Genomic DNA, 118,524 nt, shown 5'->3' with positions numbered 1-118,524 from the left:
ATGATAAAACTATGGGAATCTACCCAACACTTGCAGATCTGGCAAGAAACACCGGGGGCTACGCCAGGCTGAACTCCTTATTGGAGATCCTTGCCCTAGACTCGGGAGAAGACTTCATCTCATGACCAGGATTCAACTTCGAACAGTGGTAGGGCTGCCTACTGGTCACTATCACGCAATGAGACATCTACACCTACTGGAAGTTGCAGACTCGGGCAAGTGTAGATGGTGCGAAATGGGAGAAGAAACAAATACGCATATAATATGCGAGCACCCCCGAAATCATGAGGACTCGATAAAGAGGCACTTGGGATCACCTTTTATGGAGCCAAGGGAGGTAAGAGAACTTCCCGTTGGGGACCTCTTGGAATTTACTGAGGACATGGGCGATCAATCATGTTGGCGCAATGGCACCTTCGTATAAGTGCACTGGAAGACACTTCTTCTTCAATTTATCAGTCAATCATGGGTCATACAGTTGTAACTGAGACAATCTTTGTAGGCAAGTGAACGGGAAGTAAGGCAAGGGAAGCTCTATTTTTAGTTAAATAAGGGAGGTTATCAGAAATGTGAACGAGACGATACTCATAAATAACGAAAGGAAAAAAGTAGTATTTTGTGGTGTGGAGGGGAGGGAGCTGTGTAAAACTTTCTCGGGTCATTACCAGCCACGACTATTCAATCTGCTGATGTATGTATTTGGTGTCCATTATTTTCATTGCTCCGTAACATGGTACTTAAGTGGAAATTCTTGGCCTCCATCGCGATGCATCGGTTGGTCCGTATACTCGTACTCACTTTAACGAAGACTAGAAGTCTACCGTTCAATCGTTACCCATCAGTGTCAGTGTTGTGTTAATATTTTGTCACACTGTTTAGTCCATCAGTGCATAATGTGGTTGTCGTGCGTTCAGTACAAGAATGATTAATTTTGATCCTAGTCTTCTTTAGTGTTGGTACTATCGTTTGCAAAAGTATGTAGACACCCTGGAGTCCCACCTAACTGATGGGGCCGTGTCGGTGAAAACTAGTGAGGTTGGCACACAAAGCGACTTGCATCCCTCACTCGTATGCCGACCAAGAGCCGACGAGGATGGAGGCGGACGCGACCTAGCTACCGAAGCTGGAGTCAAACTGCAGGAGCATAAGTCCGATTGGAAATAAGATTAGCGGATGGACTGAACTGAGGTAACTCACTTCCACGCTCACCTTATGCCGTGGGAGTGTTTTCTTTCGGGCTCCGTGGCGAGGTTTTTCCTATATTTAGATTCATATTTGGTCTCAACGTTTACCTTTCACCAAAACGTGGTTCCGTGGCCGAGTAGGTCTGTACTGTGGCTTTTGGGAGTCGCTCGCCGTCAAGGCAACTTTGTGTTCTCGCTTACTGGGAGTACTACATACTGGTGTGCGATTTTACTTGTACGCCAAGAGAGTTTTCTTTCAATAGTGAATTAACAATTGTCTTAGTGATCGGCGACAACAACTGCCTGATCAACTATGCCTGGCGGGGACGCCATGGCATCAACGACTTCAGACGACGACGACACGCTCTCTGCAGAGAACGTGTATTCCGACGATGACATCGAATCGTTTACTGCTGCCAACGGCAACGGTGCCTCTTCCTGCGACGCAGCCATCCATGTTCCGGCATCGGTAAGTCACAGTGTGGCTTCCCCGCCCACTATCCCTGATGTACAAATCCCAAATAGAAAATTAATTACTATATCGGTGCCAGAAAAAGTTACATATGATCCACGTTTTCGCAAACTAGCTGGCCTTCCGCCAATTTCTGCCGCTGTGGCAGCTGCTGTAGATTTTGAAGTGACTCAACGACCCTTTTCTTCGAAACGTAACCTCGCATTTGAATCCGACTCTGTTGATGCTCGTGATGATGAATATCGACCTCCTTCGAGATCTTCTAAAAGGAAATGCCTTAGAAAATCACCTACATTGTCAGATTATGCTCCAGTTCCGATATCCAATCAGTTTGCTGCACTTTCGGATAGCCATGATGATCCCTCTGCCGATCCGCCGCCAGTGCCATCTACATCGTCAAACTCGAATCAAAATTTACGTAATCAGCCATCAGCGCCACCTCTACAGCAATCTCGAAATCAGCCTAGATCATCTATTCCACCGATATTCCTGAAGGATCCATCTAACTAGTCTATTAAATTTAGAGCAATTAAATCCTCTTGTGAATTTCCGCCAGTATGTCACTCGACTGGCGCGAATATTAAATGCCAACCGACTACAATCTCAGATTTTCGCTCGCTGGTCCGTCTTTTTTCTGAAAAGAAATGGGAATACTTTACATATCAACTTCCTGAAGATAAGAAGACCTATTTACTTCTTCGCGGACTTCTCACGGATACAACTGTGGAGGAAATCAAATCATCTCTAGCTGAAAGGAATCTTTTCCCAGAAGATGTTGTGCATCTGCGTACTACTCGACCAACCCGCCGCGAACAGGAGCGCTGCGACAGAATTCTTGCTGATGATCCCGCAGTCGTTCTTCCAACGCTACCCACCTTCCAATGCTCCCGCTTTTCCAAATAAAAATCTCTTCGCAAGCTGACCGTCCTAGATACGAAGCCGTCACCAATCTTTGTGATCTTGGTGTAACCTTTGAGTCTTTCAAACCTTCCCCCGGACCACTGCAGTGTAAGAACTGTCAGCGCTTTGGACACACGCAGAAATCATGCGGTATGTCGCCTAGATGCGTCCGCTGTGGCGATCTCCATTCTCATACTGAATGCACTGTCATCAAACCGGCCCCGGCTACTTGTGCAAATTGTAAACAAAATCACCCTGATAACTATCGGCAATGTCCTGCATATGTCACTTACTCAGACCATCTGCAAGCTTCTCGCCGTGCAGCCTCCACTCCTGCTCCGCTCATTCAGTCAAGCAGCGCTTTCCCCTCTCTTCCGGTTCCTACTCTCCCTCCTCCTGCTACCCAAACTCAACCCGCTCATCTACATGAAACCATTAATTCCTTATCTACCCCATCTGTGAAAAGCAAAATTTTCTCCTGGCTTTCCCAACTTATTAAAAAACTTATTGCCCCCTCTGATAAACCTAAAACCGATATTTTACTAGAAAAATTATCCTAGGTGCTCTCTTGCTATTCAGCGATGGATAATTCAAGGAAAGCCAATCAGCTGAGAATCCTTCAATGGAATATTAATGGAATCTCTACCAAAATAGAAGAGTTATTGCAGTTAATGCAAGAAAATCTAATTGATTTGGCTCTCATTCAGGAAACTCATCTCACGTCCGGAAAAAACATTTTCATTCCTGGCTTTCGGCAATTTCGTAAAGATCGCTAAGGAAAATCTGGTGGGGGCGTACTAGTCCGGGTAAAAACTTCCCTTCAATCAACTCAACTGCAGTCTCCTGATGTTAAATCGCTTGAAGCCATTGGGGCCAGCATTTCTACCGAAATAGGCAAAATCAACACCTGGTCGATTTATCACCCGCCGAAAAAACTAGAAATGGATGATCTTCGAGCAATCAACATGCTGCTTGCCGAACGTGCTTTCCTTGGCGGTGACTTTAATGCAAAGCACACCGAATGGGGAGCTTCCACATCAAATGCCACTGGTAGAAAACTCCTATTCATCGCAAAGGAACGGTCTGCTGCCATTCTCTCGCCTGCAAATTTCACCCACTACGACTATCATGGATGCGACGATGTTTTGGACATTGCACTTGCTTCAAAGCTCCCCCAAATCAACCAACCTTGCAGTATTGATTCTTCAGCCTCTGACCACCTCCCAATCCTTTTTACCCTCAATTGTTCTCCGACTTCCCGCATTCCCACTCCCAAAACAGCCATCAACTTTTAAAAAATTTCTCGACTTATCAGGGACAATCTGCACAGCCTTCAAGAACTTCCGCTTACTTCCCGCTCTGATGCCGAGGCCTGCATTAACAAGCTCACCGATACCATCCGCACCTGTACTGAAAATGCCAAATTCATCATTCCATCGGAGAAATCCAACGATGCTTTACCATTGGAAATTCTCCAGATTATGCGAGAAAGAAACAACGCTCGCAAAGCTTGGCAAACACAAAGGACGAGAGAAAGCCATGAAAAATTTAAAGCGCTCAGGAACAGAGTCAACTTTCTACTCCGTACGCACCGCCAGACTTTATGGGACAAGAAGATTGCTTCTCTCACCACTTCAGACAATTCAACATGGAAAATGGCCCGGGCACTCAAGAATCCGCGTCGTGCTACTCCCCCGCTCCCCCGCGATGACTACACTGCTTCCTTGGGATGACGCAAAAGCTTCACTCTTCCAGTCAATTCTGGAAAATTAAATGAAACAAACCAATTTATTTCCACCAGATCCTCACACAAATTGTGGTTCGCTCACCCACTGAAAGGAAAGCGTTGGCGCTTTTAATCACGCTATTTTCCACATGTTTTGTGGCCAAGAACAAGAAGTTTTAAAAAAATATGACTATGGATCAAATTACAATTATTTTTTTACTCTAGGGTCATCAAATTGATTTCAAATACGAGTGCATATTACTATTTTGTGAGAATTTAAATTACTGTGGAATGTAGGAATTACACTCAACTTATATTTGACAGTAACTAGCCGAAAAGACACGAAGATGCAACTACTCTCACACCCTCCCCGATTATTTCGTCTCCCTGAATGAATCGATTTAGATATGTGTTAAAGTAGATAAAGTCATCATGTTAATAAATTTAGTCGCTCAAGAAAAATTCAGCACGATATTTTTCTTCAGTCATCTGCATAGCTTATGTTGATTTTCAGGATGTCTCTCTTAAAAGGTAAAAAAAATTTGACTTCGGATTTGAACCCTCTCAGAACTTAACCAAAATTACCGCGCAAAGACCTACTCGGCCACGGAGCGACGTAATAGAAAGAGATAAACGATGAGTCCAAATATGAATCTAAAGAAAGCCATAAATCACGGAGCCCGAAAGACATCACTCAGACGGCCCAACGTGAGTGTGGACTTGAGTTAACTCAGTGCATTCCATCCGCTAATCTTGATTCTGATTGGGCTTATGTTTCTGCAGTTTGACTCCAGCTTCGGTGGCTAGGTCGCGTCCACCTCCGTCCTCGTCGGCTCTTGGTGGCATACAAGTGAGGGATGCAGGTCGCTTTATGTGATAACCTCACAAGTTTTCACCGACCCGGCCCCATCAGTTAAGTGGGACTCCAGGGTGTCTACATACTTTTGAAAACGATAGTGCATTGTGTGCTTTCCCCAGTGATCATTATCATCGCGTGATCATCCCCTTGTATGCGTGCTGTCGCCCCTATGTTTGACTTGTGAAGTGCTAAAAAGAGGGTGTAAATAAGTGTGATAGAGTTGTGAGTGTTCTTTTGTCTGTGAAAGTGGGTGAAGTGTCCAAGACAAGGAGGTTGGTCTGACCGTTGGGTGATTATGCCACTTCGCCTAGCCAGGAGACGCCCATTTTAAAGGTAAGATTCTATTTTTTGTCATGCCATTGGGGTAAGTTTGATTGATTAAGTTTAATTAATAAGTGGAGCAGAGTTGATTAATTCAGATTGGATGTGCTTAGAACGTGCATAGAGCGTGCAGAGGTCGTTCCTAGCTGCACTAACTTTGAACAGGTGCATGGGGAACATTCTAAGCATATTCACTAAACTAAGTTAGGGTAATACGACAAAGATGGTTGATTTAGTATGTACATTATTTCACTGATGTCCGCGGGTTGTACGATCGGTGATGTCGGTGAAGTGCAAAGAACTCCTCACAATTCACGTGAGGTTCGAAGATTATTTCATATTCTCCTCCCAAACGCCTACTACTGAGAGAGCGATGAATATTAATGCCTTTATTACTTATTTCATATCAACGGTACAAAGAAATAGTGTTCGATTATTTACCCATTGATATATTGCATATGGAAAACGTTAACTACGCAGGCAAAGAATGCCTTGACATTTTGCTTGTTTCTGTGTATAAGTCATGAGGAATCAATGATAAGTGAAAATTTAAATTTTCTCACGTAGAGGAGAAGATGAAAAATATTGATCTTACGCCACAACTTCTCCAAGGAAGGAGTCGCTCGCAAGAGTGTAAACAACAGCGAATCACTTTATACCAATGCGCGAGGTCAAAGAGTAGCCGAGAAAGAGAGCTACTTTAGGCAAGTGTTCTTGACGTCATCAACTCATCTGCGAAAGGGTTGAAGGTGTCGGTTTTTTGTCACTAATAGCTCGAGATTTCGGATTCGGATCGAGATAAGGAAAAATAAGTCTTCATTTTTCGAGGTCAATTCAAGTCAAAGTATTTTTTTCGAACTCTATCGCCACCAGCAACAAAATGTAATTGGTGAAGGATTAATATGTTGCAAGTAGCCGATGCTGATTTAACTACATAGGCAAAGATTAAGCTAACAGCATGCTATTTTTATTGATTACTTATGACCGTCGACTTGGACGTGTGTACCGGGGTTCGACCTCATTAACGGCAGGCTGCTACTAGATTGGACGGTCAATTAGGTTAGGTTATCATCTTTCGATTTTGAAGGGCTAATTTACCTTCAATGCACAGTGGGCTGGTATAAAAAAAGCTGGAAAAAACTGAAAAATGCTCTTTTTTTAGTACCTACTGCAAAGTTGGAACTTTGAACAGTTCTTTTCCATACATCAGTGCATGTTTTGACGCAAATCGTTTTGCATACGTTGATGACCATATCAACCTGTTTAATGGTAACAGAAATAGTTGATTCTATTGAATTACTAGGGAAGATGTGCCATAACTTTTAGCATGCTGAATTTCGAAAAACATCGATACGGGCAATTTTTGCGAAATTTGTTCAACTTTGAGGCCATTTTCTTTTTACTTCCACAATCAAAAAAAGGATATTCGTGGTTTTATCCAGCTTTTCTCGATATCAGCCCGCTGTATGACGCGACGGACCGTTGAGTTTTAACTTGGTACATGGTTGGAAGTTGCATCTCCTCTTACTCTTCCTCTAGGACTTCCAAATTACTCGCATTCCTCACTACCATATAGAAGCATGATATAAGATCGTAAGCTTTCCCGGCGATTGTCCACGGAATATCTCAACTGGTGGACAATCACTTCAATAAAGCAGCATGCTCCAAACAGGGTTAAAATCGCCAAATCGTTATCATTCCCATCATCGTGGCTAAATTACCCAAAGCTGAGCCAGTAATGATTGAATCATAACTCGTAGTTCCTGATACTGCCAGTTTACATTAGCTGGCACTGCCGCGCCTAGGAAAATAAGTTTACCAATTAATGGCGAATCGATCAGATATTCTCTAAATAAATCATTGATTAGAGTCCAGCTAGTGCTCATTATTCTGTAATGGATAAGAATGAATTGTTCGACGTTATGTATTCGTATGTTCAACATAATCGTGTAGGTCCATGTGTCTGAGATTTTACGAGATAAATGAGACAAATTGAATGTGATTATGAAAGTGATTCCTTTGACTATTGATGCAGTGTCATGGGTGAGGAAACCATCGCTTTTCTAATTGCGATATTACTTAATGGGCTTCAAAAGCTTGCAAACACGTGCTAGGAAGGTATTACTTACGTTGAGTGGTAATATTTTCCGGTCTTGATCCCAAAATAACGAGAGCCTAAGTCCATTAATCGAAGTAGTGAAGAAAGTGCTAACGTTTTGTAGTGATTGTGCGGACGATGATTGGTGTCCTCTTTCGAGGTATTTTAGTCCGATGATCCAATACAAATAGACGTTAAAATGAATGATGAAGTGAAAATTTTCTTTCAGTTTAGTCTTTGGCAATGTTTTATGACTTAACTTTTCTTTATCGCGATGTGCAACGTAGGGATTTCTTTACTTATAAGGACTTTTTAAACATATCCTGAGCTAATTAAATTTACGTTGGTAGTACATTAGTTCAATGCAAGTCATTTCAGAGTTATTCATCGTTCCTAAAATTCCTCCCTTTTAGTGTTTGATGCATGCGTTTACTTCATAGTGCTACCGAGCTAAGGGGACTGGCTTTCAAGTTTACAGGTGTTAATTGATCATCGTCAATGCTAAAAATAAATTTCAAATGTATTAAAAGGTCTAATTTTACAGTTGATTGCTGTAATGTGGTAAAATGTGTGAATCAATACCGTTGCTTACAATTCTGAAATAAGCTGGTACGAAGGTTGCGAATACCATAGTACCTTGTGGATGAAATATCCTTTCACACGGTACAATGAGAGAATATAACGTAAGGGGTTTTCTGTGTTGTAATTTCCCCTGGGAACGTACTATATTTAATAAAATATATCTATAATAATAACTTTACATGTCACCTCTCACTTGTTTACAGTCGAAATGCCACACTGGGGGCACCACTGAGTTGCCATGGTGACTCAGGCTGGTTGATCCCTCGGGCGGTACGAGTGCAATGTAAACTAGGAATAAGTCATCCTTTTGATCACTTACTTTGAGCATTTGTCCGTTGCATCTTGCAGGTAGGGACTCGCCCACCGGTGGACTGAGGTCGTCGCCAGGTGACGACATGAGAGATGCAGCCGCAGCAAAGGTAGGGAGACGACGAACCCATCGGCGTCAACCACGAAGGCATTTCATTGTAAACTTTCCGCACTTTATATGGGCTTTTCCGCCAAAAAAATCGGAATTTCTCCTTTGTCTCCATCTGATTGGAGGCAACTCAAACTCAATTCTTGCTTTTTTCTGAATTGCGCGAAAATTCCACGGAGAAAAAAATCATTCGCCTTGACCGAGATTCGAACCTGGATCCTCTGTTTTCCAGTAGAGTGCTTTAGTTAGTTAAGCCACCGTGGCGTCATCCCTTCGGTGGACATTTAGCAGTCCACGCCATCTTGTCCGATATAGTGCACACATTTCAACGGAGGGGAATGACGTCTCGGAAGCTTAACTACGAGGGGCTTACGAAAATGTAGATATCCAAAGCTTAGACGTCACAGCAAGCAAAACCTAGTCACCCTGTCGAGTTTATTGGTTCTTCCCTCTTGCCGTCGCATAAACAGTTTCGCATTAGTAAGATAATTAACGGCGCGACGGCTGGAACCATCCTAATGTGAATGAGGCATAAGCGAATTTCGGAGGGGTTTTCAGAACAAAAGACGCGGCATGTTGACAAAAGGCGTTCGATTGCACCGCGACAAGGCGTGATTCACTCAAGGGACAAGGATATTGCCCACAAAACAACGTCCTCATCGAGCAATTTGGATGGCAAGTGATTGATCACCCACCTTGCAGTCTAGATATATGCAGATTGATGAACACCTTGCAGTCCCTGTGAATATCATCTCTTTCCGGCTCTAAAAAAAAGATTTAGGAAGACGAAAATTCGCGAACGACGACGTTCAGGAAGCGGTTCTAACCTTCTTACGGGACGCTGGTTCGAGGAGGGAGTGCAGAAGTTCGTCACACGAATGCGGAAAATCTTCGAGTGCAAGGACGACTGCATTGAAAAAAAGGTGAATGTTCAAGATTTCCTACCATGTGATTTGCATTGGAAAAAATACTAGCAATTACAAAAAAAATCGGAGACCTTACTTTTCATATAGCCTTCGTAACTAAAGCACGCTGCTGAAAATGAGGGGATCCAGTTTTGAATCTCGGTCATGGCTAATGATTTTTTCTCTGTGGAATTTTCTCACCATTTGTGCATTGCGGATGACTCCGTATAAGTTATCATCGTGGCTAGTAACGGTATACTTAAAATGTTTTCTGAAGTTTCACCGTGGTTGACCCGTTGGTTTATCTGGTAAAGCGCCCTTATTTTTTTTCAGGAGCGCTGTATATATGCTTGACTCGTGAGCGCGCTTGCGTTCGTGAAGCGCGATTAGGTGGTAGAGCCGATCAAAGGGTCATGGCTGGGCAACGCGGAACTTATGTCCGCCGTGGCCAGCTCACCCCACGACTCAAGTTATTAACTGATTATGTATATTGTGCAAGCTATTTTCTCCACAGAAGCACTAATGGAAAAACGTCACGGACGAATTGTCCGAGATCATTGAGAGCCGCGATAAAAGATCCAATCCCGCAAAACTTAACATAGATCTTAACAATTGCTACTCGTAAACAGAGCTAAAAAAATGTGTATTTTGAGGGTTAGTTTTGGCTGTGTATTAATTAACGGCCACCAAATGTGAGCTGAAAGCAATTTCAGTTCATTTCCATATGGCGTCAGTTATACGTATCTGTTTATCCTGTTATGACGAGCCAATCGAACCAGAAACAAGTGCCTGTTTTCGACCGTGTTGTCAGGTGACACAATCAAATAAACGTTCATAAGATGTTGTATACTACCTGTTAAATTGCCATTTTAAATGATTAAACATTTCAACGTAAAGTACCTCTAATCGTCGATATTAAGAAGCGTTGTTGTTAGGGTGTGGGGTTGGTGTGGAGGCTAGAGTGTTGGCTTCACACCCCGCGGGCCCGGGTTCAGATCCCAGCAGTGGCTGAGAATTTTCAACGGTCCTTTTGATCCTTGCTTGCGTGTTGCGTGAAGGAAACTTCAAGTGCAGCAGTCCGTCCGTCGGATGGGACGTTAAGCCTAATTCCGACGCCAGGTTTCTCTCCACCCTTCCTTCCCTACCCTTCCTACATGGCGCAAGCTACAGAAGCAATTGGTTTCGTCTTCCAAATGTCATATCACACCTATGAAATGATGAATTTATTAGTATTTAAGATCTGCTACTGAAGCAATGCTCTTTCTGCTGCATGTCTTATGTCAAAAACAGGCCATTTTGTTAGCTTCAAGAACATTGATTGATTCAGCTAAATACTGAATTTTATGGCACAATTGATTTTCCGGAACGAATGACATGGTTAATAAATGTGCGTAGGTACTTAAATGATTGTTGTACCTTTAATGACGCGACGTCTACTGAAGGTCAGTTTACTACTGAAAGTGTGATTATGCCAATATGCATATGGAGTAGACTCATGACCCTAGTCGATCTTACCACATGATAAGTACGGATATATTCAGTGGTGATTGCACCTCCTCCAACCCCTTTAAACCCTAGTGCGAAAAATCCACAGAGGAAAAATCATTTGCCTTTTTAAATATTGAAAAAATCATCATTAATTTTATATACAATACAAGTTTTTATCCTACAAACTAAAGAAGCAGTTGAAGATACTAAAAATCCGATTTAAGCTCCTTATCTCAGCAGTGGTATTATCAGTGGGCAGTAATGCGTACCAACAAAGCGTCGCGGAAAGGAGTTAACCGCCACCCCAAAACAATAATAATAATAATAATTTTATTTGTCCAAAAGATCATATATTACAGTGAGCCACAGAATATAGATATAGGACACGTCATGGAAGTTAAGTGAATCATAAAAATGTAACATACTGAACAGTAGATGTAACACTAAACAATTGAACACAATATATCAATAAGTGACATTCACATACATTTATACATATTTTTAGGGATCAATATAGAACTCTTGGATGCTGTAGTAAGATTTGTTTACAAAATATCTTTTTAGCTCAGCTTTAAATCTGTTCATTGAGGAGATGCTCCTAAGTTTGGGGGGGGAGTGAATTATATATTTTTGAGCCTATAGCTATGGGGCTTGTGTAGGAAAGTTTTCGTCTGTGGAGGGTTATGTGGATGGATGTATGTGATCTAGTTTGGTGATTATGTATATCCTGATTTAGCTTTAGTCTATGAAGGTTGAGTTTAACTAGTACACATACTTTAAATATATAGAGACAAGGAAGCGTGAGAATTCCCAGCTTAACAAACAGTGGTCTACATGATTCTCTTCTAGGTATACCCAAAATGGTTCTGAGTGCCCTCTTCTGCAGGAGAAACGTTTTGTTTAGGAGAGTAATTGTTGACCCCCAGAATTCAATGGCATAATTAACTATACTTAAGAAGTTACAGTGATACAGGGTCATTAGTCCTTTATGAGATAGTGAGTTGGTAAGTAATCTCAGACTATATAGGACTGTAGATAATTTTGTACAAAGTTCATTGACATATATAGACCAAGAACCAGAGTTTTCAATTATTAGACCTAGGAATTTTGTGCTAGTAGTAGGATAGAGTTGGGAATTGTTTAACATCAACTGATTAAAAGAAGCATCATTATTGAATAGCAAGAGTTGAGTTTTTGAGGTATTCAAATTTAGTTTGTTTGCGGCACTCCATGTCCACACTGAGTTCAATACCTCCTGACATTGGCAATGTAGATCAGTCATATTACTCGCTGATATGAGGAAGTTTGCATCATCTGCATAGATGATGGGTCTAATGTTGCTGTTTTCATGTATAAATGAAGGTAGGTCATTGATATATATGAGAAACAAAAGGGGGCCAAGAACACTGCCTTGAGGTACACCTACGTTTATCACCTTAGGGTTGGATTTTCCCACTGAGTCGTGTAATACTAGTTCAACTAGCTGAGTTCTGTTTCTCAAGTATGAATCTAACCATGCCAATGCATTACCTCTCACTCCATAGTTACAACATTTTTTTAAGAGGGTTTGATGGTCAACCATATCAAATGCCCTAGAGAAGTCTATGAAGAGAGCAGAAACTTTGTCTCCATTATCAAATGACTCTGAGATGAAAGTCCAGGCATCCAGAAGAGTATTGCCTGTCGACCTACCTTTGCGAAAACCCCACTGAGAGTCAGAGAGAATTGCATTCTTTTCTAAAAAAGAGATCAACCGGTTATAAAAAATACGCTCAAATACTTTTGATAGCTGAGGCAATAGAGAGATAGATCGGTAGTTGCCTACATCATTTTTGTCACCCTTGTTTTTATACACGGGTACTATTCGGCTAGGCTTCAGATGGTCTGGGAAGATACCAGTGGACATCGAGGTGTTAATTAAGTGAGTTAAAGGTTTAACCAATAAGTGTTTGCATTCAGCAAGTATTCTGCCAGGAATCCCATCAATACCTGGAGTTGAGGATTTAGATAAGGTACCTAAACACGATAGGACTTCCTTTTCTTCACAGGGGTGAAGGTAGAGGGATGATATTATGGAAGCGTTCTTTACAGTGGAATTAGTGCTCTGATCTTAATGTTCTAATGATCTAATGATCTTAATCTGACTCAATGTTAGCTCTTTTCATAGTTTGCAGATCACCGTAGCTCTTTTTCTTTAATTAGACTCGTTGTTGCCTAATAATGGCCATAAAACTTATATAGTTACACAATTATTTGGACAAGTACTGGTTGAACAATACGCATTGACTTGATAAAACATTTTCATGCCTTTGCATAATCATTTACTCAGACATGATAGCCTATTAGACTGAGAGAATTGTTTGCAAAATGCTACGTTATCCGTCTCAAGAAGAGAGCAGAAAATGGCATTTAACGTCTAAATAAATACTTAGGATAAAAAACGCCGTTGGAGCAACGAAGAAAATGTTGAGATTGTGATGATCTTCGGATTCTCTTAAATACTCACCATTGTATTCGTGAATCAGTTTACAACCTTAATCATATGGCTATGACATCTGCGGAGAGAAAAAATCCTTTTCTGAACAATACGATGTCAAAAATGAGGATGTCACTTTTTCACCTTGTTTTGCCTAATTGGCATTTGGCAGTAGTCCGCTGCATATGTCAGTAAACTTGTCGATGTTTGGTAGCTTTCAATATTGGCCAGTAGTGAAATAAATGTTCTAAACAGTGTTTTTCTTGTACATTTACTACAAATTGTCCTGTTTTTTTACGATCAAATGGATACATGGTGTGACTAATGGGGATGTTCTGAGAAAAGTAGGGGAAAAGAGAAGTCTTGTAAAAATCTTGGGTTGAAGGCGAGAGGATTCGCCATTGGTTGCTGATAATTAATGGTGGGTCCTTTTGCTCTCAAACGCCACCAAATACGGCAGTTGGCAGCAAATTCTGCAGGAGCAGATTTGACAAATGTGCTGCGATTCCATCCCTTATTACAAGAGGTAATTTCATAAAAATGATAGATAAATACGGAAAAGATGTGCGCGAGTGTTGCATATCAAGGAATAAAGGACTTATCCTGCCATAGATAGTTATGAGCCATTATACAGGCTGTTATAAATTTACAATGTGCATGGACTTGAAACGAGAAGGAATGACATTGTTTTAATGTGTCAGAAAGATTTGTGAATATATGGTTAACGATTCGCTAATGATTTAAATGAGTGACTTTTATGTGTCTAAAGTGTGCCGCAGGAAAAAAGAGTGTTTTTGAGGAAAAAATGAAACACGAAATACGGCGAAAACTCTCCTATCAACAGGATGTGCAATAAATACAATATATGATCTATGAATTTGAACGAATTTGGTCCTAGGTCAGAAAACATAACGTTTAAGATGACATGTTGAGAATGAAGGTACTTGGTGAATTCTTCACTACTGATATGTGATGTTGTCCGGTCATTGTCAGGCACTTCTCTCCTACGTATTCTCTTCCTCATTTGTCAGCCTCCATTGCTCCGCTATGTAGAAGAACTACCACCGCATCAGATTTTTTTGCCATCTGCTTATTTACACTGTTTCACAACTCTCCTATTATATACCTCTTACGAATGCCTCATTTGATGACGATTTTTTTCTTCCACATAATTGTCACGTTCTTGAAGCATTTTCCTTAATCGCTATCACTATCTGGCACGCGTCAGGTCACACCATGGACACAGAGCGAGCCATTGGGATCCAAGGCAAGGAAGAAATAACACTTGAACTCATGAGGAAAACACGAAGGACAGCTGCGTGATTAGTCAAAAACTTCTGCGAGCAAACACAGATTGCGTTTCATAGCTTTTATAAGGGGGGTGGGGGCGGTTAGGGACTCGAAGGCTATGTGGTGGGCTTAGATTAATTGAGCTATTAAGAATAGATACTATTCCGTGAAACAAGAAGTACTTCATCTTATAAACTCATTCCATATCTAAGCATGGATGGGGTTCAGGGGGGCGGGGGAGCCTGCCCCCCAAACTTGGCTGGTAATTTGTCCGAAAAAAGTGCTAAAAACCTGCTCATTGAAGTGTAATTAAAACTAAACCCTCAAATTTTTAATTGAAATTTAGTCTTAGATAGTATTTAAAATGCTGTTTTGAGGAAACAAGTTGAACTAATTTTCCTGGACTCCCCTGATTCACTAGGGGTATTCCGTAGCCAAAAACCCCCGGCAGGATTGTTGACCCTCCGCCAACATAAAACTCAAAACTGCGTTTATATTTCTCAGCCAGACAGAAGCGATAAATTAAGATTGATTATTTTCCGAACGGATAGGTATAGGGATTGGACTTTCCCCCTAACGATGAAAGGTTTAAATAATTGCTAGCTGGGTCTCGGTTCGCGCATGCTTTCTCTCTTTTTTCCTTCTCGTTTTCTTTGTAAACGGCTGGTGCCCATAATCCCTGCCCCACGCCTATTTACACGGCTTCTGGGATAGTGTAATGTGTTGGTGACTCGCAGGAATGTCATTACTTCTAATTTATCATCTAATATATATAAAATTCTCGTGTCACAGTTTTCTGTATACAAACTCCTCCGAAAAGGCTGGACTAATTCCTATGAAATTTTGTGTCTATCTTGAATAGGTCTGAGAATAGGATGTGAACTATTTTGTATAATTCCGCAGGGCCCATGAGGCCTTGAATTGAGTCCTGAATCCTTTCCATAAGAAATAAATGTAAATTTCGTTATTAATGCCCGCAGGCTTTTATTATTTTCCGTATTTAAATTAGTGATAATGGTAAGGTTTAGTAGGTATCAGACCTACTGAAGGTGTGCCAATTGAATTTAAACGGATTCGTTTTCCAATTAGATTGGCATTCGCAATTACAGTCAATAAGTCTCAAGGCCAAATGATGTCTGTTTGCGGCTTAGATTTGGGCACACCGTGTTTTTCACACGGAAAATTATGCGTAGCATACTCTCGCCCGGGTAAACCATCCGGTTAGTTTGTGTTGGCTAAAGATGGACTAACAATTTTTTGAGACATACGCCATTGGAAAGAAAAAGAAATGTACATTCTTATTCTTGTATTCGAATTTCGTTTTCCACGTGATTTACGGTGAAATTTGAAAAAAAAATACTTAAAAATGCTGAAATTTTAGCGTTTTTGGCTTACTGTCCCTTTGACGACCGTCAATATTGTTTATTATTTTAAGTGTTGTATGTGTATATTCGTAATTTGAACCCACCATAACTGTGCAATGATGCGCCATTAATCATTAAGAAATTGATGAAAAGCGTTGCTGTAGGTACACGTTTTGAATGGAAGTTCTAAGGAGAACATGTATTACTTCCACGAATCCCTATTTATTCCGACAGAATTCAATCGGGTTCATTTTCCAATTATATTGGCATTCGGCTTAACAGTAAATAAGTCTCAAGACCATACGATGTCTTTTTGAGGCTTAGATTTGGGTACACCGTGTTTTCCAAACGGGCAATTATACGTGGCATACTCTCGCGTTGGGTAAACCATCCAGTTTGTATGTGCTGGCCTAAGATAGGCTCAGTAAAAATATCGTGCACCTCATTGCACTAAGAGACTGATAATTTTTATTTTTTAATTGCCAAAATTTGTTATAAAGGGATCTAATTTGAAATTTATTAAGATAATAAAAGTGCAATGCAATTAAAAATTAATGCTTGGTGTTTGTTATTTTTACAGGTCGTTATCGTTCACAGCGTTCCATTCCTCTTTGAGTCACATTCTTACACACTTACAACAAGTCAGTTTTTTTATTTAATTACCAAAATATTCACTATAAATAATTTATGTGGCAAAACAATGTTTTCCGGGTCAGCTAGAAATTCTATTCGAGGGGTGACACAAAAATAACCGGACGGATATCGCTGCGCGCGTCGCTTTTATATTTCGAGCTTTTCCCTCTAGATGGGTGTTATTTCATCATTTCTGAGTAAGTGTGCAAACCGGCGTGGATATAGACGGTTGCAGCGAGCCCCTGCGACAGTTTACATTCGAAGAGTTTTTTTTTACCTCTTCGTTTTTTGAAATGGCTGATATTCGAGAACATCGTGTAGCGTTGAAATTTTGCTTTCTAATCGGTAAAATCGAGTCGGATGCGGTTATTATGTTGTCTACAGCTCATAAAGAACACGCTTAGAAAATAACTCGAGTGCACGAGTGGTGTTTGCAATTCAACCGTGGTGACATGTCGATCGAAGATATTCAACGCCCGGACCGGCCTTCCATGTCCTGAACTGATCAAAATGTGGATAAAAAACTCTTACCTTTGCGTATGAGAATTGGAGGCGTAATATGGACGGACTTGCTGAACAATCTGGTCATTTGTGGAGCTCATTACAGCGAATTTTAGCCGAAGATTGAGACGAATCGCGGCGAAATTCATCCCCCGCTTGTTGCATCATGATCAAAAGCAGCGGCACGTGTTGCTGAATGCCGCGACTTTAGTTTTTGGTAAAAATTGCATGATACTGCTTCCTCACCCACCCTACTCACCAGATCTCGCACCTTTTGAGTTCGTTTTGTTCAGCTGGATGAAAATGCTGGAGGAAGGGAAATGTTTTGGTCAAATTACGGAAGTGAAAATAAAACCGAGGGACTTCAAGGCATCGGAAACGACGGCACCAAGGGTGTTTCGCGAGGTGGAAAAAAAAGTTTAAATCCATTTATCATAGTAAATGGACAGTACTTCGAAAGTGACAAACGTTTTTAAGACAAAAAATTAAGTTTTGAATATTTAAAAAAATGTTTTTAAAAAAAGAATCCTGTTATTTTTGGGTCCCCGTCGTATAAATTGCACTCAATTGTTTTTTACTTTACAGAAATTTTGTTTTACTTCAGAGAGAAGGTTGTACTTAGGAGAGATTAAACTTTAGTTTTGACTTATTTGAAGTTGCACGTGAGATCCGTCGACATTTTTACGCGATGAAATCATTTTGGCTGAAGTATCTCTGGAAGAGGAGCGAAAAAGCCATCGTAGAGGTATTCGCCTTTGAATCTAAGGTCCTTGAAAGAGAACAAAGTTTGTGTCTTCAAGATACCGACTTAAAGTCATGAAACGTTGTTTACTGCGATATTTTTATGGGAGAGCGTAGATTCTCCACCTGTCTCCCATTAAAAGCATCACCGACGAAATGAGACCTGAAATCGGGAAACATTGAGCGGTCCGAGCCTAATGTCGACCTAAGGAGAAGAAATTGTTTCCTACTTGGTTCGAAAATATTTCAAGCTATTCCCAAAGTATTTCTGGACAATATTTTTGGAAAAAAATCCTTTATCCAATTAATATTCAGCTATTGTTCTATGTGATGCCAAATCAATGGCTCACATTAAATTGGTGCACGTGGTTATTGTGACATTCTTCCCTCTAACTCTGCTTTTAGCATCCGCTCCCCGTATTTCCACGTGCTGTTCATACACCTCATCTACTTCTTCCTCCCCATAAGTGTTGGCAGTCATGTAGACTTGAATCACCACAAGGTTGGTGGGGCGCGCTTCGATTTCCACCACCAGAATTCTATTACTTCCCTGATCTATGCCTATCACTCTCTTACCAATCCTCCTATTAAATGTTAAATCTACTCCTCTTTGGCTTTCCTCCCCACCACTACATATAACCCTGGCCCAATCGATGCAGTAATCCTCAATATCCTTCCAACTCACTTCGCATAATCCTAAGATATTGTGGCATTTTTTAGTGTCCCCCCCCCCCCCAAAAATTTCTGGTACCCCCCCCCCAGAAATTCCTCGAACTTCCTCGAACTTCCTCCGAACTTATCCGCAGAACTTCTCCCGCCAAGAACTTTTCGCGCTAAGGTTTTTTCGCGCAAAGGATTTTTTGCGCAAAGGGGCCCTGTAGCAAAGTGCCCTGTCTCGCAAAATCCTGTCTCTGAAAAATCCTGTCTCTGAAAACCCTGCCTCTGGAAACTCAGCCTCTGGAAACAGCCTCTGAAACAGCCTCTGAAACAGCCTCCGAAACAGCCTCCGAACCAGCCTACCTGCAATGCAAGACTTATATAGGACTACTGCGGAGAAATACTTCTCCTTGGCAAGCAAGGGGAAATCGGTGCTAAGGCCTTAGTATTGCACTTGGAGTGAGAAGTTTTACCATTGTCCTATCACAAACTCTCTCTCCCTCCAACACCTCACCCCAGTATCTCCTTCCCCTCCATGTGTTCCAATGAACGATTCCTCTGATGTCTCAACCCAGAAGTTGAGGGGAAAATTCTGGGTGCTGGCTGTTGTCTCAAAACCAGGGAATGGTGTTTTGTGGAGCGGCCGTTTCTGCAGGGGCAGTGACGCATCAGTGGGCGGTTGTTGAATTCGCCTGGCTACCCCTCCACTCCCTGGAAGAAGCCCTCCCCTCAAATGCTGTCTCGCCTTGCATAGGCAAGCTCTCTTCTGCTCGTGGTCTGCTCGGAGTCACATGTCTCGTGAGGCATGGCAAATTTTGTGAAATATTCTGCTGGTATTTTAGCTGGTAATGTTTCCTCTGGGATCATGAATTACTATCATTGTTTTCTGTAATACTTCTGATTTTTGAATACTCTACTTTGAATAGATATCGTACGGTAATAACCCGTAAATTATTTTTGGCTACCTTTTTCTTGTGAGCTGTTTTTCTTGTTTGTGGAGTCTTTCCCTGATTCCAGCATGGGACCGACGGTTGGAGTATTTCCCTTGTCTGGACTTACGTGAAAAATCAACCAGATTTTACGACGTAACGTTACAATATCTATCCTCCCTTTATCCATTTCCCTCTTGATATTTTCTAACTTCCCCGCCATCAGCATTGTCCTCACATTCCACGTCCCTACATTTATTACTGCCTTCTTCTACTTCATCTTCTTGGTCTTCTTTTCTTATTTCTTGGAATGTGCTGCTGATGATAAGTCTTTACAAAGGTTTTGCATGATGGCGAAATGGAATTTTTAATGGCTACTGAAAAATACAATGAACATTTTTATATAATAGCTAATCTCAAAATCTGAAATTTATCAACCACCCGGATTTATCGTTCTTCGTTGTCATTGTCATCCGGATCTCAAAGCTAAAATTTTCGTCAGGGATTTAACGTACATGTACATTAATAACCTTGCGATCTCTGACTATATAAATTAAAGCATGATATTAAATGCCTTTGGTGATTAAAGCGCAAGTTTCGTGATGTGCGGCTGCGATCACCCGGCCCTTGGGTTGTCTTGGGACAAAGTGTTGGCAAACTTAAGTAAAACCTACACAATAAATTATACGCATTGTAAAATAGATTACTCAGAAATGTTTAAAATTTTAAGCGGGAAGTATGTTGTTATCATTTTTCCAAACCAGATAACGCTATCATCTTTTATGATAATTGAAATATTACATACATTTCGGCCATTATTGTAAAGTTGAACGTCCTCAAAAGCATTCACCTCTGAAAAAGCATAAGCGAAATTAGTAATATTAATACTTCCGCTGATTACTTTTACTAATAGAGTGATTGATGACACAACCTCACTGGCCATGAATAATCTGAGGTTTTCCGGTGAATGAATTCTTTCCGAGTTTCCAACCGGGTTAGTGTCTGATTGTTGTATGGCGACGTTTCGTTGGGAGACTTTCCCGACATCTTCAGGGTTGGCGATGCCCATGTCAGTAGTGTGCGAGTACATACACAGTGGAGGCACTGGCCGGGCGAACTGTTGGCAGCGCGCGACTTCAGCGCTTGGCGAATGTGCGCCTGAACTAATGCTATGGTGTACTGCGTAAAGTGCGTCCGGGAAGGTTGGAGGTCGAAGAGCAGGTGGGAGAAGTTAATGTAAAAAAATATATATATATATATATTATGTATTGAAATAATGTAAAGAGATTATGAATTGTACCAATGTATATGTATGTTCGTTTTGGGACTTCAATCCACTTTACTTTCATTATTTAATTAATCATTAAACTTTGTTTCTTTTGTTCTTCGGTATCGTCTCGCGTGTCCCAAAAGGGAGGAGCATTGAGGCCAGATAGCCACGTACGTTACGTGTGTGATGTGTGTTAATGTGTTTTCTTTGTTTTCTTTTATGTGTTTGTGGAGCATGAATGTTGAGAGGAGAGGGAGATGAATTGGAAGTTTACAGGCATGCCGCAGGACTGCAGCGAAGAGATTGGTCCTCTCTGAGGGCAGTCTTGAAGAAGATCGCCACTTTACTTCCGCGGCTGACCACGGCGGAGTAACTTGGTCGACGGGCGGCCAGCGGTCCAACTGCGATGCCAGTTTAAAGACCCGCGCGTATGGAGAAGAGCGCGCGCGGGCCGAACAGACAACAAATTGTGTCGTCTGCTACGCGGTGTTGGGAAAAACGGCAACACTGTGGGTGCTAGGTAGTCAGCGTGGCGAAGGAGATCGCTCTCTCGGTCTGCAACCTTCCCGCTGGACGCACCTAACTTGAACTCTCCTGACTTGAAATAATTCTCAGTGATGAAGCATGGACTTCGGAGTATGTGGGTTGTATGATTGTGTGTGTGTTAGCGTAAGGTATGTGGCTGTTGGTTTCATTTTGGTTTAAGGGGAAAGATCAATTTATTGTTGTAATTTTGGGGGAACCCATATTTGGGACTATTCAGTGGACATTTGTCTCCAATTTATTTATTCATGTGTGTGAGGTTCGTCGAGTGCAGGGGTAATTGTGATGTCAGTGGATTGGAGTCGTTAGTGTGGATCAGGGAAAATCTTATTTTGTTTAATGGAACTGTCATTTTGTAGAAAACTCAAAAGGTGCAATTGTTAAATAAATGCCCAAGTTGTGGTACGATTTGTTTTATAGAAGTGATTCTCTTTTCTTTTGGTTTATTGATCCCTTGCGTGAGGTGTCCCGGACGAATCCTCATGGTTCTTTTAGTTTTAATTAAATGATTTCTCCACTGTTAGCTAGTCGCGAGCAAATTTATGTAACGCGGTACTACCCTCGTCTTTTGGGTTCTGAGATTTAGCATAGGTAGTTGTAAGAGGGTTACATTATGGCGTTACAATGGTTTCGTATGATAGTTTTGATTAATAAAAGTTATCGCGTAAAAAATTATTACATAACTCGTATAATGTCACTCAGTTGGTATCTTTAATAATAAATAGGAAATATGAAGTATGTGTGCTTCCTCTGTCTCACTCGTTGACCAATCATAGATTTTTTTGCAATCGGCCAATGAAATTTCGTCTCCTCATTTCGAAAGTTTTGATCGTTATGGAAACATCTACTAACTGTGGACCGGTTAGATTTTGTTATCTCGCGATGTACGTTTTTAGGCGTTGTTTGTATATAGTTTTTGATTCTTTTTTAGTTTAATTCTCTCTACATCAAGTTTTTTACCCTGCGTATAGTGTGTGAAGTGGTTGACAACGTTATATTTTCGAAAAAGTGATCATCTAAAGTAGTCACGTATATTCAGCTCATTAATGCTTGTATGGTGATCTTGAATTTGCTTACGAATTTATGTATTTCAACAATCAATAATGTCATATTCAGTGCAGTGAAGTGGCCACTGGTAAAAGAATTTTCTTTGTGGTGTTCCTATCCCGTAATTTGTGATGACACTGAGGAATTATAGTTCGCTGTGTGTGTGGGTGGGAGGACTTATGCGTACACAAGTGAGGCACGGAGAGATGCTAGCCAGGCTTTCGCCATCCTGTGTTTAGTGTTTATTTATTTACTGATTCAAATCATTGTACTTGGCCGCTGATTGAATTTTTTCTGTTAATTTTCATAAAATGAATGAGCATTTGCTTTGCACATTTGGTGATTTTAATTTAATGATATCCCGCATAGTATCCCTACGGCATGCAACACGCAAAGCAGGAATAAAAGGGGAATGGGGACTGGAGGGGAGGATAAACGGTAGGGGAGGGTGCTAGTTTACGGCAAACTTCCGCCATATAGCTGCAGTCGCCCGAGCGTCGTCCGCTACGCTATCTACACTTTTTAACATTGAATGTTATATCTATATACATACATCCTCCTCCTTCGCCTAGGTGATCTCTTATTGGTTCTTTTTGCTGTTGGCTTTCCCTCCTTTTTTATGGTTGGGTTCCAAGGTCCACCTGGATAGAGTCCTTGGTCTCTATCCTTGTCACTAGGATTACCTAAGTCGGATCTTTTGTGCTCCTCTGGTTATTCTGTCTCAATAATCTCTGGTCCAACTCGGAGTACCGATATCAGCCCTGAAGATGTTGGGAAAGTCTCCCAGAGAAGCGACATGCAGACTGTAACCCGGTTGGAAGCCCGAGAAGAATTCATTCGACTCACTGGCATTGTTGGTATACGCACCGGCAGTTTTTGAGGTCGTATAAATGTATGTTACCGGACGTAGGACACCATCTTTTATTTTTCCAATCTGGAATTAATACTTTACCTCCTTCGGTATCGACCCTTCCTTGTTATTCCCATGAGAACAAATGGCGAGTAATGCCTAGCTTATCACCTCCGTAGATGGAAAGAGCACTAGAGAAACAAAATTCACTAACTCTTGGTTAACTATGTGGTATTCCATTATTTCCTGGATATAGACAGTTACTTATACCACTTATTTTATAAGAGCGCGACCCGGGTTTCAATGAGTAATCATCATCTTCAGGCCTGATGATGATGATTACTCATTGAAACCCGGGTCGCGCTCTTATAAAATAAGTGGTATAAGTAACTGTCTATATCCAGGAAACACTAGAGAAACGTTAATTTGCTCTGTAAAATATACATTGGAATCTTTGCTTGCGTATTTTTATGGAATATTTCTATGTTTTTGCTGAAATATACACAATAAAGACATCACGCTAATGCTATGTAGCCCTAGTTGGCTTTTTTTAATAAGTGGAAAGTAATACTTGTCTTTTTATAAACTTGAATGCAGTCATTGTTATTTTATTAAGTACCAATCGCGATTTAAAATTGGCAAATGAAAGTGAAGTTACTTTTAATATTTTCAAGTACTAAAAAAAGTAGCTCAAAATGGATTGTTGGGACTCCAAGGTGCATATTTGTAAGGGGCGGTACAAATGAGTAATTTTTAAGGCTTGTTACATTACGAACGAATGTGTTCTTTTATACTTTAAAATCTTAAAATGAAAGGTTTACCACTCAATATTAATTACATATGAGAATTGATATTCATTGATTATTTCAGTTGAAACATTTTAAATTAGTTTTCTTGCTAATGATGTATTTATTATTTTTGTAAACTTGATAGTATGTACTATTATTTTTTGTTTTGTTTACCCCCGCAGCGACTGAAATGCAGCGTGTTAGGCGTAAATAACAACGCAACAACAGAATACGCGGTAGAGTACAAAGATTCATCTACTTTACATAAATTTTGGCCTTTATGGTAAGGTTGAACGTCCTCAAAATCATTCAGCCCTGAAGAGGCATAAGCTAAACTCCTTTTTTTTTTTTGACCCTTCGCTTAAAGACCCCGTCAAGGTTATAGATGAGGTTTCAGCAACCTTGATCGCAGAGAATGAATTCCTGGAATTATTTCATCTAGCCAGGAAAATATTCCGGTGTGATATCATTTGATGCCGCACCCAAGTCTGCTATCAGAAAACAAGTAAGCGTGTCTAATGATGTTTGCCCTTGGCCACTTGTTGACGTTTTTCAGATTCTTAAATTTTTCCTAGCACAATCACCGCGACCCACTGTTGCCAACTTTATGTTACTGACCCAGGTATGTTTTTTATTTTCTCGTATCTATTTATTTTCTTGTATTTCCCTGGTTCTATTTGAAATCACTGATAGCATGGGCAGAATTAGTGAATGCAGTCGCCTGGTGAAACCGAGTCTTCAGAAAGCTTTAACCCTTTATAACCCAATGTTGCTTCTAAGCAACATCAAAAATGTTTTCAGCTCTACTTAGAAGATATCTAAACTAAATATTATTTTGTAGTGTAAATTTTAATGACGAAATATTTAGCTGCCACGATAATTATCATTTAGTGTAAAATTTTCAAGTTTTCGAAATGAAAAATCTTATAATCTTAATAATGGTATCGAATCTGAGTAATTATTATTTTAGATAACAATGCGATTGAATAAATCAATGGTAACTAATGCAGTTTTTCGAAGTCAAATTCAAACAATATTTTAGCTTCTTAAAAGTTATAGAGCAACGAAATAGTGGGGAAAGTATAAATATACTCGTGGTTAACAACATGATAATTATTTGCTTACGTAGGAAGACCGAAATTTCGTTCCAGAAATATAAAAGGTGGGATTCAATTTATTGGGATGGAGAGATATAAACGTCTCCTAGTTTTTATAAAGCAAATTTTTTTCAGTGTCGCGTAATTATTTTAAATAAAGAAATTAGGGGATGAGAAACCAATGTGTGTAATATTGTCATTGTATTGAGAACAAATGATTGAGCGTTAAAGTAGTTTGGTGTTATTGGGGAAAGGTTCTGATGAAAAACTATGTCACTTGATGTCAGCACAGAACAGAGACTCACTCGTATCCACTAAGATTTTGTATATTCCACCTATCAATTTATTGGTTCTCTCATTTTCTGACAGAAGTGTCGTATAACGGCTGTCGTTTTCGTTACTTTTCTGCCAGAATAACTTATGATTGGCTTGGCCGTTGTCGTTCATTGAAATTAATTTCCTTCAGTCCCACTAGGCGTACGATTCCTTCTTTTTTTAAATCTTCTTCGGCAACGCGCTGCTTATCTGGACTGCAACTGCTTGCATTTGTATTTGCATTTAATCCCAGAGTTTTGTATGCCATAGAAATGCGCTGATTGACTTGCTAGTCACATGTTTATTAACTATCTTAGGATTATATACAAAATGTAGCATTAAATAATAATCCTGTACTCACATTGCGTCGGTTTCTGCGAATTTGCGAAGATATTGTTATATTATTAATATTATTGTTACCTCAATCTCAAATCACACTATTTAGCCATTAGTTTGACTCAAAAGTTTCGATTTTTTTCATGTCGATCACTTGCTCGGGATGTACCAACTCCACACATTTTTAACTCGAAACTACGAAAAAAATGTTTATAAACCCGTGGAATCCATAACTAGGCCAAGGAAATGTGGCACAAGTAAGCAAAAATGTTAGAAATAAAATCTAAGCGAAACTGCGAAATTTTTGCACGGGATACCTATTGTTGATCTATTTCTGTAGGAGGAGCGAGGCAAGGCTTCGCATGTTGTAGCCCCCGTCGCCTTAGTGATGGTATTGGGATTCTTTTATCCCAAACCCTACCCTTTCCCTGGAGGCGTCCTTGGGCTCACATCGTGGAGGCGCTACCTTTCATTCCCTCCACACACCTTCATATTTGATTTCATACTCGGAAGCTAGAAATTCCCAAACTAGGAGAGTAATTGCATTAATGTACATTACGCCCCAAGTCGAGTGGAAGTTGGCGAGTTCAGGGGGCGCTTTTTTCAGGTCTCTCTCCATTCATCAGGTTGTACGTGAAGATAGATTATCTTAAATATTTTGTATAAAAATATTATGTTTTATGTACAAGGTGATTTTTGGTATAGTAAACATTTATCCTTTCACAAATTTCTCTTTTCTTCCCATATTTCGTCAATATTTTTCTTCATACTTCTTCTGGAAAAATGGCGTCAAGTGGCACTTTTCTCGTTATGGCGTTGACTATCTTCCTTATGGCTTTAGCCAGAGCATCGGCTATCGGGGGTCCGAACTCCTTTTGTATCTCTCTCCAGTTTTCGTTCAGGAAATAGTTCATCTGGTTGCCTACAAAGGAAAAAGAAAAGGAATGATTTAAGAAGTATGCCATTATTTAATTTTGATGGTTTGTCCATGGAATTTTATTTGTGTGGCAGTCTCATCGGATTCACAAAAGATTTTATTCGGTGCAGTTTAAATTCTTTTATTGTTTGAGAAGGGGAGTAAATGTTGCCTAAATCTTTTTAACCTCTTAATAGTCTTTCGCTTTTAATATAATTCTGGGAATATTTTTAAATCTGTGCAAAGCTGTTTTATTCATTTATTAGTTTTATTTTTTTATTTCGTGCTTTTTGATTTCCCTACTTTAGAAAGTCATTACTTGACCCGAATCCCATTTTATCGCCAAGAAAGACGTAAACACTTTACAAAATATTCTATAGGTCAGGAAACATGATGCTTTTGCATGTAAGAGTTAATGTATGTAATAATGAGCATGTGAGGGCCTTGTATTTACGCGTGAATAAACGTGAAAATGTACCGTGTAACCAACCAACTTGTGCGAACCCTCGAACAGCAAAATAGAACCTGTTCTAATTTGGTTCATGCATTCATACAAGTTCCGTTGCTTTTCACCAAAATCGTTCATGTATTCACTCATGAACTCGTATATGTCATTGTAACGTGCAACCAGGCCTTATGAAGCAGTCTGGAAATTTGTAAGTGCACCCTATAAAAGTCGTGGTAATTTCAGTTTGATATTGGAGTGGCTAGACTGCTTACGAATCACTGATGAAGTGATTAGTCCGAAGAATATCCGATTGAAATCGTTCAGGGGACCGTTCAGTCTTACCCAGGAGTTTGTTTCCGTTGAAGAGGTTCGATAGGGTTGTGTACATTCGGCTGCTTTTGAAGTCGATGTGGCTGGTCGTGGGCACGAGGTACTCCTTGCCGTCTTCCCTCCGCTCCAAATCGCACTCGAAACTATACACGTAGTCCACGTCGGCTGCGAACGAAGAAACGAAAATATTTTGTACTTCCAGAATAATGTATCTCGGTTTTCATCATAACATATTCTGGTTCCCGCTGCCGCTGAGTGAGGTGACCTTGGGACGAGGACACAGAGGTGCGCCGCTAGGCGTAGGATGCTGATGCAGGCTGCTAGCAGGTAGCAGAGTACCCTGCTAGCAGGTAGCGCTTAAATTAATTATGGATTTTTAATACCTTATCAAACGAAGGAAACTTTCCGAACTTAGGCAGTTTTAATAGGTGATTATTAAGAGATGTTTCCCTGAGCTCTGTGCCTCATGCATGCATTGGTAATCTCAGAAAAATCGAATACGGTGCATTAGTCACTCAAAAATTCATTCCAATCGTTTAAAAAAAAAAAACGGAATTATTTTAAATGAATTTGTGTGTGACTATTTCTTCTGTGTCTCCGATGTAAATGTACCAGATGAAGACGGGCCATGTCGAAACCAAGGTCGTAGAGCATTAAATTTTTATGGAATTATAATGTTTTTACATTTCATTATGTTAAGCCGATTCCCATCAAGTCTCGCCGAAGAGAACGAACACTTAAATGCAGGTCTCTTTCAACAATAGTCTCTGCAGTTAACAATAATAGGTACTTATCTTACTCAATGTAATGTTGAGGTTTCCTTTTCCAACGATGGGTAGGAGCAGGATCCTTCCGTCGACTTCATAATTGGAGTTTATCTCCAGTCTTGGGGCGAACAGATTCCATCGGAAACTGGGCGGGGAAACCTTATTCCTAGGAGGGTTTAGAATAAGACCAGAAGGCATTAGTTTTCTGGCATAAAATCCCGTTGGAGTCTCAAAGTGAAGTTCTCCTTCGTGTGGTCGTGTGATCTAAAATTATAAGACTGGATAACGATATTTACACATCATTTACTGGTTAAATTTACTGGAGATGAAAATTGGTGCAAGTATTTGGAAATGTTATCTAAAAACGTATTAGAGAACAGCAATTGCAAACTCTGTTTTTTACGACTGCCGCGGTTGGGCTGCAAGAAGGAGAAACACAATACGAGCAATTGGAAAAACTTATGTCATATTTTTTGATCAATAAAGACGTTAAGTAAGAAACCTGTTGAAGAACTTATGGCTCATCAATTATGGGGAAGAAAAAAACGCGTACCATCTCATTAAATCGTTATAATGACAAAAAAATAGTGTTGTGAAGTTTTAGAGTTCTGTTATTGTTTGAAATGAATTCACAGCACAAGAGAAATATCATAATCACTCGCCAATTTCAATATGTTCCGCGCTGTATTTTTTCAATGGTAATTAGGTGATTTTGGGGCCTGAGACTCCAGTATCCCCCTTCAGTATCCCTCTTAGGCGGGGAGACTGGAATCTCATGCCTAGTTCTCCCTACTGGTAGTTTATTTCTGTTTGTTTGGACAATGTTGAATATTACTTTATCCTAGTTGAAACTAGAAAACGTAGTGGCAATTATATTAGAGCTGAAAAAAAAACCATAATATCGTCAGAAATTCGTCGCGTTTGGTCTCAATCTGTTTTCAATCTCGTGCATGTCATCCAATTGCCGAAGGAATCGAGCCATCTTCTGGCCCAGAAAGTGACTCACTAAGCATTTGTCCTCCATAAACGGAGAATTGAAGCAGGTAGGACGAAAAAGGTCAGTGGGTGAGGTGGGGTGGGGATGAACACGCTTCCATTTTTCTCGTGTAACTTGATATTTTCTTTCGACGACAATGATTTATGGCCTGCGTGATCTCGGAAACGAAATAAAAAACATCAGAGGCACGGGCTAATGGAGGGCCATGGGTTTATTCCTGAAATCTACAACGCAGTTACTTTTGACGTGGTTATTATCCTCAGGCGCTGAGATTCCACCGATGATTGGCATTTCTTTGGAAGAGTAACAAAATATGCCTTTTCCTGGGGCAGCGACCACCCTGCAATTTATCAATGCAGGGACTTGATTCAGGCTTCGCCGGGTGGAAGTCTAACATAGTATTAGTGCACTCAAATTTACTAGATACGTGATCCTTATTAGATCCATGCTAATATTCATTCCGAGATGCGTCTATTATGATTCACGATTAAAGCTAACATAGCACTGATAGATATTGCCATAGAGTAAGTGAATACTTACTCTATGATATTGCATGAAAAAATCACTGTGACACTGCGATTTCCAAAGCTACACGCAGATTTGGTTGCTAATTCCAATTCGACCAAGCCCCACCATAATTTTTGCGTTAATTTCCCAACGTTCCACGCTAGTCTTTTTTTTCTATGAACGCATCGGTACTCTATCTCGCCGTCTCTACAGTTGCTAAATATTACATATGGTCTTATGGAATACGTTAAAATTAACGATTATCGCTTCGGTGTCACGCTGCGATAAGAATTTCAATCCTAGAAACTTTAATCGGTGGATGTTATTAAGGGTACATTTCCGCATCAAATAATTTCAACATTTACGATGTTTTAGGCATCTGTATGGTAATTATTTCCCTCCAAATGATCATTTATTAGTGACACGAGAAAAAGTAGTTAGTTTATCGCAAATTCGGCTTCCAAAAGGCAAAATGTGAAGTGATGCCGCAGACAGCCAGACATTTTGGATGGCACGCGGATCGCGTACACTCGATATTAGTTGATTCCTCAAGCCCACCGGAAAACCATTAAAGTCTTTAGGTAAACCTTCAATTTAATCAAAATATTCTTGAACGTTATATTCATAATCGCTTATTTGCAAAAGAAGCTTTTATTGGTGATTTTTTTCTCCATGGTTCATCTTTAAATTCAGCATTCTGAATTTTCGCAAAATGTAAAACTTTAGGTCTCGGGCGGCAGAGGTTAACAATATCTGATTTTGAAAAAAAATGGATATGAGATCGTGGTTTAAGATGGCAACTGTTCCACACAGGGAAAAGGTGCTCCTGAAAAGAAGCAATTTTTTGGCCCACAGTGAATTAAATCGATGTCTACGGACGATTAGAATCGAATCGAGATGGGGATCGGCACAGCGCGGGATGCTCAAAGATAAAATCTCACTGAAGATAAAAATATGACTCTTATCACAAAATTATTACTAAAAGTAAGTAATCATAAAAATGTCTGTATAAATCACATTTGAAACTACTTTTTTAATAGATTTGATGTCTTTTGCCCTCATATCCCATGTCTTTCCAAATTTTCCAGAGAATTGTTCAATAGAGAGTTTTCCACAATTCTAGGAGTGAATAGTGTTACCCACATAAAGTTTGCAACCCGTCTCGATTTGAGTACTTGATATTTTTTTACCAAATTTAGAGTATTTTATGATATAATTTTGTCAAACCGTTTGCACCCAACACATATGTTACACCGTGGGGTAAAAATAACGTGAGGTTATTGGTCGATTTAGAGTTAACGGGAAAATAAACTGAACTTGGAAAGCGCACATCCGCATTCATTTATTATCGTGCGCTTTGCAACCGCGTTTTGCTTTTTATAACCGCGAATCGTGGTAGAAGACACCTCGGAATTTAAATTATGGATATGAAAAAAACGTGGATATGATTTGGAATTGATAAGTAAACTTGTGAGAAGACAGACTCAATTTCAATGCCTTTTTTGTGCGGTAGTTTTCTGTTATAGTTTTTGGGAATGATATATGCGCATAGTGTACGCTGACCCCGTACTTGTTAAGCTATTTTTCGTTAAGTTCTTAACTTTTTTCCATTTAGTCTTTTTCCGTCCAGAAAAATTTTTGCTTTTTATTGTGAAGTTATATAGGTTGTTGCTCCTATGGTTTTTAAAAAATAATCTAGTGAAATATTTTGGTGATACATAAGATGGCTATTTCTAAACGATCCTTCGCCACATGGTCTCACAGGCTGTAACGAGGTGAGAATCTAATGTCGTCCAAAATTCTACGAGTGACCCTGATAAAAAGTAATAAATCTTCGGGGCAAGCATATTTTTGGATGAAGGAAAGTTAAAATTATGCATACAATACGACTTGATTTGTTTTTTCTGTTTATTTTTATGATTCTTGCATGTAATTCACTAACAGTGGGCGTCCATTGCCAGTTTCCGTTCCGCACCCGTCTCTTTGCGTCACTGAGATTATTTCGACCGGCTTCAAAAATCCACGAATGAGCGGATTAAGTCATTACAAGCTTCAACAATATATACGTTACAATTCGATCGTAAAAAGGAGTGCGGGATTTCTTCAAGAATGGTACCGTATCCACTTCAAAATGGTAGGATGTAGCCGTGATGGTGGGGAGAAATGGGTTAACCGTCCTTCATAGGGAAGAAATTTGGGTAGGTGGGGCAGGGAGAGGAAGAGAGTAAGGTCATGGATAGGATGGAAACTCACAGGTCTTACTGGAAACTAAATAGTGCTTGTTAATGACAGAAGGCAGACAAGCTGGAGTGATTTGAATATTGTACCATTACCGGTGTAATTCTTTTTCTGAGAACCCTATCCTGAGACCATGGTTGTATTAAGCCCTGTTTACACGGTACTTAAACCCGTACGAGCTAATGTTTGTATGTATGAACGTGTGAAGGAACACGGATATGCACCGCTTAACCTCCCAACCTTTTCGAATGCATGTGCAGAAAACAGATCCTGTTCTAATTTGGTCCATGCAATTTGATATTCCGTTCTGATCCACAATAATGGATCATGCAAACAGACATTAAATCGTACGTGTTAATGTATCATGCAAACAGGTCTTTTGGGTGAATTTAATTCTGCGGTGGGAATGTAATCGAAGACTCCTAAATCTTAAATTTAAAAATGATTTTATCAAAACGCTTAAAAAATTAACGATCAATAGATTTTTCAAAGGAATACCCCCTTACATCCACTGTCCAATGGGCTTCGATTTCGACAATCCGTGTATCCTCACGTTACCGGATTGCATTGAGATTCCCAGACCACCGTTCTCCACTCTGATTTTCCTCACATATAAGGGATCCATTGGCGGAACGTTGAACTCCGGGATACCTGTGAAAAGAGGGAATATTTTCATTTTGTTTGGGAAGGAATCCTGTTATAGTTATTGACGATTTTTATCCTTGTTATTTTCCCTTGAGATTATTTACTTTTTATTTTGGAATCTGGGTAAAATAAAAAAAATATTCTGGCAACATACGTAATTGCAGATAAATATTATTAATTTTGTACGACTCGTGACTTCGTTCAGTTTAAGGCTTAAGGAAAGCGAAGGAAAAACTATTCTCTATGCATAATTGTACCGCCTTTTAAATTTCTCATTTACGTAGACTTAGTTTTCTCCTTGAGGTAGCATGTTATCAGTAAGAATCTATTTGTTGCATATATTACGCAAGAGTATTTTTACTATCATATAAATTATGAAATACTATGTGTTTAAAACTTTTATGAGGATATAGCGTAGCAGTTATGTACACTAAAATCATTTAAAACCATTTTTTGTTCTCAGGAAATTTCGATTTCTGTTCTCGGCTATAATTATGCTGTCAAATAAGCAGGTATCTTAAACCGGGACACTTTTTTCTTTTTCAACGTCATTATCGTAAGTTAAGATACGATAATGCTTTAAAATAATCATAAACCATAATGAAAAATTACAACTTAAGGAAAAGTTTATACGCTGAAAAAATTAAAGACGTAGTTGGCAAAGATTCCATGGAACTGGGGCGGAATTCTGTACACGGCTACCGACGATCGTCGCTTGCGCCGGCAGAAATGCGATTCACGGAACGCCTCTATCGACATTCGTTGGTGTAACCGACAACTTCGTGACGAAATGCTTTTGTCGTTAGGAAAGTGACAACCGCACGCGAGGCTAGGCGTCTCGAAAAAACAATTTTGAACTTTGAAAAATCTTTAATATGGAGGAAGGTACACAGAGATACTCAAAGCATTGAAAGAGGAATGTTTAACGTCACTAACATCGATATTAAAAGAAAAATTTTACATTTTAGTCAGACAAGGAAAAAATGCCGCGGGTTTCATTGTAAGGAGGGTTAGCAATATCGCCCATAGAATATCGCCAGTGCGATGAAAATATGAGCGCCTCTCTTGGAAAGTTCGGGAACTTGATAGAGCGCTAAACATAATATTTGAAAACCTGGCAAAGTTGTCCCGGTTTACTGCAAGTAAAATTAAATATCCCAATCACTCACCGTCTTTCAGCCGGCCAATCACGGGGGCTGCGTGCTCTTTAATGCATTCGTCCAAATTGGGAATCCCTTTTCTGCAGACCTGTATGTAGTCGGCTGTGAAATAAAAATTGATATGAATTAGAAAAATTAAGCGAGTAAATAAAGAACTTACAAATGCTTTCTAATTCTTTATTTATTGTTCCGTATTTGTTCGAAAAATCGTTGATTAACGAGTTATTGAAAGTATCCATCTATTATTAAAAGTATGCTATGAAGCCCACATACGACCACTCACTCACTCATACAAATTTTTTGAGGTGAACGAGACGAGATACGACAAAAGGTCTTATGACGAACCCTCTAAAATGACCTAAAACCCCAGGAAAAATTGTGAAATCACTAAATTTCCCATTATTATCTGTCTATTCATTTAAAATGGAGCATGGGGATTAATTAAAACATTGGCCACCAAAAACCAATGGAAGATCATTGGAAGAAAGATACAAACAAATAATCATAACAACGTATCTGTTTATGTAAACAGAAGAAGCAAAATTGTAAAAGAAGATGAAGGAATTAAAACGAAAACATTGGATAAGAAGATTAAACAATTAAAAAGAAAAGATGATGAAGATAAGGGAGGAAATTTACAAAGTAATTTTTGAAAAGTCACTTTCTTAATGGCTTCTTTCCATATAAACAAAAATTCGTTTACATCAAAGCGTATTCAAACGAGAGGAGAAATATAGGGTAGGAACTCACTTATCATTTTTTATTAATTACATTCTCTATATGAAATTTCAGTGGTATGAAAATCAAAAGTGTGGTAGTTAAAGGTGATTCGCGTTGTTGACTGTAGTTCCTGTCTTGTTTCCGATACACTATTGCAGTAGAAAGATTTCTAAACATACCTTCCATTGAAGATAGGTGGGTAAAAATGATTTTGTTTTTATTGTTTGTGATGGCGTAACATTTTATTTTTGTTTACGTTCTTTTTTCCGTTAATATCCTTTTTAATTTGCAATGTTATCCGTGAGCTGGTGCATCAAAGGTAATGAATAATGGAATATGGAAGATAAGTGATATTATAGGTATTCCTTATTCAATTAACTGCCTTACGAAACTCACGTAAACTTTGCTAAAATCATGGCATTTATAATGTCTTGTTAATCAAAAGTCGTCATATTCTACTCACTAGATACCTTTCTCTTGGGCTACAACCTTGTTTCGATAGAAAGGATTGCGCGTTAGGGCCACCCATGCCAGATAGGTCGAAGGGTAGGAGCCAGACGAAAGGTAGTCCACGTGATGGTATCACGTGAAAAACACTGTTGGAATAGAAGTGGGAAACCCTACCAACTATCTCTTCACTGAAAACATGGAGTTTGATAAAACTAGCCTCGGATGGAATCGCGGGACCCAGCCCTTAAGGGCGGGTGTCGTAGGTGGCAGCGAGGTCGGCAAGGTCCTCGGGGTTCTTATCATGCGAAATCCTTGCAGAGACATATCATCATCATATTATTCAGCACCAGCATCCAAGGAGGAGGATAAGAAGATCAAGAGGATGGAGAAGAAAAAGGATTCCATAAATGTAGGGACGTGGAATATGAGGACAATGATGAGGGCGGGTAAACTAGAAAATATAGAAAGAGAAATGCAGAAAGGGAGGATACATATCTTGGGTCTATCCGAAGTTAGGTGGAAGGATAGTGGGGACTATTGGAGTGACGGGTACGGTATTATATATAATGGTGGGGAGGAAAGTCAACGAGGGGTAGCTTTAGTATTAAACGGGAAGATGGGTAAGCGTATGGTAGGTATAGATCAAGTAAGCGATAGAATTCTTATGGTGGAATTTGAGGAACGACCCACCAACCTAGTGGTGGTTCAAGTTTACATGCCCACTAGCAATCATAGGGAGAAAGAAGTAGATGAGGTGTATGAAAAGCTCGAGGAAATAATTAGAGAAACTCCGGGTAAGGAAAATCTGATAGTGATGGGGGACTGGAACGCTTCAGTCGGGGAAGGGAGGGATGGAAACAAAGTAAGAGAATTTGGATTAGGCATTCAGAGCGACAGGGAAGAGGAAGCAGCAGAATTTTTCAGGAGAAACTATAAAAGTGGGTGGTGAAAAACTTGAGAAGGTTGAGCAGTTCAACTATTTAGGCAGTACGTTATAGGAAAACGGATACAGTAGTAAGGACATTAGGAAGAGAATTGCATTAGCAAAGGAGGCGTTCATGAACAGGAAGGACCTTCGCTATGTAAGAATTTAAAGAAAAGGTTAGTGAAGAGTCTGATCTGGAGTTTAGCTCTCTACGGTGCAGAAACGAGGGTGTGGCGAAGAATGGAGAAGGTGAAGTGGACGAAGAGGAAGAGGAACGACGAAGTGCTGGACATGGCGGGTTAGCAGAGGCAGCTTTAAGATGAGGTACGGAGGAGACAGAAGGAATGGATGGAGCGAGTACTCAGCGGGGAGGGGATTTTGAAAACAGGGTTGGTAGAATGTTAGGTAAACGAGGCAGAGGAAGTAAGAGAATAGGATTTTTAGATAGAATGAAATGGAGTAGGTCTAATTGTGAGTTGAAGAGGGGAGTGCATGATGCAAGGGGAGGCTCCCGCAATTCTTCTCAAACACTCCTTGGAAACCTACCTTAATCGGTAGAATACTTTAATAATAAACTCAGCAGATGATTTTATTGCGCATAGTATTGGATATTTAAGCTTATAGGTGATTTTTGTGTATCCCGTCTTATTAAAACTTTAAAGAGAGGTATTCCTGAAGTGGTATCATTCGCGATCATGATAAATAACCTTTCGATAAAATTCGTCATACCAGCCCCAATTCATGCTAAGGATTACTTTGCTTACTTTGCGCAATTGCACTAGATATTGAAATTCAGTTCCTATGTAATTCTATTGTGTGTATCATCCTCTATTAAGATTAGAGTCCGTTATTACACGTGGGGGGCCCATGTTCAAGGCCCTATGCAGAGACATTTTTTTGTCCAATTTTTTTGTATTTATTTTGAGGAAACCTACGTTGAACTTCTCATTTTATGATTTTCAATCAGAAAAATTGTTTTCTTGGTGGAAAATCTTTCATCGGCTCACGCTACATCGGGTCTGAATGCGTTTGATCTTAGTTGTTTTATCGAACTAATGGTTGCCATGTTGATAGTATTTACCGAACTACATGTATCAAACTTGTTTGGTAAAAGTAACAAAATATTCAATGCTCCATATGAATACAAATTGCGATGAATTAGATCTGAAACAGGTGTTTCTAACTATACTTTTTGCAGTGTTTACTCGCTTTAAGCCATGCTTTGTCGATTAAAATGCAGTTCATTGTATTTCGTAAAGTCGTTATGTTATGATATTAAGTATGAATCGAGTGTTACACTGGAACATGCTCTCAACGTTTTTTGTATTCGAATTGAATCATTTAGAGAGACTGTCAGACTCGTAGAAAATTATTTTATTTTTTTAGTCCCCCATAAAAAAGTTTCTCTTCTATAACAAAATAAACAATAATTTATTTCCACATTGTAGTATACGCACCATGCGCTCGTTTTAATTGAAAGTGGAAATATAGTTTATATCTAATCTATCCAACTGAAAAGTAAACGATCCTCAAGTAACAAATGGCAGACAAAAAGTATAAGACCTTCCATTGTGAACATAACAGGCCGCAGGCCTTTTCCAGGGGGCCTGGGAATGGGGGGGAGCTCCCCCCACCCCCCCCCCCCCGATGAGCAAAAGTGAGTATTTCCCACACAATCTACATCTACATAATACCCTGCGAGCCACCTCTAGGGTGTTTTGCAGGGGGTGACAAATCACAAACATGCAGCATGCAAGAGGACCGCCGCATGCACACCACACGGTCAAAGAAATATTACGCACACTAGAAAAATAAACATGCTTCTTCATTAAAAAAATGCTAACGGGTAGTAATTCCTAGAGAAAATTCATACAAGGTTAGAACTATGAAAAAACATGCAATGAGTGATCCTAGCGAGCGATGGCATTAATCCTATCAATTGGGACAACGTTGCTATCCTTAACAGTACTAGGGAAGAATGACATTTTAAATCTCTCTGTTTTGCAGTCTATTTATTTTATTTTATTATCATTATCGCGTCTACTATAGTACGATGGTAAACGAAGGATATGATTCACGTTGTCTGAGAAAATATCTTCTTCGAGTTTCCTAAGTAAGTTAAGCCTATACTTCGATCTACGCTCCTGTAAAGATTCCCTTCCTAACTTGTGTCACATACTTGAAACGCTGATCTTTTTGTCGTAACAACTCATCACAAATCTGGCCGCACTGCGCTGTACTCGATTGATTTCAGCTATTAGTCCTACCTCGTAAGGGTCCCACACGCTAGCAGCATATTCCAATTGAGGCCTCACTAGAGTCAGGAAAATCGCGTCATGGCAGTCAATATTTCGTTAGCATCTGAGCCAAGGAGGCTTTTTTACTCAGTATATTAAGTAAGTTTAACTGCGAATCAGTTTGATTTTTTAAATAATTGCATCTGCTTCTAGTAGAATTTTCAATTGCATCAATTGGTACAAATCGTGGATATCGTAGGTACTTCAGCTTGTTTTATGTTTTCACTCTTACGGTCAGTGTCCTAAATTTTCAATTGCCTTTTATCAAAATTATATTGGTTTAAATTCGACCAAAAATGTCTTTCGATTTAAAATAATTCAATCCGTAGAGATATTTGTAAAACTCCATGTGGTTTTCCTCAATTTTCAAAAATAATTTCGTGATATCTAGTAAGAATATTTATTTATTATTCTTTTTCTATTTTAACTAAAGATTATTTTTTTAAATTTCAGCATTAATTTTTCCTAAAAGTAAGAGATTCAATATTTGAGTCTTTACATGCGCGTTACAAGCTGTCCCGGTAAACCAAGTTCACCCCAACCAGCCAGCTATAAATCAATTGTTAATGTGCGCATTGGTCTATATTGTGGGTAAAGTGTTATGTTTGTGTTAACAGAAACTTAGAGTTAACAATTTGCAAATTAATCGGAAAAACAGTCTTTATGAACACAATGCGGACATTTAATATTTCACTATAATCTTTTTTCCTTTCCCATGTGATATATTTTTTATAATTTTTTCCAGTGATGTTTATTTTTTCCTTTTCTTATTGAAAGTAGCTGAAAGTGTTTTCTTGTGATGGGGCGCTTGGAATTTACTCCTTCCAAGTTATATAAATGGAAATAACCGCCATTTATGACCACCTCTGCTCACACGACTAAGCTGCTATTTCCTCTCTCTTGGAAAATGATAGGCGAATATGTTGTGGATAGAAACCTGAAACATTTCGTCATTAGCTAGCAGGGTGAAATTTAAGTTGCAAGCTACTTTTCCATACTTAAAATTACGCAAGTTCAGGTGGTCAATTGGAAATGAGAACAATTAGAAGGAAAAAAATCGCACGCCTAGCCGCAAGTTCCCGCCCTTCGCATAGCGCACGCCCTACTTTTCTCCATTAGCTCCCGGCCGTAAAACCTGCCTCTAACCGCATAGAAAATTTCTCCATTACATACGCAGCGCCTGAAATGCACGCATTCAAATCTCTGAGAAAAACGGCAGTCATATGTTTCCATGGCAGCGTAGAAGTATCCGTGGAATTTCCGGTGCCACTCGAGTAAAAAGGAAATAGTAACGATAGGAATCCCTTACAATCAACCCATCAATGCATGATTTCCGTAGGCTACCCATCTAAGCTAGGGGTCCACACTCTGAAAAATCGCATAGGCAAATACATCGCATAGGTTCAAATTGACCGATTTTTATATATTTAATGTACCAATGAGTAGTGAAGTGGGCCAAAGTATGGCCAAAGCAATTTTACGATATCGTTTAGGTTAAGGTCTTTATTCAAATATTTAAATGATGTTAATTCGAGGATTTTTTGACATTTGCATTCACATTTCTTAGTAATTGAGCTCATTATGTTATGTGGTAGCTTGATATTAATGCCTTAAGATTGATACTATCCAATTACGGTGGATAAATTTCAATGAAATCTCCGTAATTATTTTTTTTGACATTTGTATTCACATTTCTTAGTAATTGAGCTCATTATGTTATGTGATAGCTTGATATTAATGCCTTAAGATTGATGCTATCCAAGTCCGGTGGAGAAATTTCAATGAAATCTCCGTAATTATTTTATTAGCATTGGTAAATCTCAAATTCAAGTAAAGGTATCCTCTCAAACTTTCTGTCCAAGACATTTCATCAATTACTTTGGTCCACACTCTGAAAAAAGATTTAATATTTTAAAATTGTTTTTCAGTCAACATATTGTGAAATTGAATGCTGCCAAAATTAGGTGACAGAAATAACTAGAGTTTCCTACAGTTTTAAGGTTCGAAAGTATGAAAAAAGTATGGAAGAATAATGGGATGGTAAAACTTCCTTCTTGGGGTAACATTGACTCATCAGTAAAAATATCATAAACGTGAAATGGCGTGCGTGGGGCAAAGTAACCCCAGGTTGGGGCATTACTGGCACAACTTAAAAAAAAACAATCATCAAGGAATTTCTGTATCATTTATGCGTATGAAATTCATATAACACGCAGTCATAACCCCAAAAAGTAATATGCAAAATATTATGCATCGCATAGGTTCAAATTGACCGATTTTTACATATTTTATGTGCCAATAAGGAGTGAAGTGGGCCAAAGTAACCCAATTTTACGATATTTTTTAGGTTTAGGTTTTTATTCGAATATTTAAATGATATTATTGCGAGATTATTTTTGAAATTTGTATTCACATTTCTGAGTAATTTAGCTCATTATGTTATGCTGTAGCTTGATATTATTGCCTTAAGATTGATACTATCCAATTCCGGTGCAGAAATTGCAATGAAATCTCTGTAATAATTTTATTGTCATCGCTACTTCTCAAATTCCAGTAGAGGTATCCTCTCAAACTCTCTGTCCATGACATTTCTTCAAATAGGTAAAGCAGTCCGTTGCCTTTTAACTTCTAGGTTATTATGTTACAGTCCCATGGATAAGAATGGCGATTATTTTTCAACTTTGGAATGGAATTGGAATTTCAAATTTGAAATCAACTGGGGAATGGAAATGGCGTCGTGGATTGAGTGTTGACTTTCCACCCTACGGGTCTGGTTTCTATTCTTGGTAATGGTAGTTTTTTTTATTAACTTTCCGATCCTTACTCGAGTATTTGTGGAGGGCACTTCAACTACGACTACTAAAGGAAAAATCGTTTTCTATTATAGCATTTTAAATGCTAAAAATCAAGGAAATCGAGATCAAGCTTTGATCTTCGAGTTTAGATCCAAACTCGATTTTTTAACTTCGATCTTGACCATTTCGTTTGATCCTAGCAGCATCACTACCGGCCTAAGATAACGTCATTTGTCCCCTGTGAAATACTTCTCTATGAAGGCGGTGAAATTGGAAAGCAAGCTTTCGATCGTCAGGAAAGCATTTCATTGAGTGAAGCCGAATGGTTCCAAGCGGAGGTGCGAAAACTTTTACGTGCTTACGCGTTTGTAAATGTTGCTAATAATAATTCACGAATGCGTTCTAAGCAGATTTTCAGCGATGTTTTTCTGTGTCTCAAATGCATATTTTTGTGCTTTATTATGCAAAGTAAACATGTTTTTGTTCAAATTGTTTTTATTTTTAAAGACCCTTCGACTTTTTGGATTTATCGATCTTTCGGTTTAAATTTAAATTTTTGTCAAAAATTCGAGCTTTCGTTTTCGATTAAAAATCAATAAATCGAAAAATCGATTGTTTTACCGACATTTTTCCACCACTAACCACTACACCCATCGTCCGTGTCGACATCGGCCGAAATCAGTAAGTTTGTCTACAGACGATCATTGGTTTAATTAGTGGCTCATTTACATTCTAAGAATTGGTAAGTGAATATCTTAGACGTTTGAGATAAATTAAACATAGTTCAGCGACATGATGTGGCCAAAATGTTACGTAGGCATATCGTGGTCATGTAATTCCTGCCGTCTTTGCCTTGAAATCGGAGACAAGCATAAGCCTACTGAGTATCTTGTAACAAAATATTTAGTAAGTGATGATTTAGTAAGATTTAGCCCGTGATTGCATGAAAATGTCATGAGCTATCATTAAAAATGTGTCCTGGTACTGTTTAGTTAGAAAACTTAAATACTGAAGTAAAGCCAATGGTTTCATCGAGTTAATTTGTTATTCATATTATAACAATACACATGTAATGCTTGTGAAAATATTTGTTAATATTTGACGTAAGGTCAACTTCAAGGTGGGTAAAGTCAACTTCCTTAAAAGAGATGTCGTGGAGCATAGTTAATGATAATGATGAACGAAGATGTCGTCTTGTCCACAATTTATTAACCGAGGAGGTACTACAAGTGTTTCGATTGTTATACAATCATCCTCAGGTACCAAAGTAAGGCTTCACAAAAAATGGGTAAGGCGTCCTTATTTGGGTAAAATTTAATACCAAGCAGCCAAACCTCTTCCTAGATATAAGTATAGAGTTAGCTTCTATTCGACAAGAAATTTAAGAATCTTTTTCAAGAATAGCCAGGACTCCCTTGACCCTATGCGTCAATGTGGTGTGCATGAACTCAAATGTGACTCGTGTGAGGGGGTTTCTATCGGTCAAACTGCGAGGAACTTCTGTGCTCGTGTGTCTGAACAGAAAAGGTGCTTCGAGAACCATGACCAAAAGTCCTATTTTGCAAAGCACCTGATGGAAGAAAACCTTGCATCCAATTTGGACGTGAAAATCATTCGAATCCAAAAAAAGGACCAAATGTTAGATGCATCCGATCTGAGGGACATTGTGAAGAAGAAACGGAAGAAATTTGACCTACTGAACCAAAATGAGTTTATTTGTCACTCCTCTATTTTCGGCGTAGTCCCCTACTGATGTAATTCCACTTCCTTACCTTCTGCGTTGTGACGTGACGCAAGTCCGGAGTTTTTGGTTTTTTGTATGATGTAATATCTCATCTTTGTTTCTGTGCTTCCTCCTATACACCCCAGCCGGGAATCCTTAGTAAGGGATATTACCTTGAGCTAACTCCTTTTCCTTGTGATTCTATTTCCTTTCATATGATAATTCTGGGTAAAAATTGAATAGCCGAGTAAGTAACGAGGAAGTGCTAAGAAGAGTGGGAGAAAAAGGTGGTATTCTAAAAACCTTAAGCAGAAGACGGGAAACTTAGTTGGCCCCATAATGAGACATGATGGCCTGATGAAGACAATCGTTGAAGGACAGGTGGAAGGGGAGAAGGGCAAGGGACGACCCCGAATATGAGTTACATGATCACGTGTTTAGGCAGTGGAAATGATTTCATATAAAATAGCGGTCGCTCCAAATTCGCAACACGTCTCTCTGTACCTGTGCGATGTAATAAGTCTAAAAAAAAGCTGCCGTGAAAAAACTATTCTAAAGCATAAACACTTCTACAAAAGACTTGTAAATTTTGTTTCAATAATTTCAGTTTTTTATCAACCAAAAAAACTACATTTATTATCAATAGCAAATAAATGACTTATTTAACATTTTTCATTCCTTCTGTTACGGGTATTTTAATGCACATGTTTGCTCTGCTAAGGGATCTAAAAAAAATAACCTTAAATAACTTGCCTCTCTGCCTTTCAATGTCGCTGAAACATCATTTCCTAATTTTGGTCTCCAGTGTTGCGATTTGGGAAACCGGTTACCTAAATCGCTCCGTTTGCAGATGTTTGAAATTGAATTTTTATACATGTGTTCAACTTGGAATTGACTGTTCCCTAAAGTTATGAGAGAAGAAGACATCCCTCCTCATGTTAAGCAGCATTAAAAATTGTATTGCGTCACTTATTTTTGAGTTGATTTGTTTTTGTTTTTTTCCAAAATTGGTGCGATTTAGGCAACCTTCCCCTATTACGTGCTTAAAAATGCCGCTATCATCTGAATTCCTAGGAGTTATGTAAAAAATCTATTACCGTCATTTCTTTGCATCCCAAAGACGACAATTTTTTCGTAGAAAGCAATACGTGGAAAAGTCAGGAACAAAACACCGTTGATCGATGGGGCTTGGTGATTAATCTTGATCGAGTGTGATCGATCGAATTCAAGGCTTTGAACCATGGCAATTTTTGGCTATCGGCACCGATGTTTTTGTCGGCTTCACCGCGCACAAATACTTGGGTTTTGGAAAACGCCAATCAAGGGCTTACCCAGGATCAAAACTAGGGGGAAGGGTTGTTCAAGTTGCAGGTGAGATTTATGCATGGAACAGGTGAATGAAATTGACATTTAAGGAAACTACAACCGCTCCTTATTAGTTTCTAAAATTATTTGCTTGAAAAAATATTATTTCCCTTAGAGACATTTGCGATTTTTGCTTCTAGGAGGGAAGGGTAGCTTCCCCCTCCTGCCCCTCGCTGGGTACGCCCATGCATTCAATATCTATTCGTTGCAAGCGTCTACTAAGGGTTCTTGGAGTCAGGAAATTTGGGGGATTCCGGGAAAATTCAGGGGGCTAGTCAGGGAAAATAGGCCAATAGGAAAGGCCACTGAATCTCTCCCTTGGCGTCAGGAATAATTAGTCGCTGTCGGCTGGCTTGTAGTTTCTGTCTTTGTCACAGAAATATGCGCCAAATTAGCGTTTGCGAATACGTGTGAATGCAACATAAAACCATTTTAATCGATGAGTAAGGAAAACTTGGGAAATATAATATCATCAGATCAGATCAGATGACATCAGATTATTTACTCTTTATCGCCAAATATTCTTTTTGTTTTATTGCCTCTAAAAAATTATGGAAGAAAATTTTTATGTTCCGCGCTTAGCTTCGCCATGTTTCTCACAAAGAAAATTTGTCCATAGGGCTAGCTACTTCGAATGACCCGTAAGGACTACGATGAGTGCGTATTTCCCGGGACAACTTAAATCACAGGGAGATTAACGAGGCCGAGCAAGTATAGTAAAGAAGTTATCGCAAGTGGGTGTAAAGGGAAAAAGTTAGGGAGGATGAAAATTTTGGAAGAGAAGAAGAAATGGAATTTTCAAGGACTTGGGAATCTTGCAAAAGCCCTGAAAGTAATATGTGAGGAAGCAGTCTTAGTGCTACCTATTTGGAGTAGCTCTGGCGGGGAATGCCAAGGTAGTTGAATTACTTTAATTAAATGAAAAAACTTCGAGACAAAATATTTTCTTGTGTCGGTTTTGGTGCATCAAAATGTTGTATTTAAAATTTTACCCTTATTATATTACTTTTCAGCTATATACTTAATCTGCTTTTTATTCAATAGTTTAGTTGCTGCATTATCATTGATTTGAAAAATTGGCTACCTCGGAGCCGATATTTCGGCTCGTGGCACTTTTTGACTGAGAAACTAAAGCCGATATATCGGTCCGGTACACTATAGGGGCACACATTAAATACATGAGGCGTTTAGGGGGGGTTAGGGTTCAAGTCGATTATCACCCAATCTCACTTTGGGGGGAAGGGAGGTCCTGAAAAGTATCACGAAATTTATTTCTGCATGAAATAGTGTAAAATTGCGATCTTATTAATCTTAAATACTAGTCTTAATTAACATTAAATAAAAACAGTGAAACAAATTGTTTTTTTATAAAAACAAATCAATGAAGCCTAGATTAACGTATTTACACAGGAAATACTCATTTTCAACAACATCATGTTATATTAATAATAACAATAATAAATGTTCATTATCGTGGACCTTTACAGCTTTTAATGCTTTGCAAAAATAAATTTTTTTCTCGCTTTAACAATTAGAAAACTTTTTGAAATAAGTATTCATTCCGAAGAACTTCAACAGCCACATTAAATCAAACTAAAAAATAAATTGTATATTCCATATTACAATAACAACTTCCGCCCAGTATATAACTCGACGTGAGACAAGAAATAGTGTTTATCTGGAGCAGGATGGAATTTGATAAAAATGAAATGGGAATAGTTCACAAAATGCAAAATAAAAAGTGACAGAACCGTGACACATGCACTACAGGCCCATGTCTGTTTATTATTTACAGGAATTCCAGGTTTACATTTATACTGAAGGAATAAACAGATAACACATAATATTTATAGCACAGGATGAAACAAGAAATACATTTAGTATATATCCTACTCATTTACTATGCTTGGGAAGACCTTTCATTTTTCAAAAATATGTATTTGAATAATTTAACATTGGAACGAGTCGCATATTGGCATAATTATTGAGATTAGAGGCGAGGGCGTCGAGCCAAATCTCTCTATATCTCACTAAGGAGAGAGGGATCGGGTCAAATTCGTCAAAATCATCCAACGTAATTAATGGGCCTAATTTTCGGATACCTTTAGAATAAAGTTAATGGTTTAAAATACCATTGTACCAAAATATAAAAATACATGTGTAAAAAATGAAATAAATAGGGTAATGTTAGGTATTTGCAAAAACATACACAGTCGTAATAAAAGATCAGACACCGTCAATTCAACCAAAATTTACTTTTACCTAATAAATCAAAATTTATGTATAACTATGACATGTATTAGCTTAATAAAAATCAATTAAAAATACGATTCATTGGAAAAAAGGTATTTAAATTTTTTTTCGTCCCTTATTTTAAATTGATTTACAGTTAAATTCTCTATCATTTTATTTTTATTAAATAATTGTGATAACCTTCCATCGAAGATTAATACTCACGCAGCTTTAGTCCAAGGGCTGCTGATCCGAGGATTGAAAACACAATCGCCGCCGCCGTGACCAGTTCGTCCGCTCGACGACGTAATCCCATGGTGTCCGGAGATTGAAAAGGCTTTCGGGGGGTTCTTTCCTTGCCGGGGGTTCCGTGGAGAGATAGAGGTGGTGGTCGTGTGAGATTGGCGTGTGCTGCGGGGGCACTGCCGGCCAACCTACTAACCGCCATCCGTAGCCATGGACACCTTTCCCTCTTCGCAGTGACGGGGGATGGTGCAATATTCTCCCCCTGCGGTGGTGCACTCGGAGAGCCAAATGCATTGCGACAAGCGAATGAACCCAACTCGAAATGGGATACCCGACGCCGCTCTGAGGTGAGTTTTGCGATGCGAGAATAGGGTCATTACTCAAGACGACTAGTTCTCCTGCTTGGGAGGAATGATGTTATCTGCCTCTCTACACACGCAGGCGTTCATGCTATTTATTACACCGAAAAAAAACGTTCTTTCAGCCAATTGAGATAGTTGGCACCATTACCTTTCATTTCCGTTAATTTTCGGATTCTTTTAGAAACACAGTTAATGGTTTAACATGTGAATGTACCAAAACATAAAAAAATCATTTATGAAAAATTAAATAAGTCATCATGTAATAGAAAGGGATAATTTATTAAAATATTCATATTATTATTTTATCCTATTGGCTATTGATATATTACCTCGTTGAGCATTAAAACCTAAGGTTAATTTGTATAGATGAGACAAGGGCTCAACCCAGTCTAGGCCGCGGGCGTGTGAAATTTTAAGCATCGAGTTCCTTTCTTAGGGTCACCTTACACAGCCAGGATTGTGTTTTAAGGGTTTCAAAGGGTTATCTGGGGTATGTTTTCGAAGTATCTCCATTCATAGCCAAATACTCTATTCACTATCTAACACGTTCCCTTTTATAATTATGATGATACTTGTTCTTGTGCTTAACACGCATTTGTGCCATTTGCGTAATATTATGCCACGTGATATACTTCCATTTTTGCAACGGCCTTATTAATATATAAACGGGCAAATATTATCCCATCCGGCCTTTGAAAAGTGGTAGTTTTCCATTTTTATCAGAACCTCTAAATAAACAAATAAAAATCAAAAGCAATATTAGTTCCTTAAAGTGATGCCAAACACCTTTTTCCCGAATCAAAGGTTGGATGCTCAGAGATAACACAGAAGTGAAGAAAATTGCCAGCGTATAGACCTATACACCAAAGGATGAAGTTCGCCTTGAAAAATGTTTGACCTAACCGGGAGATCCGGGTTCGAATCCCAGCTTAGTCGAATATTTGTTCATGGCGTACCTCATCCTTTGGTGTATTTAACCTTGCACCCGTATGCGTGACTGAGTACAAAGTCAATTGTTCCTGCAGTGTATAGACCTATACTAGGGGAGTATAGACCTGTACTACCCTAGTATAGGTCTATAGTACTAAGATCATCACTGTGAGTGTTAAGGTGCATGAGTCCAAAAGGTTTCCTTACAAATGGAGTGGCGCCACATTCGCTCTCTCTCTCTCGATGTTAGACGTCCTCTTTGGACCAACGTTATTCCTAGGCCTCTGTCTTGCAGGTGGAACCTCGTGCCTGAATTCGAATATTATTGTCTCATGTTCATGTAGTCCAGATCCGTGACATGTTTTGAGAGAAGGATGGGAGAAATATAAAATTTCTGCAGCGTATCTTTTGTACAATATAGTCCACCACGGTTGAAAACAAATCTGTACTCTATTATTCAGTGATAATTAAACAAATACACCAGTTGCTATCATACTACTGAAACGAAGTTAATGCAAACCCGTTGCGGAATGGCCATTGTCGTCCGCTAGTAAGTTGGAGAGACCATTTTGGCGGGAAGCAATTTTTTACTTCTTCCACGAGATTCGGTTGATATATTAACAAGCTTATTATTAGCCTATCGTGTTAAATTCAGTCTCATGACTGAGTTAAATGCCTGTCGTCACAAAGAAACGTAAGAATATATTATATATGCCTTCACCTTCAGCACTGAGGATAGCGGATCAAATATTACGGCCCTCAAAATTACAGAAAAGGGGGTAATTAGGTCCTCAGAAATTCCTGAAAAGGGATTTTACATGAGTCTGTGTTAGTATTGTCGATTAGTAATTATAAATCAACTCAACAGTAGTTCCATTTGAATGATTGAATAAGGAAATCTGAGGAAATTGCGAGAGTAATCTCCAGATAAGGAGTGAAGAGTGAATACGTGAGGCTAAAATGAGTGCAGTGTCGATTGAACGTCAATTTAAACGGAATTATTATATAATTGAGTGTACTTATGCGAAGTTCTTTCTAAAGATTCCGTGATTTCTCACGATAATGTGAGGCTAGATAAATTTCTCCAGATGTTGTCCCCCCATCTGTCAGATTATCCTTCAGCAATGCTACGTTTAGTCTCCAGAGGTTTTCCCTTCCTTTCCTTCTTTGTTTTGTTGCAACCTCTTTCCCATTCTCTGACCATTTCATACCTCTCTTTTGGATGGAAATTATATAGTGAAAGTGTTTCGTCATTTCCTCTCTAGGGAAGTAATGCAGTCAAATCTTCGGTTTTGGAATGCTTGGAGGAGTATTTTTAATTAGGAATAGTTTTAAATTCGGATTTGTTGGTTTTCATTTGGTCTCCGATGTATTATTACCTGTATTAATACTGAGTATTGAATTTCAATTTTTGGAAAGTCATCGGTGTAAGTGAAAGCTATCATGAAAGAAAATTTTGATAGCATCCTTCTGACAGGTCGTACGATTATACCCCGAGATAAATAACGGCTTCACTATCTTGAACGATGTGTATTCGCTAGCATAGAGGCTAGAAAAAAACTCAATCTCCCGTTTACAAGGTTCAAGTGTTTATCGAAAAAGGTATGTCGCGGTTCGTTGATGTTACGTTCTTCTATTAAGCCATCGGAGTCGCGAGGAAGTACCTCTTATAAAACGGCCTTATATATCCAATACATTTAAATGAAAGCAAATTTCACAAATCGCTCATTTTGCTGGCTGATTCCAATAATTTCATGTGCACGGATAGCTATTCCAATGGCTGTGTGCGTTGGCATATCAGCGTTGACGGCATTTTACCACGTTTGCTCCTTTCGTAAAGATAGACATTCTCGTATCCTGGGCGTAGGGAAATGTCCCAGACGTACCCAAAGAACGTTTTTGTGGCGACAATATTTAAAGCGATTCTATTCACGTGTAAATGATGATTCTGCTTCTATCTTTTGAAAGTGCTTTTGTATTTTTAGTGTGGTGCCTTTGATTTTGTTTTGCTATATTGCCTTCATGGTTATCCATTCAGTAGGACGAGTAAAAATAATTCTTTTATATGAAAAAACAACTTTTTATTTATAGTCCGCTATAGCTAGAGTGAATAAGCGCCTTTCACAAGCTGTATTTTACTAATTTTATTTACTTTTTACTAGCTCCAGCTGGAATTTGCTACTCCTATAGGGGTCTTGCCAGTAATTATTTATTTAATATATTCGACAGTATCAAGCGCTTTTTGAAATTACTCTATCATTACATTAAACGACTTTTTGACTTTACTACGTATTTTCCTAAAAATTAATTTGCCACATGTATCACTTATATCAATGGTTATATCAGATATAACCATTTAAGAAGGCAGGAAGCAGATGGCCTCCTATGTAAGAAAAAAAGAAAGTAACGAAACGCCAAAAATGTTATGCATTGCTCAGGATATAAGGTGCTTCAGGGTAACTGGGGCATGGGTAGATTATTTTCGTATTTATGGTAATTTTAAGTTTATCAGGTTGGCACACCTACTTCTTCTTTTGATCCTTGAAAACAATGCCTTACCTAGCTATTTTGTGATTTTGGGCTGCTGTGGAATTTTAGTGTGGAGATTTTTCATAACAACGACCTGTCGTCTCTGTTATATTTTCTGGTTTTCTTTGTAATATTGTGTGCAATTCCAAACTATTAACAACTTTAGGATAAACGTGAAGGTTTATTCTGTTCACGTATATGTTGTTCTCACCCTTATACTTTCTGTTTTGTAATAGGGGTGTTCCAGTTACCCCAAAAGTTTTTAATAGCTGGAGTAATTGGTGCTTCATGGACCAAGTTACCCCAATAGTTAATATGAATGAAAATGACATTGAGATACTTATTATATAAATCAACCTAACTAATCAATTGCTTAAATATTCCTTCAACGTAACTTTTTTGCTCAGCTGTAGATAATGGCGGTAAGTACAAGGAAAACTCAGGAGGGCGCTGGACTAACCTACTCAATTGAAGGTCTTCAAATTCTTTAAATGTGGTAAAATCGGGAACAAAATTACTCGTGGGCAGCCTTGTTTTACCGCAGTCCTAGGAGTACTGTACAACGACATGTCTCTGAAACCCTGCGGAAATGACTCACATCTCAACGCCCAAGTAAGTGTGATGGAGTTTGACTTCCTATTTCTCTGCTGCTGAGGAAAAGGAATTTGTCAATGAAAAAAATGGCTTCGGACATCATTAGCAAAAAAATTGAACAAATCGCATTCACCTAATATATTGGCGAAAATCGTGGAGAAAGGAGAGGGAAAAGGGGTACAGGTCATCAACTGCTTGTAAGAGCATTTCTTTCGGTAAGGAAGTGGCTGAGTGATATTTTTAAAATTTGTGCAAAACAGATTATTGTGTTGCAGTGATTTTTAAACCTTACCTGCGAAGGAAACGAAAATAATCTTCAGTACACCCATGCCTCGTATAGCGCAAGGGATGCATTCCTTGGGATCTTTGCGCTATACGAAATGCCGTTACATTAGATCGTTTTAACAATGGGAAGATCATCGCTTCCTGTCCCTACCCACGCCTTTTCCCACAATTTAGAATTTGATGACTGCTTTCACATAGGAATACTTGCCTCTCTCCCACCCTCCGCCTCACCGCTAGATTTGAAAACTCTTGAGTAGTCTTCCATATGGCTATACCAAGCTTTCAACCCGCCTGGCCTTAACAGGGCCCACTGATCTCCATAGCCTTCTCCTCTTTCCCATCCCCCATTCCCCATCCTCTCCCTTCCCCTATCTTATCCTAATCTCCTCAGCCTTTAGGCATCCTCTGTCCTCCTCCTCAGTCTCTTCTTGCCTCCTTCCCGACGAAGACCCTAAGGGGTCGAAAATTTGAAAGAAACTAACGTGTGAGTTCTCTTTTATTTGTGTCTATGTTTTTGTGGCCTATCATGGCATTTATTTATATTCATATCACCTGTGGTGTCTTTCATAAGTAACATATATATATATAAGAAGTCAACAGATAAGAGTCACCTAGTGAAAGTATGTCACAATTAAATGCTATAGGATGCGGAGAGTAATGTTAACATGCATATTCTCTAGAAATTAGGAAAAATTACACATTTCTGTATTCCTGTTCGTATGATGCCTTTTCGATGCTGAACACATTGTAGGTATGCGTTTATCTAATTTCTCTCTTGTTTCTATTTGACGTATTCTTCTGATGCTGTTTGTAGTGGAAATGACAATATATATTTAAGTGGAACTCAAATCAATAGAATTCATAGCTTATAGCTCAAAGTTCTTGGTGGCTTTGGTGGTTAGAATAGCTAATTTGATGGCGTTAGAGAGGGGGTTTTGTGTAAAAAAAAAAGCCGTGAAGGAAAAATAATTTTCAGCCGTACCCATGTCTCGTAATACTGGCTAATCGTGCTCCCAAAGCAAAAATTCGTTTTCCCCCCGATATCTGCAACTTCCAATCGAACAATTTAAATATATTCGTGTAAAGTTTCGGAATACATCGTCGCGTCCAGCGTGAATAATGTTGTTTAAAACCTATCCTTCGCAAAGTATTCCCTAGAAATTATAATCTTCGTAGAGGTGGCTGTGCGAATATAAGTTTGTTCGATGCGTTCGGAGTCTTCGCATGTTAATTCACGGGTATCACAAGTGCCTTCCTGCTATGGAGATGGATGCACGACTTCGCGATTCAAAACATATAATTCCAATATAGAAGACCATAAAATAATTTTCCGCCATGAACGACACCCTTAGGCCCGCTTCGCATGGACGCGGACCGTCCTCGCTATGCAAGGCCCCGGTGAGAAATGAGTTATCTAATCGTCGTCGAGTCGACGTCGAAGTAGTCTTCGATATAATGTCGATGGTAACTCATCGATTGATGCCTACATGGTCCGAAAATCGACGTGTTTTCCACAGCGACGTCATCGACGTGATATCGACTACTTGCCTGCGATTTCTTACATTGCGAATTTCGGTTGTTTGTTGTGCAATAGAAAATAAGGTTTAAGAGCAATTATGGAAATAACAATCTTTTTGACTAATAATGATCATTTGCAGCCACAACGACGGATTTAAATCGAGCAGATAATGTGTAAACAAATAAAGGCTGAAATAATTAGGCGGTTTCAATTTCATATTCGCAAATTGTAATCTCAAGTCCAGCATATTTATCTTCCATTTTAGCAGACACCCCTATGAGAAAAAGGATAGATCATGTTGACATCCGTGACGCGAGTGCAAAGGTATCGAAATTAATTAGTCGTAGTTACAACGCCAAGTTGATGCATAATGTAACACATCACGCAGGAAATACTAAGAATTGTGACACAGGTACAAGGCCCGATGTATCTGAGGCAAATATGTGAGCATGGAAGTCTGCACAGCACGAAGCACCAACTACAACCGACACACGTTTCGACCAACTCTTTCTTCAACTGCCTTCAAGCTTGAACGCCACGCGCTTTCTGTCAAGTTACCGAATGAAAATGGATCAACAATTGTTCTCCGGGATTAAAGCTAATGTTAAACATTAATAAAATTGTTATTTTATTTTAGCTTTCTTATTTGTGTCAGATATGCTTTAATAGCGTCTCTCACTTATTTTTCAGACGTCAACACTACACCACTGTGCCCCCCTCCACTAATCAACACCTTTAATCAGAAATCTTATCAGAATAACACGTCGAAATATCGCCGATTGAACAAATAAAATCGATGTCGACCACATAACGATCTATAGAGGGCGAATAGACGTAGATTCGATGATCCATTTCTTACTGGGATACATGAGTGCAGACCGTCCGCACGCGAAGGAGCCATCCGCGTGGCCCCTCGGCCCCTTAGCGGATCAACCGCACGCGTATAAAGGCCACAGAGACAGGTGTGTGCTTAACTCGTGAACGCGGACGGCTGATGCGGACCTAGAGGAATTCGAGCGAGTCGGTAGAATTCGAGCGACCGCGGTGATAAGAGTCTTTTCGCAATGGATTCAGAAGTTGACGGAAGAAAGGTGGAAAAAATGCTCAACTTGTGGGATGTCTCTCACGATAAGTATAAAGATAAAGTTCTGCGACTAAAAGCGTGGGAGGAGATTACCCAAATATTCCACCCTCGCCTCCAGGATATGGATCTGAATGAAGAGAAGAAAACTGTTGAGTAGATTATGTTTTATTTTCATATTACAAGTTGGTTACAATGTTGAAGTTCCAATTTTCACACAACCCCTGACATATTTTCAATTTTTAAACCGAAGGAAAATGAAAGTCAATCATTAATCAATTTTTACGCACCTCATATGATTTCGCAGTACTCATTTCCTTATATCCCAAAAGCCGATCTGGTGAACTTTTATATTTGGCGTGATATTCTAGGTATAACGAAGATTAAAATAGTTTTTTTTATCCTTAACGACATTTGTATTCAGTATAGGCTGTTTTTCAGGCATTATCTGGTGGAACACTTACATATCAGCAAGTCAATAGTTTTTTAAAGTCACAATTTCTAAAACAAACTGTCAAAATTTCAGGCTATTTAAAAAAAAGTCCTTAAATATCACTTCACGACCGGTTTCAGTGCATTTTGTATACTACGAAGAAGACTGGATAACTTAACTGGGCACTAATGATGGTCTGGTGAAAACAATCGTAGAGGGACAGGTGGAAGGGAAGAAGGGCAAGAAGGGACGGCCGCGAATGAGTTACATAGGACAAAGGGTTTTAAAGGATGTGAAAGAGAAGAAATACGTCGCTATGAAAAGGTAAGCGGATAGGAGAGGAGAATGGAGAGCTGCGTCAAACCAATCTTAGGATTGTTGACCAATGATGATGCAAGAAAAGTTTATGTTTTAAGAAGTTCCGATGGAATCTCTTCGCGTGCCTTACGAGCATCAAGTGTGAAGTGGCTCATGAGGGAGCGTTCGAAACACCAGGGTGCGCTGGGCCGCTGTCTGTCGTCACACGCAGGCGTGGATTGAGCCTATGGCGCTTTGTTTACGTTGTCATGTCAACGCTTTGCATCGGTGACGGCTATCACTGGAGATGGCTCCTTTCACAATTCTCACTCCATAGTCTAATGCAGATGAGGCTAACTGCAGTCCCTCTTTGCGCTCATTCAAGTATGGCACATCTAGCAAGAGACAGTCATTCTATGAACGCGAGGGGAGAATGTCAAGTGCGCAATTGTCCGCAATTACCATGGATGTAAGAACATAAAGTGAACGACCACATCATTAAAGAAACTACATTTTTCTCGTTAATGAAAAGAAAACTTTGTCATTCTCTACTAATTTATTTTCAGCTACAACTTGTTTCAACGCCGCTGGTGTTGAATTTATTTTTACTTAATTCAACTCTATGCTATTTAATCATTCGACTACTGCTTACCTGCATATGTATTCATCTATTTAGAAACCTCAGCAGTAATCTGAAGATGATGTGGGTACATGTTCAATGGGAATATGAACCAGAAGAATGCAGGCAAAAATAGTAATATTAAAAATAATAATAATTTCAAACCAATCGTTGAGCCACTGAGTGCTTGACGACTTAGGTATGAATCCGTATCAATCTCGTAGGGCGTAACTTGGTGGACATCCATAATAGCACGAATACAAGGATCAAGAACTTTGCTATTTCCACATAATATTTTATTAGTACCGACCATGGTTTCGTTACAGAGTAACATTATTATTATGGTAATGTTACTCTGTAACGAAACCACGGTCGGTGCTAATAAAATATTATGTGGAAATAGCAAAGTTCTTGATCCTTGTATTCGTGCAAAAACATTGTTATCATGGGGTTTATTTCACCCAACAATTTTTTCGCCTTTCGTAAGAACAAGAGCATCAGCTATGCAAATAAATGGCACGTAGCGCGGACATTTATTTTGATAGGACATACCTCCTAATGGAATTGATATTTCGATAGAATTTTTTTAAAGCTTTACCAGAAATCTTTTCTCAACTTCTAAACTAATTGTTAAGGAAGACTAATGCATAAACAATAGAGTATATTTGAAGACTGACATAATAATTTTAGATGCTATACTGCCTTATTAGTTGTAAACGATTAAGGTGTTTCCAGATTTTCTTTTTTTTTGTTATTAAGTTGCAAAGCTTTCAGCAAGAAGATAATGCTTTGTATTGCTAAATATTTCTTGCAAATAAAATGATTCCAGTCTGTTTTAGAGTATTTTGGAAACCTGTCACAATCGTCCATGGGGTGTATTCGGTTGTGACACTTGTATTTGTTTATAATTTGCTCCCATTAACTAATCATTGTGTTCACGGATACAACTTTAATATTCAAATGTGTATTACTGTACAAATTACATTTAGAGACACTATTTTTTTGAGGTTAGTAGCCTACTTACAGAACTAAGACAGCTTAAATTATAATTGTCACAACCAAACCCAGTCTCCCCTAATCAGGGATTCGAAGATATCTGTACGCCCTGGTTAATCTTGAAATCAGTAAAGTAATCGTCCATTACGAGCTAGTAACAATTGAAACGGAAGTAACGATTCAACTTACACCGCAAAGAGCAAATTGCAAGTAAAAATTACACGTCGTAAAAAGCAATCGTTATAAGTAAAAATTACTGCAAACTTAATCGTTATAAGCAAACCAATTACTTTTTCTCCATTTCTTACCAGTACTTTTTCTCTTATTACCAAAGTATATCTTATTATCTACTTCCTCCTTTGGAATCTTATTAATACATATTAAATAAAAACAAAAATAATCAGTCCTGTAGAAATAGCTTTATTCATGAACAAGGAAAAAATATTAACACGTCGCAGAAAATAGTATTGAGTAGCACGAGTGTGTAAGGCAGTTACGGTTAGATTTCCTTTTATTTTTATTTTATTTTTTTTATTTTCAAACCACCGGATACAGCTCTCATTGGCCATTTTACACCGGGGTGTTCAACAAATCTAACAATTAAACGTTACACAAACGACCATGCCCTGGATCGGGGAAACCTACCCAGGCGGGACTCGAACCCGCGACCTCTTGTTTGGCAGGCGAGAACGTTACCCCGCCGCCACCGAGGCCGGCAACAGATGCTGCAAAATTTTGAAAAGGAGGGAAAAAAATACTAGAAGCTGCCTCAAACTTGTTCCTATTTAGTTCTCTTAATAGGAGTGAACAACAAAAGCAGACTGCTTCATAATTAAACAGTCATCTAGTAGTTATAAATATACACACCATCGCACCTAATACTTATTGGATAGGATATTAGCTCTTTTTCATGTTAAACCTTACAAATTTATTCACGTATGGTTTCCCATTCATGGAGATAAATTTGAATTACTAATGGAGGCATTTATTTTCATGAATGTTATCTCGAGCAGAGCTCTTGCAATAGTAGGTGCTGCTACGTCTGGCGGTAAAAGGGTGGTTTCCTTTTTTTTTGCCTAAATCGAAAGATTATTACTCCTGGAGTACGTATTTCTCGCTTTTAGATTTTTATATGACGATATCTATTTTTTCGCGATTAAATGAAAAGTGAAGATTTTCAAGCGTGCGAAAACGCGACGGATAAGTATGAATGCCGGGAAAAACTCCGCGTGACGTCGTTCTGCTTCCCGCTGCCGCAAGTGAGGTGACCTTGGGGCGAGGCTCTGAGCGCTGATACGACGCAGGATGCTAGCAGGTAGCGCTTAGCTTAAATAAGGATTATTAATATTATCAAACGAAGAAAACTTTCCGACCTTAGCCAGTTTTAATAGGTGATTATTAAGACATGTTTCCCTGAGCTCTGTGCCTCATGCATGCATTGGTAATCTCAGACGATGTAAAACTCCTATCCTCTCGTGTAGACACTAGGTCCCTGTGACGTCACGTGGAGAGGCATCGCATGGGCGCCAATCTGGCCTTTTTCAAATGAGGATAAAATTGACCTTGCCATTCGTCTAAACCGGTATTTCTAAAACCAAATAATTTGTATATTATGAAGACAATAACGGTGGGTAAGGAATCGCAATCAATGCCTTTCGTTTTCTTTGATTAAGGAATCTACCCTATTCATATCACTCCGAGATCAAAGTGATGATAAGCCTGTGATACTCACTGGAATATTCTATCCTTGGTTAACATTTAACGGCTAAAAACATTTTAACTGGACCAAGCGTCGATAATGTCTGAATCACGCAATCACCATTTATCTCCATCTGAGAGTTTGAGTCGCAAAATCATTAATTTGTGCATCCGTTTCAAAGATATCTCCTGCGATCGCTAGGTTAGTCGCTCAAAAAAAAACCTTTTCCGGTGAGCTAATTCAGTGATGACTGCAGCAGCTTCAGCGACAGGCAATCCCGGTGACTTTTCCATCTTTGAGAAATTTCTTATTTGAGAAGTTTCTTGACTGAGAACCTCTCATTTGAGAAATTTCTCCGCCGTGGCTTAAATCGTAGCGTGGCTCGTCAGAGATATTAGAGCGAATTTCGGCTCTCAATGTAGCCAGAGATTTAATCACTGAGGTGATCATGATGGAAATTTGACGATATAAGTGGCCATATGATTCAGCCCAAGCAGCAATCGACATCCTAGCAACATCGAGACAACAATTTTGGCGTTAGCATGTGACACCAGTGCAATGTCCATGCTAATCCAACTGACGTTGCAGGGATATCATTCAAACAACCAAAGGACCTGTCAAACAACATTGCAGGGATGCCCAACAGTGGACATAGAGGTCCATATTACAACATGTCTTAGATATCTTCACGGCATCTAATGAGTAGATAATGGGTGTATTTATTATGGTTTTGGGTAATCTCTAGACAAACAAAAAAGAAACATTTGTGCTCTTCAATTCTAAACAGAACACATGTTTACAACATGGATATGAACACATGGATACTGTTTGGAACAACAATTTTTTAATATCACGGATATCACAACTTGGATATCCATGTAACGTTATTTTTACCAGTCGTCGTGGATGTTACAAATAGTATGTCTATTTAACGTTGTCAAGATATAAATCGTGAAATAGCAACATGTTTAGGATATATCGACTTTATTTAGATAGTCGATGGATATCGTCTGCTTCTTTGGAAGAAAAACACCTCAATGCGCCATTTTCAAAGTCCCTGAAAGGCATTTGTTACATCTATGCCATAGACATGGCAAACGTAAATATGTGATTCAGGCATTATTCGCCAAAGAACAACTGCATTATGAATACTACATGAGATTCGTACCGCAAGTCAAACATTTCATTCGCTGCATTCTAATTCCATGAAGGCAGAAAGTGTTATGTGCGAGGCTGTTTTTTTTATTTTCAACCTCCGATGGGTCATGAACAGAAGACGAAGGGATTGATGAAATTATTTCACTGCTAAATATTGAGCACATTTGTGGTGTCCTTTCGACATAATCGCATCGGCGATTGAGGAATTGGACGTGCCTGTGGAGAAGCTTTACTATACCTTCTTCATGCCGCCAATGACTTCCAATGAATGTTGCCTTTGCCCTGAAGCCCATTGCCTCTTTGAAAACGCTTCCCTCCTAGCCATATCTACATTTCATCGTAAAGATGGAAGTCACATGGCACTAGGGTGGCATTGCACGGCGGGTGATCGAAAATGTCCCATTGTAATTTCTCCAGGAGCAGTTGGGCTACATCAGTGCTGAGATGACGGGCGTTGTCATGGATCAGAACTCTTCCAGAAGTCAGCGTGTCTCTTCTTTTGTTTTGAATGGGAATGGACGAAAGGTTTCACACTGTTTTTTCCTCCACCCACAGTGAATTTTTAAAAAGTTCTCTTTCGTTGGCATACTGGTTAAGACATGTCAATGCTGAAGCCATTCGTCGAGTTTTCTGGCTGTCTCTCCTCAGTGGCGGGAGAATCAATTGAGGTAGTTCAATTAATGAGATTGCTATAGTAACCTTAAACTAACAACTTACCATGAGAAATGACTTAAGCGTGTGGTGAGTAGGACTCGCAGTTTGTCACTTGTATTATGGTGTTTTTTGCTGAGCGGTCGGAGGTTGAAAATATGACAGCCCTCGCGTACGATGCGAATCACATTTCGGGGATTTATAGACAATGATACTTTCGTAGTCTTTCAGAATTCACAGACACTATAGTTAGTTCAGTGCTTCGCTTCTCTGCCGCTATTTCTATGTCCAGAAACTCTTCGCGGGAACTCTGCTCGTTAATGCTCTGATGATCACTGTCATGGCGCCAGCGATGGATTCCGCTACCTCCGGACCCCAGCTCTTCTCCACTTCTCTCCAGTTTTCGTTTAAAAATCTGTTCATTCCGTCTCCTGCAAAGTACGAGTTTTGAAACATGAATATTCGCTAATTATAAATTTTTTCCATGTAAGCCCCTTTCACTGTGACTTATTTTCAGAATATCCTGCTCCTATCCACTATTTATTTATCCTGTGCTTCTTTTCAAATGTAATGGCAGTTAATGACATATTTTTTAAGTCTTGTAATCAACGTAGAACAGTGGAATAAAAAAGTGATTATTATTTCATATCGTAAATTATTTTGTCACAGATATCGAGAATAAAGCTATCGCTACTCGTAAAAAATCAATTTATTACTTCAAATACATCATATTTCGTGAAATATGAAATATATATGCATATTATGGATGTTTTTATCGTTGTTGAACGTTAAAAATATTAATATTACCCCTGTAAATAGTGCTAAAATTATTAAACTCTGTTACAATCGTCATTGCGCGTGATTTAGCATCGGTAATTCATGACGTGCTGGACTCCTCATTTCAGCGCAAGGGGTCAATTATTTTGCATAATTTACATTTGCCTTTCCAAAGGAGAATGTAAACGTTAAATATCCTTTTTTGAGGAAGTAGAGTAACCGTGGCAGGGAAAATAATGCTTTATAGCTGTTATGCGGGGAAGAGGAAGGAAGGGAATAGGATTTACGTACAGAATGCAAGAGGGTAGACTGTATTGTGATTTGAAGATATGAGTCCAAGATGGGAATGGAGTGATTCTTAAATGCATCATGGTTATTGATTTCATTTTTTAAATTGATTTTATTAAAATTTCTGTTTTTTTCAAAATATATTAGCAATCATATTCGTTATATTCATATATCCAACGTAATGAAACTCAATGGAAACTATTGGGTAATAACTCAAAAAGCGGTCGGTTTGGTGGCATTTGAGAATATAGTTGCGTACACTGAAATTTTGGCTTGATATTTATGTCAAATTACTATTAACTAAATCATAAAATATTTTGATTGTTAAGCATAATTTTATTTCGTTTATTATTGGAAATGGTTTTAAAAATGTCATAATAGACTTACCTAGGAGCTTGTTTCCGTTGAACAGGTTTTCCATTTGAAAACTCACTTTTTTGACGCTGTAATCAACTTTGTGTGTTGTAGGGGCGTAGTATAATTCGCCGTCCGACTTCTTCACAGTATCACAGCTAAATTCATACTGTACGTCCATGCCAACTGTAAAGAAAAAAATGGATGTTAGTTTTCTGTAACTTACGAGATCGAATCACACACTTTAGCATGCATTGTGAAGATCAATTCTCTGCTTTCATTGAAATCGATTAATCAAATTTAAAAATCAGGTAGACAGCTTCAGTTTTTAAGAGGGGGCATCACTCGAGAAATGAAAAACACGAAAAAAAACTCTATCACGCAAGATTCGTTACCCGTCTTCCGGTGTAAGTCAAGTTGATCGTGTGAAAATACCGCTTTAGCATTATTTAGCTTTTACATTTAGTATTTACTGCTTAAGCTTCTTTAGAATTTAGTAGTGCTCTCTTAAGCTTTTTTGTTGCGGAGAATGCCAAATAAAATGCTTGTAAGGGTTTCGAATATTAAGTAAAAATCAAGTAATGAGTCTCTAATGCAAAAGTAAGTGAACGTATGTATGTGTGTATGTAGCTACTGTGCATAATATGTAAAGAGTAAAAAATAAATCGCAATGTGGACTTCACTAAAGTTATTGTAAAATGCATGCAAATATGGTTATTAGCTCAAGTGTAGCAGAAAATAAACATAATGATAAATCCAAATTTTCCCATGATGAAAGCATAACAAATGAAATTCACTCGGAAACTTTAAAGGTATGAGAAAGGAAGCTTTCATTATTTATGGTATGGAGTATGTGCAAAATTAGGAAATCAGCCAAAACAATTTATCACGTTAGCGTCAATTAACACTAAAAATAAAAATAACAACTTGGCAAAAATATTTCCATTCCTTCTCGTAAAAACAGTTATGTAAATACCTATACGTAAAAAATTGTATGAAAAGTCATGAAGAAAGTTAAAATACTTGGTAATAATGTATCTTACCTCTCCTCGTAAACTGATGAAGGATCTTTTAATTTCACTTTGAATATTTCTAGAAGTTTTTTTAAGGTATAAGAACAATTGAGAGAAGATATTACTGTCTTCCGCATTATGAAATGAAAGTAATAATGTAATAGATTTAAAAAAAAAAACCCACCTCCAAAGAAGTCCTTGCAGAGCAAAACCGGGTAAAATAGAAAAAACGGAGAAAAACTGGAAAAAAATTTCGGAGCTTCCCGCTTGTCAAACAGTCGAAGAGTGTTGCCTGACCCTCTCCTATATACCCTTACAGCGGTGGCTGGCGCTCAGGGCGGAATATAACACAACAGGGAATCATGACGTAGCCCTTACGTCCTCAGTCACTCGGTAGCGACTGCCATGACGCAGTCGTTACGTCATGAACACGGAACGTGTTAAAATTTGTATCTAGACTAAAAGTAATTAATATTCTGTTCGATCTTAACTTAATCGTGTGGCATTCTCTTCGCCTCGATGGAATTTCTGTTTTTTGTTGCACTACACTAGTCCCATCCGTTTTGGCTCTCTCCAGTGGGTTTCTTATATTTTCTTTTCAGGTCAGGTTTATCATGTTTATTTATAGCTTTGCAGGTGGAAAACTATTTAGGGGTAAGGGATATGGCTAGGGAAGAATGCGGATTTTGGGGTTCTGTGCTTCTTTGTTGCGTCCGTTGCGTCATTTTCGGTCCGAGAGAGTGAGTTTCTGAATGAGATTAAATTTTCTTTCAGTTCATGAAGGATCGGTGTTATACGCAAGTCCTTGAGGATGTCTTTCTTTCTGATGAACCACGGAGAAGCAGCAATCTTTCGGATGAGAACGTTCTCAGTTTTCTGTATTTTAGATTAATGAGTTTTGGAAGCCATCAGCCAGACAGGTGACGCGTAAGCAAGTAAATGTTTAAGCATCGTCTTATAGTGGATGAGTTTTACTTCGAGGGACAGCTTAGACTTATTCTGTAGCAGTGGACCTAGGGCAGCTGCTGCGGCTTTGGCCTTTGCTGTGGAGCTGGTGATGTGATGATTCAATATGAGTTTTTTTTAATGTAGGACGACTCCTAGGAACTTGGCGGTTTCTTTGCGTGTAATTTATTTACTTCCGTAGTAAATGAAATTTCCAATTCTGGCTTTTGGTCTGCGACTGAAGGTCGTGTGGATGTATTTAATGGGATTTGCGGTGAGTTTCCACGTTTCGTATGCGTCAATTTGCCGCTGGAGGAGTTCTGCAGTTGTTCTTGGATTTGAACCTCGGGCGATGAAGGCATTCACTTCGCATTCAGCGTTTAATCCAGCATTTTGGACACGAGGTATGTCTGTAAGTACTTACAAAATGTCATGTTGAAGTCACCCTTTCCGCTGATGGGTAGAATAAGAACTTTTCCGCTGGCTTCGTAGTTGCCAATCATTTCCATCACGGGAGTGTAGATATTCCAAATGAAGTTCGGGGGATCATGCTTGATCCTGGAGAAAGATTAGGAGCGGGTTGATTAGAGTGAAACGAACCCTTATCTTACCATCTCGTAATCGAACCACTGTTTTAATGTTCACTTTTAGCGATAATAACTTTGAAAGCTGCATTTCCAAAGCTGAACTTATTCATATCATTAATTATCGTGGACCTTCCTGGCCAGTGAGATATTTAACATTACAGTAAAGGAAAATTAATTAATAGTGGTTTAAAAATTAATATATTAAGGTTCAATAATGTGGTGAGTAACCGAGCTCTAAAACTGTGAATAAAATAAAACAGGAAAGAAGCAAAGAAAAAATTAATACCTATGTAAAGGCATGTACACATTTGCATCCCGAATGTGGATATCTGGGAACTTAGCTGTCCAAAATGCCCACTCATATGAAACAATTTGGAAACAATGTTATTATTTATTTAAAAAATAAGTTTAAGGTGTACAGAGAAAAGTAACGCTAGTAGAATTTATATTAAAACTATATCAAAAGTATAAAAATACATTCTTTTCCTAATCACGTTAGTAAGATATCATATCAGCATGGTTAGTTATCCAGGGAATTGCATTGAATTATTAAGAAGTAATTTGTACTTTTTGGCCCAAAAACACTCGTATGGTAAATTTCTAAAATCTGTTTGCAGTGAATTCCATATTCTGGCAGCTGTTACCATAAAGAATTTCTCGAGTTGATAAGTTCTATGTTGGGCGAATGTCAACATTGTGATTCCTAGTGGGTATCAAATGAATATTTATTTTCTGGATAAATCTCTCGAATAGATAATGTGGGTTACCAGAAGATAGTATTTTGAAATCAAGGCAATTAAGATCATACAGGTGACGTTGTTTAAATTTCAGCCAGTTTATACCTATGACCTAATAACAGTCAAGACTACTGTTTCTCATTGATTAGTAAAGGCTGGTAAATATTGACGTTCAAGGGCGCAGCCAGGAATAAAGGCTGGGGGAGGTTTAGATGCTACTAATACGTGTGTGTTTGGGGGTATGGAATACCCACCAGGATAAGCTGTAGGTGCGAGATACCCGATTTGCGGAATTTTAAGATAAATGGTTCAAAACTGTGAGTTTTACGGCTTTCTAAGGCATATTTTATTAATCATTACGCTAGTCTATTAGTAATATAAATCCAATTAAGTAAAATGAATTAAACTTAAAAATTTCTCTGAGCTCGGGGGGGGTTTCATCCCCCAAAACCTCACCCCCCCTCGCTGCGTCACTGTTGACGTTATCACAAGTGGTGGGTAACCGAGCTCTAAAATTTGAGTGCCGGTAGCTTAGCACCGCAATGCGCTGGAGCGAGGCTAGAAGGAGAGCGATTTTTGGAAAAATCGATTTTTAATCGGAATAAAAATCTGGACTTTTCAGCAAAAATCGAACTTCGAAACAAAAGATCGATTAATCGAAAAAGCGACGGTTCTTTGTTTAAATTCAGTTAGTACAAAAACATGCTTATTATTAGTAAAATCAACTGATTTGGGCGTTACTTAGTTGAAAAATGAAATGTTCGTGGTAAATCAAAACCCAGTACTGTTCCACAAACTTTTTATTATTAGCTGTCAACTAGTTTCGACGTTTATACCGTCATTATCAAGACTAACTATTATATTTATACTTTATTATATTTAGTCTTGATAATGACGTTATAGACGTCGAAACTAGTTGACAGCTAATAATAAAAAGTTTGCGGAATAGTACCTACTGGCTTTTGTTTAACCATGAATGCTTATTATTAATTTGAGAACTTGAAATACACATTTGAGTAGTAGAAAGCATTCCAAAAGATGCACTTGGAATACAGGCTTTAATATTTACAAGTAAAATTTTACTAATCCTTGCACATTAAGGTTTTGGGATCAACTGGTTTTAAGAAAGATGAATCGGTTGAGATGCTTTCTTGATGATCGATCTCGTACCTTTCCAATTCTACAGGCTTTAGAGGAAAGCATTTCATAGGGTATGGATGACGTTATTATAGGCCGGTTGTGACGCTGCTGACATCAAAAGAAATGTTCAAGATCGAGGTTGAAAAATCGAGTTTTGATCGAAACTCGAATGTCATGGCTTGACCTCGATTTCCTCGATCTTTGACTGATAATGCGCCATTTTCATCATAATCGATTTTTCCATCACTGAGTTCGGGCATTCGAAGGGTGGCCGACCTCCATTTATAACACGCTAGCAGGCCACACGGCGTTGCTCGGGAAGAACAGAATCTAGAAAAGTGGGAAACTTGGAGCTGGGAATTCATGATCACATGACAGGATTTTTAGGCAAAGCAACATGGCAGGTATGACGATAAACATACATATCGATCAGCAACTTTTCAGGAGAGCAAAGAACGATTTATTTTTTTAATTGTTTATAATTTTAATTGAAATTAAAAAAACATAAATAGCTAAAACTTAAAAAGAAGCGTACATTTGCCCACAAAGAGTTGTTTTTTGCTTGAATTTTATCGCTTATCAACAGTATTAGCAGCATTAACTCAGACTCAGGCCATATTTTGAGGTACTTTTTAGAACTTAGCCATCGATATGTAACAGCAAACAATGGAAAAAAACTCATGGGATCAGCTCTTACTCCGCTCCTCAACATTGTTCATTTAGTGTGTTTTCGTTCGTGGGCAGACCAAAAACGTAGAGTGAACGCATACCCCAGCGAAAGGTTTGCTCGAAACGGATTGATAGTTGAGTGTAGAATACTTCGAGGTATAAGTTTTCTTGGATATTACAAAATTACTTATACCATTTATTTTTTTACAGAGCGCGACCCGGGTTTAAATGAATTATCATCATCTTCAGGCGCAAATTATGATTTGTTTATCTTATTATTGTTTTAATGAAATTATTTCAAGTTTGACGGTAAATTTTACAAAGTACTGGCCTCGCTATGGGCTCACCACTTCCTCCGTTGTTGGCAGTTGTGTTTTTATTATTTGGAAGGAAAAATGCTTAGCTCAGGACACAGCCTACTAAATTCTGTGGTATACTGGTACCGGTACGTTGACGAATTATTGTGCTTTGCAATGGAACTGATCGGCAACTGGATAAGTTCTTGAGTTTTTATTAATGACATCCATCCTACAGTTTCATTTACCTGTGAAAGAGACTCCAACTATTGCTGAAATTACCTGGATCTTACAATCAAATTCGATAAATACAGGTATTCTTTCTCCATTATTCGGAAACCGTTGTTATACCGATCATGTCATCCCAGCAGGTTCAAGACACCATATAGGTACTCACACCAACTTATGGCTTTTCATTCCATGATTCATCGCGTGTTAAGAATACCACTATCAAAAGATGACTTTGAGAAAGAAGTCATCACCGTTAAACAAATTGCTTCAGTCAATGGTTATTCTCCAAATTTGATAGACAAACTGATTAAAAAAAAAAACAGAGAAGATTGGCTATCGACCAAATGTTTTCGGTGGTCGAGGATAAAAAGAAGCAGTGGTGCACAGTGACGTACCTCGATGCACTTCCTCTGTAAATGGCTCATCATTTACCCAAGAACTAATTCCGCATGGCTTTTAAACCTTATGCCTCTCTAAGGAGACTGATTGTTAAATGTAAGAATCAGATAGACCAATTGGATAGATGTGGAGAGTATACTCATTGAAATGAAGCGATTTCAATGATGTATACGAGGGACAGACAGAAAGAAGTTTTGAAATAAGGAAGAAAGAACATTTAAGTGCTTACAAGTGTAACAAAGATGAAAAAAGTAATTTTGCTAAACACTTAATATGCAACTGTCATAGGAGCGATTTTAAAATGAATATTTTAAAATTTTGCAATGACCGCCGTGAACTGGATTCTGGGGAACAGTTAGAAATTTTAAAAATTATTGAAAGTCAAGGCAGTACTCTTAAAAATGAATATCTCTACCCATACTTTCCCCCTATTCTGACGTCCGTTTTAAAATTTATCAAGTAACTAGGTAACAATAATAAGATAAGCAAATTATAATTTGCACCTGAAGACGATGATAATTCATTAAAACCTGGGTCCCGTTGGGTAAAAAAGAGGTGGAATAATAAGTAATTGTGTAATATCCAAGAAAACTTATAATGGAATACCACAAAGTTAATCATGAGTTAGTGATTTTTTTTAACTTCGAGGTAAGTTTTCACTTTGAGTGTGTAAAGTGGAGTGCCTACCCGTTATTATGTCCAACCACGGACGTTGTATTGTAGGACGTGACGAAACAAATGGTAATGATAAAACGACGCGTACGACACCACGAAGAGTAACGCTGCGAAGTTTGGGAGCGTGAGCTAAGCACTAATTTTGGTCGCTATCCGTGCAGCCGCAAGGAAACGCATAGCGAACAGACATCCTCTTTTAATTACATAGACTAGCAAGCCGCCCGGAGTTGCTCGGGAGGATAGCATCTACCCGGAGAACTGGGAAACTTTTGTTAGAACTTGGATTTCATGATCAGAGAGGATTTCAATGTTTACTCTCTGAGCGTGTTGAGTTGTGCCTACCCAGCAGGATGTCAAATGACATAAGTTGTATGAAGTGGCGGAACAAATGGCAATGAGAAAACGAGGCAAAGGACTCGTCGGAAGCAGCACTATGGGGTTTGAAGTTATTTTTATATACTGTACGTTTTGTTTTCACTTTCGGCCATTTCATTATTTATGATCGGAGCACTTCGTGTGTTATATCATTCTTCTTAGCTTTTTCAGTACTTTACAAATATGCTATTTAGATTGAGATATTATGAGAAAGTAAAAAATTTAATATAATTTTATTAGAGGTGCTAGTTGCCTTCGTCGGGGGGAGGAAAGGGACGGGCGAACGGACCCACCAGCCACCTGTGTCTGTCGGTCCCATACAGTTTTTGTGGTCTGTCCTTTCCTCCCCTCCTTTGCTCGCGGCTCAGGTACTTCGCGGGACCGTGCGCCAACTTACGCCATACACACTACAGATCAAAAACGCACCATTTTTAGACTGCAGAAACTTTGAGCCAAGCGCTCCGACTGGCCACGAGTTTACCCTGTAGCCGGATGCTCTGGACAACATATAACTTCGAAATTTTTTGCCTGCCCGAGATCGCGATGCATCCAAGGCATCCGGCAATAGCGCAAACTCGCGGCCAATCGGAGCGCTTAAAGTTTCTGTTGTTTTAAAAAATGGTGCGTTATGACCTCAACCTCATTGGTAATTTTGGTCTCCACTGGCATCAGCACTATAGGGTTGAAATTTCGTGACACGATTGTCCTCCGCCCTTTGCGACCTCGAGAGTTGATGGAGCCGCTCACCTGATGGCCGTAACTTTGGTGTTGGACAAACCGTGGAGGTTAACGTCTCTGAAAACAAGGCGAACTCCAATGTCCTTGCCCTCTACCTGGATTTCCTTCATGAAGAACGGATCCATCGGGGGAACGCCGTACGAAGGAATGCCTGCCAAAGTAATTGAGATTTATTTGTAATTTCATTTTTATTAACAAAATGAACGAGAAAGCACCAGGATAGATTCCTCGGTGAAAAAATTGGCATGCCGCCGTAGTCATTTAAAAAAACTGAGACGAAAATTCTTTTCACTGAGGAAAACACAGTCTACATCCACATAATAACCTGCGAGCCACTTCTGTGGTGTTTGACATCACAGAAGTGGCTGGTGGCTGATCACATCCTAACATGCAAGATGATTCCCGCATGCACACCACACGGTCACAAAACATTACGCATATTAACAAAATAAACGTGCATATAAACGAAAAGGCAACACGTGTTAACTGTTAGCAATTCCTATGGCAATTCCATGCCACATTAGAACAATGAAAAAGTAAAAGCATGCAATTAATAAACCCAGCCGAAGACGCCATTATTTCTATTAATCATGACGCCGTTGCTATCCTTCATAATGACTAGGTATAAGCTGAACATCAATGCAAAGGAAACCAAATTATTGCCATGCCGTTGGTAAGGAAGAGATTGTATTGACTGACTTTGAAACTAGAAACCATAAAATTGAGGAGACGAAGGAGTTGTGCTACTTGGGTAAACAAGTGACTAACGATGGACGAAGCAAGAATGAAATAGTGGTATGCAAGGAATCTTCCGTGTAAGTGAATGCAACTAGTGATCGCAAATTCAAACCAATCGCTACTTAGCACTTAATTTAAAATACTGAAAAGTGCATATTAAAATGTCAATTTTTCGTTGAAGACTGATATTTTTTGTATCACCTTGGTTACTTGTTTAGAATTGTTAAGGACCCTATAATCTCTCATGTGCTGATATCTGTGAAGAAAAATTGTGGCAACGAATAAAGAGGTATGGAATCGTTAAAATCTTAATATAGATCTTAATATAAGCTAAGATAAATGGCACTGCTTTGGTAATTAGAAACTGATAATTAATCGTTATTTCCAATAAAAGGGTAATATCATATTTCTGAATTTGCATTGAAATATTTGTTCTATAGCTAGTGTATCTATAATTGCATCTGAAATATTTCTCTTTCGTGACACAATCTATTCATGGAAATTGTTAATGTGCCATGATGATTTTTCACTATGCGTATCCATATCAGCCTATCGAAGTATAAATAAATCCTTTTAATGTAAACATAGGCCCTGTGTCGAAGAAAAGGCTTTCTAAAGGATTTTAATTTCTCCTGGTGAATTGTTTTGATGAATTCTTCTCGGGTTCTCAACCAGGTTAATTCTTTCGAATAGGTTGACGTTTCGGAAGACGACTTGCCTCCTATTTTCAAGGCGTGATACTCTATGAAAATCCAATGTCACACTGAACCGTTACGACCATTTAGCGAGCTCAACAATAAGGCTTCCAATGGCGTCCAATTGGCAGAAGGTCGTTTGAAATTCTTTACGTGTCTCCGTTATGTTTTTTGCGCAGCTGATAACAGGTCTCCATTACTGATGAGCGATATATCGATTGAATCAGGAGCAATCACTGTCGGTGATTTAATGCTCAAAATCACTGTGATTGGATCACTGGGTTTGGTGATGAAAGCACAGGCTGCTACCAAGTGATGAGCGTTGTATCGCTACCTGTGATTAAAAGGGAGAAGTAGCCGATCACTGCCGGAGACTAAATCACTGAATACTCGAAATCACTGCGAATGTGAATACGCTGAAGATGGCTTCGGGTGCTACCACTGCCACCAACTGCCCAGGGCACAATAAAGGATATGATATTCATCTTTTATGATGAAAAACTTATTCTATACGGAATATACAGCTAACGGTTTGAATCACGATGGTTTGAATATAAAAAAAAAGTTTAAAAATATGCCGTCGGGATCTTAATAATTGCCCCTTATCAATTCCTTTGCCATGTCAAATTTAATTAATTAACCTAATAATAACTCATAATCAGAACTATTCCCTCAAAAAATATTTTGGCTAATTTTAAAATTTTCAATAAGTTTATTCGTTCCTTTTGCGGAGAGGTCATTCATTGGAATTGGACAAAGTACCAGGAATAGCAGCGCCACAAATCAATGCTCACTTTTAAGAGTGATTCTTCTCGGTGTTCGCAATCACATTTGAGAATCACCGCTAATGATCAGAAGCAGTTACAGGTAACGAAGTGATTGGAAAATCACAGTTCCACTCATCAATAGTCTCCATGTATTGCTAAATGGAAGCCGGTATCCAGTGGCGCAGCTAGGAATTTCGTTCGGGGGGGCCCAAAACCAGGGGGGGGGAATTTTTGAAAAACAGAGTACTAAGTAATGGGTTTTAAACTAATTTTAACACTGTTCATAACCGAAAAAACTTCATTTGTTAAAGAAATATTTTTTAATTCATGATTTTTCAATATTTTCTTTTCTTTTATAAAGGAAAATGATTGTGTTTCTATATTTAGTTGGGGTCCGGATCCTCCCCCTTGGCCACGTCACTGCCGGTATCGCGATTGATGCTTTTTAGATTGGGGCGGATCTCGATGGCTTCCTTAGTTGTTATGCGGTCCCCGTAGCGTTCTGCGTGGCAAAAAAATTGGACTTTAATGGGGTAACGCGCTTTGGAAATGGGTGAAAAGTCATCTTCCGAAACGTCGGCCTACACGACTTAGTCAACCTGTTTGCAATCCTGAGAAGAATTCATCGAAAGGGTTGGCATTTGCGGGTTTTTGAAAAGGGGCGGGAAAACGCGATGCTTTTTCCTTGTCGATGAGCTTTCCGCCGCGATCAATCGCAATATTACCACCGTTCGTCGCCATCTGCTGCTTCTCTCCGGAACTGCTACGAAAGCTCGTTACGGCCCAGCGGTGTGACCATAGAGTTTACATTACAGTTGTAGAGTATTTATGGGTGTGACGAAATGGTTAAGGAAATATTTGTGTTTCAACGAGCATGCTTGTATTGCTGTGTTGTATTTTTTCATGCATTCATTTTTGCTTATGCGTCGCTGATACGTATTCCATTTATTTGAGGACTTTTTGGAATATATCAGTAGTTTTAAACCAAGGTGTTTGAACTTTTATTAGCTCGAAGTACAGTCACTTTCAAAAGTTTTAGGACAAAGCTTGTGGCGCCACTTCTGCTTCTCAAGAAAATTTAGTTTCCCTTACTCTATTCTTTTTCCTTGCTCACGCACTGCAAATATTTCGCTACCATGTGAAGTTATATGAACAAAGAGGGAGAAGTTTCTTGCTAAATTTATCGTTATGTTACGATCTCTGATGGATTTAATGATTAATTTCGAGTGCATACTCAGTGTCCTTGCTCCGGTTTTCACTGCTGGTCTGATATTATGTATTACAAATACCTCAACGTCAGAAGTCGTGGTGGCGTACTGGAGTTAATGCGACGTCGTCATGGTAAAGGATGTTGGATCGATTCCCCTACTCGGAATTAAGATCTCAACATTTTTTTTTCTTGGTAACTCCTTTTGTATTTAACAATGGGTTTCAAATACTTTAAATTCGCTGTAACCGTTATATACTTTTTTTTAATGGTAAATGGTAATATACAAGTTAAGAATTGGGCAAGGGTTGACGTATCATTTTTATGGATTGCTAGTACTCATTTTGAACGTTAGGGATTTGCAAAAGGGGTAACCGTAACCCGACGGTAAGGGGCGCATTCAAACCCAGCGTTGGTATTAACTTAGTGATTTTAGATTGGCGATGAAGATATAGCAGTTGATTATTGCATTAATTGGTTTAGAAAGCTGTTGATTATTATGATTCTCTGCAATGAGCACCATGCTTCATCACACGTCTCTTGAGACGGGTGATATGTGTGTCATTATATGACGTCCAACTTGACTTACACACAGCAAATAGCCTTTATAATCATCACATACTACTTCATTTGGTTTTTGCGTTGAATGTGTTTTCTAGTTTTCATTCAATGCAAGGATCCAACTAATTTGTCAGAACGGATTCTTCCAAGTTATCGGCGAGCTGATAATGGAAACCTGTTGATGTTATACCCTATTGCGAATGCACAATATAGAATTTTATCCAATGAATTAGAAGAAGGCCTAAACAGCCCTAAGAAATAAAAAATATCTTAAGAGACCTCTACCCCATCATCAGCGCAAACCAAAGTACTTCAATCAAAGTACTTCAATCTCCTCCCTTCCCGCCCTTCTATCACCTACAGAAAGGCACCCAACGTGCGCAAATATTTCGATCCACCCGCCCCTCTCTCCCCCGCACTGCCCCCCTATCTTCTTCCTCCTCAACATGCAACCGCCCAAGATGCAAGTGCTGCTTCTTGTTTCACTCCACCTCCCCACCAGTCATCAACAAATCTTCCTCTTCTCCTTTTTCCTTTAAATACTTCCTTTAATTCCATCAACCGACTATCCTACAATTTCTGCCCTGCCTGCTACATTGGAGAATGCACCACGGCAGTATCCATTCCAATGAGCAACCATCGCCTCTCCACCAAGTCCCCCCCATTCGTTGAACCAGTACTCCAACACAAAATAGTTCCTTCGAGCAGTGCTTTTCCCTTTCCTAAATCGAAATACTACCATAAAATTCACCCAGCACACCTGGGTGGAAACAGCGTTCAAACCGCCAGGGCTGAACGTCGCTCAGTAGCCACCAGCCAATCCCTCCCCATTTCCCCCTCACCTCCACCTACCCCTTCAACCTCCCCCCCCCTAAACTCCACAGAAGACATCAGCAGTCCTGTATCACTCATTGAGAATGGTGGGTTACCCTATCGAAACGTCTGAAAAACATTTTGTGAATGTCCCTTTTTCAGTGTTTCTATGTTATTTATTTATTTAATCTAAGTATATTTATATTCATAAAAAAATCGTAAATCGTGTTAGTTACACTATTTATAACTCGCGAACGGCTACATATATTTGAACGATTTTCTAGATAAATAGAATTTTTTGGATTCGTATCAACCTCGAATAGCAGAATTAACATTTAAAAATAATATCAGTTCATGGAAGAAATTAATATGGATGCTAGGGGACATTTTTAGGAGTTGTCAACACTTCAACAGCTCAAGTTCAAGTCGGTCATTCTGCTTACTAAATGATCTGTTTTGTTTTCACCCATTTAATGACTGAGCCTCATAAATTTTTGACTATAGGCAAAGGCCGTGTTCTTGTAGACGAATCGGGCGGATTTATTTCATATCCTCGGCATTTTTGCAATTTCGTTTCATCGAAAGATGAACTCCTCAACAAAGTGCTCTCGAACATGAATGATGAGCACAATAATCACAAATTTTAGAGCGAGCGAGCAATTTTGGCGGCTCAGGACGAAGATGTGGATTACTTCTTCGAAACTTCGAAATTTGCAAATAATTGGTAATCTGCATTTACTCAAATCCATTGACTGTGTTACAAAAATAGATGAAGGCACGAACTATCCATCTGCATTTTTAAACTTCTTAGATGTGACTACTGGCTTACCACTGCACAATATACAGCTGAAGGTTGACTCGGTGGTCACGAACCTTTGAAACCTAAAATATGCAATGGAACATGTTAGGTGATAAAAAACCGATAATCAATGTGATTCACGCGGTTATATTCAAAGAAAAATTCAAAGATGAGGATATTCTCATTCCAAGGATTCCCATGATCCCATCTGATATGCCCTATGAGTTCAAATAAATTCAAATTTCGGCTTCGTGTTTCATTCGCGATGATGATTAGCTAATTACTATGTCAACCGTTGAGTGTTTGTAGTCTGAATTTAGGAAATCCATCTCATGAACAATTATATGTGTCATGTTCAGTGTTGGTAAACTATCCGTTTCATTTGTTCGTACGACTAATAACAAAGCAAAAACTGTTGTATATCAGAAGGTGCTAGTGCAGAATAAACCCAAATGTGTAGTGTACACTCGGGTTCGTTTACATACGGGGCACGTTTACGGAGTTCACTTTTACCAAACCGAGTTATAAATGGCTCGCCACAATATGGACTTTATTAACTGCTTTATAAAACCACAATGTCTAAATTTTGATAAGTTAAAACGTAAAAATTAGAAAATTCACAGAAAGAAATTCTGCGTAACATGGGTCAACCCTATGTAGATAGAGAAAATGCCTTTCTGACAAGCAATTGCAATACTAATTGTTGTAGTTTTATTGAATCTTTACCTTACGGTATTATAATAAGTCAAAAATGATTCAAATCGGTTCCGCCGCTCATTATTTATAAATGCTGTAACCAAAATGTCCATTGTGAAATATGATTTTATACTTTCCCGGCGAATAATGTGGGTAAACTTTTCTCGGGATTCCCACCGGGTTAATGTTTTTATAACGGCCAACGTTTCAAGTACCGTCTCGGCACTCATCATCAGGGCTGAATGTTGATTTATTTCAAATAAATGTTCATTGATTGCTAGGCGGTGCGAAGTTCGCTGGGTGAGCTTGCATAAAAAAACAAATTAAGCCCTTTTAAATTATGAGTATCTACTGAATAATAATTATGACAGTAAATACGCTGAAACTAAAAATTTTCAAAATAAAAAATATTAGCTTCGGTGGGGATGCGAAATTAAGACTTCAGATCAGCAAACTAACGCTCTAACCACTTATCCATGCCACGAATTACTAATAAGTGGGAATGAAAGATATCCATGGTTTTAAAGTGGTAATCATGGGAACAGGACCTGAGAACCGTGAACCATGGAACAGCGAATTAAAGAAAAGCACGTGGTTCAGAAACAACTTCATCGATAACTCAGAACCAATCTTGAACTACTGAGCTATGGAAGAGCAGAGGAGCACGCGGTTGAGTCCAACCTTACGTGTACAGATAATTGGGATGGTTGAGGGCGGTAAAACAGTTGCCCAAGTAGCTGGCCAGCTCAATTTGTCCCGGAATATCGTGTATTACTGGGTACGGCGTTTTAGGGAAGACGACGAATCCCTGAAGGACGGGCGAAGAAGCGGCAGACCTCGGGCCACCAACGATTTGGAGGACTACAGGATTCGCCATTTGATTGAGGATAAACCTCTCAGTGTTGGCGGAGTAGCTGCGATTTCCAGGAAGGCGCAATTTGGTTGCAGCTACGTAACAATTAGAAGGCGGGTGATTGCGCATGGCATACAACACCACAAACCTGCCCTAAAGCCTTTCTTAACTGAGCAGCAGAAGCATTCGAGGTTGTTTTTCAGCAGAAATAATTTAGTAAACGACCAGGTTTTTTGGGACTTAACTATTTTCGCGGACGAAAAAACTTTTCGCAGCAATCAGGAAGGAAGAATAGAACTGTGGAGAGCAAGGAATACACGGTATGAAAGCATTTCTTTCATTTCTTAAATTGCTAATATTTATTTCTATTGTTTTGTCAATCCTGATGGAATTGATTAATACAACATGAACACATTACGTTCATAGATACGATCAGCGGCACATCCTTACAAGGAATAACTCAGGACGCCTCAGCAAAAGTTATTGGGGTGCAATGACGGCTGCAGGGCCTGGGCCTATAGTTTCCACGTCTCCAAGACTGAATGAAGAGGAGTACGAGGGTATCCTGACGAACCATCTTCTGCCGTATATTGAAACGGTCGTTCCGCCTGGCGAGGAAGTACTTTCGTCCAGGACAATTGCCCAATCCATAGGGCAAATATCGTTTCTAATTATTTTGAGGAGCATCCACGGATTCATGTTTTGCCATGGCCATCTAATTTCCCAGACTTGAATCCCATAGAAAACCTTTGGAGTTTAGTGGTGAGAGAATGGGACAAGGGGAATGAGCGCAATCTGGATGCGCTAGATGGTCATGTGCGCCAAATATGGCAATCGATTGGACGCCGTCCTCAGGTGTGCGAGAATTTAGTTCGTTCTATGAGCTCCAGACTGGAGGCGGTCACAGAAAATAATGGCGGTATTACTCGCTATTAATTAGATAAAACCAACGCTTACGCCTTCCGAAGAATAATTTTGCAAGCTTTGCCATTTTTGTATCATGTTTTGATTTTTTTACTTTTATTGGTCGATAAAAGATTTTACGAAAATTTACAAATATTTTTTATGCGTATGTACTGAAAAAAAACAAGGCAATCAAATTAACAATTTTAAAGTTTTCCATAAGTTTTGGGTTCGCAAGTAATTATTTTTGATTATTTATTTAATTATTATTTTCACTTTAAGTCATTTTTATTCGATCATTCGGGGAGAGATGATTGATATCCACAAATTTAACTTAACTGGGATTCATTTTATAATTTATCATGGTAATAGAATTTACTTCATTCCTTTAGTTTTCATTTTTCAATATTTAAAGGTTTATCTGTTAAACGATTCTCAGTTAAGTTAGAAAAACTTGAAATTACTTAAGAGTTCTAGTGGGTTATTGAGCTCTACTACCCTCTATCGCTATATGCCTGCTACGATAAGTGTATAGCATGAGTGGGTTATTTCACGAAGACAGATTATCGTTTTGACAGTGCATAGGTAATTCTCTCCGAGGGCTTTTTTCAAATATCTGGTGGTGGTAGACATTTTTCCGTTGAATGTCGTTCCCATCCTGTGTGGTGTGTGGGTAACACTGCAAGTACAAAATATCTGTCCGTCGCATGTGACGTTCAGACCCTTGGCGCCTTTCGTTAAGAACAAGAGAAAGCCGATTCCAGCTCTCTCTACTCCCTATTTTTTAACGTGTTCTGAACGCGCAAGTGAAGTTATTTGTCGTTCGCCTTAACACAGTACTTGAAAGAGGATTCATATGTTGGCGAATTCCTTATTTCCGCCATCTATAATAATGATATATATGCAGGGGTGCCGACTCATAAAAAAATATTGGGGAAGCCATACCTGGGGTCTTGCCAAGGGAATTTTTATAAATAGAGCGTTTAAAAGTTTAATTTTGAAGCTCTATTTCGAATCCCTAGACTGAGGTTTGTGGTGATGAACACTGTGCTTTATCACCCGTCTCAAGAGACGTGTGATGAAGCATGGTGCTCATTGCAGAGAATCATAATAATCAACAGCTTTCTAAACCAATTAATGCAATAATCAACTGCTATATCTTCATCGCCAATCTAAAATCACTAAGTTAATACCAACGCTGGGTTTGAATGCGCCCCTTACCGTCGGGTTACGGTTACCCCTTTTGCAAATCCCTAACGTTCAAAATGAGTACTAGCAATCCATAAAAATGATACGTCAACCCTTGCCCAATTCTTAACTTGTATATTACCATTTACCATTAAAAAAAAGTATATAACGGTTACAGCGAATTTAAAGTATTTGAAACCCATTGTTAAATACAAAAGGAGTTACCAAGAAAAAAAAATGTTGAGATCTTAATTCCGAGTAGGGGAATCGATCCAACATCCTTTACCATGACGACGTCGCATTAACTCCAGTACGCCACCACGACTTCTGACGTTGAGGTATTTGTAATACATAATATCAGACCAGCAGTGAAAACCGGAGCAAGGACACTGAGTATGCACTCGAAATTAATCATTAAATCCATCAGAGATCGTAACATAACGATAAATTTAGCAAGAAACTTCTCCCTCTTTGTTCATATAACTTCACATGGTAGCGAAATATTTGCAGTGCGTGAGCAAGGAAAAAGAATAGAGTAAGGGAAACTAAATTTTCTTGAGAAGCAGAAGTGGCGCCACAAGCTTTGTCCTAAAACTTTTGAAAGTGACTGTACTTCGAGCTAATAAAAGTTCAAACACCTTGGTTTAAAACTACTGATATATTCCAAAAAGTCCTCAAATAAATGGAATACGTATCAGCGACGCATAAGCAAAAATGAATGCATGAAAAAATACAACACAGCAATACAAGCATGCTCGTTGAAACACAAATATTTCCTTAACCATTTCGTCACACCCATAAATACTCTACAACTGTAATGTAAACTCTATGGTCACACCGCTGGGCCGTAACGAGCTTTCGTAGCAGTTCCGGAGAGAAGCAGCAGATGGCGACGAACGGTGGTAATATTGCGATTGATCGCGGCGGAAAGCTCATCGACAAGGAAAAAGCATCGCGTTTTCCCGCCCCTTTTCAAAAACCCGCAAATGCCAACCCTTTCGATGAATTCTTCTCAGGATTGCAAACAGGTTGACTAAGTCGTGTAGGCCGACGTTTCGGAAGATGACTTTTCACCCATTTCCAAAGCGCGTTACCCCATTAAAGTCCAATTTTTTTGCCACGCAGAACGCTACGGGGACCGCATAACAACTAAGGAAGCCATCGAGATCCGCCCCAATCTAAAAAGCATCAATCGCGATACCGGCAGTGACGTGGCCAAGGGGGAGGATCCGGACCCCAACTAAATATAGAAACACAATCATTTTCCTTTATAAAAGAAAAGAAAATATTGAAAAATCATGAATTAAAAAATATTTCTTTAACAAATGAAGTTTTTTCGGTTATGAACAGTGTTAAAATTAGTTTAAAACCCATTACTTAGTACTCTGTTTTTCAAAAATTCCCCCCCCCTGGTTTTGGGCCCCCCCGAACGAAATTCCTAGCTGCGCCACTGGATACCGGCTTCCATTTAGCAATACATGGAGACTATTGATGAGTGGAACTGTGATTTTCCAATCACTTCGTTACCTGTAACTGCTTCTGATCATTAGCGGTGTGATCATGGCATAGATTCTTCGGCTTGATTTAGTGGGGGAGGGAATATGGGAAGAGATAAGGGCAGTTTTGGGGACTTTGTGTTTAGCGATTGCTGATGGGGTAAAATCCCCATAGATATCTATCATGGGCCTATTGTTTGGATTTATAATGGTGTAACCGAAACGCTGCGCAGGAGAATTTGTTTTTTTTTAAGTTGCTGATTCATTTCCTCTAAATTTTATTTTTGAGTCGTGAGGAGAGTAGATCTGGATGATAAACAATGTTTTCGGTTGATTCCGAGCTTTAGTACTTGAGAAAAGTTTATTATCAATTTTATTGAATTAAAATTATAAGTTTTACGGTGTGGAGTTGAATCGGTTTCTTCTTATATCATGGTTCTAAGACAGCTGCGTGGATAGGTTTAACGAGTGTAAATGATTTAAGACACAAAGAGAATACGATTTAATTCGCGATTTTTTTACTTTTCGAAACTATGCTGGGATATATAGATTGAGGTGATTGGAAACCCATGCAAAAATATTGATTGAATCTGTATCTATGATTGAGGTAAACTCAAGTTGAATTGAGTTGGGTTAAGCCATACACTTATTCATTCGAACTATGGTTATGTGCAGGGGCGGTCTGGCCAGGTCGGCTGGTCGGCGATCGCCGAGGGCCCCGAGCTTAGGGGGCCCCACAGCGCTATCGTAAAGTGTATCTTTATGAAAGGTGTTTCAGAAAAGACTAAGTTTCCTAGAACCAAAGTTTTTTTTTTAACTACAAAGGTTTTAGAAGATTAAATAGAACATGATGCTTATTTGAAAGGGCTATTCGAAAAGTTCATTCAGAGATTTTAGGATTACAGTGCAATTACAGAGAACAAATTCACTAAATAATTACTAGCAAATTCACTAAACTAGTATATAGAACCATAGCACATTATCACAGTTTATAAACTGAGAAATAGTATTATTTATAACTTTTATCTTCTGTTTAAGATCCAGACTGGCGTCAAAATCCATTTCCGGGCATGCAATTTCCTAAAATTTTCCGGGGGGGGGGGGAGCCCGGGTTGAGGAGGAGGGCTCCATAGTGAGTCCCACCCGAGGGCCCTCAATCACCCCAGACCGCCCCTGAATGTGATGTAGATGGATACTAAAAATTAAGTGGACCGACCGAAAATCAAATGAAGAAATACCGAATCCAATGAAAGCGAAAAGAAGCATGACATTGACATTGGTCGCAAATGGAAGAGTCCAACTTATGGGGCGCATAATGAGGGGATCATTGACAGGGGGATCCGATTGACAACACTATAAGAGAGGGGCATGTTGCTGGAAAAAGTCGCATATGAAGACCTCGGCCCAGTTGATAGACCAAAAAATGAAGGGTGTTGAGTGCAAAAGCTACGATGAAATGAAGGCGGAGAGACGAGAAGAATGGAGAGTGCCAATCAATCTTTGGAAGGAATAGAATTGAGGATCTTATCACTTAATTGAAGTGATTAGTGCTTGCATGCTGATCGAAGGGCCTTGAGTTCAAAGCCCGGGGGAATCTTTCGGATTCACGCATGAAAAGTTTTTGAAGTGGCCGAGGGCAATGAACTGGCCTGTGATTTCTGTTGTCTGTAGCTTCTTCAAGGGTGAGGTCTACCCTCACCTTTCCAAACCAACTCTCGGGTTGAATCGCTAAATGACAAAGTGCTGCGAAAAATGTGACTTTCAAGAATGCTTTTGTTCACATTTGTTGGCTAGTCGATCGGATCCGACGCTGATGATTCAATCCGTGATCCGTTATGTTCTTATTCTGTTGTGTTCCTTGGACCGCTCAATAAGTGTTTGAACCGAACAAAAATGGTATAATGATTTAAACTTACCTAAAATTGACAAAAAATAGAGTATTTTGCGTAAATGAAGAAATATATGTTGTATAACTCAATGAAAATGAGATTCCGATTCTCGGAACGGCTAGCGTGCCCACATGAGAACTCCCCCTCAAGCAAGAACGGATCAACAGAATTTTAAAACTAAGTGTTTATCTACATCTAATTAATAACCTGCGAGCCACCTCTAGGGAGTATAGCAGGGGGTGATCAATCACTAGCATGCAGTCTTCAATAGGATTCCAACATGCACACCGCACGGTACAATAAACGTAACGCATTATACAAAATTATACTACCACATCCATTCAAAGGCAAAACTTGTCAACTACTCATTAAGGTTTTCTGCCAATTAAGCTATAAGACAAAAATCATGCTGTTAGATTATAAGTAAATTCAAAAACATGCAATAAGGTATACATAAGTTAGTAGGCATAAGTTAGTAAGGTGCAAGTTATCTAATCTATTTATGAGTTATATCGCTGCCGTTATAATCTCTTATTGATCGTAGAAAAAATGACATTCTGAATCTGTCTGTTCTACAATCTATCTATCTTATTTTATTTATATGATCTGATCTTCCGTAGTATGTTGGCGTCCGTAAGATATGGTTAACTTCGTCAGAAAAGACACTGCTTTTGAATTTATCTAAAAGGTTTAGTCTATTTTTCGATCTACGGTCCGACAGAGATTCCCATCCGAGTTTATCTAAGAGGTCAGTTACACTAACAAGACTATCGTAACGACCTTTCACATACCTGGCAGCTCTTCTTTGCACACGTTCTAACTCTGTTATTAAGCCTTTCTCATGAGGGTCCCAAACACTGGCAGCGTATTCCAAATGTGGTCTAACGAGGGAAAAGTAGCTAATTTCTCTCACTTTGTCGTCGCACTTTCCTAGTATTCTTTTAACAAAACCCATTTTACGATTAGCTTGACCGGTTATTTCTCGGATATGTTTATTCCACGATAGATCATTATTGAGTCTAACTCCTAGATATTTCACGGATCCTACAGTATCTAATTGCCCCCGAATGATATAGCTATGCTGTAGGGAGTTATTTTTTCCAGAAATTCATTACTACGCATTTTTTTTTCAAATTTAATTCGAACTGCCACGCATAGCACCACGCTTGGATAGAAGTATGGTCGTCCGTTATTTCATCCTTATCTTTACTGAAACGGATTTCCCTGTAAACTACAGCGTCGCCTGCAAATAATAATCTGAAAGCGAGGGTGAGAGGACATCGGCCAAAATAGTTTACCTGAATACTTGTGCAGTGATTAAGCAGTTATTAAGGAAAAAAAACTCCGAAAAAAACTCCGCTTTGGAAGGGTTAATGAAATACAAAGTGAAGCTACTCAATTTTGAAAAAAAACTGAGCGAGAACAGAGAGAGAGAGAGTAACACATATTTTAAAGGAATTAGGCTGGCGGGCGCTAAGGCTGGTATGCCCTGATATTAGGAGGGACTTGGAGGCTACGTGCTAAGGTAAGATTGATTCCTAAATCCGAGGAAATGATAGCACAAGCATTTTGCGAACGAATAGGTGTAGGCATGCGAAGACGCGGGACTTTGAATGAAAACCACTCCAGAAGGAGCCTAATTTTCTGGTCGCTTTTTATGGATGACCGATGTCATATAACCCTCACTACACGTCTATTGAGCTACTTGATGGGTAGTATTTTTTATAAAGATTGGTAGCTATTTTAATTGTATATTCCCTCGGCAAGAAAACTCAATCGTCGGGGAAACCATATCATTGTGGTTTGACATTTTTCATATTGTCTCGTTGAATTCGTAATCCATCTCTCGGCTTCGTATTAAAATGCCGTCTTGCGGTCAAAACTGAAGAACGCAGTATTCGAAGCGAGAGACCACAGACCGAACTGAAGAAATCATTGTCAGTAGCTGCCCTGTCCCTATCTGGGATTTTTCTTCCTCAAAGGAAAATCCTTCCGGGATGGTGGCAGAGAAATAGCTTTGCTTGGTTTCGCTAGATTGGGCCTCCTTTGCTTCCATAGCACTGGAGTGTTTTATCCCTCTTTCCCACCCTTCCATCCCTTTTCCTTTCCCTGGAGGCGCCGGCGGGCTCCGATCGCGACGGCGCACAGTGGTCGGAACGGCCGATCTGGCTGGACAAAAGTCAAATATTTGAGTTTGGATAAATAACGTGGAAATGTGCTTATTGAATAGGTAATGAGTTGTAGTTTAAGATAGTATGCTGTTTTTGCGGATTTCTTTCAAATGCAATCCACTGTAATGGCTAGAAACTTCGATTCGGGACTTGTCATGATTTTACTGTACCGGTCACTGACTTTTAGGCATCAGTATCAGTGGTTCTAAAACCATAATGATGGAATATTTTAATGAAAAGTGGAAGTAAATAGACTTATCTTTATATTGAATTCATAGTTTGGACAAAACTTATTGTTATTCTGAAGAATCAATCTGTTGAAAACAATCTGACCAAAATTGTTATAAACGTACTTTGTGTTAGAATTTAAAAAAAGCCCTGAAGGGCCCCGGTATAATTTTAACGGATAATTGTAGGCCATAGTCTTATAAAACGTGCTGAGCAAAAATTGGCTGCGCCTAGTTGCGCCTTTTAGAATTATAATGTATTTTCTACAGTGACATACGAATCTTCGAGCGGTACTTTTCAGCTTACCGCAGAGTGGCGCTAGTGAGATACACGCGAAATTGGAAAAATCATCAGTACTAAAATATTCTTGGGAACGACTTCATGTGTAATTTGTTTATCTAAACTTATTTTTATATTTACTTTATTATAAAAAATTGCATTGTGTAATAAAATTATAAATAATTGTTAATTTATTTTTGATTGATTACATTAGTTGTTTTCCTAGCTGGAATGAGGTATTGGGTGTTGTGGACACTACCCGTAACACCATAGGAAAACGGAAATAGCCAAATTGTGAGAATGGTTTGTTCTTACTAGGCGTGACTGGGAACCGTAACCTTGACACCCGTGCAACTGAAAATCCGACCTCAGTGCAATGGGGGCAGGAAAACGATCCTTCGTCTAAGTAAAGCAGGATTGACAAAGGAGAAATCAAGTATGCCAGTAAAAGATATCACAAATTCAGAAAAAATTGATCCCCTACAATATTCCAAACCTGAAATTCTACACCTTGAAAATAAGGGCAAAAGGCTAGATATTTTTACAGCAATTTGAAGCTGTGCAAAGTGATACAAATATGCTTATGAATGAACTACTATTTGTCACTCACTCACTCTCCTCTCCTTAAGTTCCCCTTCCCCAAAGCAAATGGTCAAATTATTTCTTCACCCACCCTTAACCGACTCAGCCCACAAAGAATTCATGGCTAGTGATTTATTTTGTATCACAATTGTGCCATTGCGTCTGTATATACCATCGAGTGACTTGACCGTATGGGAGAATCCACGGCCATCTTCGCCAAGATATTGCCGACCGATCAAGTTCTCTTTTAAAAAGGAAACTTGTAATTTAATCGTTGAGGAAAAGGCATACATGGACGAAGAGATAAATAAATTGAGGCCGTCCATTTGGTTTGATGTTGCAGTTGATCATCATTTGGTTTTGTCGATGGTCGACGGTAAAGCCGTCAGTTCTATGACTGGTATTTCTTCCTAGACTTGCAATGTCTGCAAAGCTACTCCTTGCCAAATGAATGATATAAAACAATTATTATTACGACCCGTAAACACAGATGTATTCGAGTTTGGCCATTCACCTCTTCTGGTTAAGGATTTTTGAGTATATGCTTCACATTTCGCATAGAGTTGACATTAAAAAATGGCAAATTAAAATCGCCGAAGATGAATCCATTCTTTCAGCATGAAAAAAGTGTGTCCAGGACAGATTTAGAGTGGAAACGGGGTTGATTGTGGACATTACGAAGCAGGGAACTGGCTCCACGAATGATGGCAATGCAGCGAGGAGATTTTTCGCCCAACCAGATTTGTCTTCAGAAGTCACTGGAATCAGCAAGGAACGAATACAAAGATTAGGTACCTATCGTGTTGAAAACAGTGGCGTCAAAACGCGCAGTTGATGTGGAAGTTTTTAAGCAATATGCTTTGGAGACGGCAAGGTTGTGCGTGGAGCTATACGGATGGTATTATATGCCAGCATATGTGCATAAAATGTTAATTAATGGAAGTGATATCATTCGTACGGCTCCCTTACCAATTGGTGTTTTGTCCGAAGAGCCAAAGGAGTCCCGAAATAAGGATATAAGGCGCTACAGTGAAAGCAACACGAGGAAAATCTCTACTACTACGGTACATGAAGACCTCTTCAACATTCTTCTGGTATCATCAGACCCTTTAATATCTTCCAAAAGAAAATTGAAAAAAGTGAAGAATTCCCCTTACCCACCCGAAGTTATGAATGTTCTATTACCATCAATAGATGAAAATTATGGCTTAAGTGACTCGGATGGTTTTGTTTCTTACTAAGTAGGATTAACACGAGTAAATTTCGCCTAATTGAAATGTCTAAAAGTGATTATTTTCTGTAAATTGTAAAATTTAAATTATTTAAATGTTGCTAAGTGATTGGTTTATGCCCATTAATTTCTTGTATTAGGTGCAATGTTCTGGTAGGGTTAACAAGAGTAAATTTCGCCTTATTAAAATGTCTAAAAGTGATTATTTTCTGTAAATTGTATAAACATTTAAGTATTGTGAAACACGTTGTAACATTGCTATTTCCATTGTAAATTTTGAAATTAAAATTTGTCATTCAAAAAGGAGATACTAGAGTAATTTTAAAGTCACAGGTCATTTAGAAACTGCCCCACTAAATTAAACCTGGTAAGAACCTCTCATTAAATATGATGGGGCTAATAGCCATTGCCGTTATCTCTTATTCAAGGACGCAGAAAATTTTAAGCTATTACAAATGAAAGATGATAAAATATTTGACAGCTTAAACATTAATTCGCACAGAGTGATAATAATTTCAGCTAATAATTAATTTTCAGGCAATATAGTGAAAACCGGGGGGGATTCCCTAACCCCCTATTTTTGCCTCAGGTCAAGAGAAAATTATTTTAACCATTTAATAAGGTAAAGTTATCGATATTGAAGGTATTTCAAAAACATTTGCCACTTATGCGTGCAATATATGCGCCCGACAGACTTTTGTCCAGCCAGGCCGGCCTTTCCGACCACTGTGCGGCGTCTCCATCCTTTTTTCCTTCCTCTCTCCTCCCCCTCCCCGGGATTCCTGGCGTATAAGCCCCTGGCTTGGTTCCGGGCCCCGGTGCGTTGTACCCTCATCAGGGTTCGCCTTGAACCCTGAAAGTCTTTGTCAGTAGCTGCCATCTACCGATTCGATCGATAGATTTTTTCTTCCTCATAGGAAAATCTACTAGAATTGGTAGAATAATAATTGCGTATGCATGGTTTCGCTGATCACCGACACCGACCTGCCCGCCTTGTGACGGTGCAGGATTCCTCGTCCTCTCCCTTCCTTCCCCGTCCTTCCCCTGGAGGCGTCGTCGGGCTCTCATCGCGGCGGCGCCTCCTTTCCTTGCTCCTTCCCGTCCTTCCCCTTCTGGTGGTAGAGGAGAAAAGCCAACGCTTACAGTCCCTGCCCCAGGAGTGTACCCCGCGAGCCCGTCCTAAGGGTTTCGTTCCACCTGTCAGTAGCTGCCCTTGGAGAGATATAATATGATTGTTGACATTGACCCGCACTTTCGTGCAAGTGTTCTATGTCTGGAAAAGAAAACCGACCGTAAATGGCTCAATTTCGTCCTTTCACTCTCTTAATGATGCGAGAAACTCGAAGAAATATTGGCTGTCGATGAATTCGATACAGAGTTTTATTTAGAATTTTTTTGAAATGTAATAAAACCTGTTTTTCAACAGCCGCTCAGTGTGCTATACTTCTAGAATGTCCATGTAGCAACAGCTAGCGCAGTCTCACATTTTTATCACTCCTACAAAAAAGTATTGCATAAAATTTCTTTTTCTCACTCGAGTACTTTTTAGCTTTGAAAAACATTTGAGCGTTTGTGCGTCCATGATCGATGTTTTTACGTCCTTGCTTCATTTAAGAAAGCCATATCAGTTATTGTTATTCATGGAGCCTCTTTTTTATTGATCTCGTTCATAAACACTTATTAAGTGGGAAAAAATAAACTTGTTATTTATGTCTTTAACGAGTCAAACGCATAGAATAAAACTCCTTTGGGTTGAAAAGGACTCACGTTGTGATAAAGGATTTAGTTGTTTCCCGGCGAACTAATTAGATTAAATCTTGTCAGGTTTTCTATCAGGCCAGGCCAGACGCGTCGGCAGCAGAACGGCAAACGTCGCGACGTTTCTATAGGCCGTTTTACACGGTACACGGAATTGCGCAAGGGCAACGGCGGAGTTCGTCATTGAACTATCGCCAGCAGAACGCCTGGGCTGGTGGAAAACCATAGAAGTATTCGTATTACCAACGTAGCCATTTTAGTTAAAATCGTATGAAAGTTTATGATGTAATTGTAGTGATTTTTTCTAGACGAAAAAACAGGGGATGACAGGTTTTTCGGGAAAATGAACGTTAATCACTACTGAGGGCTCCTCGGGCGCTCCACCGGGTTAGCTCCTCCATGGCAGCCGATGTTTCGGGGTACGAGTCGTACTCCATTCTCAGGGCATCCTCATGACTCATTTCAGCCCTGATGATGGAGTACGGCTCGCACGTCGAAACGTCGAGAAGCCTTCACCACCAGCATACACCGGGAAAGCATCTAATCCCATTTCACCTATTACTCTTACTGATTTCGCCACGCTGATCATAGAGTGCATTTCTAAGCACCTTATCAGCCAGTTGGAAACTCGAGAAGTATTCTCACGCTTGCTATATGTTGCAGTAAATGTTACTTGCCTTCAGATTTCTACTTCATTAATTTTCTTATCTCCGGTGCAAGTTTTTGGGAAAATAGAAATCGCTTTCTTTGAGAGTTCCGAGATGATCCAATTTGAGATTATCGTCGCATAATTCCATGCTGTGAGTTTCGGGATCAGTGATTGAAATAAATGTTTGCAATTTTCGACGATATAAAATTTATCACGACCTAAGTTTCAACTATACTACATCCCCCCAAAAACACCCCCCCCCCCATAGTTACGCCACTGTTTGGCTGTATCTTAAACTTAAAATAATTGATATATCTGTTATGATGAAGTGAATCTTACCGTTTTTAAACTTTGGTACGGCAAAGTTGCCATTGGCAACCGCGCACTCATTCAGCTTGGGATCGTTTTTCGGACATGGCTTGATGATGCTGGCTGAAAGAGGATAGAAAAATACTGGAATTAGAATAATTTGCTCAATACTTCCATCATTGTGGATGCATGGATTCATTTCGTCCATATTCATGCAGATAATTTAATAATGGTGGCGTACAAATGAGCAAGGATTTGGTGAAATCCTCTCTGGTTTTTCATCGGGTGAGTTGCTTGTAAGTCCGATGTTTCGAAGGCTGCCTCTGACATGGCACGGAGACCATGCCCTTTTGATGATGACAGAGGGAGCAGCTATCGAAGCGTCGGCCTGCAAACAACCCACCCGATGGAAAACCCGAGAGGATTTCACCAGTATCATGCGCCGGAAAGAACAAAAAAGTCATAAAAATATTTGCACGGATTGTGATGTTTTATTTAGATTTATTTGTATTTTTTCCTCAAATTATGAAGAAAAAACAAATAGTGCACAACTGTGCTTATCATATGTTTCCTACCGTCTGGTGTACCTTTTTTCCTTGCATTAACTGTGTCTCCGAAACAATTTTTTTCTATTCCTCTTCAACCGTAAACTTTTCCTGTGCATGGGGCAAACTTACACGCTATCTGGGCCACGTTTATGCTTCTTTATAATCTCGGTTTGGGATATGAAAAAGGTACGAAGCCGTGCGCATCATTAGAGGACTACGGAAATTAGCGGGAATAAATTTCAAATTCAATATGCTATGGAAGAATAAAATGGCTACAATTTGTAAACTCGCTCCCTTATCATTTCTATCCTAAACCAGAATGAGGAATAATTAAACGAAGAACGAAGCGAATAAGATAAATCGACTAAGTAAGTAATGACAAAGTGCTAAAAAGAATCGGAGAGAAAGCGTCGCGAGAAGATGGAATTATAACTCAGTTGGCCAAATTATTAAGGCTTGATGGTGAAGACAATCGTAGGAGGACGGGTGGAGGGGAAGAAGGGCAAGGGGCGGCCGCGAATGAGTTACATAGGACAAAGGGTTATAGAGGATGTAAAAGAGAAGAAATACGTCGCTATGAAAAGGCTATCGGATAGGAGAGAGGAATGGAGAGCTGCGTCAAACCAATCTTAGGATAATTGAATTTCGATGATGATCGCTCTTGCTCGTTTATTAGACAAATCAGATACTGCCATCGATTATCTGTTGGAGAAAATGTCACCTTGGTTGATGGCTGTCTTCCACCTCATGCCTTTGCAATAGCTTGCCGAAGGTGATTAGTTTTTTTAATGAATTTGACAATTATTTAGAACAGCCAGCGTTAATAATGTAGAGAAATAGAGTTTCTATATGTTGTACTCATTAAAGACCTTTTGAAGCGTTATTAATATTGATTATTTATCAATTAAAACAGGAAACAGTAGTGGCGTTTTAAAATAATGCATCCATTTGAACTTCAGGAGGATATATCATTGATTTAAATTAAGTATATATTATAGTGTTTTGCGAAAGAAGTATTCTTTATTTTCCACTGAATCAATTGTTGGCAATTCGCGATGAGTTAGGTAAATGATTGTTCTTGGAATCTATTGTTCGGAACAATAAATACAATGATTACAAGGAATATTAGTGGCAGAGCCCAGAAGAAATTAGGATTCGTCAAGCGTATTGTGGGAAGATTTTCGGATGAGAAATTAAAGGAAAGGTGCTATTTCGCACTCGTCCGACCGCACCTTGAATATGCAACGATGGGATTCGGTGCAGAAAAACTAAATCCGTAAACTGAATAAAATACAAAGGAAGGCTGCGCGGTTCGTTAGAAACTGCTACGGGCGTACAGACAGCGTTACCCAGATGTTAAGCGAATTAGGCTGGGAGCCGCTGGAGACTCGGAGGCTGCGCGATAGGCTTAGATTTCTTGAACGATTGAGAACGGATATCTTTAAGAGCGGCACAGATAATATCGTATTAGAAACCCTGCTCTATTTCCAGATTCCAAAGAAGCAATTTATTGATAGAGATATTTTGCCCAACGGATACATATGGAAATTCGTTTTTCCCCGAACCATAAAGGAGTTAAACAAATGCTAGTCGTAATTTTGTGTGAACATTTGCTTTTTTTGTGTGGACGGATGGTGGTCTAATACCCTCTGCCACACCCCTTTTTAGGCGGCTTACGGGGTGTATATAGACGTAAATGTTTATAGTGGACGAAAAGCGTTCGAAAAAAGTTTATGAGGTGGTACCAAGAAAAGGTACCGGCGTCATCATCAGGTGGTGCCTCCTGATGATGACGTCTAACGTTGAAACCATGGTCGTAAATTTGTAAATAAATATTCATGTGAAAGCAAAAAGTTCTTCTTTTTAATTTCAATAAAAAGTTGTATGATGCATGATTTGGTATTGTAAAAATGTACCGTTCTTTTAGCCGTTCAGTCAATCCAGCTTTCAATTAAATTGAGTCGCTAATGATGTCTTTCTTTAATGATGTCCAAATATCAGCCGTTGCTCCTTTTTTGTGGAGTTGTGTAAGTAGGGCCAGAATAACCGGTTCAAATCCGCATTCTCTTTTTTCTTAATGGTCCAAAGATGTTTCTGCTCGCATGCGTTTGCAATTTGAGAAATGGTTCCTAATTCCCCTTCGGACTCGGCGATCCGAGAATCCGCTCGTAACTGCCGTAATTTCCTCTTTTTTTAAATTTATTCGCCGTCCATCGGCGCTCGACCTTGAACTTCTTCCTCACTTTACGGCAGGCCGTTTGACATTGAAACTACTTCCGAGACGTCCCACTCACTTTCTATCGCTCTCATCCTCATTTTTCTCCTCCGGAATATCGCAAAACTCTCGGACTGCATACTCGGATGCATTGTTAAAATGTGTGGACACAACAATATTTACTGTAAACGGAAGAAGGCCGTAACTGGGGCAAGGGGGGGCAGTTTTCAGGGGCGGCAAATTTTAAAAAGCTTATTGAAAAAGTTATTTATTTTTTTCTAAAGAAATTATTTGGCAACAATTTTCGAATAATTCAATTACAACAATAATTGTCGAATTAAAAATTATGAATTAATAATACGAGCATTAATAAAACTTCTTAATAGGAAACACACGGTGTGTAATTTCAAATTACCGCAACTCAAAAAAGTAGCTTACGGATGTTTTATATTTTATTGGTGGAAATAAGAGGAAGGAGGGAGCGAGACGGAAGGGGGGGCAGCAAACTGATCTTTGTCCCTCCCCCACCCCTCCCCGAAAAAATTTCTAGTTCCGGTCCTGACTGAATAATATCGAACCCAGAGAACGAGGAGATAAGAACAGAGACAAACGGAAGAGGGAGGAAAGAAGAAATGCCATTGCGGTAAATTGCATTTTCATTAAATTCTGGATGGCATGGTGGCATCAGTTTCCAGAGGTTACAAAAAGCGTCATATCTTTTTTGTGACCTATTGATTATGATTTTAATGTGTTGAAAGCAGTCTTGGACAATGAAACCGTCTGGATAAAACATGATTGCTTCATGTGTTATATTGAATTGTTTGATCACGAAATTCTAAGCTGCTTCATTCAGAACCACCATTAAACCAAGACTATAAAATACGATTCTCCCTAGATAGAATGGCTGACCGAAACCTGGCAGAAATATGGTCACTGCTTTCGAAAAAATATTAAATACTAGCAGACAACCCGAAGTTGCCCGGGAAGGATAGCACCAAGACAAGTGGTAAACTTGGAACTTGGAATTCACGGTCACATGGCAGAACATTTAGGTCGAGGAGGTAAGCAGGTATGATGATGGTATACATCGTAACAGCAAACACCGGAAAACGATTTCCGTACACCGTGCATGGGATCAGACACAGTCTTAGAAAAGGAGATCATTCTACAACACCCGCTCCACAGCATTGCTCATTATGTGTGTCTGAATGTGTGTAGACCAAAAACGTCGTGTGAACGCAAGCCCCAGCGAAAGGGTTTCTGCCAAGAGTTAAGTGCAGAATCCTTTGAGTTAAGCTTTCCCTAAGAGCGTGACAAGAGGTGTGCCTACCCTGCAGGATTCCAAACACATACATTGTATGACGTGACGTAACAAATTGTAATGAGAAAACGAAATAAATGAAGTGTCGAACGCAACTAAAGTAGCACTATGGGTCTTGGGAGTACGAGATACAGCTATGTAAGAAATTTTGTCGAAATCCGTGCGGCCGTTTGGAAGCGCATTGCGGAGAAACACACAGACGTCCTCCTTTATTTGTATACTTAGGTGAAATAATCATAATTTTAGTCAGAACCAGACTTTCGTGGGAAATCCCAACCCAAACTACTATTATTTCATGCGTGAATCACAAATTAATCTCAGCGATTGTGATTTTTAAGTTTACCTTGAAAAAATAGTTAAGTGTACAGGTTAGCGACCTTGGCGCGCTTTGGAATTCTGAATGGAATGTTCTTCGAGGGAAAATCTCTGAACCAGTTGAGGTAATTCCTTCTTGCCATCCTAAGCCTCTGTATTATCTCCAAACGGCAGCACTTCCTCAAACTTTTCTCATAAGGGTTCTCTACTGCTTCCATGCTTTGAAACAATCAACTTGTCTCTGACCCACCTCAAGAAGGGATTTTATCCTAAGGATGCCAAAATTTATTTTCGTCACTTGTGTTTTAACTGCTAATAAGTCTGCCCAATGCGATATAGTGTCCATTTAGTTATTTAAAAATATTTTTACATTTTTTCTATTTGAATGATAAGACAGCGAGTAAAGGTTGATGCAAGTAGGAATGCAAACATATTGATTTTTTGTCTCGTTGAATCCACCCACAAACTATACACGGCGACCTCTAGCTGCAAAGACCACATGAAGACTACATTCAATCACGGAGTGGCTTTTTTTGTATCAATGAAATCATGATTTCCTCTTCATTTCTAGTATTTTAATGGTAAAGTACAAATGACTTCATTGACATAAGGTTCTCCCTCTAAGTGTAGCCAAATATAGTAGAATGTTTATTTTTTCGTCTCCGATGTTTTTCAATCAGCGTTAACATTATATCATCACAAGTAAGTGCCGAACATTGCTAAGTTATTTAGATTTACTTCAAACTATTTTGACCTGGAAAAAAGAAGTGTCTGCTTGCGATTTTAAATTTTAAATGGCTGAAGAATCTTAGTTCGTAACTAGTCCTTATTTAACAAGCACCTAAAGATTTACTCTAGCTTGCTTTAATTCTTCGAGATGGCTTAGCATTCTGTGGCCTGGAATGTTTTCTGTTAAAATTATTTGATGACTACGCCAGAGTTGAATGGTTCATTAAGTCAGGAACACACCTCAGTAAAACATCGCGGAAGGTCTCCACGTGAGGGAAAAGATTGTTAAAAAAAAGACCTCTTCGCTTTCAACCGTGAAAGATGGGCTGATTATGGGTAATTATTGCTAACTGAAGGACACGGAATGGAGAATTTGAATCAAATCTTGCCCTCTTGCCTGCTATATCCATTCCATTTAAATTTTTGCATTATCACGGAGCAGACTTGACTTCGAACTTGGCCTGGAAAGTATGAAAAGGTGTATAAGTGGTTAATGATAGAAAATAAGTTGAGGGACAAAGGTGTTAAGTTAATGACCACTGCGAACTGTTTTCCTTAGCCTTTGGGGAAATGAAGCATTTAGCTTTACAGTAAGACGATGAACACCTACTCCTACACATATATGGTTGCTCTTGACAACTGCTGCAGTGTCTTAGTGATAAGCGATAATTTTCACCTCGTTTTACTCGGATAACACTTTAAGAAAATGGATGCTGTGAATAGATTAAATATGACATCTACTCAATGCATCAATTTTATGTAATCACCCAACATTATCGACAGTCACATTTTTGTGTAAATTTTTTATGCAGAGTCCAGTGGCATGAACTTAATTAGAGCCGGGACCGTAGGATCGTTAATCCTACTATTTTCCCAACAAGCTATTATTCTGATTTGAATAAATTGGAAAGGATATTTTACACCATGGAAATTGGAGGGATTGTATATTATGTGGTCATGCTATCGCGAGGTCATTTCGGTGCACAGTGTGCTGAAATCGAAATAAGCTGCTCAAAACTACGAAAACATTTTGAAACTTTGCACATTTGCAATTTGGAAATTGAAACTTAGATCAGTTGTTGACAATACATTATTGAATTTTTTACGCAAACCGTTTTTCATAGATAATTTTTTTAAACAAATTACTTGGCCTCAAAGTTGAAAAAATTCCCCGCATTGAATTTTTTTTTAATTCAGCATGTTAAAACTGATGCCACACCTTCTGTAGTAATTCAATAGAAACTAAAATTTACAATATTATTATGCGGATTATTATTGATAATTTTTGGTAACTTTCATGACTCAGTTGTATTATTTGTGGCCGATGCGATACAAAATGGCGGACCCTGTTTTTCGTCGAAATTTTGTGTTCATGTGGGATTATAAAAAAAAGGATCACCGAGTTACCTCGAGTAATTAACACATATACAACAAAACCTATGGGGTATGATACCAAAAGGAGAATTGCGACCACCTGCGACGCCGAAATTAAGATCGATTTTTCGAACGTGCGGCACAGTTCGGAGCTCGCTGTTGGCCACGGGGAATATCGTGCTCGTTTTTGCCGCGTGCGTACAATCTTATTACGTATAATCTCATTGTCTTTGATACGGATTTATCTAGATTTAATTACCTGTAACTATTTTATTTCACATGGAATTGATGTCACTATAGGGCAATGAATTTCCTTCTCACCCATAGTTACAGACTAGGCACCATTTTTCTATCAATTTCCAAACTACCTGAAATCAAAATCTGACAATTTCGCATGCGCATTTTAACCCTTTGTGTGGGTAACACTTCTTTTTTAGGCTACTTTAACCTCAAAGAGGGAATTGTGTTTACAACCTTCCGGCCAGTCTAATTCTGATGGGTATTTGCCAGTCCGCCCCGCCAGGGTTGTTGCAAAAAGGTCCTTTTTATGACCCCCTGTTCCTTGTTTGGGTTCCCTCTGAGCTATTTTCAAAAATTCCGCTTCCAGACATATGTTTGAATTTAATTTCGAACCTTCAGTAGAAGAGGTAAGTTGTGCTGCAATGATTTGGCAGTAAGGAAATATGGCAATAAGCTCTTCAAAATTGGGAAACAATGCTTGAGAAGCAATACCTGTCAGCTTAAATACCGCATGTTTTATTATTTCATCAATATATTACTGATATATAAATGGTGAAGTGCACCGTAACTAAAAGAAAATGTGTAATGTTAACGGGTAATGTGCCGTCTACTCTTACAACACAGAAATATACTGAAATTCAAAGAGACTATACTTCGCGCGCTCTTTTCCTTAGTTTTATCTTCATTTCATCATTTAGTATTTATTACAGCCCTTAATTGTTCGGCAGAAAAACGAATGCTGATACTAATTCGTGAACAAAATAGTTCTCTGAATTTGTCATTTCTGTCGTAGCGGGAAATATATTAATACTCATACATGATGATTTTCGTGTCACTTTGAAAGATTTCTAATTGCTCAAGTAGCCTAGGCAATATTTATAGCCGTCGAGTCTCTAGCGGTTCTCAGCCTAATTCGTTAAACATCTTTGTAACGCCGTCTGTACGCCCAATGGCAGATTTATTACGACTCGCGCAACTCTCCTTTTATTTTATTAAGTTCACGGATTAACTCTTTCTCCACCGGATTCCTTATGCTCACTGTATTCATGGTGTGTCCTGACGAGTAGAATCTATCTTTTTCTTTCTCATCCCACCATCGTCCAACGGCGTGCTTGACTAATCCTAGCATCTTCAGAGCTTTGCCACAAATGTTTCTTGTTTGTGGGTCTCACTATATGTTTGAAGTCATAGTAACTCCCATACATTTCACTTCATGTCTCCTTTATGTTAACGCCATCAACGACATATTTATGGGGATAGTTAAAAGAGAAACGTACTGCTGTTCATTTTCCGAGATTATTCTAGTCCCCACTCTTGGCTCCGCGCATGTACGTTGTTCAGATCCGATGATGAAGTTTTCTTGTCAGAGTGATCACTACTTTCAGAGATAGATGGCACCATCCTCAGCAAATAAACGTATATTACTGCTTATTCGGGATCAGAGGTCATTTATATATATATATGATAAACAGAAGGGGGTCAATTACGCTTCTTTGCAGGATACTTTATTTTACTTAAACTGCATCAAAGCTATGGAGCCGACGGCCTCGGCTCACTCTTTCTGCACCGAACCGATGATACTCTCCACATACCCCTCCGTAAATTATTCGACCGATTCTTTTCTGCGGGATCATTTCCTTCAACCTGGAAAACAGCACTTGTTACTCCCATTTTAAAATCCGCAATAAAAGATGATGTAAGTAACTATCGCCCCATATCTCTCCTCCCTATTCTTTCTATTTTATTCGAACGCGTTATTCATGACCAACTTCTATCATTTACTATCGCTTACATCTCACTCTAGCAGCATGGCTTCCTTCCAGTTAGCTCCTGTGCTACGAAACTATCTATTTTACATCAGCATATATTAGATCATTCCAGAGGTAGCTTAGATAAACCATCTTCTATCTCTTTTTTATATCCTTTTTATACTTTTTTATAGTTTACATTTGTTAAAGCTGCATATTTTAAGTAGTCTATTCAATGTAAAGGCCGTTAATGCTGTTCTTGAATGATTCAATAAATAAATAACTACTTTTTTAAGTTTTTTCGTATGTACAGCTTTAAGATGAATTCATGGCTGGGACACTTTCGTTCATACGACTGATATCCTAACAGCCTTCACTTTCTGTGCCGGCTTCCTGGGAATTATGTCTATTGGTCGCTTCTCATGGTATAACCCCGTGAATTCGAAAAATTGTTAAATTTTTTAGCGCCCAAACGTGCCGTTCTGCACAGCTTTACTTAGAAAGGCGAAGGGCAGCTCATGTAATCATTCCAATTTACACATAAAGTATTTCCTTTTCCCATATGAGTGGAACACAGCCCTATTTTGGAATAGTTTTTCGACACTTATTTATTTCAAACTTACACCTCAAAAAATAACTGGTAATAAAATAATAATAATAAAATTAGTTACAGCCCTATATTCTTGACCTATCTCCTAAGGTGAGGGAAAAGACATTGAATTCGTTGGAGGGCCTCCATATAGAGCTGTTTTCAGTGAAAAAACCTGTCCCTGTAATATATTTTTCAGCAGCTCCACGGAAATTTATGGAGAATTTAGGAAATCATATAGTTACTGCACTGCATTAGCTAATCGAGTTCGTTATTCCCTATGACAGAAAGAGATTTGAATAAATGTTACGTGGAACTTGGTACTTGCATTTTGGCGGCTGGCGTCTTTAAACCTCCTGCCGCACGTCTATTGATTCAGCTTGCGGGGCAGTATCCTGATGTTGAAGCTCACATGTTACAGGGCTTAAATGAATAAATTAATCTCTCTATAATACGATTAAACGTATCATTCGATTCGATTTTAGTCTTCCGAAAATTTTGAAGGCCCAACATGAAAGCATTATTTCGTAAATACACTATAGAAACTAAGGTTTCATTAGAACTTGGAAAAACTAACACGTGAATTGATTCCTAACAGCTTATAATGAGCAGTATTACGGCAAAGACGCGTTTGATATGTCGAGGCCATCTGCGATACAATAGTGACTTGCACGTATAGACCACAGGTATTTTCTAGTTTCATTTTTCTTGTTGATAGTTTTTTTAGTAATTGACGGCCGTGATTTTCGATACTGGATGAATTATTGTATCGGATTACTCTCAGCCAATTGCATAATCTTATAAACTGTTGCTTGGAATTTACATCGCTTTGCCACGAGCAGTAGTAACTGCCCGTTCAAAATGGTCAATGAAGAGAGGTAAAAGAGGGGGCTAATCTAATAGACCGTCGACGCCTGACAATAATAGATTAATTTTTCAATTTATCAATCCAATCCGTTCAATTGGAATAAGTTGATCAATTTATTGGTTTCAACGCAGTTGTGATCACCGTAGTAAATAGTAGGTGGAATTTTGTGCACTGACTGAATGGTTTTGGCTCCGGATCTGGCTGAAACTTAGATCCTCCTCATATTAAAATCTTTATGGCGCGAGTTGAGCCTCGAAAAAGTAAATTCTCGACGCCATGATTGTTTTTATTTCGCACGATTAGGATCTAGGTCGTTGGGAAGGTCTTCACTTATTGTAAACAACCGATCCAAACCGTAGGGTGGTCGAACGCAGCACCTCAAGGTGAACCTTTAGGAAGGTTCTTCCGATTCTATTTAAATAATGAAAATTGTAGGGAGGACAATCATTTATGATGATTAGTGTTACTATCCAGGGTCTACCAAACATGCACGCAATAGTTTGACCACTTAGCTACCTATTTAATATTTTCTGCTGCAAATTTTCTGTCTGAATTCATCACAAATCAACAGGGGAAGACGACGTTTTGGATGCTTCAGTCCTAAGGTGATTGGAGCAATTATTAGGTCCTGTTTCGTGTCTAAGCCTTGGAATTTTTGGTTGGCAAATAACATTGATCACTCCGACTTCATTGCAAGATGCAAACACCTGAATTAATTTTCCATGCTATTTTATTAGCTCTTGAGCAAATTCAATTTATCTTTATATTCTTTTTAAAGTTTCTTTCCTTTTATTTATGAAATTTAATTCTTATTTTTGAGTGAATAAAATGGTGCGGAAAACTATGCCCTCTGTTTGTATCTTTATGTCATTAATTTGCACTTAGTGAACTGGTAAGAAATCGATCTGGTTCATCGGAGTGATCGAATGGCTATGACGCTCAAATCAGGCGCTTGACAAGTCCTTTTCAGCTTCACCACTCTAAATAACGGCAAACTTCTGTGATCTTACACGGATTTAAACACTTTTTGAGGCACGGTTCGGCGCAGGGAACCCAAAGGTCACTCACGCAGCGGTTTTGCGGCGTCCATAGAGTTGGCGCAGATGCAGAATAGCACCGCTATTGTCAGCAGCGCAGTCTTCGCAGCCATGGTGTCTCTCTCTCTCTCTCTCTCCGCTCTTTGAAGTCTCCGGGAGATTCGGCCCTCCACACCAGTTTCACTCCGCTGCGACTTCTGCCTTCAATTTCGCCCACGGATCGCTTTTCCTTCGCTAATAACACCCACCCTCCACCCCTCCTCCTCCGTTAACCCCCTCCACGCCAATATCCAACCAACACCCATCCTCGCGTGAGTCTCCCTAAAAAAAAGGACGAACGAAACGCCATCCGCCAAACGATTTCCTCCAGCACCAACCGAGTCCTTTTTTTTCTCGACATTGACTCGTGTTAAGATTTCTGGTTTGATTTTTTTTAAACTTATGAATTGACTCACCCGTACTATGGACTTGCTGCAATGTTTAAAACCGGGAATGGTTGTTTGCACGTGCTGCTTAGGATAAGCAATTATCCTTGTAAATTTACCCTTTTGGGTGATTAGAAAGAGAGGCAGTGTTTTAATAACCCCCAAATTCAATTTTCAAGGCAAGACCTTATGAATACCAAATCTGAATAAATAAAATTAGCAAGTTCGATATTGAGAAGCGAATATTTCTATATTACGTCAAATTTCAGCGCGAAGATGATAAGATTAAGGCACCCTAGCGTTCATATTAGGTATACGTACAAACTTCTAAATAATTATAAATAAAAACAATGAAAATTGATTTTTTCGTAATGCTCATAAGCTATCTAGTTATAGAACCCGAGGATAGCTGGTCCAAGTTAATGTTAATCTGTCTTTTTTTGTGACATTATTGTTTTAAATTAAATTCACTTTCTCCAAAGGGCTGCTCCTACACGATTTTTGTTCTGTGAAAAATGAGTTTCTTGGATGGCTGATTCCCGCGCTGTATTTTCAAGGCAACATTCTAACCTGCAGAACACATAAAAAAGCTTGAAACCGAAAACATTTCTTCCGACACCAATGGTGTTTGCGGATTTTTGTTTCTCTAAGTATCTCGTCCTTGAGTCTCTGATTTTTTGCTTGTTATGTTTTGTGGAATTCCTGATGGATAGCCTTTGCTCCAACCTAGCGGTTTCCCACCGTCTGTGAGTGCTGTGGGAGCCCTCAAAAGTTTACAGCAGTATTTTTGATTACGTAAAAGGAGCGTAAATTAATATAGCGCATAGGGCGAAGAAGACGAATAAATATGGAAAGGACGATGGCCGTGTATCAACTGAGGCAGCGAAAAGCAAACCAAGGTATTCAGCAAAATAGAGGGCACAGGGACTAACATTAACTTAGGAAAACAAAGCGCAGAGGAGGTGAAAGAGTTTTGCAACCTATGAAACCGATTATCGACTATAAGCGATGGGATAAGCAAGAAAAAAAAGTCGTCAATACGGTAGCACAACCAAAGGGGGGATCCTACAAAAAGAAGACTGTATTTTCAGCTAAGAATACATGTATCAGAGTAAGGAAAAACTTCATCAAATGCGACATATTTTTGCATGGCTTGGACGTTAACGGTAGAAGATAAGTCAAGAATGAAAGCTCTCGAAATATGATTTTTAAGGAGGATGATAATATATAAATAATCGACGGAGGATGTAATTAGGAAGTGCTAAGGAGAGTGGGAGGAAATAGAAGTCTTGTAAAAGACCTAAGGAAAACTTACTCGGCCGCGTTATGAGATGTGATGGCCATATGAAGACAATCGTCGTGTACGGGAAGAAGGAGAATGAGTTACGTTGCGCAGGTCATCAGTTATTATTATTAATTTAAAAGAGTGGAAATACGTCGATATGAAAAGTCTAATAGATATGAGAGTAGAATGGAGAGTTGCGTCGAACCTGCGTCTAAGTCTGATTGTATGAAAGTATGTATCTAAGTCTGATTATGAAAATCTGTCTATGATAAATACTCGTATAAATTGGTAAATAATACATTTCGGCATTTTGCTGTCATAAAATTTTGAAGTCCTTCTCGGTGATTGGTCTCCCATTGCCGAATCAACTTTTAAATCTTCGTCATTAATGTATCCCTGAGCAGTGTATGGCAAGTGAAAATGAAAAGCCGGGGAAAAACTGAAGTCGTTAGCGAGATAAGCCTCAGAATAGAATCCCTCTTAATTATCAGCTGGAGAACGCTATTATTAAGCAGCGAATTTATAAAAAATGAGTTTTGAGAGTTAATATGAAAGCATCTAGTATTTTTTGTTTCCCATTATACTTATCAAACTGTTGCTGTCGTAGAGAAGGTGGCATTTTCAGGTGGAGCTGAGTTATACTTCGGTTTTTCTCCAGCCTTTGGGATTCATCATCGTTGGTCAAAACTCCGAAGATTGGTGTGACGTAGCTCCCAACTCCGCTCTCCTCTCTGCTGATCTTTTCGTATCTTTTCGTATTCCTCCTCTTCTGCAACATTAGTAAGCTCTCCTATCTAACTCACTCCGGACCTTCCCATAAATTTCTTCCTGTCCATTTATCCTTAGACGACTATCTGCTTCAGGCTATCATTCCTCACTGTATAGCCGATTAAGTTGTCCCGTCGTCTTCTTAGGATTCTTATTCGACTTCTACTTTCTCCCACTCTTTCCAGAACTTCCTCATTACTCACTCCGTCGAACCATTTATCTCCATCATTCCTCGGTATCACATTTCTAATGCTTACCCTCTTTAGTAAAATCTGATGCTTTTCCGGCGAATATATTCGAAAAAGGCTATTCGGGCTTCCAGCCAGGTGGTCTCCATCCATTATGCCGACGTTTCGGAACACGAGTCGGGTGAGCCCTGAGGATGGAACCCGAGTCGTGTTCCGAAACGTCGGCAGAATGGAGAGAGACCACCCGGCTGGAAGCCCGAATAGCCTTTTTCTTACCCTCTATACTTCTCCGCTCCTGCAAAGAGGCAGGCTCCGTACCGAATGCAATATTTCCTTGTCATAACAATTATCTTAGCATTCAGAGTTTTGACTCATATTAATTGGAGGCACATTAATCTAGCAATCAAATTGTCGCTTAAGCAAGCATGCTTACATTCGTTCATATCAGACATACGAGAAAGGAATTCAAGATGAGCTGCAATCATTTGCTGGTAGTATGTCGAATAAGTTTCAGTCCCATGAAACACGAGGCAAAAATGTTCCCAATCATCCCCTTCCCTCCACATTCTCGTATGCTATTCATTCATTCATCGTTGCATAATTATCCTTCATTCTATCGTGTTTTTTTTCCTCTCCCGTTCACATTCACGAAACATTCCATCCTCTTCTCCAGTTCTTAGGATCCTCTCCTCTCTCCTAGTAGTGATTACTTTCTCAATCCACACCTTTTGGTTCTTTCTTATTATTATTGAAATAACCTCTCTTCGTCCAAAATGTGTAGTACTTCTTTGTGGTGCTATTGGGTGCATATATTCTGAAAAGTAATGCATGGAAGATATTTTCAAAGGAAAACTATTTATTTTTACTCCGTAGGGATAAGTAGATATATCACTTAAAATTTATTGTTTGAGGCGTAACTTGGTGAAAGCGATTCATTATTAAAATTACAAAGAAGAACTTTGTGCTTTCACATCAATATTTATTCGCACATTTACACGACCATGGTTTCAAAGTTAGACGTCATCATCAGGTGAACTCTACAGAGGTACATCACATCCTTTTCTACCAGGCTAGGAGGGTGAGGGAGGAAGGTGACTAGGTTGAACGGATTGTTCAATAGAGAAGAGGGAAGGGGAAGAACTTGGTCATAGGGTAGAAAGAAGTTAGGGGGAGGAGGCTCTTTTAGGGAGGGTATGGCAGGTGGAGGGGGGGGGGGGGTTCAGGTGAGAGAGGCTGAAGGGTTCGTCATGTCGTGTTAGCCCAGGAATTTAGGAGTGGGAGGCTTAAAAGAGGGGAGTGGAAGTCATACAAAAATTCGTTTACAATGTTGTCATTTCAACGTTCATGCTGAAAATTTTCCATCCGTTCCAAAGCGTCTAATCTAGGTCCATTAGGTTCAAAATGAAGCACTTCAAAAACAAAATCACTTTGAAGATTGTTATCTAGCAAATGTATACCAAATTGTGAATTAGTCTTTTTATTTCTCAGGCAGGCTTGGTGTTCTTTCGCCCGTTCTTGAAATTGTCGCTCCGTTTGCCCAACATACACCGCGTTGCATTCACATTTTAGTCTATACACCCCACTCCTTTCTTCTCTTGGGATGGGATCTTTTGTGAGGGAAAAAATGTCCCTGAGGTTGGATTTTTTGTAGAAAGAAACTTTAATTTTATCCTTAGGCACTTTTTGTAAATCTTCGGCCCAACGTCCCTTAAAAACGTATCTATGCCACTTGGTCGTGGATTCCTGTCGCGTTCGGGATCCTTAAATTTCTCCCACTGCTTGTTTTTTTAATTGTTTCCGATACAAGCTATCAATTAGCTGTTTGTTGTATCCGTTATTTTTAGCAATTAGTTTAATTGTGTTTAATTCCTCATTGAAATTGGTAGGGGACATGGGAATATGCAGCAACCTATGTAACATACTGTTAAAGGCTGATAACTTCTGAGAAAAACAATGTCTTGAACTGAAGTGGATCACTTGGTCCGTATAGGAGTTTTTCCGAAAAACTGAGAACTCGAGGTGATTGTTGACCGTTAAGATTTTCAATTACACACAAATCTTCAATAGATCACACAACTCACTGATAATGGGACCTGCCACACACTTCTGGATGAGAATAGATTCTCTGAGTCTATGGCTTCTTTGGGTGGGACACTGGTGAAGAGAATGCACACATCGAAAGACACTTACAAGCACTTATTGGGGATATCAATTTTAGATTTTTTTGGGCTTCTTAAAATTGGCAAGAGTGATTGTCTAATTAGACCCGTGGTCTCCAACGTCATGGCTCCAAGCTACCTATTGGCGAAAAAACTCAACTGTGTGCTAAGACATCACTCAAAGGTTACCCTAAATTATGGAGTTACTAATACCATTGACTTCATGCAAAACGTATCTAAAAAATACTTCGTGGAAATAGCTAAAGTTCGTCTTTGCATGCATTTTTTACTCATATCGAATAAGTTTGAAGAATACTATTAATTCCAAAATGAAGGATAAGAGTCAATATTCATCGCTGTTCAGTTTCCAGCTAATAATTCTACTCTCGGAGGGTAAATTTTTCTTTTGTTGAAGCACTCGTCTCTCTGTGGTTGATACGGAGCGCTTCTCATCTTTTTCCTCTAAAAATCCTGTTCGAAAGTTGGACGAGGAGTCGATCACCTTGACAACCATTTTTAAGGACTCTATCCGCCATGAAGGAGACTGCCTAGCCGTTGTAATCCGCGCGAGTTGAGACGAGAGTTTAAGATTTATTGGGCAGGAAAAACGCACGCGTCGTTTCAGAAACCTGATCCTATACTTGATATGAACAATGTCACTTTCAAACGTCCCGAGGCCAGCGACGGCCGAATGCGCCCGTCGCTGAGGGCAATAAAGTAAAAAATTGAAATTGATGGCAGTTTGGGACGTAAAAGTAAAAAAATAAAATCGTGTCTGGGGAGTAAAGGCCTCAGACAGGTGACAAATTAATGAATCTGGTTGATCAAAAGCCAAGATGCAATGAATTGTTGAGACCTTAACTTTGTAGAAATCCATTACAGGGTTAGGAAAAAGAAATAACTTTGCTTTTCTACAATCACACTTACATTGGCGTCAACTAGTTCCGGTACACTCTATCATTCTCAAGACTAGTGGAACAGGAGACTTCTTTCTTTCTTGGGTGATGCCCAGGACTCCTCTCTCTGGTTATACCCATTCCGGTCCGTTGGTCGAGGGGGGGGAGGGTGAAGTCGGTGTGGAAGCGGGGGAACGATGCAAGAAGGGGAAGGGGCTAGCACCGAGGCTTGGGTTGACGTCCTTCACCCCCCGGAGCTGCTGCATCAAAGAGGTTACTGGAGAGGGCGCCCCCTGCGGGGACTGAAGCCAAGGGGGAGGGGCCAAATTGCGAATTTAGCCATGTTGCGAGGCCCCGCTATAACACAGATTCTTACGAGGCAATGACCAATTTGTGCTCTTACTCGTAAAATAATGCCCTATAGTTGAGGACATTTTCAGCTAAAGGTAAGATGAAATTAAGTAACGCTACACGCCAAATGAATTAATTTATGTAGGATAAGTGCCGTTGCGACCCGCAGGAAGATAATTATCAACGGACAATGACGTGTTTTGTCAAACATTACTGACTCAGTGTTAAAAAAAATGGCTGGCAATTCGAAACTTGCATGAAATTCAACTGTCTTAATCTTAATCTGGAAATGTGAGATGGGTTGAAGATGGTGCTGAGCAACCGTCGTTTCTTCTGCGAACATAAATTGTCGCAATCGAACTCGTCGTGAACTGATCCTGTGCGATACAAATATTGACCAAACCCTAATTTAAAATATTTTTTTCAATGGCATTAAACAGAAATACCTTAAGCGTTTTATATAATTCCATTTTCACAGTCAAAGCCCATGAAAAAGAGGGGTGCCTCTTGTAATGCAAATTAGTACTCAACCCAACTGCGTACGAAAAATTACCAAATGACTACGTTTTCCGTATAAATTATTACAGGGCATAGCCGGATAAGAGGGTGAAAAGTCCACCCTCCGGGATTTTTCCCGTACTAGGGGTATGCGATTTGAGATCAAATAGGACAAACATTCCCACATTTCCAGCCCGCTAGAGGCCCACCAGGGCCGGCTAGATTGAAAATACGATTTTCACTCTTTTTTTAATATCTCAGTCAAGAAGGCATATTTTTAATGCGGTCGGCGGCATTTGAAATCTTATTTAATGGAGCAGATTACCAATTGTTTTCAAGAACTTTGAGCTGGATAAGAAGATATGGTGTTGATTTGAAAATTTCTAAAGCATGTTTTTATAAAATATGTTTGAGAGGGCCAAAAAAAACGTTTTCTGGAGGTGTTTTTTAATACCTTTCGGCTGGCGTATTGAAAAAAATAATTTTTAGGTGGTGGAACATCGCGAAAAAATGCGATTAAAAATATGCGATTTTGGCCATTTGGCTCTATGCTCTGGCCCTCCATAACACCCCTTTTTATTTATTATAGTATTCTGCCGATTAAGGCGCCCACCACAGGGACAGAATTGTATGGATACTGGTGCCGAAAATGGCTTCAGGGCCTCCAAAAACTGCCGGAATTTAAGAATATAGATTAAGAAAATGAGCTCAATTTGAGTTTTCCCCACGTTGTATCTACGCACAAGTGTTGTTTCATTCGTCGATATACCGCTACGAATTTACTCCATCCTGATACCGTAGAAGCTAGATTGCAGGTAAGAGAAGGTTGATCATTCCTTTCAAAAATGTGGTCTGTAAAGATTATCTACATGATAAGCGGTTTTTACCTATGAAATTACCACTTTCCGTATCTGTTGCATAAGTATTTCCTTGCAGTTTTCTAAAATTGGTCTATTTGTGGACAAAGTGGCAGATTTATCTAACCGCAGTATGACGGCGAAAATTTGTGACTTCCATTTTCCAGAGAACTGATTGTCCGCGAACTTTTACTGGTTTGTCATGGGACCAAGTAGCTGAGTAACGTCGACGAGAAATTCGGATGTTAGGTCAGTCACTCAAGGGCTGATAGTTTTTCTTTTCAAGCTGCAAACCAGAAACATGAACAGTACTAGTTTCCCTTTGTAAACATTCCCTATTTTTACCATTGATGGGTTGTGGTTTATACGCCCGGACCTTTTTTGGCCAATCAAAATGATGCCGTTTCTCTAAAATCAATCTTGCAATCGGCATATCCAATGAAAAGTTTCATGAAAAAGGGTGACATTTTGATTCTAGATAGAGGATTTCGGGATGTTGTGTCATATTCAGAAGATGATTTAGAGTTCAGTGTGCTAATGCCGACGTTGAAAGGCAAGCGAGCTCAGTTAACGACTAAAGAATTGAATCAATTGTGATTCGTAGCTAAATTATAACGGGTCGGTAATTTTTATTTAGAATATACTTACAGCGAATGACATATTATGAAGCAGCATATTGAGATGTTGCTGTGATTGTGGTAATGGAAATAGAAGAATACGGTGTTGCGCTCATATAGCAGCAAAAATTTATTATTTATCCAATGGGCAGTACCAAGATAAAATCGAAAGACCGGACGTGATTTTAACTAGAATTGTTTTGACGGAAAAGATAATAACATGACCTTTCCCATGGGCTACAACCTTGTCGGGGTGAAGAGGCTTGCGCGTTCCTATGACCACTAGAGCTGCACTGGCGGGATTAATTCTAAATTATTCCCGGTAAGGCCACCCATGCCAGATAGGTCGAAGGGTAGGAGCCAGGCGAAAGGTAGTCCACGTGATGGTGTCACTTAAAAAAACACTGTTGGAATGAAAGTGGGAAACCCTACCAACTATCTCTTCCCTGAAAACATGGAGTACAACTAATTGAGCCTAGGAGCTCCCGCCTCCTAAATATGAATAAATTAACTGCGCTTACCACGATTTGTACCTTGAAAATGATGTAGTAACATCGAAACCCGTGTTGGATTAAATTTTTTTGTGAAAAATTGCAAATCAACTTTCATTATGAATCAATTCCACTCCATCTTGCTTGATTCCTCGAATTTTACCGTGGACATTAGCATACGGGAGTTTGAAAGTACTTAGACTGGAAAGATGGAAGAGAGGAAAGATGGAATAATATTAAAACTCGAATCGTGAAAGCGGCTGAGAAGTCAATTGGTTACGTTGACAGTAAAAGGATAAAGAAGCCGTGGGTAACGGAGAACATGATAAGGGAAATGGAGTAGAGGGGGAAGTAGAAGAACGTGGACACAGAACAAGGCAAAACAATGTATAGGCAAATTAATAATGGATTATGGCGTAAAACTAAGAGAGAAAGGTAGGCTTGGTGGAAAAGACAGTGTGAGGAAATGGAAAAGTTCCAAAAGGATGGAGAAGTAGGCGCGTTTTACGCCAAAGTTAAGTCGCTATCGGGCGACAAAAGAGGGAAAACAATTTCTAAAATTAAGGCTAAAGATGGAAGGATGCTAACCGAGCGAGAAGAAGTAGAGAGTAGATGGAAGGAATACGCGGAAGATCTGTATGACGGAAGGAACAGGCCGAAGAGATTGACTTTAGAGGATGAAAGTGAAGTGGAGGAAGATAATCTTAGGCCGGGGATATTAGATTCGGAAATAGAGAGAGCAATTCGTGATATGAAGGTCAGGAAAGCAGTAGGCGTGGACAATATCCCGTGTGAAGTTCTGAAGAATCTAGGGAAGGAAGGTAAGAAAAGGTTTTTCGAACTAGTACGCAGGATCTATGAGGAGGGATGTTGGCCGGAGGATTTCGTGAAGACGGTTTTAATTCCGCTCCGAAAAAGAAGAAAGCTGTGGAATGCGAAGATTATAGGACTATCAGCCTAATATTGCATGCGGCGAAAGTGGTACTAAGGATATTGAACAGACGAATGGAGGCGAGGGCAAACGAATATTTGGGCGAAGGTCAGTTTGGTTTATGAAGAGGGAAGTCAACTCGTGATGTAATAGCAGTAATGAGGTCCCTCGTCGAGAGGAACCTAGAATATGAGCAGGACGTATATGCGTGTTTCGTGGATTTTGAAAAATCGTTTCATAGGGTTAACTGGGTAAAGGTAATGATATTCTTAAGAGAATAGGTGCATATTGGAGGGATAGGTGACTGATTCGTAATCTGTATATGGCCCAGACTGCGCAAGTGAGGATAGCGGACGGAGAATGTGGGTGGGCAAGAATGGGACGGGGAGTGAGGCAAGGCTGTCCTCTATCGCCGCTGCTTTTTAACGTGCACGCTGAAGAGATGGTAAGGGAAAAGTGGGATGAATTAGAAGCTGGAATAAAGTTGGAAGGAATGATGTTGAAATCAGTGAGATTCGCGGATGATCAGACGTTGATTAGCCAGTCAGCGAGGGGGCTGCAGATTCTAATGGATGCGTTATGCGAGCGTTGCGAGGAGTATGGGATGAGGATTAATCACAAAAAAATAAGGTTATGCGGTTTTGTAAAGCATCACGAGCGAGGAATGTGAGACTTATGATAAAAACGGGAGGTGAAAAACTTGAGCAGGTTGAGCAGTTCAACTATTTAGGCAGTACGTTAGAGGAAAACGGATACAATAGTAAGGACATAAGGAAGAGAATTGCATTAGCAAAGGAGGAATTCATGAACAAGAAGGAGCTTCTTGCAGGATCGTTATGTAATAGTTTAAAGAAAAGGTTAGTGAAGAGTTTGATCTGGAGTGTAGCTCTTTACGGTGCGGAAACGTGGACACTGAGAAAAGAAGACGAGAGAAGGTTGGAGGCATTCGAGATGTGGGTATGGAGAAGAATGGAGAGGTTGAAATGGACGGAGGGGAAAAGGAATGACGAAGTGCTGGATATGGTTGGCGAGGAGAGGCAGCTTTTAGATGAGATACGGAGGAGACAGAATGTATGGATGGAGCGAATTCTTAGCGGGGAGGGGGTGTTGAAAATGGTGTTAGAGGGTAGAGTGTTAGGGAAACGAGGGAGAGGAAGGAAAAGAATAGGATTTTTAGATAGATTGAAAGGGAATAGGTCTTACAGTGAATTGAAGAAGGCTCCCAGACCACTTCTTGAGTACTCCATGGAAACCTACCATAATCGGTAGAATACTGTAATAATAATAATAGCATGCATCAATGACGAATGACCTTCAATGACGAGGACGACGAATAACCTTTCAAGAACGATTTTCATTGACATCCTGGTGTCAATATAAAATTGTATAGTGAAAATTCACCCAAAATTCATCTGTTTGGCTAGATACGATTCACCAGATTTTTTTATTTGAATGCCAACTGGAAAAAAGTTGAAACCCATTATTTTTTTTCATTTCAGCAAACAGCTATCTTTAACTTATGATTAAATCCCAATGGTTTAGCATAGGCGAGGTAATTACAATGAATTTATATCTGATAAGGAGGACATTGAGGAAGTTCAATAAATTCTAATGGTGCGTTTATTACCGCAAAACCAAACCAATTCTAACGTTTGAAAGGAGTGACGGATGGGGTTGAAGGCCGGGAAATTCGTTTTAGCATACTCCTGCGTTTTTAAGGGCAGAAAAGCCATTTTTGGCGCCAGTATACATACAATAATACTATAACAAATAAAAAGGGATGTTATGGAGGGCCACAGCATAAAGCCAAAAGGCCAAAATCGCCTATTTTTTAATTGCATTTTTTCGCGATGTTTCACCACCTAAAATTATTTTTTCAATACGCCAGCCGAAAATTATTAAAAACACCTCCAGAAAACGTTTTTTTTTTGGCCCTCTCAAACATATTTTATAAAAACATGCGTTAGAAATTTTCAAATCAACACCATATCTTCTTGTCCCGCTCAAACTTCTTGAAAAAAATTGGAAATCTGCTCCATTAAATAAGGTTTCAAATGCCGCAAATTGCATTAAAAAATATACCTTCTTGACCGAGATGTTAAAAAAAGAGTGAAAATCGTATTTTCGATCGAGCCGGCCCTGGTGGGGAGATTTGTCCTATTTGATCCCAAATTGCTTACCCCAAGAACGGGATGAATCCCGGAGGGGGGACTTTTCACCCTCTTAATCGGCTATGCCCTTTATACTATCCAAGCCCTTAGAAAAGAGCCTTACTACCTCACGTATTGCAACTTTGCACGCGAGTGAACTCGACTATGTGCGTGTTCCTAAATTTATCTTAACGAAAAGGTCGAAACATTTTGATTGCCAATTAAAAATTAAATCAAGCATAAACATTTATTCAACCGGAAAATTACAAAAACATTAATTCACTTTACAATTCCATTTTGACATTATTCAAGTACAATATTCAACTTCTTTGGAAAAAATACAGCGAATGTAAGCATACACAATACGTGGATGAAGCCAAAAATGCAAAACCGATCTGCAAACACTATATGGCGATTGAAATTCACAATAGTTCCAGTGGGCAACTGCCACTCTTTATTGTTGATCGCAGGAAAGTAAATGGCGAAAGGTTTTTGGTTTCTGGCGGTCGTCCAGTAAAATAGTACCAGCTATTCACTTTATAAAGCACTTGAAACACGTGCAAAGTCGTAGGGAATACATTCAGTATTTATTCTGTGTAGCGTACATTTCATTTAATATTTTATTCTATTTTTTAATCCACCGGTGGAAAGTAAGACCTGTTATCCTTCTATCTGTGCGATTACTGCACCCGTAAGCCGAGCAGCCAACCATCTGCGAATGCAAAGTTTATGTATCATATTTATTTATTTATTATCAACTTCCCCGTAAACAGCACATTATGGCCTTTTACAACGAGGGTTTCCAATATTAACAAAGTACAGCACAAATATCCATGCCCTGGATAGGGACCACCTTCTCAGGCGGGATTCGAACCCACGACTTACGGTTTGGCAGGCGAGGACTCTACCCCACCGCCACCGAGGCCGGCAAAGACGGCATGTTTCCAGGTAAAGATAATAATTTCCCAAAAAATGCACACACAACTAAGTACTTACGTACCTTTATATGACCTCTGTAGCCACTGATTTCAGAAAAACATAATATTTTCTTAACACGTAGACTAATGGCAAATTGGCGAAGCTGGGCCCGGGAATTTCAAATTCTGCGAAATATTTTTTCCTTCGTCGGGGACAAATGGATTGCAGCGGTCTTCCAAAGGCATTTTTTGAACCTTTCCTGTAACATAACCTAAAGACCTTCATGAGAAGTTAAATAATATTGAATTGTAAGGGTATTTCTCATATTTGTATGTTTATTATGTTTAGGGTAAAGTTTGTATTGTATTACTTTTTTTGTGTTTCTCCATGTATTTCCTTTTTTTTAATTGAAAGGTCATGTATTAGCTTGGGTAAGATTAATTTATGTTGTCACCCGACCGAATGATCGATTTGTAACTTAAGTTTTTAATAATAATAACTATCATCCTTAGTCAACAATCCTAAGATTGATTCGACGCAGTTCTCCAGTCCCCTGCTGAAAACAAACGATGCTCTCAGGTAAATATTTTAGCCATGGGGTTTATTAACGGTCATAATTTTAATGCATGCAAATTTTCTCTCAGACATAAATTATGGATATTTCTGACGGCATTTACGACAAAACATGGGATATTCGTACGGTGAGTATGTGAGGATACAGTGCTTATCCTTCCGCAATGTCTGGCAATACCTAGAAATACAATTCAGAGAAATATGACTTGCACTGAGAACCAAATGAGACGTGCAACACAAAGTGGTTCGGAGCGTAAGCAATGGTCAATCGTCATTGGTGGCATTGCTGTAATTCATTTGAAATAGACACGTCCACCTTGGAATCAACAATCTGTATTTGATAGTATCTTGGACTTTAGAAGCTTCAGTACTTCCAAGAACTTTCCCCTCTTAATTTGCATGTAGAGTGTACGCTGTAAATAATTTATCTCATTGACGTCCTGATTTTCGATCCAGAGTAATTCTTTGAAATAGTAAGCCATACTCCACCTGCTTCGATATCATTCTGTGCTGGGAATGTTCCAATACAGCTTTCCGATGACTCATAAAATAAAGTAAGCATGAACAGTATGAATTAAAGTGTGCGCACTCATTTGAGTTGCGTGGCTCACATTCAATATATGGAACTTTATATTTTTTTGAATTTTATATATTTAAATATTTTTCGGGAAAAGTGATGATTCAACTTCTCCCAAACCCCTTCATTCTCTGAAGAGGGGTTGAACAGCGACTGCACGATTCTAAACGAATACTTTTTTTGGCAAATCATGTTTGAAAAAAGGTTTCGTCCTTATCACTGGAAACAATCTTAAGATTGGTTTGACGCAGCTCTCCCCTCAGTTCTCATAGCAGCAAACATTTTCACTCCTCCCAATTATTTCTTCTCTTTCTCATCCTTCTTTACGGGCTGCATATGTTTTATTCGAGGACCACCTTTCCCGTTCTTGCCATCTGCACAGGACGGTTGTCTTCATCAGGCCATTATATCTTAAGACATGGCCTATAAGATTGTCCCGTCTTCTCGTCAAGGTTTTGATGAGGATTCTGTTCTCTCCTACTCTTCTTAGGACTTCCATTTGGATCCGTTTGGTCTCCATCATTCTTATTTAGCACCACATTTCAAAGGCCTATACCTGTACCCATACCTATACGTCTCCTTAGTTGTCATTAGGGCGTTTGGCAGGGAGTGATCAATCACCAGCATGCATCATGCAATAGATTTCCCTCATGCATGCAACACAGTACAAAAAAACGTTACGTATACTAACAAATTATACTGCCGCATTCATTGAAAAGCAAAATTTGCCAACTACTCATTAAGGTTGCCTGCCAATAAAGCAAGAACACACAAAGAATAAAACAGCAGTAAAACAGCGGTAAACAGAATCCATTGAGATTAATGAGCGAAATTAGTGTGCACAAAATGCGGATTTTTAAATTTTTTAGAACTTGATTTTTCCAGCTATTCGGACGGACCATAGTCCTATTTTGACAAGAAAATGAGGTTTATTCAATTTCAGTTGCAGTACTCATTTATTAAGAACTCAGAACATAGTGTAATATGAAGTCCTAGTAATGAGGTTTTTAATTATATATTTTTCATAATTTTTTGTTTTCACCACCTGGTCTTGTATTGCCATCATAAATCCTTCTATTTCTGGGAAGAGTTGCCCATGCCTGAGCCATGCGTGCAATGCATCTCTATTGCAGTGGGTAGAGCTTTTTATTTTTGTCAGTTTTCTTATGGTAAAACGAGGATAATGTCAGTTCTTCGTCAACACGACGTCCTTTCTAGCATTGAAGTAAGCTAACACAATTATCGTCATTTCGACAAGCCTGTTTACCATCGTCATCAAATGTCAGAAAATTGAAAATTTGTGTAACTAACACTCCTTGTGGTTAACCTCTTCTTACTGTATTTTCTTATTGCATAATTTCTCTTCTACTTCCTTAATGCGATGCCGAAAATGGTGCTAGAGGGTAGAATGTTAGGGAAAAGAGGGAGGGGAAGGAAAATAATAGGATTTTTAGATAGATTGAAAGGGAGTAGACCTTACAGTGAATTAAAGAAGGCAGTGCTGGAAGTAAAGGGAGGCTCCCAGATCACTTCTTGAATACTCCATGGAAACCTACCTTAATCGGTAGAATACTATGATAATAATAATCCTTAATAATTAGCGAGTAACTCATCCGGGACCTCCCTTAGACCTTCTACCTGTCCTTCGACGACTGCATTCATCCGGCCATCATGTCTCCTGATGTGGTCCATTTACTTGTCCGAATTTCTTCTCGGGGCTTTTAGGAGGCTTCTCTTTTCTCCCACTTCTTTTTTTCTCCTAAGTCTTCTTAGGACTTCCTCGTTACTTACTCGGTCGATCCATTTTATCTTCATCATTCTTAGGTAGCAACACATTTTGAATGCTTCTACTCTCGGCTTCTCTGCTGCTGTCAACGTCCATTTCTCTCTCCTTTGAACATTATTGCTCCTCATCTATCGAGCATGTTTGTTTGGTCAGATTTTTTAATTCAATATCCAGATTATATGGTATAAATGGCCTCTATGTTTCTGCTATCAGTCTATAGTACGAATGATATAGTCGTCTGTAAAATGATAAAAAAATAAGAGAACAAATGCTAACCTCGATATGCCAATGCGCGATTTCTTTTTTTCTTCAATTTCGGGCTCCATTGGCGGATTACTTGGCCTGCGAGGGCACTTATTTCCCGTTACGGAAAAGTGGATGCCTTGAAAATTTTTCGGAACGATTTCCTTCGGTGATTTCCAATCACGAGAATTCACAGCTTTTTTTCTCATTTGAATTAATTATGATACCAAATTCACCTGCTTCCAGCCTTCAAGTTTATCTTGGAGAGCATTCATCTTTTACTCTCCGAAAGACAAAAGGCAAATTATTATGTGCCTTGAATTGCATTATTGCCACACTAACTAACCTCATTTTTTTATCTTTGCCGTGAATTTCAATAAATTATCACTGTTAACGAGAACAAATGAAAAAAACTAACAAAGACTGAGAGAATTTTTTGAAATTTCACTTGCCGGAAAACGATAAAGACAACCAAGATGAATGATTGCCTGAAGAAAACAATCGCTGAGGGGTAAGTAGTGGACAATATTGGTAAAGTAAGGCCTTCAACGCAATCTATGGAGTAGGTGATGAAGGACGTGAAAGAGATTAATCACGTCAGAGTTAAAATTTTTGCTCATGGGAGAATTGAGGGGAAAATCTATCTATCCACAGAATTCATCTACCGAAGAATTGAAAGATTTTCCTAATCCAAAGATAAACCTGGCCCTTGCGTAGATACATCGAACCATGGTTCCGTTATCAGTGGCCCTCGTCGCCCTAATCACAGCTCCCAACCCTCCCTTCCAACCCTATCCTCACCACAGAGGCATCGGCGCTTCTTTAATTTTTCCCACCAACCCTCAAATCCCCAGGATGACTAGGCCAATCAGTTTAGATACTTGAATCCTTCCCCTCGCTACATGTATCCTACAAAGTGTCTTCGCTCTGGGTCGTCATCCTCTGAGGGAAAATGGTGGTCTATTGCAGTGGGTAGAGCTTTGGGCTACAGACCTTTGGGCCTGGGATTTTACATCTCGGCTGATATCTTCGGACGTTAAAATAAAAATTCCTCGAAGTTAGAGATGACCCATGGAAAGGAACTGGGCCCACTTACCTGAACTTTGAACTTTCACATCACTTTGTTTAGTCTGGGGTGAGCTCTACCTTCACCAATCCACCAAAATGCTCGGGTTTAATGTCTGGAGTGGGTAGGTGCGAGAATTGAGGGGAGAATCGCGTCAGATCAATCCCGTGATTCTGGTACGCATATCCTGGGTAACTTTGCTTCACGATTCTTTTTTCCTCGGATCCTTACATAGAATACGTTCAAGTCATATTCACCATAAGATTTCTGTGTGGACTGATAGCTATTTCCATTTTCGCTAATTTATCCGATTGTTCGACGATTACATAGCACTATAGGTAGTCAATGAATGGGATCGAGGGTAATAAAATCAATAGAAGTTAGATATAATAAATTCCATACGATTACTTCATATCGATTTTATATTAATGTTATATGTCACCGATACCACTGATAATTCCAATTGTGGTTACCCAATGTTTTTTTCCTCCAATGCGCGCGATGCATCTTGGACTCTGACAGGCGTTGAAGACTATTTTTCCGGAAACTGGTTCTATGTTCCCCTGCGGCACGTGTAGACTGGCAGCAGGAGAAACTGGTGCGATGAATGATCCAGAATTCTATTAATAATGGCATTGAATACTCAAGGACTTCAATCGGTCGGCGAGATATAATTGATTATTCATTCGCAATCACCTGCCTCATTCAACGCGGCATAATTGGGTCAGTTGGCCTGTTTATTGCAATTCGGGCATTAATTAAGAAAGAGACTCGGAGTGTATGACAATATTTTTAACTTTGTGATTTTTTGTAGAGACATAATTTGGAGTATTTATATCCGTTTTTCCACATTCATTCATTATTTTTTACGTACAGCTCTTAACAATTACTGGAAATTGCTCTCGAAATGTCCTCGGGTAATGGCTACTGAACGTTATTTTCTGCTTTTCGCAGTCTAAAATTCTTGCAAAAGGCTTAATAAATTTTCAATACGTACTCTTTTTGCTGAGGTTAATGAGTTTTACCAAATAATTCCCGTTCGTCAAAATGAGACAAAAACTTTTCAATCCCACTATAGGGGCGGGAGCGGCGATGAATATGTGCTCGTAATTAATGTTTCGCAATGAATGTCATGGATAGTTTTTGAAGGAAGCATTGCTTCATTCCGATTCTTCTTTCCGACATTCTCGCAGCTCATTCTTATCAATGAATGCCGATCCACGTTGACAAACGCCTTCTGTAAGTCCACGAACGTTCTTGGGCTTGTTTTTTGACCATTCTCTTCTCTAAGAGCAGCCAAAAGGCCAATATTTCCTCTCCTGTGTCGTCGCTTTGTCTGAATCTGAATTGGTCCTCATCCAAGTACTCTTCTGCTCTTTGTGCTATTCTTTTAAGGATATTTTGGGCGCGTGTGTTGTTTGGCTTATGGCCTTAAACTTTCGACCGTTCTTTCCTTTTCGGGAATCGTGATTATGACGTTCTTATCGAAGTCCTATGGTATCTTACCTGTTTAATATTTTTCGGCTCTAAGTTTGCACGGCTGGTTCAAGTTCTTTTCTGCTGCACATTTTATCAGTTCTTTTGGAATATCGTCAATCACAGATTGATGTAATCAATCCCACATTTATCACTGCTGCGTCGGCTTCTGATATTAAAATCAGGGCTTCCATTTCATCTCTGTCCACTTCCCTTACGTTTTTGATAGCTTTCGTTCTTAGGCACTCTCCGTTATGCTACTCTTCCAGATGTTCTTTCCATGCCTTCACATGCTTAGTCTTCGTTTTCAATCATCAGTTATCCATTTTTTCTCCGAGGGTTTACTTTTACTCCAAAACATGAATACGTTGACACACACAGGGAGGGAGTGAGGCTTTATTTGTAGGCTCTTTTCCGCGCGCTAATTAGTTGTGATGTATCAGTATAATTTGTTGGTACTGTCACTATTAATACCACAAATTGAGAAATCTTCAACTTAAATAATCTTTTTCACTTGACATTAGGCTTACGCCTTTATATTTCAC

General features: G+C 39.1%; 2 protein-coding genes across 2 annotated transcripts; both read right to left on the bottom strand.

Moving 5' to 3' along the window:
• Positions 1–26,444: 26,444 nt before the first annotated feature.
• On the bottom strand, positions 26,445–46,689 carry LOC124161491 (circadian clock-controlled protein daywake-like). Its single transcript, XM_046537819.1, has 6 exons — positions 46,531–46,689; positions 33,808–33,900; positions 32,500–32,644; positions 28,284–28,417; positions 27,497–27,649; positions 26,445–26,712 (listed from the first exon to the last, which is right to left on the bottom strand). Exons 1-6 carry the CDS (start codon positions 46,619–46,621, stop codon positions 26,555–26,557), a joined length of 774 nt encoding a protein of 257 aa, XP_046393775.1. The 5' UTR covers positions 46,622–46,689; the 3' UTR covers positions 26,445–26,554.
• Positions 46,690–59,396: 12,707 nt separating this feature from the next.
• LOC124161495 (circadian clock-controlled protein daywake-like) lies at positions 59,397–99,905 on the bottom strand. Its single transcript, XM_046537825.1, has 6 exons — positions 99,756–99,905; positions 88,771–88,863; positions 68,938–69,079; positions 63,506–63,639; positions 61,157–61,309; positions 59,397–60,135 (listed from the first exon to the last, which is right to left on the bottom strand). Exons 1-6 carry the CDS (start codon positions 99,835–99,837, stop codon positions 59,987–59,989), a joined length of 753 nt encoding a protein of 250 aa, XP_046393781.1. The 5' UTR covers positions 99,838–99,905; the 3' UTR covers positions 59,397–59,986.
• Positions 99,906–118,524: the final 18,619 nt, after the last annotated feature.

This window comes from Ischnura elegans, chromosome 6 (assembly GCF_921293095.1).
Source record: "Ischnura elegans chromosome 6, ioIscEleg1.1, whole genome shotgun sequence".
Taxonomy (NCBI): Eukaryota; Metazoa; Arthropoda; class Insecta; order Odonata; family Coenagrionidae; genus Ischnura; species Ischnura elegans.
Note: the sequence above shows the minus strand (reverse complement) of the source record. Positions and strands in the feature narration are given on the sequence as shown.

Excerpts from the sequence above, each read along its gene's own strand:
- LOC124161491 (XM_046537819.1), bottom strand. The coding sequence starts at position 46,621 with ATGGGATTACGTCGTCGAGCGGACGAACTGGTCACGGCGGCGGCGATT. Across the intron at positions 28,418-32,499 it reads AAGCCCATTGGACAGTGGAT|GAATAAGGTTTCCCCGCCCA; the intron begins GTAAGGGGGTAT and ends AAACCCTCCTAG. Across the intron at positions 27,650-28,283 it reads AAACCTCAACATTACATTGA|CCGACGTGGACTACGTGTAT; the intron begins GTAAGATAAGTA and ends CTTCGTTCGCAG.
- LOC124161495 (XM_046537825.1), bottom strand. The coding sequence starts at position 99,837 with ATGGCTGCGAAGACTGCGCTGCTGACAATAGCGGTGCTATTCTGCATC. Across the intron at positions 88,864-99,755 it reads GGACGCCGCAAAACCGCTGC|CCAGCATCATCAAGCCATGT; the intron begins GTGAGTGACCTT and ends ATCCTCTTTCAG. Across the intron at positions 61,310-63,505 it reads TGACTTCAACATGACATTTT|TTGGCATGGACGTACAGTAT; the intron begins GTAAGTACTTAC and ends TTTTCTTTACAG.